General features: G+C 45.7%; 3 protein-coding genes, 1 long non-coding RNA gene and 1 other non-coding gene across 6 annotated transcripts in view; 1 reads left to right on the top strand and 4 right to left on the bottom strand.

Moving 5' to 3' along the window:
• Positions 1–27,312: 27,312 nt before the first annotated feature.
• On the bottom strand, positions 27,313–59,311 carry LOC8050641. 2 transcript variants are annotated; one of them, XM_029974479.3, is made up of 7 exons: positions 58,893–59,311; positions 49,233–50,436; positions 48,016–48,192; positions 46,448–46,597; positions 44,667–44,858; positions 42,274–42,428; positions 27,313–27,997 (listed from the first exon to the last, which is right to left on the bottom strand). In XM_029974479.3, the coding sequence occupies exons 2-7, from the start codon at positions 50,410–50,412 to the stop codon at positions 27,833–27,835; spliced, it is 2,019 nt and encodes a 672-aa protein (XP_029830339.2). In that variant the 5' UTR covers positions 50,413–50,436; positions 58,893–59,311; the 3' UTR covers positions 27,313–27,832. The 2 variants fall into 2 exon arrangements, with proteins under 2 accessions (XP_029830339.2, XP_042150662.1); XM_042294728.1 differs by lacking the exon at positions 58,893–59,311 and having other exon boundaries at positions 49,233–50,639.
• A 3,842-nt stretch (positions 59,312–63,153) lies between these two features.
• LOC8034043 lies at positions 63,154–105,779 on the bottom strand. Its single transcript, XR_005717797.3, has 7 exons — positions 105,642–105,779; positions 92,621–93,845; positions 91,521–91,697; positions 87,767–87,916; positions 69,184–69,376; positions 67,521–67,675; positions 63,154–64,341 (listed from the first exon to the last, which is right to left on the bottom strand). It is a non-coding gene; the product is annotated as an uncharacterized LOC8034043 (transcript).
• On the top strand, positions 73,189–73,497 carry LOC120848919. The gene is made up of 3 exons (XR_006078508.1): positions 73,189–73,226; positions 73,293–73,385; positions 73,444–73,497. It is a non-coding gene; the product is annotated as an uncharacterized LOC120848919 (long non-coding RNA).
• Positions 74,270–75,508, bottom strand: LOC121048445 (protein ALP1-like). Its single transcript, XM_040504785.2, has one exon. The coding sequence runs from the start codon at positions 75,503–75,505 to the stop codon at positions 74,270–74,272; it is 1,236 nt and encodes a 411-aa protein (XP_040360719.2). The 5' UTR covers positions 75,506–75,508.
• A 16,935-nt stretch (positions 105,780–122,714) lies between the features above and the next one.
• LOC8034042 (protein quiver) overlaps positions 122,715–131,332 on the bottom strand; it is a 49,399-nt gene continuing 40,781 nt past the window's right edge. Inside the window, exon 4 of the mRNA XM_029974485.4 lies at positions 122,715–131,332. This exon is cut by the window's right edge and continues 1,203 nt beyond it. The gene's annotated coding sequence lies outside the window, so the exon portion shown is untranslated.

Here is a 131,332-nt window from a genome sequence, read left to right as displayed (position 1 = left end):
CTTATTTTTAACACACGGACGGCCTTTTCACGTAGCTGAGACTGTGCGTAGCACTGAAACTGATGCGTGATATTGCAGATTACAGTGTGTATATATATGACGCGACAAGCTAGATTTGAAACGTGGGTGACTGGCTTTTTTTTTATGAATTTATGAAAAAAGTGTTAAATTTTATTTTGATTTCACTTGTCGCAATCTACATGTTTCTGTTGCGTCAGGGGGTTGTACAAACTTTAATAGCACGTAACGACAAAAAATTCGAGCCTGTGTTCCTTTGCAGCAGACAGAGCAGTCCGTTTCTTTTTTTTTTTCTATTGTAGTAGAACGCACCTGAACGCTATACCTGAATGCGTTAATGTATACATGTACGCGTCTTCATAAGCTTCGCAGCATGGAACTTTTTTGTGATACTGCTATTTTTCCTTGTTCTGCAGTACGTCAGAGAGCTTCTAGTACGGTTCGAGCTTTTAGCCTTGATCAAAAATATTGCGTAAGCTTTGTTCACTCTACTGCTTTGTTGTTTCCTTCTGTCCTCGTATGATGTACTCATTCGGTACTATGCTCCCTTTCACCGTAAAATTAACGGATCGGACGCTAGGAACCATCCAGCCATTCCAGCGCTGAGACTACACCGTAGCTTTAACCTCAGTGTCCCCACCAGAAGCTCACTTGATAATCACTTAATTCTGGATGGGCTGAGATGGTCCGCAGCGTCCACTGCTGTTCATTTGGGGTGCAAGGAAGCATAGAACACTTAGGCTAACTGATGACTCGGGTGTGTTGAAAGCATTTTGGTTGTGAGCCTGGGTACGTGAGGTATATCGGACCCTGTATCCCCTTTTTTTCAATCGCTAGTAATAGACCGATCTCACCAGCCAGTTTGACTACGCCACCGCTGCCGCAATGCATCGAGGGAACTTTAGTCTTTCTGCACGTGCGACAACCCCGCTGGAGCTTTGCGCGAGTGAAGCACGAGACGGCACGTGCACTCGCACGCACGGCCGTCTGCCTTCTGTGAACTAAAGTTATGGCGGCGTCACGCATGCGCCGAACGCTTAGTGAAATCGGTCTATTGTGTCAATATAATACCCCTAATTGAATGTAACCATTTATTTATTTTGTACGCAAATGTGATTTTACGGTGTTTCTATGAAGCATAATAAATACTGTTTGGCACTCTTTCGTATTGATTTTTTATCCTTCCGCCTCGATGCCTGTAGAGCAGATGTCATGATGCTGCGGCTCGCAAGCTGCATGCGGCTCGTCACAAACCAAAATTCGCCTCACGTGATCTAGAGACGCCCACATTAAAATGGTTGGGACCAAGCATTGAGCTTACTCATGAAAACATTACAGCGAGGAACAGGAAAAAAAAACTGGGCGTATAAAGTTACCGTAGTTTTCTTTGTCGATAAGCATTTCAGAATGCAATTGTCAGACGGGGGCAAATAAGGTGGAAATGTAACCTGGAATTTTATAATTTCACTTTGTGCAGGAACCTTGCCCAAACTTGGTGTGAGAGATACGTAATGCAAAACAGCTGCCTATAATTAAATATCGAGCTCTATGTTTTACGCACCCATACAGTTGAAAAACTAGTAAGTCGCATATAGTGGAATGTATAATCTAGATTCTCTGCTTGACGAAAGCGTTTGCTTGAAATAAAATGAAATTAGGCACCGGTTACATTATAAAAGCTTCGCAGTGTGAAACCATAGCTCCTATATTTAGTCAAGCTATAAGTTATAAGGAGAGCCTAATGACAAACGTTGAAAGCATGTGGAGAGGACGATGTTCTCGCAATACCACCCCTTCCCTTCCCTTCTTGCGACTTCCTAAAATATAACAATTTTACTTGCGCCATCAGTTTGGCCACGCCCGTTCTATAGGCTCAACATTCACCGCAACGCCTACAACAGGTACCAAGTCCTCTGGATCTCTTGATTGTCTTTACAATTTTATTTTAAACTTTTAAGATGAAAATGCATTTTCACGGAGCCCCTGCAGTAAAACTCCTGCGCAGGCATAGTACCCGACGAACGTAATATTGCTGGAATATTACCTATATTTAAGTAAGGCGACGGTCACTGTATCTACAATTACAGATACAGACAATCACACTCACGCTTCTGCTGCCGCCGACGCTCTAGACGGGCACGCTGTTGTTCTTCGTCGGTCAGAGAGCAGCTACTCGATTTCCCAACCCGTCGGCCGCTGCGCGTTCGGCGGCTTCTCGTCGCTTTCGCGCCCATTCGCGCTTTTGCTCTCGTTGTCGCTCTTTGAGGGCACCTTATTCTTCTTCAGGGTGAACTACGCGCGTCTTGCTCATAGCAAGTTCAAAGTGCAACTGCTGATAACGTCGCTAGGGCGATGACTACTGCTGAATATTAGAAGACGACAGCGCAGCACGAGCACGAGCGACCGCGCTGCCAACAATGGGTCTGTATATTCGTATGGGGAGAAATTCTCGATGTACACGCTCTGTCCGCGCACGCAAAAAATTTCAGAACCTAGCCATATACAGCTTAGCTTCGCTGTAAAACATTTAACAAAATGATCATGCTAAGAGGCAAGTACAAAATCGTTCAAATGGTGACGGTACATTGAAATTGGTGTAGAGATGTCAAGATAGGGAGGAGCAAAGGCATTATCCAATGACTGAATCCGAGAGAGAGGTGAGGTATTACATAGCGAGCGAACGTCAAAACAAACGAAGTGTCTCGTTACTCAAAAAGGCAATCTCGAGTCCTCGGCCACATATTTGTGCGAACTTCTCCCCGCCATTTAAATATTATTACCCCAAGGCGAACTGTAGGTAATGAATAAACAAAAATAATAATGCTCCAAGGGCGAACTGTAGGTAATAAATAAACAAAAATGAACAATAAACAAATGTATTTCATGCATTTCCTTACTTTCTCACGGAAAGCGTAGCCACAACTTTATTTATTCTTGAGCGCTGAAAACGTCTGCCGCGGAAGAGGTATGTAGCACTAATGTAAAAAGTGATGACATGTGAATAAGCCCAATAGTGACACACAGAAAACAAAGATACAGTTTAGAATATTCCTTCGACGGCAGACGAACGTTTTGTGATAATGGGAATAAACGTGCTTTGATAAGTAAGCCCTTGGGAGCAAGAACACAATGTAAGGGTTACAATAGCTCAACAACAGAAGAAAAAACTCAGTTTGTTGAGTGCCAGCCTGGTGGAAAGAAACTGTTAACCAGTGCACCGCGCAACTTTTTGCGATCTGATATGGTGTCAATTATTGTTGGAAAGATCGTTTGAGTTCTGGATGGCACGAGGAAGTGCTGAGGTTTTAAAAGGATGGATGCTGAACGAAATATTCGCTGGAAGCTTTCGCTGCTTTTTACGAAAATAATCCGGTGGTTCTTAAAAAAAATAGAAAGAGAGGCAGAGTGAGAGAGACAGACAGAGAGAGAGGGGGGGGGGGGAGCAACGCTATAAAAAATATCAGGACGGACTTAGCCTTGCCGTTGGAGCTGGCATTGTCCCGCTCGGCAGCGGTTCCAAAAGAGGTGAACTGGACTGACCGAAGTTTTGAAGGAACCGATGAAGTAAGCAAAAGAGCGAGATTAGTCGACGAGTCTGGAGAGGATGAATGAACTTACATTGCCTAAGATCTGACACGCTAATAAATCGAGAATGAGACTATATGAATAGCGCTGTACAGTTTTAGACGGGTTCTGAATGCGTAATTCTGTACGTTTGGTGATATCATTAAGTATTGTAGACTAAGAAAAAGAAGGTGCAAGCTTCCGGAGACTAAATAGACACGGAAGAAACTAAGAAAGAGGAAGGAGAGAGCGCTCGCACTGAAAGGATCGAGATGACGGTCGCGTACAGTTCAACAATACCTCCAAAATAAATAATTTATTATTTCCTTCTATTTTAACACAGTTCGCATAATTAAACCGGCTTTTTATTTTTATCGTCACCGTGGAGATCCTTCCTTCATTTACTTAAAAAAGGCTTCTAAATATATTAGGCGTATTCCGGTTTCTGGGGCGGACGTGAGTACTGTAAGTATGCTTCTGTGTTTTCGGACAAATTCGATAAAATCAAAAAAATACTTCCGGTAAAATATTTTAATATTTATATTTACCCAAAGAACTCAGATTTTTCAGGACCGCCAACTGCTATGAATCCTACTGGTCTTAATATTTTCCAGGGATCTTCGAACAAGTTTTGCTCTACGTCTCTATATCTAATATTTATTTATTTATTTGAAAAACTGCAGGCCTTTTTCAGGCCCTCGCAGTATCAACTTTCGTTTGTATGATCACAAAGAACTTCCGTTTAGCTTCTATTTTAAAAAAGGGGAATCGTCGAACACGTTTCTCATTGAAAAGGATACTTTTACTAAATTCACAAACTGCTGTTTTCAACCTTTCGTTCACTTCACCGAAAAAGCCGAAAAACTCTGTACGATGAAAGAAAGCTCCAAAGAACTCCGAATTTATGGTAAAAAATAAGCACTAAACAACACTCCGTGATTTTAAGCAGAAATAAACTCCGAAAACGCAGAATCCTAATTATAAGCTGGATTTCGTATATGTTGGTGCAGCTTTTAGATTCCGTTATAACTTATAGGTAGGGTTCCGTATTTTTGTGTATTCTTTTTTAAATTTAAGGGTGTCTTTGGGTGTTCATTTTTTCAAAGTTCTCTGTTTTCGGTATCTATTTCTGGTGTCGACCAGAAATCAGGGTTTATCAGGGCTTACGTCGTAAAAGCTATTGCACATCTATCGCGTTTTTGCAACACACAATGCTATTCGCGCCAGTTATCACTAAGTGGCCCATGTAGAAACAATAATTGCAGCAGAAGGAAGCAGCCTCGCGGAAAAGGGCGGTTTGTTTTCGGGGTCAACAGAAATAAAGCAATTTTTCTAGTTAACCTGGGGTTTCATTTAATTCAAAAATTTCAGTTCGGAGTTTTTCAGTTTTACCAATTTCAAGAAAAATCCCAAGAAAAAAGGAAGCCAGACATCAGCACAGCGAGTGGTCATACCAAAGAGAATATTTCGCTCCTGATGACTTCAGCGGAGGCAGTGTAGCGATACGATGGTTGTGGAGTTCATGGAAGCCTAATTTAGGCAACATAAAATATGGATCCTTTTTGTTGTAGTTTACTCGACACACTCGCCAATCTGCAAACAACTTTCCAAAAGTATCGCATATGTATTGTCGGGTAGTTTTTCGACTACTTGTTCGGAATTCTTCCGCAGATCTGACTTTTTTGCTTCCATATCGCTAGATATGAAAAAGCGGAATGATAGTGTTATTGACTTCTTGCAGCCGGGAGGCGCTGATACGGCGTGCTCGTCCCCTCTTTGCGCCCGTCTTGCGTTTGTTTGCCTCAAAATGCGCTCACAGGCTGCTTTTACACTCTCCCCCACCACACGCACACACACACGCGCGCGCGTTCACACGCACACGCGCACGCACGGACGCACGCACACACTGACACACAGAAACAACCCGTCTCGTCGAATTAACCACCAACACTGGCGCGGGTTTTACTGCCGCGTCAGCACGCTCTCTGCGTGTTCTTTGTGCTGTCCATCAATTGATCTTCCCCCTTTCTGTAATACTGTTTGAGAAGCTCTGATAACGTAGCTCTATTTTCTATTTTTTACAATTTTATTCATTGCACGCGGAACGCATTTCGGTTTGGCGGGAATTTGCACACGACGTGAAAGTTAAAGGTGAATACGCCACGTGTCGGTAAATAAGTGAACTAGAACAGCTTGTCACAAATTTCTGGCCATGGGCGACAAAAAGACATGCTTGAGAACATGCTATATACTGCTGAAGTGGCTCGGATAACCAGAAGGCTCTTTTTATTCATCTAGACGCCATAACTTTATTGTTTCTTTTTTTTGTGTTTTGTCCTAAAACTTATGGTCAGGTCAAAACGAGAAAAAAAAATGGTTGAAGCATAGGTGCATGACTCAAGTGAGGATCAGAGAAGCCGACTTAACAAACCTTGTTCCACCGTGAAGCCAACCCAGCGCTCTGCCGCGATATCGAGCAACGTAGCCGGATTACAAGAACTAACACCGGCAAAGCTATGCTCCGAGAACTGAGGGAGAGGAGGAGACGAGAGCGCGCGAGAACGACAGGACGCCGAGCTCTGATTGGACCGATTAGGGGGTAGACCTAAAGCTAGCAGCCTTCGTCTCCACTGCCCTCGTCGAACGCGTTCGAATGCAACAGCCAAACGCCGGACGCCGGCGTTCCGCGTTCTAACGCGTTCGACGAGGGCAGTGGGGACGTAGGCTGCTAGTTTCAGGCCTACCCCCTAATCGGTCCAATCAGAGCTCGGGGTTCTGACCTCTTCGCGCGCTCTCGACTCCTTTTCTCTACCACTTTCTCGGCGCATCGAAATGCTAAGAGTGTGTTTGAATTAAACTCGAACAGCTCGCCACGATGGCTTCCTTGAGGAAGCTGAATGCCTCCGAATATTGATCGAGCCTTTGTGACATCATTGTTTTCATCCAAGCACTTCCAAATGAACGCCGAGACGTCAGCCCTTTCTGTACACTCCTCCATCCGATATAGCGTCGCAAATAACCTTGTCTCTGATTCTTTATCGAGCATCAAGGTGCAGGCCTCTGTTAACACGTCCAATGCCTCTTCCGCATCTTTCATTTCCTTGTCTCTGTAACAACGGCACATTTCATGGCCTTGAGTCGGCGTGTCCGATGCCCTCTACAACGCGAATACGGCGCTTAGCAACACGTGTAAAATACTGAGACTATTTTCCTGAAAAACTAGGCGAGAGGATGATGCTATGCGTGCGTGTGCATTCTGAATACACCCGAGGCAATTCTCTTAAAACGCAAGCTCTCGAGCCACGCATGCGTACTGACAACCGTGACGTCACGTGCCGCGGGCAGATCCAAATCGGCAATTTAGGAGAGCTGTACACTTCCTGTCACCTAAAACGTTCCTTGGCGCGAAGCGCGAGAAGCTCGTAAGGCGGCGCGTTTTCGGACGAGGAAGAGAAAATGCCACGGGGTCGACGGCGCACAGGGGGCGAACACACGACGTTCTGGACGAGGGTGGGCGCACGGACATAGAATCGCGCAGCTTACCTCGAAGGACCCAGGGGAAGGCTCGATAACCACGTCGTCGACTGGCTAAGTTCAGAGCAGCAGCTCGGCCAACGGTGTAGGGCGTGAGCACGAAGACGCCGCGGCGCAGGAAAGCATCAGGTGGCTACCGGCACGGATGCGGGGCGCGACGTCAAGGTGGCGATGGCGAGCACCGGCCGGCACCGCGTGCGCGGACCCCTTATCGATCCCGGGCCCAAATTGGTCCACCCGCGAAGCCGGGGAGCGCACGGCGGGTCCCAGGTAGAGTGCCTGGACTTCGGAGGGTCTCCAACCGCTCGATTGGGGTCACCTGGTTTATGGGCCGCGTTTGCAACACGAGCCGCGAGGAGGCGACGATATCGTTGATCATCTGCGAACACCTCCGCCTCGCCGCCCGCTTTCCTCCTCGCCACGCGACGACGCGACGCATGCGCACTTTCGACCAACGTGTTCAGGAGGCGTCCCCCATAAAATTGCGAACGCTCTGCACGGTTCGAGATGCTCCCTCTCTTAAATGTAGGCTCTCTAGTTCCAGGCGGACGCTTGCCGAGTAGGCCTCCGCTTCGGGCCTTAGGGCCGCCGATCGACCGATATTCCTCGTTAGCTTAATGCGGGCCCATACTCCGGGTTCACCTTACGATGGACCGCAGCGGACGCTACGAGCCATCCCGGCCAATCCCGTGTAGTGTCACGTGATCTTCCGGACAGGTGCGGCGACGTGCGGGGCGGGATGCGATGCGTGCGCAGCAGTCGGATTGGCTGGAATGGCTCGCCGTAGCATTCGTAGGAGTCCATCGTGAGGTGAAGCGGAGTACAGCCGGCTTCTTTCACGCTGAAGGATGAGCCCAGGCATCGGCGGCAGCAACTCGTAGATATTAGCTTCTCGACGTCTCGCAGGGGCACTAGGGATCGCTCATAATACGTCGGAATGATCGACTGAGTGTTTGCTTTCCCCGGCGAGTGAGAGAAGCGCTTTCACTCTGCAATCATCCCTTGGACACTTCCGGGCGAGGAAAAGTGACACCGTCTCTCGGCTATTCCTCGCCCCGTAAGAATGATCGGTGCCCAGGGGCATATAGGTCAAGGCGCTTTTGTCAAACAAGTCGGCGTTTGCCCACACCAGCTGAGAGCACTGCGCATGCGCAGAAACAGGTGAAGCGTCTGCCCATGCGCCGTGCCAACAGCAGCGCCATCACGGCGGTGTGACGTAAGTATCGCATGTTGGTGTATAACGAACGAGCTGGAATTCTCCAAATACGTTAAACTACAATCGCTCCATCCAAACACGCACCCCCCCCCCCCCCCTTTCCCATCTGGCCCGCGATATGCCAGAAGCCTCGATAATAATAAAGACGTTTTCGCGTCCACCAGCGCCGCCTCAAACTGACTGCTTCGAACACGTGCAATACAGTTACGTTCCGATTTCTTTTTACCATGGTGTGCATGACCACCTTAAAACACATGGAAATTTAAATTGATAAGCAAGTGTGCGTGCGTGTGTGTATGCGTACGTGCGTGCGTGCGTGTGAGTGTGCATGTGTGTGTGTTACTGATTACTCGATGGCGTGCCGGTTAAATATGTTTACAGCGTTCTACTTATTCACTAACGTATGCCTTAAGGGAAACTGTTTTTTTTTTTACTTACGTTGACGCATCTTGAACGCGATCGCGAAGGCGGTCAAGTAATTAGCTCCATGGTTTGCGCTTTGATCTTGCCCCAAATCAAATTCGCAAGGTACGTAATATCTTTCGAAGCAATCCCCTGCTTCCAAATGATCTCATGCAAGTCAAGGATTCGACGTGAATTACGTTATCTGAACAGTGACCTGGTCACCCCGCTTCGACCCCCTCACCTTTAAGAAAGGAAAACTGAAGACACCGCCGTTTGCCTGGTTCCGTTGTCTGCGTCTCTTCTACTTGAATCCCTCGACCGCAGTCCACGATACTCCGATCAAATGACCCATCGCTCGATTAGAAAGATAAACGAGACCTGCGCGAAGCGGGCACCTACCTATCGAAAGAGCACAACGATCAAAACGATTCCATCGCGACCATGGCGCTTCGACGGGTCAGTACTTCATTTGCTCCACTTACCCACCTACGGCTACTCCCCCGAAGCAACATCCACGCCGCAGCTAGCCTGTCTTGGACATAATTTCGAAGGTCGCTGTATCCAGTGCAACCGAGGCTGCTCTACAATCGCAGATCGAAGTGGAGAACGATGTGCCAAGAGGACTATGAGTCCCCGACTGGTGTGCTGACCACTTCGTAAAAGGCTGTCCCTCAAATTTACCACCTGGTGTCACGTTGTCGCCGGCCGCGACCCTGGCGGTGTAACAGCAGTGGTGGTGGACGTGACAGACGCCTGTCTCGTTTCAAGTCGCTCTCCAGCTTGACAGTCCACAGGGGCTTCAACAGTCGGGAGTTGGGACTCTGCGACATCGGCGACGCTCGCATTCGCTTTACACTTTTTAGCGGGACTTGCACAGTCAACTGACGGGATCGCGACATCCGACAGCACGGCATTCCGTCTTCTGGTGCATCATTTCCTGCTACTTCGGGACAACCTTCAATGCAAGGGTGGTCTAGGACGTTAAAGACACCATTCGGAGATGCGTTCCAGGCACAGTGCCGTGAAAGGGCCTCTGGTAAGGCTCCTCAGAGTTTCGAGCATACCAAAGAATATACAGTCTCCCCCCAAAATAGAGACCCATTCGACGATGCAGTTGCATGTGGCTGTGCAGGATTCGTTTTGACCGGAATCCCATTGATTGCGCGGAGGTAATGAATGAACTCTATTCTATTCTCGCTCTAAACATGAAGTGCCTATGCGGGGACCAGTTCGTCTGCTTCTTTTGCAGGCGTCGTGGTGACGTCAGAAAGCCGAGCTCTGATTGGCTCTGGTTGAAGGGCAGTGGGTAGACCCCGAGGGAGCTTGCTTTGAGGTCTACCCACTGCCCTTTAATCATAGCCAATCAAAGCTCTGCGTTCTGACGTCACCACCACTCCTGCAAAAGGAGCAGACGAACTTGTGTTCCGCATACTCCGTTTCACAACCGCAGCCCACGCACGATCCGATAGAGGCGATCGTATAATCTCGCGAATTTTCTTAGTTTCCATGCATTATTTTCTCCTGCTCAATATGGCTTCAAAAAACTACTCTCGTGCGAAACCCAGCAATTAACACTTACGCAACCTTCATGCATTCCTTGGTCGTTCATTTTCGGTTGACTGCATCTTTTTGGATTTCTTTAAAGAATTTTATAAGGTTTCACACAGGCTCCTATTGTACTAACTCAGTACTCTGAACATTGACCCTTGTGTTTTGACATGGATCAACTAGTTTTGACTAACCGTTCTTAATTTGTTCACGTTAATGGCACTAACTCTCGCCCCTTTTCTGTGACTTCTGGTGTCTCCTAAGGTTCAGTATTCGGCCCTCTTTTCTTTTTAATATATCGGGTGTCTCAAATAGCGGCCATGCTCTTTTAATCGACCGGAAAATTCGGTTTCTTAGCCTATCGCGCTACGATTTTGTTGTGCAGTGTTGCACACAGGTGGTGCAGTGCTTTTATAAAATTGGCAAAGAGCGAACTTACCCCAGGAAAAAGTAAAAAAAAAAAAAAAAAGGCTTAACTCCTATAGAAACCCAGCGAAGCCACCGGTCTTCAATCAATAAGGCGCCCTATTACTTGATGACCGGTGACTTGACTGCATAGCCGATAGCGCCGTATTCAAAGCTGCATTTAACGAATATCTTTTTGAGTTTGGTTAAGAAAGTTTTGTTTCGATTAAGAATGTTATGTTTGGATTTTATGCTTATATGCCTAATTACTGTTTATACTTGTGTGCCGTTAGGTGTGTGCGTCCACTCCCCTCTATAATGTCTTAGGGCCCTGAGGGAATCAATCAATAAATAAAAAATAAATCAAGCCGCAACAAAAGTGTGTCGTGTCTTTGTACGTTTGCTATCAGCAACTAAACCAATCGCGCGCACTCAGAAAAAAAAAAAAAAAAAAAAACAGGATTATGTGGCATAATGTTTGCCGGGATCCGGCGATCAGAGTGGATAATACAAATTCCAGTCCGAGTTACCTCGGCCATCATAAATACGTGCGGTGACTGTGCTTACTGCCGCGTGCGTGGCGGAGTCGGCACCGCGTTATAGCTGCCACGCGGAGTTACGGGGTTCGTACCCCGGCAGTCGTTGCGGCTATTTAGTTGCTTCGATAGACATTTTCCAAAACTCGAAGCGCCTCATCGCGCTGCGTAATGCTACGTTATGCATTGTGGGAATCAGTGGGAGGCAAAATCCACACGCGCCCCGCTCCTGATCCACAGGTTCCCCGAATGCAACCCACTCTGCGACGAATTTATGGATGTGGTCTCTTCCAGATCGTCCTCGGAAGTTATCGTGCGTTCCTGGTTAAAGCCCGCTTGAAGACAGAACGTGCACAAAATAAACCGTGTCGCACTACTTCAAGGAATGCCCGATTCCCACTGTGCGATTCTACTTGCGATTTCGCAAACGTGACGTCGTTTGTGCGGCCAAAAAAAAAAAAACGTGTTGAAAGCCGCGGTGCTTATCGTCAAACTGCAAAATCGCAAGCAAAATCCTACCATGTGTACCAGCTTCGGTTGCTCTTCTGTCGCCGTCAAAGGATGTACGGTATGGAATTTTTGTATTGCAATTGTTCGTCCGATTAAACATTTATTTTCAGTTTTACCTTATTCGAACCTTTTTCCACAACACAATGATGTGCCGCGTGTGCGAACGCGTGTGCTCAAGATGCTCAAATTATTATTTGCAGATTTCAGGCTATACGAGACCGTTCCATATGCCTTTGTCAGCAGAAGGAAAATTTCAACATCGTACCGGCGTGGGGTCGTGTATCACTGCGCGGTGCACGCTAAAGACCCCAGGCTATAGCGGTTGTATACTGCACTGGCTAAATTGCTCATGAGACATCAGACATCCTTTGGGGCGGACTAACTTTCGACTGTTTAAACATACACACAACACAATTATTAAAATTCCAACATCTTCAATTCTCCTCTTTTCAACGCAGCTCACATTCCCAGGGAAGCGTTTGCAAAGATGCTCGTAGGAAGAAAAAAAAAACGCTCTCTACGACAAACGGACTGAAACAAAAATTAAGTATATTGCCTTATTTGAGTATGATACGTTCCTCAACTGCAATCTTTCTTTTTTTTTTTTTTGCATGTTTTTTTTTTTTTTTGTTTTTGATATAGTTGTGGATTGAACTCTCCAATTGAAGCATTAGACAAAGATTCGGCGGACGTTAAGGCATGTGTACAGAGCTCGTCGCGCGTACGGCATAGCAGTACTACTGAAAATTAGGCCAGCTTCAACAAAACTGCACATAAAAAATGTAGTCTTTTTTTTTTCTTTTTTGATAGGATTTTAAAACGTTACCTTTCAGTGTTAGGGTGGAAAATAAAAATCAAGTTGATTTAAATCGTGATTTAAATATTGATTCAAGTCAGATCCGTTTTACTGTGATGATTGAAATGAAATCCTCAAAAATAATACAAACATGGATGAAGAAAGAATAAACAATTAAAACAGGGACAACACAACCACAATGAAAGATGTGGTTGTGTTGTTTCCGTTTTAATTGTTTATTCTTTCTTCATCCATGACTTAAACCAACACGCTCTTCTACCAAGCAATGCAAACATATATTTTTATTTACCGTTTGTCTTCATTTGATGCTTTCTATCTGAATTAGTGTTGTATTTATATAAAGTAATTATCAAGCATGCTAAGGCAAAAACACGAGCATAAAGCAGTGGTCTTCTCACCAAATCGAAACATTGAGCTTTTTTCCTACCGACCACATTGTTTGCCAGTCACGTAGCGTCCTTTTGCATGTAAATAAGAATGCGAATGGGAAACGAAGTAGCACTAAAAAAAGTAATGTCCTATTGCAAGAAAATCAAATAAAGCTGTTTAACTACGTAAAACATATAAGTTGTTTTTGTTCTATTATGACGGGATTTACTCAATATAAACTCGTTAAACTATAACCTAAATTTACGGTAATTCTTTTTTCTGCAATGTTTTCAGTGATCGGACGAATTGGTAAATTATTATGGCACGCTGAAAAATTAACCTAGTGATTAAGAATCACTATTTTTTATAGCTACAGTGATATAAATTAAATTATTCTGGTTTAAATGAAATAAATATGATTTATCCATTTTGTTTTTAATCATGATGGTTTTTTTTTGTTTTTTTTTTTTTTTTGCAGTTTCTGAAGAAAGGTGCATCGCTAAATGGGAATATGTGAGTGTTTATCTCCAAAGTTACAGCCGCTAAAGACGCGGGGTGTCGCTAACGTACACCTGGTATTTGTCAAGCAAAGTAAACTCCCGATATGAATGTTTTAATGTAAATATAATTCCCCGGTGCCGTAGAGAACGGATGGCGGAAAACAATCATACCTCGCACTTTCCGACTTTGTAAGCTCCGCCTCATTAATTTATTGAACGTGATGAAAGGGTTCACAAATTACAAGGACACTTTCAATAAATTATTGTTTTCTAGTGCTCCATTTCTTTTTCTTTTTTCTTTTTTTCAGTATTCCTGAAGTTTCTGGTTCTCTAACAGACGAGTACGTACAAACTCACGAGCCTACAAGTCATGAGGATTATCAAATATCTTAAATTGTTCTGTAAACTAATTAAATAGTGGGAACATAAAGGGCGACAAAAAAAGACACAAATATGACAAGGACTGCTCGGAACCCTTCTTTTTGTCCCGCAAAAATAAACTAGACATCGCGGAGAACTCAAACTCTGTCAGAACGTAGCCCTCAGCCGTTCGAGCAAGATGCCAAAGTTTCAACAGCAACCATTATCTTATATAAAAGTTATAAGTGATTTTTTTTAATTGTCAATGGAAAATGGGGTTTATTTGCCCATTTTCGGTTTCTGCCGCAGTAAAGCTCCATGTATTTGAGAGCTCATTCGGCCGCCATTTTTCTATTGAAATTTTCAGAAAATCACTTATAACTTTTGAATAAGATAACGGTTGGTACCGAAACTTTGACATTTTGCTCGAATGGCTGGGGCTACGTTTTGACGGAGTTGGAGCTCCAAACAATGTCTAGTTTATTTTTGCGGTGCGAAAAGCCGGGTTCGGATCTCTCACAAACACCCGGCTGCCCATTCCATGTGTGTGCCTCATCAGGTAAAAGGGTTGATAACTGGGCTAGTTGGTAGTTAGACATATTAACGGCATTAGCGCACACGTATGAGGAAGAGAGAAGGGACAGAAAAGAGCGCTACTCACAACTGTATTTACAGAGATGAAGAAAAGAAAGAACATCGTCCAGCTCCCCATAAAGATGAAAAAGGAAGAAGAGGAAGCAGAAATATAAAACAGGAATATAAAACACAAAGTCGGGTGTTCCCTCGCGCGCACAGGCTTAATGCACTGGTTCTTTGATTAAACCCTAAAACCTTTTTTGGCTGTGCCTTCGTTGTCGTGGTGCTGGGTGTGTTTGCCTCAGTCTTCGCTCGCGCCTGGTCACCCGTGTCAGGGGGGAGACGAACACATCATCCATGGTCGGCTGCCGCTGGGTCGTCGTGCCTGATGTCTCGCGGCTCATGCGAGTTCTGCATTGTCCTTCTTAAAAAGTCTGTTTCCTTGCTTGTCAAGGCTACCGATATAACACTAATGCATTTAGTAGCTGCGGATATGATGTAGAAGGCTTCTACCACTTCGCGGGTCATTTTATCCTTGTGCCTCTCTAGGGTTATGGTTTCCCCGAACAGCGGATTACAACTGCACTCCTTGCAATGTGTTGCAAGATGGCCTCCCACTGTGGCTCTCAAAGAATAATCATGCTCGCGAAGTCGGTCGTTAAGACACCTGCCTGTTTGCCCTACGTAGACCTTGCCGCAGGAGAGTGGAATCTTGTATACCACGCCTGAAGTGCACGGAACAAAAGGTTTAGCATGTTTTTTTGTGCACCTCTGTCTTGTGGCACCTTCGGCTTGCGAGTTGACTATGGAGCAAATTTTGCTCATTTTTTGCGGGGCTGAAAATACCACTCGGACCCCATACCGACCTGCCACGTTCTTTAAATTGTGTGACGTCTTGTGAAGGTACGGGATTACCACCGGTCTTGTCTTTCCTACATCTTGTTTGTTGGCTTGGAGGCCTTTTGCCCTTTTCAACAAGGTGTCCGCTACATTAGCCCAGGCTAATGTAGCGGACAACAGGCTATTAATGTGAGCTCAGAATGAGCTCACATTAATAGCCTGTTAAGACCGGCAACCTTGATGGTACTAAAGGCACGCTCCAAAAGGACTGCGGAAGCTCGCCGTCAGCACGCGCTTAGCAGCAGCATAACCTCAAACCAGCCAGTAACTGACGTACCCTCGACCTGGTGCATTTTTGGATTACCCGCTGACACAGGGTATGCAACCGCCAAGGGTATGGGCAAAAAGGCTTAAAAACGGACGTCGTGCATGAGTTAGTTCCGAGTGCTCCTTTTTACCGTGCTGCAATTTCCGAAAATCTACGGTTGTCTGGCTACCACTGCGTGGTCGATGGAAAAATAATGTAAAAAAGCATAAGAACAATAGCAGCAAGTGTGCCATGAGCACAAGAAGCTGCAGCGCGAGTGTGGCTGCAATGTTATCGAGCTTCGCATTTTCCCCAAGAATCCGTATTTATGAAATCAGTCGATTGCGAGCTTGAATCGCGAGAGATTCGTATCAGAATCAACGTCACGTTTAAGCTCACGACCACTTCGTCTATGACAAGAGGACCGATTTTAATTCCCGGTGCAGGTGGTCCAATTAGGTTATCACTGCAAGCCCCATGGCATGTAAAAGGTATGAAAAAGTTTCCATGCCACCACTCAAGATGGAGCTATCAAATGTCGAGAGCTTACCTGCATAGACTACATTAAACTGCTCATATATACTTCGCTGTGGAAACTCAATCAAAACACCCCACCGTCTTCGTCCTCGTTCTCTCGAGGAGGCAAGGTGATGGCCTGGGAGTAGCCAGCTGGATTCAACCGGACAAGCTCCAACCCACTGATCTCTATGACAATTGCTGGATCGCGTTTGCCCGCTCCGCGAATGCGGTCACTGGCGGCCATCTTTAGGTAGAGTTATATCACCTCTAGCCAATGTAAGCTGCTGCAGCCGCTATCATCCATCCATGGCAGATAGCGTTTTGGCAGGTGGGTTGGTCAAAATAGCGTGGGTGATATTGCGTGCTTGATTAAAATTATTTGACGAAACATGTTTTTGAAACACGGCGTGAGCAGTCGCCCGGTTTTTGAGGACCTGGTAAAAGTTTCACAAAATCGCAGCACCGGAAGAAAAGCAGCACAGCACGTATCGAAAGTCGCATCGAAAGCAGACGACGGTGCGGAGTCTGCTTTTGATGCGAGCTGCGCTGCTTTCCCCCGGTGCCGCGCTTTCGTCTAACTTTTGCCGGGTCCTCAAAGATGAGGCTACCGATCACGCCGGGTTTCAGGAATCTGCTTCGTCGAACAACTTCAATCAAGCACGAAATGTCACCCACGGTACAGTGTACTAGATCTACGGCTATTTTTATGGCAGCCTGCCGCCATTGCGCTGTCCGCCATATTACTATGATGGCTAGAGATGATATAACTCTACCTAAAGATGGCCGCCAGTGACCGCATTCCGGTCCATAGGAGGAGCTGGTCAAACGCGATCCAGCAAATAGACATAGAGATCAGTGCTCCAACCAAATTGTTGCAGCCTACCATAGCCAAGTCTAGCCAAGTTCCCCCCATACCCACATCGTTGCCTACCCAGATAGCTGTGCTGCCAGAACTAGCCGGTATTTCTTTTTCTAAGCCGCTAGACGGCGTCGTCGGCGCCGCAATTCTCAAGATGGCGGCGCCGTTAAAGAAAAGGTCTATATGGATGTGTGTTTCGTACCTGCTCGTGATCATCACATATAGAAAGAATCATACTGATTCTTCAGTTTTAAAGGGGCGATGCAACGATTTTTGTACTTTGCGCAAATACCGCTTAAAACGGATCCCTGACGTCAATGACCTATAAAACATGCGTTCGTTTCACTCGAGTCCACTCGAGGCGTCGGGTGCGTCAGGCACGGAGGACCAAGGGTTTATTTGTACATGTACGTTGTGTACGTGCTCTAGGTCGAGCAGCCATAACCGAATGGGGGCACGCGGAAGGAGGCCTGGCTCGCGCAGCAGCCGGCGCTCGCGTGGACCGTCGTACTTAGGGTGCCTCAATGTCTCTCTGTTTAGGGTGATGCCACCCTTTGTAGTACCCGATGCCGACAGCACGCGCTCACGGGGAAAATACAAAGAAATCGACGAAAACAAAATGTCGCCATAGCACAGTCAGCGCCACAAACGCGTGCAGGGACACGCCCTTTCACGCGCTTCTGAACAAAAAGTAAAAATAAACGTGTGTGACAAAATGGCGAGATGCCACCACCCTAAGCAGAGCGCACATGAAGGCACCCTAGTCGTACTGTCTCGCGGCTGGCATGCCACCACAGACCAGTACACGACACATCAATAGCCTGTTAAGACCGGCAACCTTGATGGTGCTAAAGGCACGCTCCAAAAGGACTGCGGAAGCTCGTTGTCAGCACGCGCTCAGCAGCAGCGCACACGGATATGACCGCCAGTGAATACTCCCTATATGGGTGTGTGTTTCGTACCTGCTCGTGATCATCACACATAGAAAGAATCATACTGATTCTTCAGTTTTAAAGGGGCGATGCAACGATTTTCGTACTTTGCGCAAATACCGCTTAAAACGGATCCCTGACGTCAATGACCTATGAAACATGCGTTCGTTTTTCACCCCACGCAATAGAAGTTCCAGAAAAAAATTAAGAAAAAAAGTGAAAGCCGTTTACAATTCCCTGTAACGCCGAATTAGAGCGCAGCTCTTGAGGAGGAGGAGCGAAGGGTACTGGGGGGGTGAAGTGACCTGGGGGGGTCACGTGACCTTGAGGGGTCACGTGACGATGCCGATGATGTCATTAGTGACGTCACTGATGACGTCATCAGTGACGTTGACGATGCAGACTCCGATGACGTCATCAGCGACGATGACGATGCGGATGCCGTTGACGTCATCAGTGATGATGACGATGACGATGCGGATGCCGGTTAGGTCATCAGTGACGTCACTGATGACGTCATCAGTGATGATGACGATGCGGATGTCGGTGACGTCATATGGGTCAGGTGACCTCGGCGGGGGGTCACGTGATCCTGGAGGGTGGTCACGTGACCTCGGGGGGTGTCACGTGACCTCAGGGTGGGTCACGTGACCTCAGGGTGGGTCACGTGACCTCAGGGCGGTCACGTGACCTCGAGGGGTGTCACGTGACTTTGGGGGTCACGTGACCTCAGGGGGTCACGTGACCTCGGGGGTGTCACGTGACCTCGGGGGTGTCAGGTGACTTGGGAGGGTCACGTGACCTCAGGGGGTCACGTGACTTGGGGGTCACGTGACCCTGGGGAGGGGTCACGTGACCTCTGGGGAGGGGTCACGTGACCTTGGGATGACCTTGGGGGTCATCTGAGGACAACGACGAGACCGAAAGCCACCATCAGGATGAAGGCCCAGCGGGAGACAGCTGTGTCGCCGAGCCGCAGAGCAATCCGGTGAAGGCAACATCAGGGGATCCAAGCAGCCCAAGTACCGGACCAGTTCGTGAACGCCGAGTACCGAACTATCTGAAGGAGTATGTACCTTAAGAATCTGATAATTCGACACTCCCAAAAGGAAGGGGATGTTACAATATGACATTGTAGCTGTTTCTGTTGGCCCCCGCTAGGTGGCCAGTGGCGGCAGCGCGGTTAGGCGTCGGGCAATAAACATGGAACCACATGTGTGGTTCCATCACTGGAGTAGACAAACAATGAACAGTCTTCACGTCGACTGTGTGAGCAGCATTTTAATATCGTCACCGCAAAGCTCGATGACTGATTCCCGTTGATCGTACTGTTGCCATTGTCCCCACAGCTCCGTCATCAAATTTCGCGAAAAAGCAAAAGGCGGCTTTGGAAGGAGAGACCGAAAGAAAAGCTCCGTTTTCATCTTTTGAATTCCGCCGCGACGAAGACTCTTCTTGGTCAGTGGTGTTGCGTTCGAGTATTCTTGAGTCCCACTAGCGCCAGGAAGCTGGTGTAAAGTAAGAAATATTCCTACCCAATGTCGTTGCACGGCCCCTTTAAATATAAGACCCCAAGCGCGCATGACTGAGAAAGAACGCTTCTCCGTGCCTCTAAACCGATTCGAGTTTAGTCTTACCCCGAGTGCAAAAAATAAGAAAGTCAGAATGACCTTGCGTAATCAGTCTCGCCCTAGCTCGCTAACGAACATTCCAGGTCGAATGCTTCAGATGCCGAGCCGAGAGCGGTTTTGTCGACTCACAGCCAGCTCGCCGACACATCGCCGCTCTGCTGCCACAGTCGACGCTCGCACTTTCTTTTGCTTCTAGGAAGAGTCCGCCGATTAAAGCAGGCGCCTTCTTTTTTTTCCCATCCTCGAGATTTTGTATTACAATACTATTTCGCAGGAAGGTGCTGCATATTGGTTAAATTAAAGTGCCTGGATAAAAGCGTTGCCAACAGACAACTGTACCCTTTGAGCTGCCGTCTAAGTGAGGTAGTTTGACTAGATCGTTTCGAAATCTCCGATAACTATACTCGATGCTTCGCCGCGCCTTTGCGCATGCATACCATATTGCTATTAAAGTGTAAAAAAATTTCGGATCGATATTTTGATTTTTACGAAAAAAAAAAGTAATTTTTGGGGTGATTTTTGAAGTGATAGAAAACGCAAACGGCAAGCTTGGCGGATTTTTTTTTTTTTTTTTTCGTGTTATTTATTATTGAACCGGCCGAGGCCAGAACAGATTTTTCTACCATCTGTCGGGGATCGCAAGTTTGACCGCTCGCTATTTTGTCACCTCTCAAGCCAATGCACTAGGACTCTTCTCTGCCACTTTTAAACTAGATTTTATTACGGCAAACAATACAAAAATAATATCTTGTATTTCAACATAATAGAACAAAATGTCTAACAATCCCCCGTTGGTGGTTATCGGCTGTTTTGCAAGTTCTTGAGTGACGAATATTTAAAATATTTTAATTACCTAATATCACCAGAAGCTCATATGAAGCTATTTTTATTTAATAATTTCGATATTATTTGTAAAAATTAAAGGATGTTATATACATAAATTTGCTTCATATACCGAGATATTATCGTGATCTTCATGAAATGTATGTAAAATTTAGTATTTTATATATATAAGCGGAAATAAAGCTTGAATATCTTGATACGTGCGTTGGCAGACAGCAAGCTTTATTGCGCAGTAAAATAACTTTTACTTCGCATTGCGTACAATTTCAGGAATTTTTAAGCTTACGTGTTAAGCATTATTTGGAGGTAATTAACCATATTAAAGGGATACTGAACCAAAGAATTTAGTGCCCATAATAAGTGGCGCACGTTCTTTCCACCAGCCAGCAGCCGCCGGTGTGCGCGAGCACACGCAACAAAAATGACGTCACAGACCTCCATTCGCGGTTGAGATGACAGTGAAATGCATGGGCTTCGGAGTAGAGGAGAATAAAGACAGGCTTTTCATTTCTACAAGTGAAAGCTACGTGCTTGTTAGACCAATTCATCGCTTACTTTTTACACCAGGCACCACTGTGTAGGTGAAAAACTTGTCTTTATTCTCCTTTGGTCCGAAGCCCATACATTTCACTGTCATCTCAACCACGAACGGAGGTCTGTGACGTCATTTTTGTTGCGTGTGCTCGCGCACACCGGCGGCTGCTAGCTCGTGGAAAGAACGTGCGCCACTTATTATGGGCACTAAATTCCTTGGTTCAGTATCCCTTTAATACCGCAATATTGTCCAGAATATCAACTATGCGAGAACGCTGTCAGAACACGCTACTGGTAAGTTTCCAAGTGCAGTCATACAAACAAAATACTCTATTTTCCATTTATATGTTTTGACAAAACAATCATACGTTGTTACTATGAAACACAAAACAAATAAAAAGGAGTTAAAAAAACATCTTGTAAACCCTGAGATGGGGAACGATAAAAAAACGGACAAACACAACAAAATCTCGAGATTTGAGGTTTTGTGGTGTTCGTCCGTTTTTTTTTTCTATCGTTCCCCATCTCAGGGTTTGCAAGATGTCGATTAATTACCAGTTCGCCTGCACTCTATCACTGCTTACAGTTAAAAAAATAAGTTTCAAATTTGTATAGACCAACTCAAGTCGCTGACGTCATGCCACTGCGGTGGCGCTGCTGTCGGTACCGCGCATGCGCAGAGGCTTCAGTGCTCCCGATTTTGGTTTCTGCGCACGCGCAATGCCCACACCTGGTGTGGGCAAAGTGGGCTTCTTTCTAAACACGGTGTTGGTGTGTTCAGCGTGTACTCCCCAAATATTTACTTATTTTCACCGCAAAAACGAACTACGCATTGCCGAACGATTACTCTCCGCCTGAACGTAGCTCTAGCGGTCCGAACCAGGTGTTAAAGTTTGAGCACTAACCGCCCTCTTATTCAGAAGTTAGAGGTGATTTCCTGAAATTTTCAATAGGAAAATGAGACCCATTTTCGCTCGTTTTCGGTAACTGGTGCCACAAGATGTATTCAAGAGCACTGTCGGCCGGCATTTTTTCATTAAAAATTTAAGACGTGCAACCGTTGAATGAAGTAATGGTAAGTGCTAAAACTTCGGTGTCTGGTTCGAACCGCTACCCCCGCACTTGAGCGAAAATGAGCATTCGGCAATGCCTTAATTTATTTTTGCAGTAGGAAAAAAAAAAAAAAAAAAGAACTGTCAGTCTTTTAGGGGGACACCCTGTATATACCGAATTTTATTTTGCACATATATTATTGAATTAACATGCACTAAAAGAGCTAGCTTTGAGTTTTCACGGTGATATCAAGTTTCTTAAAATACCTTATGAAGGTCACATGTAAGAACTTGTCATACTTTGCCAAAATTTATCAAAAAGAGAAAGTTCGACTTTTCTTTTTTTTAGATTATTTTAAAATAATAGCTTTCTTAAGTTCTTTAGCGTAACGAAACCTATTTTGAAAGTGTCACAGAAGAGTTTCAGTGCAGTAGTGTGAGAAGTGAAAGCGTAGCGAGCGGTCAAACATGCGCTCTCCGACAGCTGGAATAAACGGCACGTTTCACCTTGACCGCTTGTGATCAATAACTTCAAAACAAACAAACAGAAAAATCCGCCGGGCTTGCCGTCTGCGCTGTCGTTCATTTCAAAAATTCCCCTAAAACACTTTTTTTTTCTTTGTAAAAAAATTTAAAATTGGACCTTAACCCGTGCTTGCATCGATTTAAAAAAAAATGCTCCGAAATCGTTGCTGCCGTTACGCTGATTCTCGAAGAAATGCGGTAGCATTTATCGCAACATTAACCCCTCTTCTCCCTAATGCAGGCAGATCAGGTCACCTAGCGTGTGTACGAAAGACGTGCCCGCGATGCACGGAAAACAACAGGGCCATTTCGTCGTTGTGCAAACATGTTGTGCATACAGGGGCGACGACACCGCGCGCTAACGGCCCGGAGATACGGTAAGAAGACTGTCAAGAACGGCGTGGCAGAAGAACGGAACACCAGCCCGTGTGCGTCCACAGGTCTTCAAAGCTGATGGCAGGAAAAGCGCGCACCCGCGCCGGCCGCAAGCCGGCCGCGTGACGTGAGAAAGTGGCGGGCTTGACCACGCGCCCCAGCGATCATACCTCGGCAAACCTCACTCATGAGGGCCCTCACTCACCCTCATCTTCACAGGTGAGGTGAGGGTGAGTGAGTTTCTGAACCAGGAAAATTCATGAATGTGAGGGTGAGTGAGGGCCGTGAGGGCCGTGAGGGCTGCGAGGGCGGTAAGGGCCGTGAGGGCGGTGAGGGCTGTGAGGGCCGTGAGAGCGGTGAGGGCCATGAGGGCCATGAGGGCGGTGAGGGCGGTGAGGGGTATGAGGGCCATGAGTGCGTGAGGGGCGTGAGGGCGGTGAGTGCGTGAGGGCCATGAGTGCTTGAGGGCAGTGAGTGGCATGAGAGGCGTGAGGGCCGTGAGGGTGGTGAGTGCATGAGGTGTGTGAGGGCCATGAGTGCGTGAGGGCGGTGAGTGCGTGAGGCCCCCTTCAGATCGAGCATCTTTCTCAACAATTTTGTGTTAATGGCGGGTTGTTCTCTAGCTTTCCCTAGATCGACACGAATTGCTGAGATCGGGTCCGGCTCGATATAAGCAAGCAACTCGGAGCAATTCGAATACGTTTGAAGCGGCTGCATCCAATCAGGGACGCAAAATTTTCACGTGATACCTCGTGCCGGTGATGGTGACACCGAAAGACTTGGTTCTGGTTTGAAATCGATCGTTTTTTTGGAAATAAACTGTTTCAGAAAGGTGCATTAGTATTCTTAACGAGATTTAAATGCATAAAAACACGTTTATAACGCGTAATTGCGTCTAAATAGTGCAAGAAAAATGAAATTTTGTGATGACGATGGCAAATTGCAGCAACTGGTTGCTGCGTGTGATCGCGGGCGGCCCGTGTTGCTGGTGTTGCGACGTAAAGTTTCTGGGCGAAATTGCCCCATCTGAAGCTGGCCTGAGTGGCGTGAGGGCCATGAGTGCGTGAGGGGTGTGAGGGCCGCAAGGGCAGTGAGGGGCGTGAGGGTGGTGAGGGGCGTGAGGGCGGCGAGTGGCGTGAGGGCAGTGAGGGGCGTGAGGGCGGTGAGTGGCGTGAGGGCGGTGAGTGGCGCGAGAGCTATGAGTGCGTGAGGGCCGTGAGGGCGATGAGAGCGGCGAGGGCCGTGATGGCGGTGAGGGGCGTGAGGGCGGTGAGTGCGTGAGGTTCAGTGAAGGTGAGTAAAGGGCTGAAGGTGAGTGTAGCTGTGAGGGTGAGGGTGAGTGAGGGGCTTAGGTGAGTGTGGCTGTGAGGGTGAGTGAGGGCGACTTAAAATGCCGACCTCTGCCAGCGATACACCCGCCGTCCCCCACTCCGCCGGCGATCTTATGGCTGTGGCGCCATCCCGTGGCGAGATTGCAAACTTTATAAACGCGTGCTCCAACCACGTCCAAGGTCAGCGCATGTGCCAGGGCACTATTGCTAACAGATTAAAAAATCATCTGCAAAACTGTCTCATGACGATAATAAAGCTTATAAATATTACCCTCTGAAAGTCTTATGTGGGACATGTACTACAGCACACGTTACTAAAAAAAGTAATTAAGTTAATTACTGAGTATTGTTGAAGCTACTTTCATTATTTTTTTATGGTAAAGAGTACATAAGATTTGTCCCATTAGCGGAAGTCTGCTAGCCAAATATAAAGCGGCTTGTGTGTTCACAGAAATGCTTTAATCGCTGGTTCTACTTCTTTTTGGTCAATGATGTACTGAAGATTTATCTTTCTAATTTGAGGTTTAGCACTGCCTGAGCTTGATTCTGCAGACAGCGTTTGCTTGTTTATAGTGTTGCGTAAAGTACATCTAAAAAGTACTTGAACCATTTGCGATATCCCCCAAATGCCCCGGCCTGCGCTAAAAAGAATCATGGAAACGGTGTCCCCTCAGCTCCTTAGTGATCGTGGTTACACAGCTTTTGAGCGTAATTCGAAGTCACCCTGAACAAGCGTATGATATACCACAATGACCTGTCATATCGCTTTTAAAATTTCTCCTCACTGTCAGCGTTTTTGATACTGTGCATGCTGTCCGCCCTTCAACCTGGATGGGCTGCAGATATCTCTTACATTATTATCATGCTGATTTTAAGTCAGAAACGCTAAAAAGGCTATGAACAGCCCCGCGGACTCCGAGCAAAATCCTGGTTTTTGTTCTTGTGAATTATCGGCTTTTTAAGCAATTCCTGCTCAAACAACAATCACGAGAATGATAGTATTGTAGATTTCTGCAGCTCAACCAGGTTGAAAGGTGGACCGCGTGCGCAGTGTCAAAATGCTGACGTTGACGAGTAAATTTAAAAGTAATATGACAGGTCCTTGGGGTATATCAGGCGCTTGTTCAGGGTGACCACGAATTACGCTCAAAGACTGTAACCATGGACGTGGTCGAAAATTAGGAATCACTAGGGGGTTAAGGAACACCAGTCCCATGATTTCTTCAGCGCGGGCCGGGACGCTTGGGAATACTGCAAGTGGTCTTTTAGAGGCTATGTACTTCAAGTAGAGTAGTAAGTACACCAGGTGCAATGTGCTTGAAAAAGTAGTCAGATAAATACTCTTGCACCTTTTATGTACTAAAAATAATAGTATATGTACTTTTTACTTTTTTAACGCAATCCCCCATGATGCCATTTCATCCCCTATGATTTTTTTAAACTGATATGCATTGATTTAGGAATAATCGGAAGTGCATCCATTTTTCTTTTTCGGAAATGGCGGCAAATATTTGAAAAAGTCAAGTAGCCACAGAGTAGTTGTTTTATACTCGCTGACAAACTATTTAAAGGGATATTACAACGAAATTTTTGCGCTTATTTCTTAGTCTATTCGTGTTCAATGGAGCATTATAACATCAGACACACCAATCTCTTGTTGAAAAAGACACGAAAACTAATCTTAAAACGAATTAAACGATTAGCAAAGAGCACCTGGTGGTATTCGCAAGTGGGTGAAACAGCGAAACGACATGCTCCATGTCACAGTGTAGATCGGTGCAGGCTGTCTTTTTAGGCCTAAACGTATCGTCAGCGATCGGCTGATAGGTTCTTTGCGGGAAACTAGGCACACCAGATTTCTTACACAAATCATTACCATATTTTCCCGACCATAGCCCACGGACTATACACGTTTAAAAGTTAAAAATTCAGCCGATGCGGACTATACAATGATTTGATTTCCTTAGATTCGTTCACTGTGACAAGCCGTGAATATTAACGGGTGCGGACTATCTAAGCGAATACTTTTATTTTTGACCCTAAATTCGACCCTGGGGGCTATGCACCGGGTGCGGAATTGTCCGGAAAATACGGTACTACTCTTTTGATAACATAATAATAATAACATAATAAGGTTAAATAATAACAAGTCTTAAAAGTTTTTTCTTGCCATCCAACTCAAACGGCCCGAGACAGGCCACTTCCAGCAGCAGTGCCTTTGGGACATCGAACATACAACTCGTAGCTCTCCGACACTACTTTCAAGGTTTAGGAGACGCTGCACCGCAAAAGGCGACTTGTCCACACCATGAATGCAACTGCGGCCAGGAGTGTAGTAACGAGGGTGGCCCTGGGCCCCAGGTTGTAGGCATCTCAGTCACGTGGGAAGGGGGGGGGGTGCCACCTCTGGCGACATCCCCCCTCCCTCCTCTCTCTCTCTCCCTGTACTAGTTGCGATCTTGGGGAGTGAATGGGGAAGGGGGGGGGGGGGGGGGGTCAGGATAGCCTAGCTACGCCACTGACTGCGGCACCCTGCCAAGCGATGATGCAATACAGATGTACACAAATAGCCACCCAAAAATTTGTGACAATTTCCATGCCGCCACTACCTCACACCACCTCAGGACCATGCTGGAAGACTGGCAAACCCTGCGGCACGAGCAGTATCACCTAAACTATGTTTACATGTGACGAAATTTGAAAAAGTGTACTGAATGTATAACCCCCCACCCCACCCCCCGAAACAAAATCCTGGCTGCGTGCCTGACAGGAACTCTTCCACGTAGTCGCAAGAAGGAACTAGAGGACCACTATCTGTTCTCCAGTAGCAGAAGTAACATGTATGCTAGGGTATCAAGCTATATAATGCAAGTAGATGTAGTGAACAAGAGTTTGAGCTAGCAGCTACCAAGTTCATTGAATTTCCTGCTGTTGGATATCGGGGACTACTTTAAATCGTGTATATTAAAACTGCTGTCTAGCAATTCAATAAAGCAAGTTATTGGAGAAACCGAAATAAACCGGTTTTCAGAAACGTGTAACCGGAAACCAAAACCATAAAAATTAAAAAAAAGAAAAGGCAATATCAACAGGAAACGGTAACCCTAACCGAAACGTTGTATTTTTCGGTTTGAGTCTGTATAAAACTAACTATTCCACATATCTTAAACCATAGGTTGGAGCTTACGCCATTCAGCTCCACTTACTACTGGTCAAAGCCCATTTTATTTGACACAAATAACATCTCACATTCCATCAAGCTTGGAAAAGCGTACATGTACAAAATATCACAGAAAATGCCACGGAATGCTCAAAATAAATAATTAAGAGACATTCGGAGTATGGCGCGGTCCACGGAGCAGCACTTTATAGGCTGCCCCATACTGGCAGCTCCATGGAGTGAGGAGTGATGGCCATGGCAGCTTGCAGGCTGTATCACACTCCTCGCCGTGCTAGAGCAATGGAGTGTGAGAGCCACCACGGTTACCGCTTCATGGCGATGCCAGTCCAGAGCAGCCCGATATCATGCATTGACATTAATATGGATCACAACTGTACAGGTTTAGGCTTATCACAACCTGTTCTTTGGCTGAGACAATTGTACAATGCCACATGTAAGCAGCCCAAAATAGAACTTGGTGGAACTATTCAACAAACAGAGGTAGATTAAGAAAAAAAAAAAAAGACGAAACCTTCCTGTACAGGCTGAGTATTCCATGCAGTGCATCATGTCTCAGTCCCCTCAAATACGAGATTGTAAACTCCAACAACGCCACGCAAGAAATTGAGGACGTAGAGCTTGTTGGCAGCAGAGACGTGGATTCCCGAGGGTCGGATGATGCGCGAAGACAGCTTCAACACGCTCATGAAGTTTCCATCGAAGTCAAACACCTGCAACCACCAAAGCAAAAATCTAAGATGCACTCAACTCCACAAAAACGGCAACATTGAAAGGCAGTGACTATTTCGACGTCCGCCCATCAAGATACCTCAAAAATAATTTCGACGTCTGAGACGTCATTTCCGTAAAATGCCCAAATAGTGACTATTATTTTGACGTCCTCCCTCATTGCAGCCGTCGCAGTGGTAGGCATTTCGTGGTTTCACCAGTTTCGTTCTGTTTAGTTTCTGATGGTGTTGTCGGTGTCGTGTTGGCAGAGTCATGTGTAGCGTGCCTAAGAAGTTTCGGTCCTAGTTTGCAGTGGAAGTGTCTTATTCAGAGCATGTGTGAGACTGGCTCGACAGTTCATCCATCCGAACTTGACACACCCGGCAGCGATGTTTTGAGCTTGCATTTCACTAGGGACGCGTCTCACTTAATTGGTCTACGACAAAGGCGAGCTGGATGTCTCTCTGCTTTGCCTGTACGTAAGAAATGTAAGTGCATAGACTACTTATCACCGAGAAATTTGGCATGCTTTTTGCGCCTCCATATTGTGCAAGCGAGTCTTCGTATGGTTGCTGTCTGGCTTTGCATCTGACTCCCGCCCTTTTTTTTAACCGGGTTTAGCGAGTTTGTTGTTTAGATTAGATTTCATTTTTGGTTTGTGTGTAACGGGCGGGTCAACTACAAAACGATTGGGATGATAAATAAAAGGTTGTGAACGCAAACATTGCCTCCTTGATATTTCTTGACCGGTGCGAACAAACAAAGGCTCTGGTGCAGTTGTACGAGATACACACATTTGCCAATCAAATGCAAATTTTATAACATGACATTCAGCTCCTTTGTCTATATAAAACATGTTAAATAGATAATTAAAAGTAGTAGTGCCGCATTCTGTAATCTTGGGCACAGCTAAGCAAATGTTACGTGCAGTCTAAAAGCTAGTCTACTTTAAAAAGGGTTTTTAATTTTGCTTTTAGATTACTTAAAAGGGGGGGACACTACCCAGAAAAAATATTTCTGCAAAAAAGTTGACTTTTGAAAATGTTATATTTACATCCACCAACATCTAGAGAGTATTTCCAGAAAGTCTTATTAGTTTACAATGCATTGTTTTTGTTTTTTTTTTATAAATTATTTTTGGTGCACCGATGCTAGAGAAAAGGTAGAGGTTGGAACACTTTGAACGCGTTTTTCTCCGTTCCACTTTTTGGCACAAATTTCACTTTAAGGCCCGTTCGCACTCTTGCGACCGACTTCGACCGAGAGAGACCAGACCGGTTTTTAAGTTTTTTGCGACTTCTTAGGACCGGATGCGATGCAGTGGAGCTGGTCCTAAGAAGTCGCAAGAGGCTTAAAAACCGGTCTGGTCCCTCTCGGTCTAACTCGGTCGCAAGAGTGTGAACGGGCCTTTAGGTATTATTTGGTAAAAGGATGAAAGTATACCAATGTTTGGTATTATGAGTTTTCTAATGATAGTTTTCCTAAACAAAGTCAGTGTGCCCCTGATAAAAACAACCATAATTTCTTTTACAATTCATTTACGCAGATGAAACTGCTCTGCTTTCTGCCTAGCAACTGCGAGCATACACTGCGGATTTCAATTATATTAGGCAAAAGTTGACCCTTTGAAAAAATGTCCCCACCTTAAAAGGTCATAAAAACTGCAGTCGACTGCACATACGTCCACGGAAAACGCGTGTTGAACAGCGACGCTGCCTGAAAGCAAGTCAATATTTGCTTGAACGTCACTTTCTATCACTTTTCAGTCTGATTCGAACGCCGAAGTGGTTGAAGCTCCAAAGTTCGAAGTTTGAGATGTCAAAATAAGGAGGGATATTTTTACGGGGGACATCAAAATGATTTAAAAAATAATTTCATGTCTTCAAGAAGTGGCATCATGATGTAAAAATATTTAAAATTATTTTTAAAGTTTACGTCGAAATAGTCACTGCCACATTGAAAATAAAGCTGTACTCGCTCATTGGATACTTCTAAACGTGCGCGAATAGTAGATAGTTTAAAGCGAATAGTTGTTTTGGCCGAATATTTTCAAATCAAATATAAAACAATTTCTCCATGCCTCTCACTACGGCGCCATACTTAAATGAAAACCCAGCTGAACTTGTGGAGGTTGTTCCCAAGCTTCCAACTGTACATTTATAAGTCAAATTAATTTTAATTTAACTATATTTATGGACGGTGGCCTCAAAGTCCAATGCCTACATTGGAATGGTGCGCAAGTGACACATTTGACATAAAATTAAATTCGTGGAGATGCCCGGCTATTAGCCCCGAGAGCGAACACAAGCGTCACTGCGGTCGCCGCGCCCCAATTGGGTGAGGTGTACCGTGACGTCAGGGGGAGGACTCCGCTCCGCGATCTCGCATCGGCTTGCTTCCCAGCACCGGTTTCCTGGTTTGGCGTTGCGTGCCGCAAGCTCTTCGAGGAGCTGGACTTCGTTTACCCGGTGTACATGACGTTTAGTTAGGCCAGTATTGACGTGCTTCCGTACATTTTATAAGCCTGCTTGGCCCCTTTACCTTTAAAATTGGATTACAAATCCCAAAAGCTATCGTCGGAGGCAATTCCGCCGATGAACCTCCCCGTCCGTCCACACGACACAAGGCAATCTTGCGAGGGATCGTAGAAGCGGTGGCGCAAGTGTTTCAGACGCTGGATTTCTGTTCCTTGCATGTTCATGATTTAGGACGATATTACATCCCGCGTTCAAGACATTTGAAATGCATTTATATCATGGGCCTTTGGGGGTGTCGGCAAATTAGCTCGCGACGCCGACTCTGCGCTGCCACTCTGCATGCGCTGGTTCGCAGATGTTTTAAAGGCCCTGCGTCTGATGATCTTTGAAGTGCTCGTGGAACAGGGTGTTTTACATAAATGTAGCTTCTTTCTGAATTAATTATATAGTTTATACACGTATGCAGGCATATTTCATAGAAGATGCACAATTACTGGAAATTAGTTTGCATGGTAGCAGCAAAAACTGCTGAATTGCCCACAGTTGCCCGTATGATATATATTGAACTGCCCAAAATATGCACAGCAATAGTGCCGTAATTTGGAAGGTTTTTACTTTTTCCTGACATTCTTTATTACAGCCTTGGGTAATCGGAAAATACACCGTTTAGTCTGAATTGTCATTTCCAATTAAAAGAGACACTGCTGCAAGTCCCCAAAGCTTCCTCAGCCTCCAAACTACCTACAGCTGGACTCTCTGACAACAGAGGAAAACAGGAGTAAAAGCAAGCATTCGAACGTCTGTCCAGTGGTAGATGCAGCACTAGTAGCAGAAAATAGAGAACCTGTGAAGGGCGACAGTCTGCATGAGAAAAGCTTCTAATATTTTAGCTTCAGGACATTTCGATCTAAGTCAAATCTCAATTTTAGGGCTTAGGGGACTAATAACGAGCTAGACACCTTCGCTTACATTTGTTGTACATTACTTGAGGGATGATATAAACAAGAGTACAGATACAACCAGTGGAGCCCATTGAAATACTATCCGAATCCAGCAAAGGTGAAATGCGAGCAATGTATATAATAAATGTTGCTTGTTTTTTTACTTTGCGCCTGCAGTTGGGCTGTCTTACTTATGATTCTCTCCCCATAGCCCAGACTGTATTTAGCATGTTGCTTGAGCAGCATGCAGCTTTTCTGCTTCGGCGATCTTGTTTAAAAACAGAGGTACAAAAAAAGGGTATACATAACCTGCCAATTCATTCAGACCATCAGCAGCATTTATTGCGCGAGATGCTCCGGCAATTGTGGCCATATTTCTTTATTTTCATTTACCAGCTGTGATTCATACGTTGCCTGCCCTGTCAACCATGCTTAAAATGTTGGTTGAAGTTTCGCCTGTAGCTACAGACCATACCTCAATAAAGGCACTTATGATAATTTACACTTCCTAAGAAAAACACGCAAAGAAAAAAATTAAATCGAAACTAGCGCGCCGACAGCTAGCGTAGTCAGTCTCCACAAGGCGAGCGAGGCGAGTCGGGGAAAAATTCTCTCCTCGCCGTGACGTCACCCCGGTTCACCGTAAGGGGCGCCACGCGAACTTCTCGGGGCTAATACCTAATCGAGGAGATCAATGAATCTCCTTCTATGTTCAAATATTGTTTCTTCAATCTCGAAGTAAAAAGAAAAAGACATTCATGAGCGATTAATGCAGGTTTACAGGGCATCTCCGATTTGATTTTTGAAATTTTACTGCAATGTAGATATCAACATTCAAAATGTTTCCTTTCTTTTTTCTTTTTTTTAAATACACCAGGTGTGTGCATGCATCTGTGGGCAGCATCTGGCCGGATGTGGTCCTGGTGATGACGCCAAATGACAGTGCCACAGTTCCAATCTACCTGCAGCTTGTAGAAGGGTCCACTCCTCGACAGGATGGTAGCCTTCAACCGCTTGTTCCCTGGTCGGAAATTCAACACGCCAACTTGATCGCCGATTTGGAACTCCTGCGCTCGGAACCTTCTTTGCGTCATCTGACTGAACTGATTTCTGGCCATGGCTTCCACAAACAGCTTGGCAGCATCCAACCTTGTACAGAGACATCTTCCCAACAGCAAAACAGCCGGTGGCTCTTCAATTGTTGAATAGAGTATGTTGCGGTAACTGAGTGGAAACTTGTTCAAAGTTTGTTGCATGGACTTGGAGGCCACTCCCTTTCGCAATGCTGCCTCGAGGTTTTGCACAAACCTTTCTGCTAACCCGGTGCTGCTTGAATGATACGGTGCTGTCAGCACATGGCGCATTCCACTAGTCTTAAAAAAATCTTTGAACTCTTGCGACTTGAATTGGGTGCCATTTTCTGAAATCGATGTCTCTGGACTTCCAAAACATGAAAACAGTTCTTTTCAGCTTTTCGATCGTGCTGAACGATGTTGCCGACTGCACTGCAAAAACCTTGGGCCACTTGGAGTGAGCGACCACGACTACCGAAAGCAAAGTTTAGACAGCTCTTTCTGCCTCGCCGTTGCTTTGAGGGTAGTAGGGACGACGTTACACGTCATGCTCCCCACTCGTGTGTAAAGCACTTGAATTCACATGATTCGAACTGGTGTCCACTGTCGGAATGAATGACCTCCGGGATTCCAAATCGTGCGAGTATCTCACCAAGTGCTTTGATGACATTTCTTGACGTCGTCTTGTGGAGCAGCTTAAGCTCAAAGAGCCTGGACTAGTCGATAACTACCAAGTAGTTTTTTTTACCTAACAGAAAAAGATCCATACCAATCTCTTGCCATGGACGTTCGGACAGAGGTGTCTGAATTATGAGCTCTGCACCTGGTTGCCAAAACTTCTGGCAGGTAGGTTGACGTAGTCGTGGATCTGTTGGCTGGTGCCTGTCCACCAAACAGAGTCCCTTGCCCTGGCTTGACATCTCACAATGCCCTGGTGTCCACTGTGCAAATGTATGAGGATGTATTGCTGCATCACAGGTGGAATAACAAGTCTCCTCATCAGGAGCCCTTCAACTGATGTATGAGGATGTATTGCTGCATTACAGGTGGAATAACAAGTCTGCTGTTCCTCATCAGGAGCCCTTCAACTGATGTGATGCCATGCTCCCATACTTCCTTGCTTTTCGTGGTAAGTTTGTGAGCACAGGCCACTGGCTTCTGCAGTAGAGCATGATCCGTGCCGTGCTCACATCCTTACTCAATTCGGACCTGAGTTTGCCGAGTAATTCACAGGGTTTGTACAGAATATTTGACTGAAAATTCAAGGAGTTTTCAAGGATTTCAAGGATGAAAAATGGCAAAATTCAAGGAGTGTTAGCAAAATTTGATTTGCTTACAAGACTTATGGAAGCAGTGCAGTTTTCGCATGGATTTCTTTTTCCACAGAAGCTATCTCCAGCTCCTTTTCTTTAGCAGTTCGACGAAAGCTGTTTGCCTTGACTAAGTAGGTAAGGTCGTTTTTCGCTTCAGCTTCTTCCGAAAAACGGTCCGCAGATTCCAGCAGGCACTTGAGTTTTTTTAAGCTTTGACTTCCTTCCGTGCATCTTATCAAGCTCTTGCTCGAGCTCTTTTCTCTTTGAAGCTGCCTGCCGTGACAGTGCTTGTTTCTTTTGTTCGTCTAGGTATGCAGCGTACCTATGCCGGGCTTGGCGCACTGACGCCTTCAACTCTTTTGAAATCGGAACGTTCAGCAGGCCACCATGGCTTTTCACAGCTTCGCAGATAACTCGTTGAGAAATATACGACAGCTCTGCCAAATTCTCGACCGCAACCTGCTTGTTGATGCTGAAGCCCCTTTCCACTAGGGCCTGCCCATGGCTCAGGAGGAGAAGTAGTTTCACCACAGCCCATAACTGCGAGAATGAAGCATCGTGCTTCAGCAGCCGCACGAAAAAACTGTCAAGACGTTCATGATCTTTTTCACCGTTTTGTAGTTCATGCCGTTTTTCTAGACAAAACTGAATGTACTGTGTGCACACAATGTCACGTTTGTGCTCAGAGAGAAGCTTGTCGTCGATTAGGCAGTTAAGCACAATTTTTAGCTTCCCAAGGCACGTGTCTGTCTTGGACATCTCTGTGGGGTCGAAACATGACAACCCACGAACGACAGGGTACCTCAGGGGACTTCTCTCCATGACTTTCAGGATCATGTTCACAAGGAACTTCCGGCACTCGTACCTAAACTCAAGAATACACTTGGCGCTCGCTTTGCTGCATTTCAAAATCTTCTCAGCTGTACGTCCAACATCCACCTTTTCAAGTTCTGTGTACACGGCAGCATCTTCAACATCAATTCGCAGCATCTTCGTGACGCTGGTGGCTTCTGTCATTACAGAGCACTTTACAAACCTTGACAGAAGGCTCCTCAGAACACTTTCAAGTTCTTTTGCCAGCAAAAACGTCTTGGGAGAATCACTCTGAAAAACAGTCAGGAAAGGCTGCACAACCATGGCAACATTCAGGGTAAAGTTCAATTTTGCAAGTGCAAGCTGGTCATTTAGAAAAGCACTGACGTTTTCATATGCTCTGCATTTTGGCACGGGCAGCCTGCAGCCACTCACTGCTTCAGTGTATTGCTTCAAGTGCTCCCATGTGGCCAGGGCTCTTTCCAGTACGGGCATGTTCTCGATCCAATGGCGAGATACAAAAGGAAGTGGAAACACACTGCTCCCTGTCTTTCGAATAAAATCTTCTCGCCTGGCCGGTGCATCATGAAAGAGTGAGAATAAGCTGGAAAAATATGTGTCAACTGGCCATCCCGTTGCATGCATTCCAGCTTTGTAGGCATTATGCACTGTGTGAAGGCCACACGATCCAATATCCAAACACTGAACTTGAAAGTCATTTTTCATTTGCTGCTGGAACTTGTGGAAAAGGCTCCAGTTGACATTGGGGCCATCCATGGAAAGCTGAACAATTTTGCTCATCGGAAAGGACGCCAGCGCTTTCGTCAAATTCTTCATGAGGTCGTCCGCTGTGCTGTGGCCCATGAATGCCGATGTCACATACCTTGTTGTCACCTCAGAATTGTTCCACAGTCTCACGTGAACATCAAGCTGTTTCTTTTGCAGGTATTCGCTTAACGTTTCATCAAAAAGGACAACAAAATGTTCAGATTTCTCCATCATGTCCAAGACTTGAGAAGCGAAAAATGGGCGCAGACCATGGCACGCGACATACGCGCATTTTTTTCCAGAACAAGTGAAGCTTCTCGCGATATCGCTATCCGGAAACATCTTTCGGAACAACTCGGAAACTGATCCGCTGGAGCTGTATGAGTAGTGTGAAGACACAACTTTCATTGTCCACAAAATTTCGGCTTCAATCACGGAGTCATGCCTTCTGCAGTCTTCGTCAAGGGTCGCAGCTCGAGAGGATGTTTCCGTGTTTTCCCGCTGAGAAGTCGTTTCTGTGACGTTTGCCGCTTGCAAAAAACTCGCGACGGAAGAGCAGCCCTCGCCTGCCGCAACTTTGGATCGGTGCTTGGCACTTTTCTGATGGCTCTTCAACGCCGACTCCCCCATTGTTGCAATGTCGACTGACTTCTGACATACTGCGCACTTCGCTTGATAAGGGTCGCTTGTCTCCGGCCTCACCCAGTGACGATATTCGATGTGCTCCAGCCACGCAGACTGAAACTTGCGCTTTCCGCCTGGCATCCTGGCAAAGTACTGTCAAAGTACTGTCAAAGTAAAGTTGCAGGCATTGCACACAGCACAAAGGCGAACTTTCGCTGAGAAATGACGCGCGAGGCCGACGCACGGACAGAGTATACCGAGTACCGACCGACCGACCATTACTATAACTTGCGTTGGATTGGATTGGATTTCTGGCTCGCATTTGTTGCCAGACGACGCAGACGCTGCCGGTTTCGAAACCGAAACTTGCTGCTATTGCTCTCCTGTCAAGACTACATGTTTTCGCGAACATTCCTCACTAAACGCGTTTTTGAAATCAGTGCGACTTACGGAAATACGTCGTTCATTTGCTATATTGAAGCAAAGTCCACTAAATTTTCAAGGATTACAAGGAGCTCACTTATATCTAAGGAGTTTCAAGGGCCCTTGAATTAATGTTATCAAATTCAAGGACATTCAAGGATTTCAAGGGTCTGTGCGAACCCTGAGTACTCTTATGCAGGATTCCTTGTCTGTGCGGCTTGCTTGGGATGTGCAGAGCTTCTGCGATAGTACATCGGCGGTGTGCATCTTTCTTCCTGGTATGTGAAATATTTGGTTAAGTCATACTCCAGGATCCTCATCCGCAAGCACTGTAGGCATGGCGTCATCTCATGTAGTCATTTAGAACAACGGTACCAGCAGTTTGCGGTCTGTTTCCAAGTGAAATCTCAGTCCTAGTGATACAGTGCAGTCCACTTATAACGATATGAAATGCGGAAAATCTGATCGTTATAACCAATTATCGTTGTATCCGGACTGACCCTGAAAACTGCCCGAAATAGTTCCCCCAAGCAGAAGGTTAGTCACCAGTGTTCACTGAATCACACCATAGAAGAAGCGCCGCAATATAACAAAGTTTTATTGTAGGGTCATCAGCCAGCACGCAATAAAATGGTGTCAAACACGCTCAAAAAAATTTAAGATCTCCGCTTGCTTGTGCGGCAGCTGGAGCTTGACTATTGCGGTGTGCATCGCGTCCAGTTGCTGCGCGTACGCTGGCGGTAGTCCCTTGGAGTGACGAAATCGATCAGTGACTAAATCGAGAGCAAGGCACCTTGGGTGGACATTGGAGGAAAACCACCGTCATCGTCACCATCGTTGTCACTGTCGTCGTCGCCGTTGCTCAGACCAGCTCCCCGTCGAGACAACAGTTCTTCGACGATCGCTTCTTCGCTCGTCTCTTCACAGGAAGCAGCATCACTGTCAGCATTCAAATACTCCAATAACACAGCTCCGCCTGTGTTTTCTTCTGATGCCGCGATGTGCTCCCACAATGCGGTCACGTCAGAGGGTTCCTTCTCTTCCACCAGAACGTCACTTTCGTTTTCACTGTTTACATCATCCACCCGTACAAAGCCTGCCTTCCTGAAACAGTTCTTGATCACGGTCTCCTTCACTTCATGTACTGCGGGGAAAGTATTGGAACATGTATTATTTACGCATATTTGTCATTTTTTAGAATCAAGCAACTTACTGCATCCTCGGCAACACGGTTTCCGCAAAGCTTTGTCTACTTCCACTCAGTTGGTTGAAACCACGCATTATTTTTCTGAAGTCTTAAACCGTCGTGGCCAGGTGGACGTGGTCTTCTTGGACTTCTCAAAAGCTTTCGATCAAGTATCCCACCCGAAGTTATTAATAAAACTGAAAGCAATCTTAAGGAACGACATGATTACAAATTGGATTAGTGACTACTTAACACTTCGTCGACAGGGGGTTGTCATAGATATATCGATTTCCGAACCTGTTTTCGTTGACTCTGGGGTGCCTCAGGGATCCGTTCTTGGACCGTTACTTTTTTTTATATTCATTAATGACATATTAGATGATATACCAGTCCAGATTAACCTTTTCGCCGACGATTGTGTTCTTTACACTGAAATTTCTAGCCCTGAAGACCACCTTCTCATCGATGCCTCCCTGGCAAAAATTAACTTATGGTGCGCGAAGTGGCAAATGACTCTAAACGCGAAAAAAACAGTATTTATGAACATCGCACGAAAAAAAACCATTTCACATTTTTCTTACTCAATAGGCGGCGTACCTCTGCAAAAAGTTGAATCATTTAAGTACCTAGGGGTGATCATTACATCGGATCTACGATGGAACGATCACATTGACTACATCTCAAGACGTGCTTTCCAAAAGCTAGGGTACCTGAGACGATCCCTGGGGCGCTCCAGTGTTTCAGCGAAGCTGACTGCATTCCAGACCTACGTGCGACCTATTCTGGAATATGCCGGAGTGGTCTGGGATCCGCACACCGAAGTAAACAAAAATAAACTGGAAAAAATACAAAGGAGGGCGGTAAGGTTTATCTACAACTCCTATAGCTGGTCTGTGTCTCCCAGCCAGCTCCTGCAAAATGCCAACCTCGAGAGTCTTGAAAATAGACGACGGAGAGATCGATTAAAATTCTTCTATCTAATCATTAATGACCAGCTAAAGATTAACAAAAACAAGTATATCTCATTTTTTCAGCCACGATTAACAAGACGATCCCATCAACTGTCAATAAGGGAATTTTCTGCTAAAAACAATGTATTTTATTATTAATTTTTTCCACGCACTGTTAGAGAATGGAATTCCCTGCCAGCCGACGTAGTGAATAGTTCAACCTTGTCTTCATTCCTCTCCCAAATCGGTTAGAAAAGTAAATAGTTGTTGTACGTGTGAGTTGCATCTTGATTGTATATTATGCATTCTATATTCGCGACAGTTTTCCGATGGGATTGGATGCGCGAGTCACTTTGCTTGTCTGTGTCGCGTTGCAGCAAGGCGCTGCCGAGATTTTGAACTGTGTATAACGGCACTTTTTCTTTTTTCAAATATGTACAGTTTTACTCCTGCTATCGCCTCCACGAGGTGAGCAGTATTAATAAATAAAATAAAATACCATGCGCCGTACACAAAACGCGCGGCCGTCAACAAAGTGATCTTGAGATCAGGAGATCCGCTCGCCAGTCCTCCTGATGGTCCGGCGACGGCACTGTCGATCTTCGTGATGAGCCATTCCATCATGCGACGCCTGTACAGCATCTTGAAGTTCGCAATCACGCCAGCGTCCATTGGTTGTAGGCCTGCCGTCGTGTTTGGAGGCAGGAACATGAGCTCAACGGACGTCAACTTCGGGCTGACGTTATGAGTGCTGCAGTTGTCCAGCAATAGGATCACCTTCCTGTTCTGGCTTTCGATGGCGTTGTTCAACTCAATGAGCCATTCCTCGAAGAGAATGCGAGTCATCCACGCCTTCTTGTTATGCCGGTAGCGGACCGGGATGTACCAATTCTTAAAGCTGGTTGGGTTCTTGGACTTCCCATTAACGAAGGGCTTGCACCGGTCGCTCCCGTCCATATTAGCACACAGAAACACAGTCACTCGGAGTCTGCAGTGCTTCCCTCTGACGCATGGATCTCCTTTGAGAGCGTGTGTCTTGGACGGCACCATCTGAAAAAACAGCGCCGTTTTATCGCCGTTGTAGATGTCCTTTTCTGAGTAGCGGTCCAGGATGTCGGGGAGCTTCGTCGCCAGCCACTTTTCCTTCGCCGGTCCATCGAGCGATGCGGCTTCCCCCACCACGTTTCTGTACACGATCCCATGACGTTCCTTGAAGCGCTGGATCCAGCCTCCGCCGGGTTGGAAGTCCCCGCGTCCGAAAAGGAACGCGAAGCTTTTTGCTTTTGCGGCCAGGATTGGTCCACTGGTGGGCATGTTCTCGTTTCGGATCGTATGAAACCACTGGTACAGGGTCTCCTCAACATCCTTGTACAAGGCTTCCCTAAGCTTTTTCCGCTGGTCATCTAAGCCGCTTGTTCTAGCCTTCATTACGACGTCCCCGGATTTCAGGATGGTCGATATCGTCGACCGAGAGTGCTCATACTTCCGGACGAGACTTCCGACCTTGAATCCTTGCCGCCAATCACGTAGGATTTGCTTTTTCTCCTCGAAGGAGATAGCTTTTCGCTTCGTCGGAGCCATCTTTCACGCCAGCGATGCGGAAAAGAGGAGGGCAGGGAGGGGTTACGAGTATGATAATGATGATGATGATAGCGCCGAGGTTTTAAGGCCGCGCGCAGCGCCTACTCACGGAGTATTCGGTCGGGGCCCATCGGCGATGATCGCGTCCACCGATCTCTGTCGTTTCTTCGCTGAATTTCACAATTTTTATCTCATTTTTTGTTGAATTTTCGTAGTAAACACATTCTACACAATCATTTCTTGATCGTTATATCCGATATGCCGAGAAAAATGCATCGCTATATATGGTTTATTTTTACATAGAACCAATGCAAAAATTGATGCTTCTATAAAATCGATCGTTATAACCAATATATCGTTATAATTGGACTGCACTGTACATTTGGAAGTGTTTGCACACCCATTTGAAAGTGAGCACCTCCTTTCCTACCTGAGCGTATTTCTGTTCTGCTTCGGTCATGTCTTTTCCAATCTTGGTCTTCCTGTAGCAGTACGGACTCAAGTCCTCATGATGACGCATCTGATGAAAGAGTGATCGGCGCCTGAGGGTTGTAGTAAGCGAGGACTGGAGTCGCACTAGGTTCGGTCTTGATTTGTTGAAAGGCGCTCTCTTGTGGTTCACCCCAATACCAACTTGCATCGCTGTGTAGCAAGTCCCTCAGCGGCTTTGTCTTTTGTGTCATCATGGGAAGGAATTTTGCCAGATTGTTGGCCATTCCTAGAAACGATTGCAGCTCCTTCAGGTTTTCAGGTGCTGGAATGTTGGTCACAGCTGCTGTCTTCTCTGGGTCTACTGTGATGCCTGTGCTGTCCAGGATGTGACCCAAGAATTCGACTCTGTTCTTGTTTAGGGTGACTCCTGCATTATGTAGACAATGGAATACCTGCTTGAGGTACTCCAATGTCTACATTTAGTTTTTTTCCTACACATGTTTCCAGTGATACAGTGGATATTTATGACCAAGAGCAGAGTTGTCAAACTGGATTCATGCAGGAAGCCATACTGACCTATGGCCAATCAACCTCTCATGGAACATTCATATTGAGTATATAATTAAAAACGCTAACCGCATGTTGGGCTTTCTGAAAAGGAACTTCTCTCTTGCCCCACTGTCCTTAAAACCACTTCTTTACAAATCATTGGTCCGCAGCAAACTTGAGTATTCTTCCGCTATCTGGGACCCCGGTGTAACGCTTCCATTATCATTAGAAGCTGCTCAAAACCATTCTGTTCGTTTCAAACTGCATAACTATCATCGCACATCTAGCGTAACAGCAATGAAAACTACCCTAAGCTTGTCTGACCTCTCCCTACGTAGAAAAATATCTCGTCTATGTTTATTCCATAAAATTTACCACCACAATGCAAACCTTCGTCAGCATCTGTTAACACAACCATCATACGTCTCATCATGTTTCGACCATCAAAATAAAGTTGGCGTCCCTCAGTGTCGCACCTCAAGCTTTCATCAGTCTTTCATACCCATGACATCACTGGACTGGAATCGCCTTCCCGCACCTGTTGCCAGCATAGCCGAGAGTGCCGGATTCAAAGCTGCACTTTCCGAATATTTTTTGGATTTTGGTTGACAGTGTTTTGTTTTAACAATGTTCTGTTTTTGGATTTTTATGCTTACCTGCCTAATTACTGTCTGTCTTTGTGTGCAATTAGATGTGTGTGTCCACTCCCCTCTATAATGCCTTCGGGCCCTGAGGGAATGAATAAATAAATAAATAAATAAATAAATAAATAAATAAATCAGTGCACGGAAGCCCCAAACCCTCATCTCGGGGACCCTCATCCCCAACTGCCGTCATAACTTGGCAACCTCCTCGCAACCTTCAAGGAACTCTGGAACAGTAGCACATCAAAGAGACTGTATTTGGAGCACAGGACCCAACTGGTGGATTTTCTACCATGCAGATGAGTAGCATGCCCATCTTGGGTGTGGGTATCTGTCACCCAGAACCCACATCCATTACGGTACTCTCTGTGTACAAGGTCGCCAAAGACCAAAAAAGGGAAATAACAAAAATAAGGAATATCTCCTTCCAGTTTAGTTAGACTCACACAAAATTGGTAATGTAGTATGTGGAATGCTGGCTCGTGCATCATTTGTGACCCTCACCTGAATACGGTTGTTCTTGCTGTCTCCTATGAAGAGGCCCTTGTCAGATGCAGAGATTCCGGAGGGCTCGCAGAAAGCGCCTGGTTCTTTTCCCTTCTTGCCAAATATGTTGGTCCCCTCACCCTTTGTGTCAGTCTTGTACACGTGGCTCAGCCCTGTGGCAAATGACAAGTGTGCAGAAATGATTGGAAATGCCTCTACAATGGCATTTTTTCAACTCAAACATAAGAATGCTGAAAAGCAACTTTTACATAGGCCGAAACCAAAACTTCTCATGTATGGAAACGGTTGTCAGCTGCACGAGACGAGCATGTCGCCATGCAACCACACACTATGCGAGATCTTCAAGCAGAGACTGTACTAGCGACTGCATAACACATTTTGTAGTTTGGATCAGCTTTCGTTTCAACCACTGTACCGGGCACCTAAGAAAAATGTAAGCAGCATTTTTTCCCCCCCCAAGAAAATGAACTATGCATTGATGAAAGTTCATTTTCTGCCCAAATATAATGTCAGCTGCCCAGACCAGATGCCAAAGCTTCGATGCAAAGAGACACTCATAGGTTCCATCTGCTGCTTTGTTTCACATAGAGTTCAAATTAATGCTGAAAGGATTAACTTTGCATCATGTCGTACATACAATTGATTTTTCATAGTATTTCCTTTATGTACCGATGCAACTGTCGTAACAAAAACAAACAACGCAGGTCGAGGTAGAGCGTGGCGTGGAAGGTACGCGACGTGGGTCCGACGCTTCCTCTGCTGAATGTCATGTCAGCATTCACTTGCAATTGCCTAGGGGCCACACACAGCAAAAAGCGATTGTGAAAGATTGGCCCCAAAGTGGTTACCAAGACACAGTCCAACAGCGTAGTTAGAGCGCTTCAAATAGGCACAAAAGGCCAACGAAGGGCTCCTAGTGTGAACAGGCATTTTCCGCGGCTCTTGCTGGCATTTTTGTAAATAAAAAGCATCTTCTTGAACGTTGGTTGACTCTCGGATTCCCCAGACCGCCAATAATGCTGCGGCTATTTGTTTCCATGCATGTCGCATTGCAAACTAGGCGTGCGGGCCGTCCCGTTTACCAACGATGACAGTTTTGTGGACTTGTAGCAAGGGTTTGTAGCAGTCAACTAAAGGAGTTATCCCAGTCACCCCGGTCACAGTAAAGCTGGGCATTCGGGTCCGTTTAAATCACGGTAGTATCAACATCTCGCAGTACAGGCACGATTACCACATAGGCGTTGCCAGAATGGCCGCTGCCTACGCTTGTTGTGGCCCATACCCAGACACCTTCGAAACACGCCAAGCTCTCCGACTGGCCGTCCGGGATCCCGAAGAAGCTGTCACCATAAAAACAGCCCGGTCTCACAGTGTTGGGGAGCTTGCAAAACACCAGAAGCTTCCTTCCTCCCGTCGTTTCCCCCCCCTCTCACTTACAGGGGCAGTGCAACGATTTTCAGACTTTGGCCAATTAACTGCGGAAATTAATCTGCGTCCCCTATTGAATGAAAAACCGAAAGCCACATTTTCTTGCGAGCGCTAGTTCTTATTTTAAAAAAAATGAAATCAATTGAAGGTCGAAGTGCCTCTCAACTCTCCACGCCGACTTTCGAGTGACGTACTCTGGGGGTTCACGTGGTTTCCCCTTGGGCCCTCTCTTCAAAGACCCCAGCCGCTTCCTCCACGATTGTCGACTTTCAAAGGATTAGCCTCGTCGAAGGTCGCGGCGAGCGATGGACACAAAGGATGGTTCGCCACAGGGCTAACGGCAGGTGTAGCAGAGGAGGGGGACAGGTTTTGTTGACTTTCGTGTATCCCCCACAGATGCCGTCATTTTAGTTCCCGTAGCCGCCACTGGCGGCTGCACATTGGCAAATAATTCGTTTTTTGCCTTGCGATTACGCAGCAGAATAGCTATTTTTCGGGGAAAGGCGATGCGTTTTTGGTCATTTGGGCTTGTATAAACAATATAAAAAATGCAAACTGGCAATTCTTTCAACATTAAAACCGTTGCACTGCCCCTTTAAGAATGAGTTTGTGAATACCAATTTCAACACTTCTTACGACGTGTGTAACTTACAAACTTCTTAGCAAAAATGTCTTAAAAAAGGCCGACCTAAAAAACCGTCCACCGGGCGGAAAACCGGTTTCCAGTTTCTTTCTCTCCATTCCGTCTTCTCTCCTCCACAGGAGCGGGTCTCTGAGCTACTCCTTGCAAAAAGGAGAAATGTCTCCCTCTTTCTTGAAGGGAAAGAAGGAATTGAGGGAGAGTTTCCTCATTTCTGGCTGCTCATAGGCCCTTAAGAGATTCTTTGTGAATCTGGCTTCAGCTTTAAGTTGAGGGCACTGCGACAGCTAGATCAGTAGAGGCAACAGCGAACATCACGTACCGAGATCTGCCACAAACACAGAGTCTTCGTGAACCTCAAGGAACCTGCACTTGGAGCCGGCCGGAGCAATGGGGTTGAGTGGAGAGTAGACTGCGAAGGCCTCGGAGTCGCCTGTTGCGCTGAAGCACCACAGCTTGGCGGGCGAGTCGAGGGACAGAGTCATCAGCTCATTTGCTCCGTGAGCGGCCAGGCCTTGAGAGGCAAGAGAAGCAACATGCTTTCGACACTGGAACCACACCAAAACTCGTCAGTCATGCCCCACTGCTTCTATGTTTTCATTTTGTGTGTTGCAATAAATGTCAAGCCAACGCACATATGGCACAAACACCTCGCGAGATTAGAGTTCATTCTACTCACCAACCTCAAGCAGTTAACCAGGGATGGGCAAAATACATGCAAATATGAATTGAATTACAAATACAAAATACTTTGTCAAAAATGTTTTTAATTACAAATCTAATTACATTTCCAAAAAAGCATTTAAGTACAAGATACAAATACAACCAAATGTATTTGGTCTCCTCCAAATACTTTTCCAAATACATTCCTCAAAATTTGCATCAGCCACTTCAGGGCACCTGCAACGGGTTTCTGGGTCTCTCATTTTAATTTTGCATCGCACACTCGGGAGTTGGTGTGCGAGGCTTTAGTAACGCAATAGAAATATAATCACAAAAAAAAAAAAATGTAATCAGCTTGGACGTAATAGGGGAAAAAAGTACAGAGCTTCAAGCAGCTTTTTTTTGTCAATTACATTTTGGTATAGACCAACAAAGAACCGAGATGACCAAAACGCGCAGCACTAGCTAGAGAATATTTTATTGTTGCAACTCGCACCAGTTACGAAAATCCGGACGACCCGCGCATTTAGAATGTTCCAGGCAAAAATATGGACGGAAATCAGGCTGGAAAGCATCACAAGTTGTCACAGGCACTTATTTAGCCAGTCTGCCTGTGAACGTCGATTTCGTCACTATTCTAGCCCTGGACTAGCATTGTAATCACAAAGTCACTAAACGCTTGTGCTTGATTGAGAGACACTGCATTTGGTGCAGAACGTAGTTTTCTTCCTGCTCTGGGCACGTCTTAGGATGAGCAAAATGAGTCGTGACAATAAACTTGAGGGATGTATTTTTGCCCACAAAATTGTATTTAATTACAATTGTATTTGAAATACCCATGTTTTAGTATTTAAATACACACGTCAAATACACTGCCCAATTTGTAATTAAATACAAATGCAAAATACACAACGTATTTGAAATACTGCCCATCCCTGCAGTTAACCAAGTTCTAGTGAAAAAGGGGTATGTAAGGGTGTCTGGAGTAGAATCGAGAAATGACTGGGTAAAGCACAAAAAAAAAAAAGAGAGGCACAACAAGGCAAAACATCATAAGGTGATGATCAACTGTAGCACGCTTCACTCTAACTGAAAACCAGCCAATATGCTAATATGCAATGTCACGGCACAAAATCAAACTTGAAGGTTTCACACGCCAAACAAGCGAAGGACTCTCGGCGCGCCAAAGCATAGGACCAAGGGTTAATTTCGACCACCTGGGGATCTTTTGACAGGCAACAAAGATTGGAGTTACACGGTGCCTTCTTTGCAATAAGCCTCAGTCATATTGCAGGCAGCTCGGCCGGGATTCCAACCCACCGTCCGGGGATCCATTGGCCAGCACTCCACTTCAAAACCACCGTGGCAGCCGACATCACGGCGCAAATAATTGTTATACACCTTTAAGAATCCAGGCAGGGAAATCACGAGCTAGCTTACCGAAGGGTCGCACCAAGCTGTTTTTGCCCAAGGTCCGGATGTACTCCCCAGCTTTGGAGAACAAGTAGATGCACCTGTCATCCTTTACTGCAAAGCTGCCGTCGTCCAGGGAGACAATCGCCGAGGGGCGCTTGAAGTGTACGGTTCCAGCTGAAAGGAAAAAAGTTTAACTGGAAGCGATAGTTCAGGAGACATCCAATCTTTTCTTTCTTCTGCACCGCAGTGAACCCCACCATTAGAGCATGGCTAGCATGTCGGGTCATAAGTCATTTCAAGGTTTCGAGACACCTGTCTACAAAGGCTGTCACAACGCCCTTCACATTCATTCATTTTTATTCCCGGGTTGCATCACTGTCACACAATCCCATTTAACTACTACCTAAACTAGTGCATCCCAAGCTCCGATACGCTGCGAGTCGCAACCCATAAAAAATGTCAAATATCACGACTGAACTATAATGAGCCCAAGCGTCAATCCTCAAACACATTATGCCCCAAAAATTAAAATTGAGAAAGTTCATCAGAACTTAGTTAAGTAATTAGCTAAAAGAAAATGATAAATTTCTCCTCTTTGCTATTGGCCCCCAAGTTAGCCCCAGGGTAAAGAACAACCTTAAAGGACACATGCAAAGGAAAAAAACTTTTTTTTAAACAGGCTAGATGGAAAAAGAATATTATAAAATGAATTTACAACGAAGAAAAAAAAAATTAGAGTTATTTTTACGGCGCAAAACGAATTTGTAGTTGGCGCCCGCGGGAGCCGCTGCCGATCATGTGGTAGGCCCGCGCACCGCCGCCGCAAAGTCACGCCGCCGCCGTACGCTCAGCGTTGTGCGACGCCGCTTCAACACGTTTCTTCAAGCCACCGTCGCCACACAAGTTTGTCTGCTTCGGGGCGCTGCCGACGTCATCTGACCGGCGCACAGATCTATCACGTCTGCTAGCGCTTCTTCAGGGGTTCCCTTTGGGCTCTATAAGTTACTTATTAATCATAGTTTTTTGTTATACTTCAAACAAAGATGAATAATTTACTTTCAAAGGCCATGGGAAGCTTTTGGAAGGGCACGAACACTACATGATAAATAAGGGCCACTTTTCCACGGCACCCGCAGGTGCCAACTACAAATTCGTATAGTGCCGTAAATATAACTCTAAATTTTTTTCTCTTCATTGTAAAATTGTTTTATAACAACATTTTCCCATCTAAGCTGTTTAAAAAAAAAGATTTTTTCCTTTGCATGTGTCCTCTAAAGCGAGTTCCTCTTTTTTTTCTATATAATTATTGTCCCACTTAACAAAACACCCTGTATATTAAAATATCAGGGATTAAATTTAAAGATAATGAGCAAAAAAATTGTTTTAAGTACCTCCAAGTTTTGAGCACAACCAACAACAAAAACATATGTCAACAGTAAACAACACCTTTATCCAAGATGCCTGCTTGTGTCAAGGTTCAAACAGGGCTTCAAAAAAAATTGGTGGGCTCATTTTCGAGCAACCACGATTTACAGCTTATCGATCAACATGCAGTACCGAGAATTGCTTTCTAAATAGACTCTGGTACGTACGCAGTGTTGCCTTGCACAGGGCTCTTCCTTCGGCATCAAATACGACGACTCTGTCATTCCCGGTGTCGCCCACAATGATGTTGCCTTCGGCAGTGGCAGAGACACCGATCGGGAAGCTGAGGTAGTCATTTTTGTTGCAAGTCTTGAATTCCAGAATGAGGTCTGCACTGACAGTGCCTGTGGGAGATACCGATCGTCAGCATGCGCATAATGAGCCCTCGTTGAGCTATCAAGCACCCAGGAAGGACATCTATGCATAGTTTCAGCTTGACGTGGACTGCCAAAGCCACAAATGAGGGACGTGCTACATCAGAGCTTTCCTCATGGGTGCAGTAAAGCCATCCAGTTAGAATGGCCACATTGAAAAAAGGCCATTATGCGAGGTACAAGGAAAGTTTGAATTGGATAAAACAATACGCAATAAATACTAAGCAAGCGATTACTCACAATGCAGAGATGATTTAAAAAAAAAAAAAGGGGAATGGGTGCTTATTAGCTTTAAGAGCAATAACGCAGAAGGGGATATTGATAGGGCAGGCTTCACCACTTTGCACCGGTGTGCTCGGAGAATATATGGATGCGTTTTTCTTAGTTTTTAAATGCTTCAAAGTTAGTGGGTGGGCCCTGGTAACATGGATGCACATGCTCAGTATTTTATGGTAAGCGACTCCAAGAAAGTAGTAACAAGAATGTAAACTTTGTTCGCAGCTGCAACAAAACAAAACAAAACACAAATTGAATTAAGATTAAAGCATGCACAGAATCCACGCAACAAAGGTCTTGGTCAACATGAATAAGCCCCATTCAAGAATAACGGGACTCTCCAGCGAACTGCTCGAGACAAGATTTCTTTCTAGGCATTTTGCGTAGTATGTATAAAATACTCTGAAAACCAGATCCACCACAACGAAAGCTGAAATTTATCTCAATTCCTGCTTTCAAAACAGCATTCATCGGCAACATGACCCAGATATCACTTAACCCGTTCATAGGCTGACCCTCCAAAAGTGAAGAGAGGCTATGTGGGCAGCACTTTACACGAGAGAAGTATAGAATGAATGAAAGCCCGTCTTGCATAGGGCTGCATACAATGTTCTCTTACGAAGCAGCGCCATATGTGTAACATTGTGTAGCACAATGCAGTACCTGAGTCGTGCACACCTGCCTGAATTAAAACTGGTTCAAATGGCTGTTACTGAACTTAAAAAATTACGGACCTGAAAACCTTGTGAAAGACTTCTTTCTCTGGCTCTCAATGACTGGACTTGTGATCCCTTTCTCTTCCTGTGCAGCTCCATCCGGAACTGACCGAATTGTTTCTCTTGAGAAAGAGAGAGCAGACTGACCAAAGAACTCCTTGTCGCAGGTCGGTGCAGACATCAAAGTCGGTTCAGAAGGGTTGGTGCTTCTGACAGATTGCCCATCTGTAGCCACTTCCAAATTGCTGGCTTCTCGTGCTTCTGGCAGTGTTACTTGGTCCATTGCTGTCACCTGTGTTGGCCAGCTGCAAGTACTGCCTATTACTTCTTCCGCCTCTGGTTGCTGAATCATTGCGAGCCCAGCGTCATAAAAGTGTTGCGGTTGAACGAGAGCCTCATCCTGGTCGTGTGGAGTCTCTGGAAAAGATACTTCCACACGAGACTGAGAGCGCTCGGGCAAGGCCACCTCTTGTCGAGACTGAGTGGGTTCAGCCATGGCTACTTCTTTGCGAGGCTGCGAAAGTATGGGCAAGGATACTTGCAAGCAAGACTGCGAGAGCTCGGGCAGCAACGCGGAATCCTCATCTTGGATATCGATGACAACGGGGCTTCCGCAGATGTTCTGACCGTACAGCTTCACGTACACAAGGTAGGAACCTTCTCCACATGCCCTAAATTCCACCATGTAGCGGCCATTCCCTGCTTCCCAGTTCTTGCTGCTAACAGTGTTGTTGGCGGTGTCCTTGACAAGAACAGTGAGGAACCTGAACAGTATCGGGTCGTAGTCCAGACTACAGACGTAGTAAACCCTGACCATGTCACCAGTCTTGCTCACGCGAGCGCTGTAATCGTCGACAAAATGCAACTGATCTGGCTTCGCTTCGCAAGCGTTGATGTAGGCAAAAGAGGCACACTCAAAGTCGCGCACTCTGAGGCAATCTAGACTAAGCAGTGACCTCACCGCAGTAGAGCGGAAGAAATGCAGGGGATTCAGAGGAATGCTACAAGAGTGGACCTCTTCTTCCAACTTCTTCAACTCGACTTCCTTTATCCAGACGGCAGTGTCAAGTTGTTCCAAGAGTTTCTGCTGCAAGTCAGCAACTTCCCGTTTGATCTGGGCACAGGCTTCATCTTTCTGGATGTGGAGCATCTTTCGTATGCTCCGGACGTGGCGAATGCCTTCGCTGTCTGCACTCATACTTGCACCGTCTTGTCCTGCAGCCTGGAAACAAATTGTTTTTAGTGAGGCTGATGCATGAATGCAGAACAAATAACAATTTTGAAGCCTATATTAAGAACAAAACAATGGAAATCTGAGACACCCCAGCCATGAAGAGAACATTACTTCTGTGGATCTTGAATAGGATACCAAAACCTCGTTTGCATGGCACCTGCAGTGCAATGAGCGTTAGCCAGATTGTGGGCACATCGACAAACATTGAAACGTGCCAACTGGTAATCCACATGATGATACTTGGCCCCTGAACCAGTGAGAGGGGCTTCCTTCCATTATCTAATAGAAGCTGCTGTTCCTAACAATGCTACTGGGGAACTGGAAGGTATCATAGTGAAACCAACCAGTATAACCTGCCAGGGCACATCATACCTACATAATGGGCTCCTACCAAGTAAGTATGCCAGGCAATATTTAGTTATCAAAATCGCAGTCTTCGCTGCCCCAGGTATTGAACTCTCTATGCCCCTTTTACTATTGATGCTGAATAATGCCCCTTAAAGGAGCTGTGCAACGATTTTAACGTTGAAAGAATTGGCATCCTCTGCTTTCGACATTGTTGGGATGGACAGAAAACACACCTCATTTCATTGAAATGTTGCGATTCTGCCGCATAATAGCAAGGCAAAAATTAGAATATTCCCCGACCTGCAGCCGCGAGTGGCGGCCATGAGAAACATTCGGCATGACATCAATGGGGGTCTAGTAGAGAGGTAGCAAGTTGTGCGGATACCTGCTCAATAAAAGGTTAACTTTTTTATAAATCTTGTCGTTCCAACATAAATATAAATGCACCAAAAACCTGGTATCATCGACAGAACTTTTATTATACGGAGTTTTAGTGGCGCCATCTATCCTAGGTCCACAAAACCGTCAGCTCTATCTGCTAACGCGAACAGCCGCCAGAAGCCGGGAGTGGAGTGGGACAGGGCCGGACGAGTATGGCTGGACACGGATGAGACTTTCCTCCTTTCACCATACTGTTCGCGCTGAGCCCGCCAGCACGTGGTCACGCGGTCGAGAGTGGATGAGTTCTCGCTGCTCACTGATGGCTTTGGAGAGAGAACTTTACCGGAACCCCGGCCCTACCCCATCGACGTCACTGTGCACGTGACCTGGAAGACGATGTACGAGTTGAGAGGTGGCAAAAACCTGAATCTTTTTAATTTTTTTAAATAAAAACTAGGGTATCCAGGCAAAATTTGTTTTCTGTGGTTCACTTCAGAAGTGTCAGGTATCAACTTCCACAATTATTTAAGCAAAGCCCTGAAATTGTTGCACAGCTCCTTTAAAGGGATACTACAACGAAATTTCGGCGCTCATTTTATGGTCTATATGGGTTCAAAGAAGCAGTTTCACATCAAACCCACCAATATCTTGTTAAAAAAAGCCACGAAAAGGAATTTTAAAACGAATTAAACGATAGCAAAGAGCACCTGGTGGATGTCGCTAACGTCTCGTTTGTAATGCCCGTCTAGGAACCTTGACAGGTAGTGACGGTGAGTGTCTCGCCTCTGGCCACGACGAGAGAAGAGGGGAAGGAGGAACTCCCCATCTTCCCGAGAATCCCTTTCGAGTGTTCCAGAAGTAGCAATTGTCCCCCTACAAGGTTATAAAAGATTAACCCGTCACTCAAAATTCACAAAAGCAGCCGCTTTCATGGCTGGAACGACTAGGCCATCCCCTCGACGTCAGCCTCGCCGTAGCTTTGCTCGTCCCGAGACGACCTACGTCACGACTGCGTCAGATGTCACATGCTCTAAGCTGGGCCTTCTCCAAGCACTTGCTAGAGTGGGCCGTCTATAACAAAAAATACAGCCACCAGGCTCAAAATACAAATGTGTGATTGTCATTTACGGATATTGTGGATCATATTCAACCTATTTTTGAACACGACGGACATATTTCGAATTTCGTTGAAGTATCCCTTTGTGTGTGTAAATATAGCTTTTGTTATAAATTAAAGAATAAATAAAATAGAAAGAGGGATGCAAGACGCATTGTTATTCACCCATGGAGGGGTCTGGTTCGTCGTCTTGCGGGGATCGGGAGAAAAAGAGGATAGGGTAGGAGGTGACAATGGGGGTGGGCGTATTTACAGAAATGAAGGGTATAGCCGCTGATACGATGGAAGGACAGGTCGCATCCCACCGCTGCCCCAAATGCAGCCGGAGCACGCGCTCCCCTGCTGGGCGCTGACTTCAAGAAGCCGAAGCGCCACGGGGGCACGAGCGCCCCCGCCACGATCAGGGCGACGGAACGAAGCACCCGCCGCTTCGACCCATCGGCGACCATAGGATGAAGGCATGTCATATGCTATTTCACAGTCTGGATGACAGGTTTGTCGTTTCTAAAAAGTCAATGAGGGCTTTCAGTATATTTGTTCTTCTAGTCCGGGATCCTGATGGGAAGAGGAGAGCGTTGGAATCCCCCGGCGAAACATGGAGAGCCTTCAGTGTTTGCGTTAATGTGGTTCGCTCCGTCTCTAGCGACTGACACTCCCAAATAATGTGTTTTCTGTCTTCGATGATGTTGCATGTGGTGCAGCTAGGAGACTTAATGCGCTTGATGAGATGAAGTCTCTTGTTGATTGAAGCACAGTCGGCTCGCAACCTGTGTAGGAGTGATTGTTGAGGCTTGGAGAACTTTTTACGCGGAATCAAAACTGGGATGGGTGTTGAATTGGTTTCAAAATACGGGTGCATGCTTCCTATTGCCATTGTTATAAAAGATTTTTCTGCGTTGTACGGGTGGACAAAGATAGTGGGACTTTGGTCTGAGTGGGCCTCTGCTGCCAGCGAATCTGCTCTTTCATTTCCGGGTATACCTACATGTGATGGGATCCATTGAAACCAGATGGTTGTTTCCTGTTTTGCAGCACGCCTGGTCAAATCTGCGATGGATCTGGCTAGTGGGCACGCTTTTTCCAGGCATGTTAGTTGTTGTAAGGTGCCTCGAGTCCTTTAAACCACTGGCAATTTGTAGTCTATTTGCTTTTGCAATCAAAGTATGTTACTCTTGTTGAGTTTTGGCACAAACAGGGTAAAATAAAGCTCCTGAACCTCTTGTAAAATTGCTCGAGCAAAGTGAAAATGGCAGCACCAGTGTTTAACGACACGAAAAGCAGTGCTTGGATAAGGGTCATAGAGAAACCCCTTCCAACCATGCTTATCAATGTATGTCCGTCCACGAATAGTGTGCAATCTCAAGAAGTCCATGCAGCAGCATGACCTTCTTGAGACTTTTCAGTCACAAGGAATGTTGAAACTAACTTGAGACTTTTCAGTCACAAGGAATGTTGAAACTAACTCAACCGAAAGCTCATGAAGCAAGGACGAACGCAAAAAAAGAATACCATCGATAGACACTTCCTCCAGCTAAAAAAGAAAAGCATCTGCGTGTAAAAAAAGAAAAAAATAAGGATGTGACATTGCAGGGAACGCCAAGCATTGATGGACTTCGGTATACGGAGATTTTGGAAGTGGCAAAGATAACAGCAAAGGTTTCGACACAAAATGTTTGGGATTGGGTCATGTACAGTCAGACAAGGAGTAAATAACTCCATGCAAGCATGCATTGTTTTTTAGAAGCACTTGACTGGTGGCTTGCAGTCAAACTATAGTTGGTGACAGGTGTTAACAGTTCAGGAAAAACTCCTCCGACCTCTTTCCACTTTAGCAGAGTAAATGCTGGAGAGGAGGTTGCCTCTCCTCGAGGTCCTATTCAATATTGCGGCGCCCTACCTACTGAACCTGTCGCAGGCCCAAACAAGATGGCGCCGCCCTATGGTTTCGGTGGGCCGCCCTCTTGATTTTAGTACTGCCACCAAACCTCAGGGGATTCAAGTAGGACTGCAGACACCCATTTAGCGACTCATGGGCGCTATTCGCGACTCCAACTGTCTATAGGTGGTGCCATCTGTTTTCCAAGATGGCAGCTGTAGTGAGGTTGGAGATGCCTACTGATATATTGGTTGTTGAGCCTGTCTAGTGCGCTGGCTTCACCGAGCAACACAAATTATTTCCGCTTATATAAGGAAGCTGGGTTGTTAGGCTTGCAGGCCACCTCTTTATATTGAAAACAAAAATGGTGTTTAGCACACTATATACACCAGGAGGCACGCTTTAATTCAGGAATGAAACCGAAACATCCTTCCATCTTGGATTGGATTTCTCGGTATAGTTGTAACCTTCGGTTTCTCTTCTAATTTGAGATATGTCTCACAGCATAAATATTAAGCTAAAGAGATTGTTTGCGCAAACTTTATTTTGTGACATGCGTGTCGGATCAAGACGCTTCAAGATATTTTGGAGAGCTTAGTGTTCCTTTAAAGACAGGATCTTTCATACACCTTAGAGGTATCGTAGAACATTGCATTTGTAGCAAAAAATCGGCGCTGATATTTGTATGTTGTGACTGCTTTTTCTCACTCGGATAATTGTCATTTGAAATAATGAACTGCGGGCCCTTTTAATAGGCTTTGGAGCATCCAGGTGATTAATTGCTATAACATTTATACCCAGAACAACAATAACAGAATCAATAAAAATTTTACAAAATATCATCAAGGTTGACGAGTTTAGAATAGGTCCACAAAACATTTAAATTAGGAAAGGCTATTCACCCTACAAAAAACCATAAATGGAATCCTAGTTAAACAACAGAATTGTGCATGATTTTTTTAAGGTAATGCGTGATGCATAGGACTTCATATTACATCCAGTGCGTATGTCAGTCTTGATAACAATGCCAGTGTTTTTCAGATGCTAAAAGGAAAACAAAGTGAGACCTTCCTGTAAAGACAATTATCATTATGGTTAAATGGCGTATTTTCGTGACTGTGGCATTTATTGAGGGCTTACATTATCGCAATTTATATTAAGATATTTTGATACATAGATTTTTTTAGCTCTAATATAATGTGTTGCATAAAGAGACCAAAAAAGAATTTTTTTTTTTTTTTACACAGCCTAATTGGGACATGTGTGTCAAAAAATAAATTACGCAAAAATTTTAAAAATTTTGGAGCAATATGGATGGCAAGACAGAACGGTCATTCGCTCAACAAGATGGTCATTCGCGCTTTCCGCCACATGAAGGCGCAGCCGATCCACCTTTCCTTCATGCACCCAAAATGCCGAGAGAAAACAAGTGGAAAGGAGGTGACTACCGATTAATTGTGTCTCACGCCATCAATATTGCTGAAAAAAATTTTTTTTTTCACGTAAAATTAATTTTTTTATTCAAGTGTCCCCCAACAAGACTTAAAAGAAAAAAAAAAAAAAAAATTGTCTTTTCAGGGACTCAGGGATGCTCAACCAAACATTTCAATGTCTATAATAAGTGGCGCACCATCATTCCACAAGTCAGCAGCCACCGGTGTGTGCGAGCAGACGCAACAAAATCGACGTCGACATATCCCCCATTCAAGCTTATTAAGCGTGAATGGAGGGATTTTTTTTTGTGTTGTTTTGCCAATTTCAGTTTTTCCAATTCAAAGGAACGCCTACCCGTTTGCCCGCCTGCACACTGCAGCATCTTTCAATGAGCATTGAAAAACCGGTAAAACTGTAGCGAGTTTTAGTATTGCATAGACAAGCGAACGCTGCTTGTTCCACACTGCCCATGCACATTAGCCCAAAATTCCGGCTTTCGATTGGCACATGGCGATGACGTGAAGCTCGTTCTTTGCAGTTGCTTCTATAGACCGACACACTATTCACAAACAAGCCCGCGAATGACCACATCAGGTGTGGGCATTGTTCAAGCGCAGAAACCGCAGAAACCAGATTTGCGTGAGGTGAAGCTTTTGCACATGCGTCGTGGCTGCAACAGCGCCACCGCAGAGGCGTGACGTCAGTGCCGCGTGTTGCTCTATATGCAATAAAAAAAACCTGTAGTAAGGTACAATCCCATACCGACTGCAGCACTACGCTGGGACGGTGAAGAGTGTTGTTTCGTTTGGAAATGACCGTTTGCCAGCAGTTCTGTCGTGCCTGCTGAGCAGGAGAAGAGGGGACCCCCCCCCCCCAATGGCCTCTGAAATCCCGAAGCACGCAAATGCTTCTCTGGCCGTCCCATTCGTACAGAGTGGGCGTAAGCGAAATAGAAGGAGGATGTCTCTCTCTTCGGGGAGGCACTCTCAACCAGGCGTCTAATTCACCGTATCAGTAGTTTCAGCATGGCGCAACGAAAAAGAGTCTAAGGAAAAGTCGTGTTACGTCGAGTTACTGCACCTTCTACTTAGATTTTTGTGTTTTGTTGAAGAACGGTGAACAGCTGCTCTGGGCAAGTGGATAGACAAGTTGTGATGCTTATTTCATTTGAGATATTCATATGGACATGTGTCACTACCGTTACAAGTGCCCCTTTTGATATTTTTGACTGCAATCTGTAGCACATATTAAACTCTGTCCATAAAAAATTAGCATTTCCCTAAATAAAAATATTCATGCTGTACTTTTTTTATCTCCGCACGTTGTTTGACGTAGCTTTTTGAGCCTGAGCATGAGGTTTGATACCATATAGTGCAGCCCGTTCTGTCGCTTTAATATTTTTATTATTTATTACGCAATTTATGTGGGTCATATAGCAATAATAATAATGATAATAATAGTCTTTATTTTATGTGTCCACAAACAGCACAGGGCCTTTTGTGTGGTACACAGCAAATGCTGACAAGATAAAAAGTATAAGCACAGAGAAAACATAGCTCTTCCCCAGAAAGAACTCACAAAACAAACATAGAACAAGTAGCAACATCTGACAAGTAAGATGAGGTAAAAGGAGAAGAGGCACTGAAAATAAAAATACAGCAACCCCAAAAAGAAAGAAGAAAAAAAAAACGCTCAAAATTGCAAAACACTGGGATCATGGGAACACTGGGATATATTCTCTAGATTACGCCAAAAAGTTGACTTGTCAGTGAATATTTCTAGGAGCGAACAATACAAATTATTAAAATCATGCTGCATTCGTATTAAGGAAGACGTGTGAAAAAATGTGGATGGACAGAAAAAGTTGCGATTACGGCTTGAACGTGGTGGGGCGTGAAAACATATAACGCTTAACAAGACAGGACAATCTACAAGCCCATTGACAAGTTTGTGTAAAAACAAGATATCCCGACAACGCCGTCTGTCAAACAGAGTACATAAACCAAGTCTCTTGAGCAGCCGATCGTGATTATAATAAAACTTACGTCCAAAAAAACGATAGAAAACTATGCGAATAAAACGCTTCTGTACACGCTCGATAGAGCAAGATGCTGTATCATTTATACAATTCCAGACTATAGATGCAAACTCGAGTTTTGAGCGAATTAGACTACAGAATAAACATACGATAGATGCATAGGAAGAAAATTGTCTTGTGAAACGTGAAATTGCTCCCAATGTTCTAAGTGATGCGTTGCATGTGACTGACACGTGATGATTAAAATTCAATGCCTTATCTATAAAAACTCCAAGATGTTTGCTTCTACTAGAAGCACCGTTAAGCCAGGGTCACATTGCTTATACATCATACTAATGACAGTCCGCAGATATCAGTCAGCACGATATCCGTGGTTCGAATGCCGCGTGCAAAGTGTCTCTTTGAATTGTTGCCATGCAGCATTCGAAGCTCAGATCTCGTAGTGACTCGTGTTCGAATCTGTTTGCAGACTGTCTTCTGTATGACGTATAAGCAGCATGACCCCGGCTTTAGGGAAAGAATTATGGCGTTGAGATACGACCACCTCACAATGATTTTGCCATTCTTTTTATAAACTTCGTGATAATTGTAGGTATTGAGTCAAAAGGAAGGGCATTATCTTGTAAACGTCCAGTTTTTGGCACATGTAGCACAGAGCACTGCATCCCGTTATGCACCTTGTGATGTAACTTAATATGCAGAGACAATGGAACCTAGAGGAAAAAGAAAACAAAAAAACTCTGGTTTTTTTATAAACTTCAATTTTGTTCCAACCTGTTTTATTGGGTACTCCAACTTCCAACCTGGTTTATTTACGGAGGAGGGTGGGTCGACACACCCCCCAGTGATACACGCGCCGTCCGAAACTGCCGTCATCCTTTTTTTTCCCGGGCTATTGTGCCGGCTGCCGGAACAAAATCCTCACCCATTAACGAAACGTCAGCACCCGGCCACCGCTGACACGGTGTTTGACGGGGCGTTCGTTGGGTGACACGGCGACCCGTGCCAAACGAGCTTTCGCGCGGAAAGATACGCTGCTTAATCCCAGCCACAAATCTCGTGGCGTATAGAATACATTTCCCGCAAAATTTAGGTAAATTTTGCCACTAAGTATAGGTCAGAGGTCAAGGGTAACGCACGTTTTTGTTTGTCGTGTAATTGAAAGTCGAATTGCGCAAATTTGTCACTTGGACCACCATGGCAGCTGCGAAAGGATCTTCTGAAGAACAGTGAAATATGGGTATACTCACAAGCCTGCCACGTGCTGCTTCAGCTGAACGAATCGAAACGTTCCAAACGCTCAGAGACTGAATAATCGAACACTGAACTTGCTCAACTAGTGCGACTGGGGTAGCCGCCGAACATTGTACTGTGGTCGCTGAACACTAAGCTGGAGTGGTTGGAACGACTGGAACGACTGCTAAACAATGATTCTATGGGCCTATGGTGGCTGAACAGCTGTATCACAGGGCGAAATGGCTGAACGAACGGATATCCACAACTGAAACCACCGCTCGCCTTGCCGCCTTGCAGCCTTGCCCAACTTTGCCTGCAGGTTGTCGATGTTGATGTAACTTGCTACGCACCACGCACCCCTGGCCGTTGCCCCTGGCTAGCTTTGAGATCAGTGGTTCAACCGTTCAAAGCACGGTTTAGACTCTAATTAGTGGTACTTATAAAAGTTTAAAATTTAATTAAGTCAGCACTTCTTGTCAATCTAGTCATACTAAGTTAGACTGAGATATCTTGGCTGCAAAGAAGTGTTAGTTTCCACTTTCGGCCACATTGCAGCCAGAGTTTCGCTTTCGATATTCGCCTAGAGCGTGATTATGCGAAAAGTATTCTATGTTCGGAAGATAAATTAGGGGTCTTCCATTGGTGTTTCTTAATGCAAAATAAAGCAAAGCCGCATAATGGTTTCAATTTAATGAAAAGACGAGGCGCGGTAAACACACCAGTCGTAGACGCATTCCAGAATTCAATGGACGATAGCTACGCCTTCAGCACGCGCTTGTTGCCTTCCACTATTTTTCGTCTCACCTTAGCATGGACTAACTGCAAAGGCTGTGCAAGCGCGAGCAGCTAGCCTCGACGGCCTTTACGGGAGCACTCGCTGCACGAGCGCTCGTGCAGCCGCCGAGGCTTCATCCAAAGGAACTATACCGACTATACTTCGTTTCAGCTTCGGTCCAGACGCAGCCAAAGCTACAAGCGCGAGCTCCGGGTTTTCAGCATCCCTGCCAAGCACGCGCGCTCGTGCAGTGCAAGCACTGTTCTGGACCACATGCTCGCGCTTGTAGCATCGGCTGCGTCTGGACCGAAGCTGAAACAAAGTATAGCTTGTGTTTTTAGCATGCTGGGCTAACAAACAAGTCCATGCTAGATGAGACTAAGTATAGGCTTCAGCTGCGCGTGCGACGAAGTGTTACCAAAGGCAGGAAGCTCAAGGTAAAAGTGGAGCGCGCGCTGAATACTTAACCTGGCTTATAACACGTCAAAAAGGAGGGGATTCTCAACCTCGTTGGGATTCCTACCGGTGATGTCACAGTTGAAAATGGCAAGTTGTAGCTGTGCGCAGAAAGCACAGTGGAAGCTCGATTTTCTTTCGCTCTAGTAATAGTAATAATATTACTTTATTAGCATATATTTTGAGGGGATACAGGCCTGCAAGGGCCGCAAAAGGCAGTGTGTCCTTGCAGTGGCGATCGCTCGCTCCTCCCAACGGCCTCAGTGCCACTACCATCATGGAATCACCACCGCAGCACCACAGCGGTAAATACCAGATAATTTTGGAAGTTGTTCTAAATATGGAACAGAGCAAACAAGGCCCGCAAGGAACATGTGAAAAAATATCGAGTATTGAAAATATGTTTATTTCTGCATGGGAGATAACGACCATCCCCCTTGTCCAGGGGGTTCAGGGGCAGAGGGGGCGGGGAAGTGGGATTGAGGGGAAAGGGAGCTATGTTTTTTGACGAACTGGCCCAGATTAGCTTGGTACATTAAAGGGATACTTCAACGAAATTTGAAATATTCCCGTTGTGTTCAAAAATAGGTTGAATATGATCCACAATATCCGTAAATGACAACCGCACGTTTGTATTTAGAGCCTGGTGGCTATATTTTTCGTTATAAACGGCCTACTCTGGCAAGCGCTCGGAGAATCGCGACATAGGTCGTCTCGGGATGAGCAAAGCCACGGCGAGGCCGACGTCGAGAGGATGGCCTAGTCATTCCAGCCACTGAGGCGGCTGCTTTTGTACGAATTTTGAGTGACGGGTTAATCTTCTATAATCTTGAAGGGGGACAATAGCGACTTCTGCGACACACAAAAGGCATTCTCGGGAAGAGGGGAGTTCCTCCTTCCCCTCTTCTCTCGTCGTGGCCGGAGGCGAGACACTCATCGTCACTAGCTGTCAAGGTTCCTAGACGGGCATTACAAGCGAGGCGTTAGCGACATCCACCAGGTGCTCTTTGCTAATCGTTTAATTCGTTTTAAAATTCCTTTTCGAGACTTTTTTAACAATATATTGGTATGTTCGATGTGATACTGCTCCTTTGAACACATATAGACCAAAAAATGAGTGCCGAAATTTCGTTGTAGTATCCCTTTAAGGAGACAAAGGCTTGGTAGGCCTTGGTCTGGCACTGCGCTTGGCCAGGTGGATGAACCAATTTCACGTAGGAAATGGGACGGTGTCGTGGGTTTGGTATCTGGGCCAGAGCAGCGAGACGCTGTCACCAGACATTCCCAAATTAGTTGTTGACTTGTGGCTTTCTAGTGCTTGCGGCAAGGGCAGGGGCCAGTGTTAGGTTGTGAGAAAGCTCCCAGCGGACCAACACAGATGGTGGGATGGTGATGTAAAGTACTCACTTCACCCCCCCCTCCCCCCCCGCATATTCGCTAACTGATCCACTTTTCTAGCCCTAGAAGAAATTATATTTCTGTATACGAATTATGCTGCCTCGGTAGACTTGGATCACCAGACTGCTCTCACCCATGCAATGACCACATCCCCCCCTCCTAGCCTCCATACCTGTACCAGCTTGGAACACCGCAGATGGCTGCAGTAATTTTGCCAGCAATCAACGATAGGCGACTGCTGAAATCGTCAGAAATTCGGTGAATATGCGTAGATCGGCCAGATAACTTTCTTTTTCATCTGCTGAGCTTTCAGAAAGATTGCCACTTTAACAACACAGTCGAGCGACTATGAAAGAAAAACAGCAAGGACGAAACAAGGAACGTTGTGGGAGAAATAGCGAGCATGAAAGCATCTGTGGGGTTTATCCATTTTTGTTGCAGGTTAGGCTTTCTTTTCCTCCATGTTCTAAAAACGAAAGTATATTTTGATTAATAGACCCTTTCCGAAATTCAGTGCCATCTGGTGGCTGAAATGGCGGTTTAACTTCTGCCATACGAATGGCGGCAATGAACCCGTAGCCTGCAGTATTTTATCGGGCACCGTCACTTTTGCATGTCAACGGCAGACGAGAATAAACTTTTCGCTATGCAGGTTTTTCTGGATCATCTCTTCCAGTGTCAATTCCCACAACGATGCAATCAGAATGAAGCGCCAACCCACACAGAAGGGGTTTCGAAGTCGATTTTGTGCCACTAACAGGTTCCCTGGGCACGAATTAGAGAAATGAACACTTACGCAGCGCTTGCATTCAATTCCGGTTTCGCAACGTGCTAACGTGTAGAATGTATAGGCCTTGAATCCTCAGCTTAGGAGTATCTTCAACATGTTCCTTCATCAGTAAATAGAAAGCCGCCATTGGTATGGCACATATGCCATTTTTCAGATGATGATGATAGTGATCAAAGTGGCCAGACTGAATTTCGGAAAGGGTCTATTAGTGCTTCAGAATAAATTGAGAGTTCACAAAGCTCTGCTGGTTATCCTCTTCAACGCAGGAGATTGTTCCAATCACAATCTTTCTACAGTATGATTGCAAGCCCTTGAACAATGTCCCATGGACACTTGACAAGTGTTTTGTTTTTACACTGGTATGGCTTACATGATGCACCACACAATGTTGCATTATGAAAGGTAAAGTTGTGCAGTGCAGAGTTTTGGGAGTGTTTAGAGTGCACGAGCACAGGTGCACCAAAAAGCAATGTTAAAGTCTAAAATAAACAAATACATTTCAAACTGCAGGCTGAATGAACATAAAACTATAGTGCCATATGCATGCAGTTTGGATGTGAATGCAGGGTCGGCAGACCAGACACCAAGATTATCATCTTTGCAGGGCTCTCTACAACTCCTCAATTACTAGTGATTAAGATGTAAAGGGATTAAAATAATTCCATATTACTTGAACACACACACTTCTGTGGAAGATTTTCACACACCCTCAGCTCTCAAAAATTATTGTAGTGTGAAAATTTCTTAATTACACCCATTACTGTTTAAATGCATTTAATTAAATATATGCTTCAACACAGAAACAAGACATTTCAAACCTTGCAACAGAATATAGTAATTGCAGAAAAGTCAAGACTGTTCAAAAGCAAAAGGAAATTTATTTGCTCCTTGACTTGATAGGAGCTGAACATAGATGGTGACTAAGATGACTCGACAAAAAAGTTATAGTAATGTTGACATAGCCAAATGTTGACATAGTAATGTTGACGTAGACAATATAAGGTCGACAGAGCCCAAAATTAATATACTAGTACACAATAGTCAGTCACAGCTTACGAAAAGTTTTCGAGGGAAAGGAAATTTGATGAGGAGGAAGCAGGCAGAGTGCTGGAGAAAAGAGGAGGAAACCTCCTCCTCTCTTCAGCATTTAGTCTGATTCCGGCTCCCCATCCTTACTTTCCCTCAAAATCTTTTTTTAACCTGTAACTGACTGTAGTATAGACCCTTTTCGAAATTCCAAAATGATGCATAGATCATGTGCGGCCGCTTGGTCATGCACTATGAGCACGGATTGGACACGAGCGCTTCATCAGCGTTCGGTGTGTGCTCGGATTGCAACGCATTCCACACAAGTGCCGAGTTAGTGCTTGGCGCAGACTCACAAGCAATCGTGGGCTTTACGCCGGAAGCGATGAGACCAACTGAAGGCGGCTGTGCATAATGTATGCATCCTTCAATTTCAGAAAGCGTCTATTACTTTGCACAGGCCACGACTCGTTGTTCAAAATGGTTATTGCACATATTTAAAACATCTAAGAACTAATAAGTTACAACATAATCGACAGAAAATTGTCAATTATTTAGCTCCATTGTGTGATTGAACATTATATAACTTCTATTAAATTTCGTAAAAATATCACATCACAAAGTTTGCAAAAATTTGCAAAGTTTCACGGAAAACATGATGAACCACTTAAATAATCTTGAGGCACATACACCTTGAACACTGCAATATGATTCCCAATCCGCACCTAGGATGAAGTACTGGTACAATGCTGTATATATCAAGAGCCGACTGCTAAGCCTGGCTTTCGATGAACATCTCCCTGATTAAAAGAAAGGTACCCTGTTCAAACTCTGCACTCTATGCAGCGACTTACGTCTTGGTTCTTTTAAATACGAGATTGTAAACTCCAACGACACCGTGCAGGTAATTGAGGACGTAGAGCTTGTTGTTGGCGTCAGAGACGTGGATTCCTGAAGGCCGGGTGATGCGCGAAGACAGCTTCAGCACATTGATGAAGTTTCCATCGAAGTCAAACACCTGCAACCACAGCTAAAATTAGACTGGAATCATCCAGTTGATCAACACCTTGCCTGTGCAATTACAAAAACATGAATTATCCTTCTGAACCTTACCCTTCTAAAAAAAGACACAGCAAATTAAAAAAGATCTTGTTCGACAATGATGCGTGCATCATCAAAAGCAATTTTGATAAAAATAAATGGCTCTGCAACACATAGAAGACAAAGACAAATTGAGAGATTCCTACAAGGAATAAAAAGCATCTTCATCACCTGCATTACCTCCTCCAAAATTAAATGGCATTTCTAAAGCACTATTGGTGCCTATATCTGCACAAGCGCAAGTTCAAACGTTTTAAAGGAGCAATACACCGACTTCTGAGCTTTCAGTAAGCACCACTTAGGATTTATCTTTGATGTTTATAACTAGGGTGTGTACTTTCCGGTGTTTATTTGTGAGAAAAATCGGCGGATGTTTTTCGGTGTTTATTTATTTTCAAAACACCGGTGTATTTCGGTGTAACGTCTCACGACAAGGCTAAAATCGGTGATTATCGGTGGAAAAAAATGCGATCGATTACACACAGAGAGTTCCAATTTTATTTACATATTTCATACACTTCTTTTTTATGAAGCATCTATTTCTCACACTTGGTTATTATAGTAGATGCAAGCATACTTTGAGAGGCTTGCATCCGTCATGGCAGCACGTTCCTTGCGGTTCACAACCCACAATTATGAAAACGCACGTTCCTGTATGACACGGATGTTGGCAGTGTCTTCCAGGAACCACAGCAACCTCTGAATACAGGGCTTGCACCGACATCACTTGGCCAGACATAATGGGGAAAGGGCACGAGAGAGCCTACCCTCCACCGCGGTAATTTTTCCACAAAAGGGGGCCATGGGAGACACAATAGGGGAAAGGCGTGTGAGAGCTTAGCTTCCACTGCGTTCTCTAAACGCTTTTGACCCCCAGAAAGGAGGGCGGACTGACGCCACCTGCAAGCCATGTATAAACACTTGAAGGATGCAGGATCCACGAGATAACATGTTTGACGAACCTCTGCGGGGAAAAAGTTTCGCTAGGTCGGAATCATGCCACGACCGGTGTTTTTCGGTTTTAACCAGAACGAAAAGATCCAACCACCGGTGTTTTTCGGTTTTAACCGATTTTATATTTTCGTCGCCGACGGATGTTTATCGGTGTTTTTCGGTTAAAACCGGAAAATACACACCCTATTTATAACCTACGAAACATGCGTTAGTTTTTCTCTTCACGCAATGGCTGCTGCAGAAAAAAAGCTAGCACCATTCACCCCCCTACTGGAAGTCAGAATAAACAGCGACATGGGCTAGTGCCAATTTGTGGCACTAATGCTCATCATAGCCATGCACTAGGGTTGGCAAAGCACAGAGCACATGGCGAGCTCCAGACACTGTTAAAGGGAAACTGAAGCGGTTCTGTATTTGAGAAGAAACACCTATGAATTGTCTTCATTTGTCCTCCAGGAAATTTGATACTTTGCTGAAATCGATTTTTCGGACAGCTTGATTATTCGGACAATTTCAAGGTCCCCTCAGAGTCTGAAAAACCGGTCTGCAACTGAAATATAGTCGGTATTCGCAACGTAGCCCTGAGCAATTGCCTATTTTGGGAGCAAAATTTGTCCTCGAAGAAAACTTCATTTGCACAAGGTAGTGAAGGTCTCGAAGAAGCATGTGAAAAATCTCGCAACTAAGGAATCACAGCAGAAGCAAGTGCTATTCACAGGCAAGGCCAAAAAGCAGCAAGGCAGTCTGGGCATCCAGAACATGTCAAGAGGACTTCTCAGGCGACCAAGATGACATTGTGAAAATGCTTAAGCTGTGAGACAACATAGTACCCTCCCCAAAAATGCCCAGCCTACAGCCCCAAGATAGCTGCGAACAGAAGGTGCCTCAGTCGGCTGCAAGTCAGTATAGCTGGTGAACAAAAAGGGAAACTTTGGGCAGGCCATGTCGCCGAAATATTTAACACGAGTGCTGAAAGTTCAGCAGGGCACTTAGAGATTCAAGCTCAAAATCGGATCCCATGATTGCGCCCGCAGATAGACCCAGAGTTGCTAAAATTCTGCAAAAGATGGTGCCACCTACAGAGGTAAACTTCATCACCTGGTCGGTAAGGCCGTATGAACTACAGCTGTTAAAATTTTGTCAGTTTGTCAGCTTTTCTGCAAAAATAAATACAAAAAGGAAGCTGCTGCTTGCACAGTGTTCGGCCTACTGTGACAAGTAAAGCACCCTGAAGTGGATTCTCAGGCAACAACTGGTGCAGCGCTGACAAAACAATCTGAAGGAATACTGAGTGAATCTCCCGGTGTCTTTGGGTGCATAGGTCAACTACCGGGAGTGTGTAGTATTCATCTGCATGAATGCTATGTGCAGATGCCGGTTTTTCCGGTTCATTTTAAATTCAGCCCCCCTGTTTTGTACACCCCATGTATATACATTGCTAAGCCTTTCCTCCCACTGGAAGCAAAAGCGATGAGATGACCTTTCCAATCCTGTGCCTTGGAGGACTCCTCTGGTTATACTCAAATCCTTATGTGACAAGTTAGGAGAATGGCATTGGCAGCTTGTATCTTTGGCCTCTAGTCAAAAGTGAGAAGAGAGCAGACAGGTGAATTTTTCACTGTTCATAATTTTTTCCAGATATTTTTGAAGTGGTACACTGAAAGTCCAATATCTCACTGTAAATCTTTCATCCAGAGTAGGGGTGTCAAACTGAATTTATGCAGGAAACCAGATTGACAAGTGACCAATCGATGCACAGGGACGTACCAAAGCCTAGCCTATTTAACCGACATCTACAACTGCCCCCCCCCCCCCCCCCCAACTTGGCAAATTCGCAACCTCTGAGGAACTCTGAACAGTACATCAACAGGAGTACTACTAGAGAATTAGGGGTGTGGAACCTACTGGTTGGTTTTTTTTTTTACTGTGCAGACAAGAACAGCAGTGTGTTAATCCTTGCAACGGCTGTCCACGACTTCTAGAACCTATACATTACTCTCACCGGAAAAAAATGTTGACGACAAAGGCAAAGACTTCCAACAAGAATAATAAGAAAAACCTATTCACAGTGTGGTATACCTTTACGGAAAGTTGGGAAACGGTGCATGGCACGTCGATTTGTGCAACACCTGCGACCCCCACCTGAATGCGGTTGTTCTTGCTGTCCCCTATGAAGAGGCCCTTATCGGATGCAGAGATTCCGGAAGGTTCGCAAAAGGCACCTGGTTCTTTGCCCTTCTTGCCAAATATGCTGGTCCCCTCACCGTTCATGTTGGTCTTGTACATGTGGCTTAGCCCTGCCATAAATGAGAAGTAAAAACAAATTACCTATACGCCTGAGTAAAGAAAGTGCATTTTTAATTAAAAAAAACAAAAACAAAAAAAAACATAAAACAAAACATTGTTAGGAAACCAAAGTAATCAAGCATAAGAGGACACTTGTATAAGATTTCTAGATTTCAGGGGTTACAACCACTTTTTGCATACATAGGCAACCTTCTTTAATTATAGGGTATAACTTTCATGAAACAGGGTATAAACAGCTAGATAGCTGGAATTAAACTGAAACCACAAGCTCGACCAGAAAACAGTTCCAACAGTTGTCTTATGGCGAATTCGGGTGGTCAGTTGCCGGCGAGAACGAGCCGGCGGAACCGGCAACCAGAAACGTGCCGGCGGCACACCACGTGACCCTCGCCACCCGAACACGAAACGCCAGACGGTGGCAGTTTACTTCGCCTCTTGCCCGCGCGACACCGCTAGCGAGAGCCTGTCGCCGCCGTCACTCATGTCCCAACGACTTGGATTGACTTTCGTAGCGGCTGCTAAAGTTACTTCAGATCAGTTTCGTTCTTTCGTTCATTTTTTTCTCACCGACCTTCTCTCTCATTTCGGAAGTGACGACACCGGATACAGTCTGGCGCCCACTCGCCCGGCCGTTCGGAGCTCGGGCGGAAAAAGCGCCGGAAAGTTGCCGGTGCCTGCCGGAGAACCACCACCCGAACGGTGTGTGCCGGCTGGAAACTGACCACGCGAACAATATTGCCGGCTTTCCGGCAAAATAAGTTGCCGACGATTGACCACGCGAATTCGCCCTTAGATTGTAACGGGCAAGTAAGGTGGGCTACACAAAAATTATGAAACTTCACCTGGTCTGACTTTGGCAGCAGCTGAAACACTGGAAGCCAGCATTTAAATAATGCTAGTAGTTTCTTGATACAAATTCTAGTAGAGATCTCGAGCTAATTTGACCTAGTGTAAGTATAACAGTTATCACCACTTGGTTCACGAAAGCAATCTCGACTCTTTGTCCTGGTCCAAACCTTGAGGCAAGTTGTCCTTCAATTGAGAAACTTTGCCTTTTTCTTGGAAGGCTGGAAAAAACACTGAACCTTGGAACAAAAAAAAACAACACTTTTATACCTGGTTAGGACATGCATGTCTCAAAATAAATGTTTGTCAAAAGAAATTTTTTTCCCCAATATTTATGCTACAATACGACATCTTCGGTTTGCGGGAAAGAACAAAATTGAACCCCTGTGGGATGATGATAGTGTTTGCACCCAACCAGTGTGCGCTCCGAGTTCGCTGGAGCGCACACTGGATTTATTTTCAACAGATTTATTTTGAAACATGCCTGTTCTTACCAGGTAGAAAAAAAAAAGCTTTTTCCGATTTAGTGTTTTTTTAAGTTACACATTTATTTATTTATTTATTTATTCATTCAAAGTACATTATAGGCTCATGTAGAGCATTGACAACTCTGAAGTAGGCATACAAGCAGGCAACAGTGAGTGCGACATACCGAGATCTGCCACAAATGCGAAGTCTCCGTGAACGTCGAGAAACCTGCACTTGGAGCCGGCCGGAGCGGCAGGCTGGAGCGGAGAGTACACCGCGGAGGCCTCGAAGTCACCGGTTGCACTAAAACGCCATAGCTTGGCGGGGGGTGGCGAGGGACAGGGTCACCAGCTCATTTCCTCCGCGAGCGGCCAGGCCTTGCACGGCAAGAAAGATGACGCACAATTAACGATAGTTCTCAAGAACTGAATCACGTCACCAGAACACACCCCCAACACAAACACATCAACCCTGCCCCATAACTAGTTTGTTCAACATACTCCACACCCTGCGATAAAGTTGAGCACCCATCTAACAGACTATAGGTTACAACAGACAGCTTACAAAAAATCAATGAAAGGACTGTGCCAATTTGACAGTCTTCATTTAATCATTTTTCAAATCACCTTACAGCTGCTGTGAATGCTTCATGTTCCTACGAAACAAATTGTAAAAAGTGAACCAGTGGAAAAGACAAAGCGCCACAAACAACTAATCTAGTTTTCCTTGCGAGGATACTCAGGGGGAGAAAAGAAGAAGGAGTGAAAGAAAGGATCTACACAGCAATGCTTTCCATCCTCCTCTCAAGGAAGAATGGGTGGCCAAATCCTATCAGTTTCCAGTAACGCACTCTTGTAAGGATGGACGTCAGATGAGTGCTGTGTCATCGTCCAGCTGAAACTCGTGTCCTCGCCAGTTGAGTGCAAGTTCCAGCCGAACGCTGACGCACCAGTTGTATACATTCCATGCCCTGCGCCGGCTCCCAGAAGGTGATGTAAAAATTTGACATTTACAATTTTCTGTAACGCCGAATTAGAGAGCAGCTCTTGAGGAGGAGGAGGGGGGGGTGTGGAGGGGACAGTATGCCCCTCTTCCTTCCCCGCTAAACTTAGCGGGGAAAGTTTTCCGCTAAATTTAGTGGGAAAATTTTACCTTAGTAACGTCACGTGTGATGTCACACGTGTCATCACACGTGACGTCACGAGGGTAACTTTAGCGGGAATATTTTCCCACCAAATTTAGCGGATAAATTTCCCCCCTAAATTTAGCAGGAGGACGGGGTGAAAGCAAACAACAAACAGTTCTGGAAGTACATGAGGCACTGTGGTAATGATCAGATTGGGATAGGAGATGTGATGGTTAACAACGTAATAATTACAGATGACTGGCAAAAAGCCAAAGCCTTCCATCAATATTTGCAATCAGTTTTCTTGCCTCCTGAGAGCATCGACTACGATAGATGCCAGGGTACGTTCAGTGCAATGCCACCAGTTGAACTTGCTATAGGAGGTGTGTTAGAACTTCTAAAACATATAGATGAAGCTAAGGCAGTAGACCCAGGTGGGATCTCTCCGAGAATTTTAAAATGTTGTGCAGATGCGATTGCTCCGTACCTTTTTGTAATACCTATATAACAAATCGTTGAATGATGGTTCATTGCCAGACGACTGGAAAGTGGCACACGTGGTGCCTGTGCACAAAAAAGGGCCCAAAAAAGAAATTACGAATTACAGACCGATCTCACTGACATCTATATGTTGTAAATTACTGGAACATGTTTTATATTGTCACATCATGAAGCAATTAAACTGTCATAATTTTTTCTTTGACTCACAACATGGGTTCCAAAAGGCGTACTCATGTACTACACAACTAACTGAGCTTTATCATGATTTGATGACGGGGGTTGACGGAGGTGGACAGATTGCTTGTGTTTTCTTAGATTATAAAAAAGCGTTCGATACGGTGTCACATAAACTATTATACAAATTAGAGCGCATGAATTTTGACACGACCATTCTAAATTGGATAAAAGCATATTTGTCATCATGTCTTCAGCGTGTTGTTTTAAATGGTAAAACTTCAAATACTGTTACGGTAACATCTGGTGTATTGCAAGGGTCTGTTTTCGGTCCATTGTTGTTTCTAATATTTGTTAATGATATTAATGACGGTGTTAATTCACAGGTACGATTGTTTGCAGATGATTGTGTTGTTTATACATGCATAACAGACGACGGGAGTTCCACGCGGCTGCAGTGTGATCTGAATCGAATAGAGCAATGGTGTAAAAAGTGGAAGATGGAGTTAAACGTTAAAAAATGTGCCCAGGTTAGTTTTACCCGCAAAACCAAAACAAGAGTTGAAACATGTTACCAACTGAATAATGAAACCGTAACAAAACAGCAAACAGTTAAATATCTTGGCGTCACTCTATCAGCTGAGTGCACCTGGAACGCACACATTAACGACGTTGTTATGAGGGCTGGCAAAGCGCTTGGATTTTTAAAACGAAATTTAAGGAAATCAACTAAATCTATCAAAGAGCTTGCCTATCTGTCTTATGTAAGCCCGGTGCTAGAGTACGCCTGCACCGTTTGGGATCCTTCTCAGCAAAACCACATTGTTGCTTTAGAAAGAATTCAGAGTTGTGCCGCTCGTTTCGTTTTGGTGCGGTACGGCTGTTTTGAGTGTGTAACCGACATGATAAAAGAACTGGGATGGTCTACATTGGCATTAAGACGAAGAAATTTGCACTTGAAGTTTTTATACAACGTTTATAACAATAAAACTGGCATTAATAGCTCATTTTACTTATTACCACCAAATTATATCTCAAAAAGAAAAGACCACATTCATAAGATTAGAGAATATCGCACCAGGACGGAATTGGGCAAAAATTCTTTTCTTGTTAAAACAATTAAGGAGCGGAATGCCTTGCCCAGTGCAATTGTGTGTGCCGCGAATTCAGAAATGTTTTTTTTCAAGTTTATTCGCCCCTTGCGATAATGCCTGATGGCGTTGCAGGACAATGATGAATAAATAAATAAATATTGGCAATGTTAGATGCGTGTGACGTCACACATCACATGATGTCATATGTCACATGTTTCCTATGATGACGTCACACGCAACGTCACACTTCGTCGTCTTCATTCAGCAAGTGCCACGACGTGCGGCCTCATCTGGGGCCGCGCCCCACGCACTGTTCCTGATCAAGCTAGCGACATGTTCACAGGGCTCGTAACTCACCACCAATCTCTTGCAGTCTTCGCTCATAAATAATAGGTCTGTTCGATTCGCCTGAACTGGCTGAACTAGTTCAGCAGTGCAAGAACTGGCGCATTCGATTCAACCGGAAATTGCACGACCGCTGCACTGGCGCGTTCGATTCATCCTAGTTCTGAACGAGTTCAGTCCCAGTTCCGGAAATGCTTGCACCGGCCCCGAAGCCAGTTCAGCGTTCGTGCAGTAGCAGACGACGAAAGCAGACGACGAAAGCAGACGACTCTTCTCTTTTTTGCTCGCTGTGCTCGGTCATTAAAGCATGTTTGTTATACACAACAACGTAGAAACGGAAGTCTTCCCACTTGTGGACGAAAATGGTGTGCCCGTAGTGGACGGAAGCGGGATGGTGTACGTTACCGAAGGTAGGAATAAGCTCGAATTAAATACGTTAAAAATCGTAAGAGGGCTGCGTCGGCTTGCTTACGCAGCCTTGCTTACGTTTCGTGAATGACTTGCTTAAGCCAGTCATTCACGTCGCGATTATACATCGATGTTTACAATGTTCGCATTCTATTCTTTAAGACGGAGAACGAGTTACGCTCGTCTTTGCCTCTGAGCCGGACGCAGACCCAACTGTCCTGCAGCCTGCGCGTCCACCCACAACGGACGTCGACGGGCAGCTGTGGAGTGCCGCGAAGACGAAGTTCTTTATCGGCTGTTATAAGGAACTAAAAGAGCGTCTGAGAGCAAAGGGGGGTTTCAGGTGTGTCTTTGTCAGGATATATTTTATAATACATGCTAATACGTAGTAAACATCATGTTTAGGACCAAACGAGCCCTTTGGCAGCAGCTGGCCGACACCGTCGTCGGAGAGTTCGGCGGCGTTGTCACCGCTGACCAGGCCGAAAACAAATGGAAGTCCTTGGAGAGAGCGTACAAGAACGCCAAATCGAAAAACAACAAGTCGGGCCACTCTAGGGTGCATTTTGAATACGAGGAGTACGTACGTTCACTAATTTTTTTATATAGGTCATCACTTGTAAACGTGCTGTTTCTGTGGTTTAGCGAGCTTCATGACATCCTCGAGAAAGAGCACCATATTTCACCAACTGTGTTGTTGGCGCCGGGAAGAGTGCTTGAAAAGGAAGGAGACACCAGGTAAGTACTTAAGAAACGTATAATCAACGTAACATAAAAAAAAAAAAAAATGTTTCAGCGCCGAGGTTGAAACCTCCCGAGGGACAGAGGCAGGACCCTCCTCCCTTGCCTTAGGGTTGGCTCCGCCCTCAAACCAGCGTGCTCCGGCCGGTACACCGAGCAAGCGAAAGAGGGAAACCGTCCTGGGCTCGCTGCTCAAGGTGTTCGCCGACATGGAGGAGAGTCGCAAGAAACGACATAAGGACCGGATGGCTCTTCTCGAGCGCCTCGTGACTGCAATCGAAAAGAGCGGGCCGGCACAGTAGACGTGCTTCATGCACCTCAATGAACTTGATTACAGTTTCACTGTTTCGCAGGCCGTTTTATTTATTCTTTTGTTATTATTTTGACTGGTGCACAAATGTGCCGTACGAATAAATTCGTTCAAATTGTCTTGCTGATTTTGTTTGCCACTCCTCTGTAGTCCCACGATTCATTCTTAGTTTTTACAATTATTTCCGAGTTTTGCAGCATGTATTTTTTTTACCGCCATATCTAGTTTTTTTTTTTTTTTTTATTCTAGGTTTTGTTGATTGTTAGGTTGAAAATAGCTTTAGGAACAATGTTACGTTTTAGGAGTCACTGGCACTGACTACCTGTGCATGCCCGCATATATGTATTCTGGTATACGAACGTACTAGGATATTGGATCAAAATAATACTGTACGCAGAAATGAAGGAACGAAGTAACCCGTTACTTTGTTTAATCGTGTTTTCATGAAGTCGGTACGCTTCATTTTCCAAAGCTCAAGTACCATCTTTGTATGTTCACACACACGCACACACACACACACAAAATAAAAAAAAAAGAATATTTTTGGAGGATCAGGTGTAGATATCGCTTCCTAACATTCGGTCTTAGCAATGGCCTCTCGGATCTGCTCAGAGAGACTCCTTGTGGCGTCGTCCGGTTGGATCGCGTGGTCGTCGTCGTTGGTGACTTGGTCAGGCGGGCGGGCGTTGTTCAGGTCATCGAAAAAGTCTCTCTCTGCATTACAGAGGTTGTGGAGAACGCAGGCGCCCATAACGACAAGGCAGCACTGTCTGATGCTGGCGCTGTCGACCAAGTACATTCTCCGAAATCGCTGCTTGAGCAGCCCGAAAGTATTTTCGATTGTCACTCTCTGTTGACCGTGCTTCGTGTTATACGTAGTCTTCCAGGACGGCAGGGCCGCTTTTGAAGACTTGAAGGGGGTCATGACGTATGGCAGCAGGGGATAAGCCGAATCCCCCAGCAGGTACCCACCCGCACACTTGGCTTCCGCGTCCTCGAAGATGGGGCTCTCCTTCAGGATGCGGGCGTCGTGCGCTGAACCGGGGAACCCGATGTAGACGTCGATGAATTGATTTTGATCATCGCAGATACCCTGCAGGACAATGGAATGAAACTTGCTCCGATTGTAGTAGGAGTTCGGAGACTCTGTTGGTCGCAGGATTTCTACATGGCATCCATCAATCGCCCCGATCGTTTTGTGGGGCCCTTTCCCCTTAGTCTTCCTCAGGAAGCCGGCTTGGCTCCTCCGACGTCTTTCCTGGTCAGGCCAGGTGATTATTTGTGCGCTGATACTGTTCAGAAAGTTCAGAACTCTTTCAATGCAGAGGTGAACGGACGACTCCGTTATGTCAAAGCGATCCGCAATCTGGTACATTGTGGCTCTCGTGCCTACGTAACTAAGCACAATCAGCAATGTCTTCTCCGCCGAAATCTGCGGTCGTCCACCAACGGAATCCGGGTAAAACGCCGAAGCTTCATATCGACCAGCCAGCTCCGCGTGTGTCTCTCTCGAAAGCCTGAACAAGCGCATAAATTCGAAATCGAAGTAGGTGTCGATCACCTTTTCGTAGTACAGGGGAACCCTGTTCCTGTCAGTCCGTGCCGAAACAATCGAGGCGAGGGCGATGATGTCGTCGAGCTCATCGTCGCTCTCGTCTTCGATGAGCGCTACTGCAGCGGCCAGTAAATTCTGACGGGACATCGTCATCTTGATCTCGCGAAGGTATCCAGGTACGTGGTCGATGAAATGTCTATGAAAGCGATCGCAGCACGAAATCAGACGATATAAAATGCAGACATGTTTCATTAGATGCTGCACGCACTTTGTAATGTAAAGAAACATACATGAAAAATATTTTTGTAAAAAAAAAGTAATATAAAACTAACGCAAATATCCAAGCGCTAGCAGACAAAATTCCATGGCGACGCAGCCAGACGGCAAAAGCAGACGACGTCTTGCGCATCCGTTTTATCGGTACTCCGGAAGTCGATCACAGCGCCAGTCCTAACGCGGTGGCTGCACTGGTTCTGCGCCGCCGCTGCACGACTCCTGCACTCCTCTGAACTCGGACAGAACTAGTTCAGAACTTTCTAGCCGAATCGAACAGACCTAATATGTAAATAGGCCACCACGTAACACTGGCGACGAGGATAAACCTGGATGGTTCAGCAAGGTCGAGTTCCAGACTAAACTCCTGGTACAAGTTGGACGTCCTGGAAGGAATGGCTCGAATTCTATTTCGAGGCTAACGACGTCACAGAGCCGTCAAAGAAGCGAGCGCTACTCTTTAGCCTATGTAGGAAGGAAACCTACGGTAAGGTTCGCGGTTTACTTCACCCACAAGTGCCACCTGAGGTCTCCTACAACAACATTATGCAACGTCTATCCAGAACTACTCGAGAGATGGTGATTTCACAAATGGGATTGGGAGCCTTACGAAATTAACCATTCTTGAATACGTCGATGCTCTGCGAGTTCTGGCAAAAGATTGCAACTTCGGCACAACAACGGTCATGACCGTAGCACCTAGCTGCCATGACAACCGCACAAGCGCCGAGCGGCTCCACTACCCAAAAGTCGGCAAGTGGCGCCAGGAGCACCATGCAGCAAGCATCGGTGGCACATTTAGTAACATCGACAGTTCTTCCATTAGAAGTTACGCTACACGACCACTTCATATGTGGCCTTGGAGACGTTCACCTCCAGCAACGATTACTTTCCAAAAGAACCGTTACTTTACAGAAAGGGTTTGACTTGACTAAGGCAATGGAATCAACAACAACCCGTCAATCAAAAATGAGAGACGATGTTGACAAGATCTATCAAAACTCTTCCAAACAATGCAATGCTGGACCAACGGCAAAGCCGAAAAACTGGGTCCGAAATCGTTGCTACAGGTGCAACAACAACAATCATGACCGGAGGACTGTCGCTGCTGAAGAGTACCTGCTATTACTGCAAAAAGATTGGTCATCTTGAGAAGGCTTGCATCTCAAAGAAGAGACAAGGACCAAACAAGAAGACTCATCAAGTGAGTGAGTCGAGTGCTGACTATGATGCAGAACTATACACCCTGTACGAAACATACGAGAGACCACCAAGTCGACCCCATTTTTAGATTACCGTGACCATCGACGGTAGAACCTTGCAAACGGAAGTCGACTCGAGAGCTGCACTCATGCTCATCAGTGACGTAAGACTAACCTTTCGCAGACTAGTATGGTCTAAAGGAACAGCGAAACTGCAGTCTGAAGAGAAGCAAGTGTACACTTGATCAGGACAAAGGCTGCCAGTTCTCGGCAAAATTCAGGTAAACGTCCTGAAAACAACCGTCGCTAGAACGCAAACAGTCAAACTCATTCTATATGTCATAAAGGACAAGGAGCAAGTCTCCTTGGCAGGGACTGGTGCACAATTGGACATTCCCCTCTCTGGAGTGAATGCCAAGACCTCCACCTCACTGCAGAACGTCTTGGATAGATACCAAGATGTTTTCACCGAACTGCAGTACCGTCATAAAGGGTCACCCATATCTACTCCAGTGCAGCCGGATGCTCCACCCAAGTTCCTGAAGTGCTGTCCAGTTCCATTCGCTATCCGGCATTCTGTGCTGAATGAACTGGATTGCTTGGAAGAACAAGGAATAATAGAACCTGTAACAAGTATGTAGTGCCCCCTCCAGTCCACCCGTCAGTGGCCGCCTTCGGCACGGTCGCACGTTTGGTGGCCTGGCCTGGACCAGGACATCGCGCACCAGATGCAAGGCTGCCAGGTCTGCCAGGAGAATCAGCGAGCCTCACGCCACGTGGAGATCACCCCCTGGCCGTTCCCACAGAGGCCCTGGTCCCGCCTGCACATTGATTTTGCGGGACCCTTCAAGGGCCACTACTTGCTGGTGGTAGTGGACACCTTCTCCAAGTGGGTGGAGGCACTGCCAGTCACTACTCCATCAGCAAGCGCGACCATTGCGGCGCTGCGGCAGGTCTTCGCGGCGCAGGGATTGCCGGACATTATTGTGTCCGACAATGGTCCCGCTTTTGCCAGCGCCGAGTACCTGGACTGGCTGCAGAAGAATGGGATCCGCCGGATGCTGGTTCCTCCGTACACCCCGCTTCCAATGGTGCAGCCGAGCGGGTGGTACAGACCATCAAGAACAAGCTCAAGAAGAGCCAGCCCAGGGATTTCCGGATGCAGGTGGCCCAGGTACTGTTCCAGTACCGGACCACACCCCATGAGGTCACTGGCCGTGCCCCCTGCGAGCTTCTGCTGGGCCGGATGGTTAAGACACCCTTGGACGTCTCGCATCCAGACCTCCGATCTACGGCGCTCCTGAAGCAGCTAAAGCAGAAGCTGGCTGCTGACCGAGGGTGCCGTCCTGGGCCTTTGCCGGAGCGTCGGTCTACGCCAGGAACTTCCGTCCTGGCCCACCCTGGTCTGCCGGACATGTGGTTTCTCCAGCAAGTGCCTCATCGCTACTCGTCCGCATGCCCGACGGGACCACCCGGCACCGGCACGCCGACCATGTCAGGCCTCACCCCGGGACCTGGCTTGCACCCTCGGCCGTCGCTTCGGAGGACTAGCCCGCAGGGAGACGAACGACACTACCAGTCTCCGCCAGTGGAGCGCCACCCACCACAGAGGCGACAAGCGTCACCAATTCTGTGGTACCAGTTGGACCGGTGCCATTCACAAATCCAGTCCCTTCTGCTCCACCGGATGGAGTGCGACCGGTACAGGCAGAGCCCGGCGTTGCCGGTGCGGCAACGCCGGGCTCTGCCTGGTCCCGCCGCTGGCCCATCGACACCAGTGACCAGGCGGAGTACGCGGCAGCAAAGGCCACCTGACCACTACTCGCCGGGGTAACCTTCGTCGTCGACCACCCAGGACATGGCACGACCAGACACCAAACCTGTCGGCTGAGTGCATTGTTATTTATTTATTTTGTTTTCAGAAAAACGAACTGGGGAAGAGGAGTTTAACAAGTATGTAGCACCCCCTCCAGTCCACCCGTATGTGGCCGCCAAGCTCGGCGGGCAACGTAGGTCACCGCGCCAATAAACACCGTGGAGCGCACGCCGCCCCGGTCACTCATCGTCCACCCTCACAACCAGGCTGCGTCTCGTCTCTTCTCGGCGGGTGCTTCGGCCCCCTTCGTCCACGTTCTCGAAGGATCGTGACAGAACCTTTTCTATCTTCTGAGCAGGCAACCCCAGTAGTGGTAGTGAGGAAGAAGGATGGATTGCTAGACTTTGCAATGATTACCACAGCATAATCGACGCATCTGTCAAGCCCGGGACCTACCCACTACTGACTGTACCAGAGCTCCTCACTACAATCAGTGGAGGAAGCACTTTTCAAAAATTGACTTGGCACAATATGATCAAGGGACTGTACCACGTCAAGCGTCTACCCTTCGGCGTATCTGTAGCCCCGGCTATTTTTCAAAAATTTATTGACGTATGCCTTGCTGGGCTACCGGGCGTCGCAACATACCTTGACAACATCCTCATCACTGGCTCCAGCAAAGGCCAGCGCTTGGAGCGACTCGAAGCAGTTCTGCGACGTTTGAGTCAAGCAGACCTCAAGGTCAAGAAAGAAAAGTGCCATTTCGATATGTCGGAGGTTGAGTTCCTCGGATAACAAGTGGATGCTGCAGGCAACCGGCCGACACAAGAAAAAGTAAAGGCGGTTGTAGAAGCGCCAGAGCCAAAAGACAAGTTGGAACTACAATCATTTCTTGGAATGACTGCCTTCCACAACCGATTCCTCAGACATCGAGCAACTGTGGCTGAAAGCTTGCATCACTTGCTGGACAAAAAAGTGCCATGAAAATAGGACTCCCGACACAACAAGGACTACCAAGCGCTGAAGGACTTGCTCTCATCAGCAGATCTCCTGGTTCACTACGATGCTGACAAGCCATCTTCATTAAGGGATTTGCGGGACAACCAAAATGGATAGAAGCTAAGGTACTCTGCCAAATTGGTTCCTGATCATTTGAAGTAACAACTTCAGATGGAAGAATAGAAAGAAGGCACATCGATGACATGCGAAGTCGGTTAGCCCAACATTCAAAACACTGCAGTTCAACATCGTCTCAAAATTCAAGTTGTCCAGTTTTCGACTCGGATCCCGTTGAAAGGAAAGACGTGTGCCTCAGGCAAGGCATCTTCAGAGACGGAATCCTCAGCGGCAAACACCTCTGGTGCGTTTTCACTTCCAGAGCCTACATTGATCATCAGAGGAGGAGAGGGCTCTATCATGCCAAATACTGAACCGACATCAGAAAGTTCGCCTTAACCATCCTCCTCGTCCGTTCTGGTTTTCCTGCCCAGAACACGCCCAAAGCGAATTACAAACAAACTAGTGCGTTTCCGAAAAACTGATCATAGTTTTACAGAGAAGGGAGAAGTGTTACGATGGGACTTCACCGTTTTCATTCAGCAAGTGCCAAGACGCGCGGCCTCAGCTCGGGTCACGCCCCACGCACTGTTCCTGATCGAGCTAGCGACATGTTCGCACAGCTCAAAGCTCACCACCAATCTCTTGCAGTCTTCTCTTGTAATATTATGTAAATAGACCACCACGTAGCAGTGCACTGAGCGGAAAGCACTTGGACTTCTACTTGGTGTTTGTGAACAGTACCGCACTCGCACTGTTTGAATCTTGTAACTTCTATGACATTTACTATCTGCTTCCTTTCCCCCCAGCACAGACTAGCCAACCAAGACAATTACCCAGGTCAACTCCTGTTTTCTCGTTCCTAGTGATGAAAGCGGCATTTGACCTATTATAGCAGGTTCTGTAGCAGGCGAAATATTGTTTTGAAGCAGTTACTGATGCTCACTGAGAAGATGTCAAGATCTATTAGCTCAATATCACTTGAAACTGAAAAAGGGATTGCACTGCTAAATGAGTTCATGTTTGATAATGACTGAGGGTCCCCCTGTGATACTGGAGCATATTTTTATACTTTTGATACCAGAGCCTTCTTTTTAGAAATAAGGCTCTGGTCAAAGCAGTTTCCATTCATGATGGGTACTAAAAAAGGATGAAAAATGAATCGTAGCAAAACGCTCCAGTTAAAGGGCAACTCCGCTCGATTCCGAAAAATGTAGGCTTACATGTGATTCCATTTCACAAAGCCCTACTAAACAGCTCTACGTCTTCGGATTTGCAAAATGTGGAATATTATTTGCGTAATCCTAATTTAAACATCAGCTGATACCGAAACCGAAACTTTGGTTGCGTCAGGCAACATTGGTCTCGCGTCGTCAGAATCATGGCCACGTCATGTCGAACCACGTGGTCTTTTGACGTTCGGGGGGGCGAGGGACAGGACACGCGACACGGGCAGGTTGCTTCGCACGGCGTGGACGGTGATGGCCCAGGGGAGAGGGGGAAGGGGAGAAGACGAAAGAGAAGAAGGGGAGCGGAAAAACAGACCGATAAGCGCGAAGGGCAGCGCAAACTGGCGCATCCGCATTATGGTGATCACGTGGACGCCGTTCAGCCAACACCGGGAGGAGAAACTCATGACGTCATCGTTCAATTTCGCTCTGAGAAGTAAAAACAAACAAAACGTGAGAATGACGTAGTCATGCCTCTGACGTAGTGGCTCAACATTGGCTGCTCCAACTCTGTCACATTGACTGCGCTGACGATTGCGTCTCACGTCGCACGCTAGAGTTGGCAGATTTCGGCGACTTGGCTCACTTGAAGGTTTGCTGGCCAGTTTATTAAATATATAGACGGAATTAGATCGTAATATTTGACATGAGGTCTTCCTATATGATACTGAAGAGGGCTACATAGTTTTCTAAACATCAAATATGAAGCGGAGTTTCCCTTAAAGATAAAGCCAAATACTTTACTAGGGGGAATACAGGACACTCCGCTCATTTGCATTAGACGAAGCGATGGCCGCGCCGATTCCTCCCCTGGTGGTGCGGGATAATTTGGATGTGTCCCTCTCCCTATTTTCTCTCCCCTCCTCTCCCATTTTCCCTTCCCGCCAGAACACGCGACCGATATGCGTCACCGACGATGCCATCTGCGGGTGGGCAATAACGCGGGCGCCCAGCTAGGCTGGGAGCGACGACTATCAGCGGCCACCATTGCGCAACCTGTCACCGCATGTTGATGCCAATGTCCTGCTCTACGGATGACACGCGACTGTGTCCTTTTGTAGTGCACCAAGTATGACGCGTTCGCCGCTCTAAACAATCAGTGAAGATGGCAGGAGGTACAGTGTGCTCCGTTCTTCACTGCAAGAACCGAACCTCGCAGGGCAAAAGCCTGTCATTTTTTCGCTCCCCTCCAGATCAAATCATAAGAAAAACAACTTTGGCGTCACGTTTCTCATGCTGACCTTATTCAAAATGTGTGCGTAAAACATATATATGATCCGTGTTTGTTAAATGCTGAGCTGTATATATTTGTTCAAAGCGTTATTGCCTGTGTAAACAGAGATCTGTGTTTGTTGAATGCAAAGCTATACATATTTGTTCGATGTGCAATAAATATTGTTTCAACAAAAAAATTGTTGAATGACATTTATGAGTGGAATCTGAGTTCGCACCTTCAATTATCATTGTAGAAATATTTAAAAAATCCAAACCAACTTTGTTCAAGGCCAGCATGGTCTATTAGGAATAATGTTGACTATCCACGAAGTAATAAAAAATTATTCCCATCTTTCTGAATATTTTTTTGTGTTGCCTTGGGCTGCTGCAAAGCACCGCCTGTTCGCAATTTGAAAATAGCGAGAAATGGATCACTCTATTAAATCGTCTGATGTCTAATACACAGAACCCCATTCTTGATATCAGAATATTGCGCCAGCCAGACAGTCCCAAAACCAGCACTTTGTAAAATTCCCGACATACCGACCTCGCGAAATTAGGGTCGTTTACTCAAGGTGCCTTCTCAGGCGCTTTAGCGATAATCATAGTAGCATATGCTTTGCGGTGCAGTATATGACAATACATTGCTGTGCCTGCTAAACGTACTTCAAGTGTCGACATAGTTCCTTAATATTAGCTGCTCCCTACTAGGTATTTTGAAATGCGATTACGACTAACCACACTTATTAGAGCAGCTTTCAAAACCGCCCGTACAAATTTCGATACTCACTCATCGAGCTACATGCATATGGTTTAAATAACAGAACGTAGACATAGAGCTCATCCTACGTATAAGCGCCCTTTAAATGGGTCACGAATGAAGTGTTCGCTGGTTTTTAAATTAAAAAGACGACCTACTCCGCCGCGACCGAACAGCGTGCACACACTGAAAGAAGTTCGACCGGTAGTAAAATATCCCGCACCGAGAGACGGCGCTCTTACCCTCCGATCCTAAAGGGGAAAACCGCAACGCCATGACAGATCCACTCATTCAAAGTGCGCAAAACCTGTCGTCCCCGAGGCCATTGTATTCGCCGGGAGTGTCCTGTACTCTCCGTCGTAAAGTATTTGATGAAGCAACTCTCCCCTCCCACTTTTACACCTGCTAATATATTTAGCCTGTAACAATAATTTCTGTGAAATGCTAGCAAAACCAAAAACCATTACATCTGCTAACACATCCATCGATAAAAATGTTCATCCAAGTTTTATGAACCTACCAAACTCAGGACTATTATAAACTGCAAAAACAACCACCCACAAATATTATGAAAGCCTACTCTTGTACTTTAAAAGTGACACTGCTCTTTAGCTGCATTGGAACCAGAATGAAGTCAAAGCTCGGTGCTTTTTCGATAGACAGCTGCACGAGAACTACCTTGACTACCGTTATTATTATTGCGAAAGCACTAGCTGTCCCATAGGGCAGAGCCGGCTTTGTACGTAACCACGAAAAACGGCAGAGAACTTCCCTCCGTGCCGTAACCGCGAAAAAAACGGCAGAAAAATTTCCTTCGTGGAACGGCTTTTAAAATGGCTGCGACGCGACCCGCGCGCCGGATAGCTTGAAGGAACGCCACTCCTGGCACTGCTCCCGCACGCCGCAGGAGCAGCGCAGACCCGCTGCTCCCCAGAGCCCGGCGTCTGCAGAGACTGTACGGCCGGCCACTGCAAAGGGTAGCGGGGCGCGCAGCTTGTAGGAATATGCCACGTATACGAATGCTTTTGCATTCCTACATGTAAGCAGTCTTAAGTGTCTTCCTGTAATTTTTCAAGTATAGACCCACGTTTTTGTCTTTTTAATGCGAAAGCATTAACTGGTCTCATGGAGCGAGCCGACGTCGTCAGCTTTGAAACAATGCAAAACAGCACCTTAATGAAACCACGCGCAAAGCTAGCCAACGGCACCTTTTGCGCCTCGGTCCCATTGGCTGGTGCGCGTCGACGAGGATCCCATTGGCCGCTGCGTGTCAGTTTGTGTGGTGTCATTCTGACTGTGTTATCACACTGTTGTGTTATCACTGACCACTGCGTTCACTTGCCTCCTATTGGTTGTACGATGCATGGCAATACCTATTTACGGCGCATAGAATAAACCAAGGGGTTCATTCTGCTGCGAACTACGTTGCTGCCTGTTCCTTCCTCGCGCCGCAAGCACTCGACAGTTTGAACGATCGCTCACCAGATGGCGCTGCGTGTCCACGAGGCAGCGGCTCCACCGTTCCACGCCCAAGGTCAGTGCGTTGTACGCCGCATATTAAAGAAGGGAGCGAAGAGCAGCGTGCGTGCTTTCGCATTCGCAACTCATAAGAAGTGCTTAGAAGTACCTCGAGCCTTTCTTTTTTTTTTGTCGACAAAGGTTTTTTTGAATTGGAGATCAACCTACAGTCAATATCAAAGAAGGTAGACCTGGAATAGTACTGAGTACAATTTCCAAGCCTACTGCACTAACCCAGGTGCTCACCCATGTCAGCCGCTGCTCCTAGCACTCCAGTGCAAAAGGGTGAAGCTCGACGTATGAGCGCTTGTAAGAGGCGGCGGAAGGGCAGACATGATAATCAAGTGACCTCATCATAGTAAAAGACCCTCATTCTGTCTTATCACAATAGCCGTCATCCTACTATTTTGCAATGATCTCTCACGACTTTTAGCTCCTGACATCACCAACATTGTCTGGAAGTCTCGACAATGTCGGCAATCAAACGGCCAGCATGGTTCAAGTCAACGTTGCTAGAATACTCCGTTGGAAAACTGTCATAGGAGCCTGCAGTAAAAACCTGACTCCGATCAGTACTCAAGAACCAAACTAAATGTGATCGCAACGCCACCCTTGCCCCAGCGGCGGCCACTCCAGGAATTGCACGGCTCCAACAGAGTATCGCATTCAATAGAATCCGCAGTTACTCTTCAATTTTTGGCTTTGATTGGCCATTTTGGCGCTGAAATGTATACAGTGGAAGGGGTCTCAGGACTGCCAACTCCCGTCTCTTAAGCAAACGTGGCGCGAATTACCACCAAAGTTAGGACGCACCCAGGTCGGGACGCGCTACCTAAAATCATGTAGAAAAACAATAATAATTGTGCCGCAAAACCTTGTAAACTAAAGTTATATGAAAACATCATGCATTGTCATTTTCTACTAATCTCCAATAAAAGTCAATACAAGAGCTTTTTCCATTTGTTTTTACGCAAAAAAACATGCTTCCTAGGGGAGAGGGCGGGGGTTCAGTTGGGCAGTGAAAGAGGGGTAGCGGCAGGCCCAGGAGAGTGCGGGGGGCCGAGGGGGTGTTGTAGAGGGCCACGAGAGCAGGGAAGAGGGAGGGGGGGGGGGCTATAGCAGCAGGCAACAAAAGCGGGAAAGGAGAGTTGCAGCAGGCTACTGCCCCGGGGGTGCCGCTGAATGTAGTGACGCCACTGCACTCGCAATCCCCTGCGCCGCGGCACAACACCTCCTAGATAACAAAGTCATAGTGCCGAATGAGATGGCGTCATCAGAGGAGGCCAACGTTGGGCCCAAATTGGACACGACAATTACGTTAACATTTGGCTCAAAGTTCAAAGCAAACTTGACTCAAAGCCAAACACTGACACAGGACTTGTATCCAATCTGTGTCCAGCATTGGCCATCTCTGATAATGCAATCTCATTCAGCACTAAGGCTTTGTTACTAGGGGGTGTTGTGCGGCGCTTCCTCTTCTTTGGCTCCGCGCCAGCTGTGCGCGTGATTTCTACGAAAACAAAAGGGCTCGTTTTAACAAAATCTCGGCGGCGTCTTTCAGCTTGACAGTTACGAGAGGGGGAGAAGGAGAGGGAAAGGTTGACGCATCCTAACGTAGTGCTTTGGACCAAAGGGAGCGTCGTACGAATCACACTCCCCCCTCCTTCTCCCTCTGTAGCAGACAAACGAACAATGCCGCCGGGCTTTCGCTAAAACGAGCATTCTAAAGCGAATGTATTAAAAGAATCAAAGCCTAACAAAAATGTTCAGCCTTTCCACTCTCGTGAAGAAGGAAGACCAGCGGAGCAGTACTGGATACACTGCCGCAACGCGCACACGCCTGATTCCCGCTTCTTTTCGTTCGACGCACCGCTGACCGTGGATACGTCTCCGGCGAACCAGAGTCGATCGCACACGGCGCACGCGATGCCAAACGGGTTCTCCACGAACTCCCTCTGGAACCTTGCTGTCGCACCCGGGAACTGTTCAGCCGGCGCGGAGTGCAGTCGTCGCCGAGCCTCGCGCTTGTGCTTCGCCTCCCTGGCACGATCATCGTCCGTAGCGTTGGCCCGCCAGCGCCCTTTGCATCGCTGGTTCTGTTCTCGACGGCAGCTTTCCAGGCGAGCGATGTGCTCTTTGGCAAGGGAATCTGAAGCGCTGGACGCAGTGGAAGTCGAGGCAACAGCGGCTTTGCGGCAATTGCGAACCCATTTGCGCTGCTGCGTACGTCGCCACTCCTTCCGAAAGGGCGCGCGGCCAACCCATCACGAGTCCAAACCGAAACTGGTAGGAGCGTAGGAAACAGCGCGCAAAACAGACGAGGACGAAGAAACAAACGTGACGAGCACTGCCCCTCGTTATCTGTGCTTCTTCGCCGTCGTCTGTTTTGCGCGCAGTTTCCTACGATGAATTCCCTTGCCGCCATCTACGAGCGACGGCGGAATTCATACCGGTTGTGTGTTTGCCGCCGTTGCTAATAGATGGCGGTAGCTGTCCAGGTAGGTTTGTGTCGACATACCGGACACGATCCTGGAAAACCTAGCCCTTAACAGCTTCGCTGTAAAAAGTGAGGACAAACAAAAAAACATACTAAAGGTGACGACAAGAACTGCTCTTTGCTTGAATGAAATTGCAACCACCAATAGACCTTGTGCAAAAATTCCAAAAGGCCGCGTGAAAAGTCCTTGCCTTCACAACATCTAAACTATGATATTGAAGAAAGCGAAAGGGTGGGCACAGTAGCACAGACGCCGGCACTTGCCTCTAAGGCCGCCTCTGTCGTCGGCCACAACCGGCTGTACCTGGCATTTCCGGCATTCTTTTTGCTGCCGCAGATGGCACTGCACACTTTGCGAAAGATCTATATGTTGTTGCGTGATGTCACAACAGACACAATTATTGTTTGCGTTGTAAATATATAGAAACCAGCTTGGAAATTATAACTAGGGTTCTGTGTTTGCGGTATGTACTAATAAACCTAAAAAAATAACTCCCGAGTCGGTGGCATAAAAATTGGAAAAAACCAAAAAAAACCGAACTGAAGCAGTCTTTGAATAATCAAAACCCAAGCTTCACAGAAAGATATCTTTTTTTCTGCCTTATTTTATGTTGACCTGAAACACAGCTCTAGCGAAGTGTCTGCAAGACTGCTTTTTTACTTGGGAATTGCACCCCTTACCTCATTTTCCTCTTTCATTGGTACTAGGAAATTTTCCAAGTATACCGGTCATACACGTGTTGCCTGGGGGTTAGGGAATCCCATATACCCCATCTTGTATTTTTCAACGCAAGCCCCGATAAATGTCGATTCTTTTTTTAACGACACCCAAAATTGTCACAGTAAAACCACATATCTGTGGGAGAAAGCAACCTTGTGAAAACTCCCCCTCAATCGAAGGAAAATGAACTCCGGAAAGATGGAACCCTATTCATAAGCTAGCTTACCAAAGGGTCGCACCAAGCTGTCCTTGCCCAAGGTCCGTATGTACTCTCCCGCTTTGGAGAACAGGTAGACACACCTGTCGTCCTTCACTGCAAAGCTGCCGTCGTCCAGGGCAACAACCGCCGAGGGGCGCCTGAAGCGTACGGTTCCAGCTGAAAGGAAAAATAAATTGACACTGCGTCCATACTCGGACTAGAACAAAGATTCTTCAGGAGGTCCCTGATCTCTCCTCTCTCTCCAGCTTTGCCTGGAAACCTCGAGTAGAATGCTTTATTCTGGTTAGTCTTTTGATACATGAGCATTTTGAGGCAGCCCCCTACAATCTGTAATAGATATTTCTTGTGACATGAACACTTTTCGATGAGTAGTCAATCCACTGGTGTCTGCACGATTAAGACTTTGCTTGTCTTTTTTTCTGCCTTGTTCATTTTTATATTCTTATGACAGTACTACTTTTAAGGCTATAGCTGTTTGCAGATACATCAAGATTAAGATCATTACAGTGGCCCTTCACCTTTCTTAACATAGAATATGTTCCTCCTGGGCTCGCCCCGACCGCAGCATATCGGGAAAATGCAATGAGAAAACATACATTCATCCTCTCGCCCCAAGTCAAGTCACTATGACCCGGGTAAGTGACCCCTAAGGTAGGCAACCTTTGATCCTCATGAATCTGCTAGCGGTGTTCAGACAGCAGGAGTGTTATGCATCTGCATACCAAGATATTCTGCATACTAAGAGATTTGACAGTACGACCAAGGTGTTTTTTTGTGTTTTTTCATCAAGACACTCCACTTTATGATCATCTCACCTAAGCACCAGGTCTACCCAGACACAATGACACTGCCATCAATTTATACGGGTAGACCCATTAGCTTAATTTTTGGTGACCCAGCATCCTTGGCAACACACAGGGAGGGTAGTGACAGTAATTCTAAAGGCCCGTTCACACACTTGCATTTACTTACGACCTTAAAATCTCTTAAAATCTTTTATGAGAGAACAGGCCGGCAGGCTTCACCATCTATGAGGTGGCCCTGGAACTGCATTTCACTAGAGTGAAGGTATTGAAGTATTTGCGAAATGAAATGTATATGCTATCTATAAAAAACAGTCTTTTACAACATTCTCAAGCCAAGGAAGAGAAAATGATGCGAGGAAAAAAATAGGAAACAGAATTGCCAGGTGTTCCACAGCTACAAGATGGATGGCGCCAGTGTGCTCTCTTGTTGCGAGAGATTTTAACAAGTTTAAAGGCACACGGTCGTAAGCAGTTACAAGTATATGTGATCTAGCCTTAATTCAAAAATTGTTAAAAGTGCTTGTACCCCAATCTTATTTCATTACGTACGAGCTGGCACACAAGTAGCCGGAAGAAAATTAAATAGGTGGCAAGACAAAGCCATGAATATTATACCGTAATCTCCTGTGAGATGCCCCACCCCCAAAAGATAATCCACCCCTAATTTTTGCTTGATTTGCTGTTTTCTTTAAAACACCGAAAGATAGCCCACTTCTAATTCATTTCATTTCATTTATTATACCTTAAGGGCCCCGGGGCACATTACATAAGGGGGGTAACATAAAACACAATATAACACTTCAAGGGTTGAAATCAAATGTAGGGACAAATAGGTTGAAAGAACATCTGTTATTTTACAGTGCAATATCTTCATTATACAATCATATGCTTAGTAAGTTCTGATAAAAACAAGGCATGATCAGCAATTGTTACAATGGACTCAGGTAGCGCATTCCAATCCCGTATACACAAAAAGAGGGGAGAGTTTTTTTAAAATATTGGTTCTGGCAAAGGGAATTTCTATCTTCTGGCAATGATCACGGCATAGGGAGACATGACTGCCTGAAGAGAAGAATTCATGGTCAGTCCAGGGCTTGAAAAACAGGTTATGAAAAAAGGATAATCTATCTACGGTGCGTCTAGTATTAAGGAGAGGTAGTGGTAAAGAAGCCTTAAGGGCAGTGATGCTTGTGGGTGAGTAGTCAGCAAGAATGAATCTAGTTGCGCGGTTTTGGATTGATTCTAACATGTCGGATAGGTAAGCCTGATGGGGGTTCCAAATGGTAGAAGCGTATTCCATCTTGGATCTAACAAGGGTGCAGTATGACAGCTGTTTGATTTTCGGTGAAGCTTGACTAAGATGGCGTCTTAGAAAACCTAAAGTTTTATTAGCACTGGAAGTTATGTGTTCAATATGAGTTCTCCATGAGAGGTCAGAGCTTAAGTGCACGCCAAGGTATTTAAAAGATGAAACCTTTTCAATGGGCTGGAATGTAAGTTGATAGGTGTAATTTACTGGATTATGGGATTTAGAAAAAGATACACATTTACATTTATTATGATTAATGGACATAAGCCACTCGGCACACCAGGTTTCAATTAGGGATAGGTCTTCTTGTAATGTTAGGCAATCATCTTCACTGGAAATAGCGTGATAAACAACAAGATCGTCAGCAAACAGACGAACACAGCTTCCCAGGCGATAACCGATATCATTTATATAAATAAGGAAGAGCAATGGGCCCAGTACAGTACCCTGTGGTACGCCTGAAATAACTGGTAAGGATTGTGAAGATGTTTTCTCCTAGACGTACGGATTGGGTTCTAGTCGTAAGAAAAGTTTTTATCCAATTAACTACAGTTGCATTAATTTTTAAGTTTTGTAATTTTACTATAAGTCTGTAGTGTGGCACACGGTCGAAAGCTTTAGAAAAGTCTATAGAGCGTCTGTTTGTTTTCGTGAGTTAAGATTACTGTGGATATCGGTTACCAACTCGAAAAGCTCTGTTGTGCGTGATCGATTCCTACGAAATTCATGCTGGTTAGAAAATAATACATTATTGATATCAAGAAACTGCATTATGGCTGTAAAAATAATATGTTCAAGGAGCTTACTACATACACTTGTTAAAGAAATAGGCCTGTAATAGCTCAGATCGTCAGATGACCCAGACTTAAAAATTGGAATGACGTCTGCATGTCTCCAGTCACTGGGAAGCATACCAGCACTAAGTGATTGGTTGAAAATTTTACCCAGGTACAGGGACGAGATGTGCTTAGTAATTTTTAAAATCTTACTGTTTATCCCGTCACGACCAGGAGCAGAGCTGACTGGAAATTGCTCTATTAATTTTGATATTCCTTCAGAAGAAATAGTTATTGACCCCATTTTGCCAAGTGCGTCCTAATAATAGTAGTGTTAGGATCAATGATGACCTGGGCGTATATTCGGCTAGTTAGCTGTGGCAGGACATAAGCAAACATTGCTGACTGGGAAGTAGTGTTTCATTGTCCCTCGCCGCAATATTAATTTTGACCAAAACAAACAACAAACATTGTCTAAAAATAGTGTTTTTCCAATATTTTCTGTTTGTAAACAGAAAGTTAGCCCACTCCTTATTTTCACCAGATTTTCTCTCGATTTTAGATGGGCTATCTCTCGGGATATTATGTTTTTATATATATATATATAATGCACATCAGAGATTCAGTCTTAAGCAATACTCAGCAAAAGTAAGTAAATTGTTGGATGATCTGTTTGTTTCAAGAACAATTGACTACAAAAAAATAGGATCTAATCAGTGAGCAACAACTTTCAAAAATCTATCCACTTGTGGTGGGGTTTAAAGTGGGAATTTGAAAGAAAGTGGAGGGCTCATTTGTGAGAAATTTGAATTTACACCTTATCAATCAATAGCACAAAAAGTTTTATAAATGGACATGCTTTTACATACGCAGTGCAGCCTTAAACAGGGGTCTTCCTTCGGCATTAAATACGATGACTCTGTGATTCCCGGTGTCACCCACAATGATGTTTCCCCCGCTAGTGGCGGTGACACCAATCGGGAAGTTCAGGTAGTCATTTTTGCTGTATGCCTTGAACTCCAGAACGAGATCTGCACTCACAGTGCCTGCAAAAGAGACTCGTAGTCAATAAGCACATGACTAGCTTTCACCGGGCTATCGTGCACAGGAAAATGACTGCTCACTCCATTTCAGCTCGACGCGAACTGCTGCATAAACCGAGTGAAAGACGCATCACAATATGGCACTCCTCGTCGGTGCATGCGTATCGGAGCGAAAGCTCAAAGCAGAAGGAATTAGGCCTCGGGAATATGATACGACTTTGCACTTTCTGTATGTCTGTCCCACTTCGTTTTATTTTGCGTAAAAGCAAAGTAGGGCGACAATGTTGTCAAATGTCATTTTGCAATGTAAAATAAAGATGAGACTTGGAAAATAAAACAAGCTATGCAAGGATAGTAACACAAATTTTATTGGTTCACTACAAAAATAAATGGATTACAAAGTAACAATTAAGGAGCTAAACCTTCCTACGACTTACAGTTTACCAGATAAACAACATTGGCTCCATAACTTTTCTGTCATTATTCAGAATAATCTGCCGTTCCACATTAATAGCATTTGCAAGAAGAATGCTCGAGGAGGTCACCTCTTCAGTAGTCGTTATACATACAAAGGAACGGTCCCTCGAATTGAAGAACTAACTACAGAAGGCACCTCTACCAAATCCCCACTTCAAGAACTGTAAAGAGTAAATGAGCAACCTGTTTAAGGATTACATCACTTTACTTGTTCGTAAACTGACCTCTGAAACAGAAAAGTGATTGGGGCATATGTGCTTTAGAGGAGGCAAGTCCAGAATGAAGACAACACCATCGCTGCATAGCAACACCTACAAAAAGGCTACCAATGAGCAGTGCAATGTGTAAAATCGCGTAGCAGAATGAAGCGCCCGACTCACATGTGCACCTTAGAGCCCAAACTTCACAAGTCTTAATTAATGTGCATTACCTTAGAAGCGAAAACCCACCTGAAAGTTTGGTGAAAGATTTCGCTCTGGGGCTCCTGATCACGTTCTCCTGTGCAACTCCGTCCGAAACTGACAAAGTTGCTTCACTAGAAAAAGAGAGAGTACGCCGACCAGAGAGCTCCATGTTACAGGACGGTACAGGCGTAGAAGTCAGTTTGAAAGAGTTTGTACTTTCGACAGGTGACCCTACTGTAGCCACTTCCGAGTTGCAGGCTCCTCGTACTTCAGGTAACGTTACCTGCTTCACCGTTGTCATCTGTGCTGGCTGACCGTGAGTATGTACTTCCTCCTCAGCCTCTGGTTGCTGAATTATTGAGAGCTTCGTGTCATAAAAGTGTTGCGGCTGAACGAAAGCTTCCTCCTGACCTTGCGCCACCTTCTCGTGATCAAGTGCCGACTTCCCTTTCCTGGCCATCCTTCTCTTTACACAAGATCGAGAAAGTTTGGGCAAGGTTACTTCCCCACAAGACTGAGAGAGCTCGGGCAAGGTAACTTCCATGCCAGACTGAGTGAGTTCAAACGGGAACCCGGAGTCGTCGCCTTGAATGTCGGACCGAGAGAGTTCAGGCAGCAACACGGAATCCCCGTTTTGAATACTGATGACAACGGGGCTTCCGCTGATGTTCTGACCGTATACCTTGACACAAACAAGGAAGGAACCTTCTTCGCATGCCCTAAATTCCAGCATGTAGCAGCCATTCCCAAGGTCGCAGTGCTTGAGGCTAATGTCGTTGTTGGCCGCGTCCTTCACGAAGACGGTGAGGAACTTGAAGAGTACTGGGTCGTAGTCCAAGCTACACATGTAGTAAACCCTCACTGTGTCGCCTGTGTTGCGAACACGAGCACTGTAATCATCAACGAAGTGCAACTGGTCCGGCTTCGCTTCGCAGGCGTTGATGTAAGCAAAAGAAGTGCACTCGAAGTCGCTCACTTTGAGGCAATCTAGACTGAGTAGCGACTTGACCGCTATAGAGCTGAAGAAATGCAGGGGATTCAGAGAAAGGCTACAAGATTGGACCTTTTCTTCCAACTTCTTCAGCTCGACCAGCTTTATCTCGAAGGCAGTGTCAAGTTGTTTCAAGAGCTTCTGCTGCAGGTCAGCCACTTCCTGCTTGATTTGGGCATAAGCTTCATCCTTCTGGATGTAGAGCATCTTTCGTAGGCTCCGTAGGTGGCGAATGCCATCATCGTCTTCACCCATGCTTGCACTGTCTTGCCAGAAAACCTGAAAATTAATTTTTTTTTTTTTTTTATTGTGATCTTGACACATGAACACACAAGAAATTGAATTTTTGAAGCCTACTGATGTCCTAAGAAAGAAGTAGGAAATCGGTTGACCTCAGTGATTCAGTGAAAGACTGAGCATTAATTTATGACGACTGTGTATCTATGATGTGCAACTGAAGTCTCAGTTACATGGTGCCCATGCTGCAATGTGCTTTCATCAGATTGCGAGCACATTAGCTAAGACTCAAATCTGCGAGTTGATGGTTCACGCGACCGCACCTAACCCAGAACCACTGAAATGGTGTTTGATAGTGCCTCCATTGCACCCTACAGCATGTAAACTAATGCTTTTAAGGCACTTTAGATGGCACGCAAAAACCAACGAGCTTGAGTATCACCTTAGAGCGGTAAACCGGAACCCACGGCCTGCAGCGGAAATGGCAACCCCCCGGTTGCCGTCATCTTGCCTGTTCGCCATAGTGATCATGTGACGTCAACATGGCTGTGCCCGTAGGTGGGCCAGATCAGATTGGCCAGATGTTCAGCAGATGGGCCCTCTGGGGCTGTATTCCACTTAGAAGAATGGATAGTTGGGCGAGTTGATGGGAATTCATCTTGGGACACAGCGTGAACAACATACGTGGACGAAGAAGAAACAGACAGGACGAGCGCTGACTATCAACTGTATTATTTTAATAGGAATACACATGAAAACGACCATTCATATTTTGCAGTTCACCCCCCGTCTGCGTATTACGAGACACTTTCATAGCGGCGTGATGGCACGTGTTGCTATCCCAAATTAAAAAACGCCACCTCACTGTCCAGCAGAGCCAAAGACGGTTGGCTGACACACAAGGTTCCCGTCCTTTTTATTTGGTACGCTTCTACTTTTTCTCTAGACACTTGATCCCTGTGTCTGAACAAAACTTCAGTGTCACTGAATCTCGGCTCACAGTTACAACCCCGACAGTGCATTGCAAGATGAGAGTATGCGCACCCCTTCAACGAACTCTGGTGCTCTCTTAAACGTGTGTTCAAACAGCGCCCCGTTTGGCCAATATACACCTGCCCACATGAAAAAGGTATCCTATACACTGCTCCAACGGTGCATGAAACGAACTGTGTGCCATGCTTTACAGTGCAACCATGACTACTCGGATTTTTCCGCTTACTAAGACGCCTTTCTATGGCGGGGCAAATCTGGCTCAGCTTGTTTTTGGCCGAAAAAATGACACCCACACTGTATCTCACACTCACACCGTTTCGCAGCCTGCAAAAAAGTAAAGAAGAGTTTCAGGGCCAATGCAGCAAACAATTGTGCTGAGCGGGAAGGGAATAACAAAGAGAAGGTGGCGTCCATTCCTTACATTCACCGCGTTTCGCACGGGTTAAAGGGGATCGCAGCAAGATACGGTGTGAGTGTCGTTTTTTCGGCCAAAAACAAGCTAAGCCAGATTTGCCCTGCCATAGAAAGGCGTCTTAGTAAGCGGAAAAATCCAAGTAGTCATGGTTGCACTGTAAAGCATGGCACACAGTTCGTTTCATGCACCGTTGGAGCAGTGTATAGGATACCTTTTTCATGTGGGTGGGTGTATTTTGGCCAAACGGGGTGCTGTTTGAACACACATTTAAGAGAGCACCAGAGTTTGTTGAAGGGGTGCGCATACTCTCATCTTGCAATGCACTGTCGGGATTGTAACTGTGAGCCGAGATTCAGTGACACTGAAGTTTTGTTCAGACACAGGGATCAAGTGTCTAGAGAAATAGTAGAAGCGTACCAAATAAAAAGGGCGGGAACCTTGTGTGTCAGCCAACCATCTTTGGCACTGCTGGACAGTGAGGTGGCGTTTTTGAATTTGGGATGGCAACACGTGCAACGTCGTTTTACCGACCCCAGTTTATCGAATGCCTTTATAGAGAAACCAAGTTTAGAGAAAATGGCGATGAGCCTCCTTTTAGCGAATTCGGTCGCCGCGAAGCGGCGTGTGCGGATAAGTCTGGTGAGTTAACATTTTTGTAATGAGCCGCCGCAGACTGCCGCCGCGAAGCGGCGGGAGCGCAGCGGGGGGCTTGGGTTAACACGCGCACCAGTGATACACGCGCAAAGTAGAAAACCCTTTTTCCAATAGCGTCCCCTTTTCGATAAACGGCATTTCTCTAAACTGAGGCTCTGCTCTCTCAAAACCGTGCTTCGATAAAACGTGCCCGTTCTCTAAAACGTGCTTCGACGAAATGGCATTCTATCAACCGTAGTAAACCCGGACAGTGAGGTGGCGTTTTTGAATTTGGGATGGCAACACGTGCCATCACGCCGCTATGAAAGTGTCTCGTAATACGCAGGGGGGGGGGGGGTGAACTGCAAAATATGAATGGTCGTATTCATGTGTATTCTTATTAAAATATTTCAGTTGATAGTCAGCGCTCGTCCTGTGTGTTTCTTCGTCCACGTATGTTGTTCGCGCTGTGTCCCAAGATGAGCTGTATTCCAATCTTACTCGATAGGATCAGAGTTACTCTGGCAGATCATGTCACGTGACAAGACAGAGAGAGCAACTGGAAGTGGGAGGTTTTCGAACGCCAAGGTACAGAACCTTTACCCTAAAGTGAGATTGATTAAATTTTGGAACACGGCCCTGCTGACCATGATCTGGCCAATCGTATTTGGCACACCTCTGGGTGCAGCCATCTTAACGTCAAGTGATCACTAATGTGGCAAACGGGCAAGATAGTGGTAGCCGGGGGGTGGGGTGCCATTTTTGGCCACTGGTTTACCGCTCTAAGCTTACTCGAACTCGTTGGCAAAAACCAGTTTCTCAACGTATCGTGCTACAATTTACTATGGAGGTAGAAGCAAATAGTAAAAGTTTAGGATAAAAAAAAAAATTACTTTAATTGTTTAAAAAACAAACTAAAAAAAAAAATCTTCTGGGCAACCTCGACTGCCACTTTGCTGAAGATGCACGTGTAGAAGGAAGTGGTGCCGACAGATGGCGTACGCCACGTCGAGGCAGCGTCGGTTGATTCGGTTTGATAGCAGACGATCTAGCAAAAGAACTTGAATCGGCAGGCGCACCCCCGACGCAGTGTACGCCATATGTCAGCAGCACTTCTCTCTATGCGTGCATCGTCTGCAAAGTGGCGGCGTAGATTGCCCAGAACAGGTTCTCGCTTTTTTTATTTTGAACAAAGCAAGTTCTTTCTTTGATTTTTTTTCACAGTACACTTCCACCACCTGCTTGCACCTCTGTAGTAAATTGCAGCACGATGCGCTGAGAAACCGATTTTTGCGAGCCGTCTAAAATGCCTTGAAAGCATTCATTTACATGCTGTATAACAAACGCTAGACATGGGCAAATAGAGGATTTTGGGTTAGAATCGAATTTGAAGCGAATCGTGATTTTGGCCGAATAATTTTGAATCAAATAGTTTGAATAGTTCAAGCAACAAATACCACAAGATATGTTTAATCTATAGTTTTATATTTGCCCTTATTTGGAATTAGAAGTACTGTAGCTGTTAATTTCAACTGTATTAAATTCAGGAGCACGAAATGGTCGGAAGCTTGTGCCACCTGGCCGGAAATCCAAGCCAGAGTAGGTCAAACCCGTTTATATCGAACTCGCGAAAAAAGTCTACCAGTTCGATATAGTGGGTAATTCGATATAAAGGTTTTAGTGAATTTGACTCTCAAAAATCCACTTTCTGCCGAAATACTGCACAATGAAGTAGTCTTGCAGCTTCTGCTGCTTTTTCTTCATTGCATCCGCGGTAACGGTATTTTTCTACGCTATCGATGGACTCCAAAATGCTGAGGCCGCTGCCTTCTATGTTCGCGCATTAGCTCCGAGAGCAAGGAGTACGTCCGAGCAGGAGCACGTTCTCCTGCAGAGCGCCGTTTTGCTCTGTAAGTTGGCTTTCCCCCTAAGAGAAGTGGGAAGCTGGCTTTTCTTTTTTTTCTTTTTTCCGGGCAGCCGCGTCAATTGCTTGAAAGAAAAAATAACTCTCTTCTGCGGACGAAGTGGGAAGAGGGAGCACGGAGCACCCTCTCTCCGCTCCCTCCACAAAAGATAGAAAAAAAACCGAAAGAAAAAGAAAAGAAAAAGCTAGCGTGCTTTGCAAGTTGGCTTTCCCCCAATACGGCCGTACGCGTTGGGGGAAAGCCAGATTGCAGAGCAAAACGGCGCTCTTGGCAGTTCGATATATCTAGCGGCTGCTATTTTTGTTTGATGTAACCATAGTTTTTGATATATATTATCACTGTAACATTACTGTGCACAAACATTGTTCGACATAACGAATAATTCGATGTAAACGGGTTCGATATAGTCGGGTTTGACGTATTTAGAAAGGTTGAATAATTCTATATTGTCAAACAATTTGATATTGTCGAATAATTCAATATTGTCGAATAATTCGATATTGTCGAATACTTAAATTCGATTCAAAGCGAATGCCGAATATAACAGGATTCGATTGGCTATTCGTAATAACCGAATATTTGCCCATCCCTAACAAATGCTGAAAAGCATCACAAGTAGTTAAAGGACAAGACTGGGAAAGAAAGAAGAAAGCTGAAGAGAACATTTATGGCTGAAAGGTAGGGCAACAGGTCTAAACACTCTTTTGGGGGTTTGCTTACCTGAAAACAGAAAATGACTCAAGGGAGGAAAATACAGAACTTTTTATATGTATAATGAGGAACATCAAAAAAATTGGCCTTAATCAGGAAATAATTAAAATAGGAGACAGGAATGACCACTTAGAAGAGTTTGATGGATTCACAGATACAACTGGAAAGTTGCTAGAAGATTTCCGTGATACCCTGGACCTAGTGTTAGTTAATGAACAAGTAAAATGCGATGGGAAAATAATGTAGGAACGAGACAACTCACACTCAACAATAGACTATTGCCTCATATCCCATAAACTGTATGACAGGCTAGGAAGTATGGAATAAATATGGAAGGTACAAAAAGCAAAGGGAGTGACCACAAAAGAATTAAGATTAAATTGGTGCATCAGAACCAGAACCACAAGCTCAGGAACGAAAGGGTAAGTCAAAACTACTAAGTGAAGCTCGAATACAAGAAGTATCTAAAAGTAATGTGAACATAGCATCGAAACAGCCAGAAAGAAAATGGACGTACGAGGATCAACTAGGAATCTTTAAAAGAGAATTAGAGAAGCATAAAATTAAACAAGGAAGAAAGCAAAAACAAAGGCACAAACCAAAAAACTGGCAGGATAAGGAGGTCAAAGCAGCCATATTGCAGCACCAAGAGGCATTTAGAGAACATAGGTTGGCAAAGAAAAGGGGAGCCTTGCCAGCTGAAGTAGCATCAAGATGGGAGAGCTTCCAAAAACGGAAAAGGGAGGCATCAGCTTTAATACAGGCCGAAATTGGGAGTGCAGTGGATGATGGAAATAAAAAAAAAGATAGGAATGTGGCAAAAAGGTTTTGGGAGCACATTAAAGCACAGGGGAGAAAGATGGAGGGTTTCCAACACATACTGACCACACAGGAGGGAAGAGGAGTACAAGGGGAAGAGGCACAGGAATATATTGGGCAAACAATCGAAGGGGCCTTCTCCCAGCTTAAGCAGATGTGGACAGTGGATAGCACTAACAGCAGCAGTGTAGAGGAGGAGCAGAATAGTACAACAATGAAGACGACCACAAGAAAATGGGATAAGGCAGAAAGTAAGTTCCCGGCGAGTACAGCACTAGTCCCGGATGACATACCCATGCAGCTCATTAGGTCACTAGGGAAAACAAGCAAATGAAAGTTATGGCATGTGATTAGTCAAATAATTATGGGAGGGCAGGTACCCAATGATTGAGTACAAGGGAGCATACAATAATGTGAGCCAGGAGAAACTCTGGGTCAGCTGAAGAAGTATAACTTAGATGGAAATTTGGTTGTTTCTTCAGTAGGTGTACACAGACAATAAGGTAGTTATAACATGGGAAGCAGAAACTACACAACCTGCAGCAATAAAAAGAGGGCTCAGGCAGGGCTGTCCACTGTCACCTCTACTCTTCATGATATATCTCAGTGAAATGGAAAAGAAATTAGAGCAGAGCAACTTAGGTTTTGATGAGAGTTATATCGAAGGAGGGAGAAATATAGTACAGTTAATACCAGAATTGATGTATGCGGACGACATAGTACTTATGGCAGATAACCAGGATACGTTACAGGAACTAGCTCGAATACTGTAAAACCCTTTATTTTCGCGGCCCCTATTGTTCGTGAATCAGTCACAGAGGACATAATCGTGGCACTAAATTTTGCAAATTCCAGACGCCTGCATTGAAACTGTTACAAATCAAAATTTTGGCGTGCCCTTAAATTTTGCATTTTTTCAATTCACGAAAATTAAGGGTTTTACAGTATGTGGAGAGGAATGGAACACCTTGAAAACGAGTTTTAGTAGTGACAGGTCTGGAGTAATGCTGTTTAAAGACGAAAAGAGGGAACACCTGAGGATACAAGACACTGTAATAGACCATGTAGGAAAAGACAAATATCTGGGAGTCTGGCTCAATGAGGGAAGGAAATATCTAGAGGAACACGAGAAGAAAAGGGGAATGAAATTCACCTGTTATGATGCTCAAGGCACTATGGAACTATAATAGATATGAAGTGGTCAGAGGTATATGGAAAGGAATGATGGTACCAGGACTGTCTTTTAACAATGGGGTACTGTGCATGAAATCCGAGGTTCGATCAGGATTAGAAATTAAACAAAAAAGCATAGGCAGATTGGCACTGGGAGCACATGGAAAGCAACAAATGAAGGTGTACAGGGGCACATGGGCTAGTCGTCTTTTGAGAGCAAAGAGGCAAATAGTAAGTTGAAATTTGGACAGAGGTTGACCGAAATGGATGATACACGATACGCACGGAAGGTATTTAAGTATCTATACATGAAAAGTTGAAACACAAAATGGACTAGCCAAACCCGAAAGCTTATATTTAAATACCTACACACTATAGTGATGGGGCTCAGCAGACTACTTCAGTGGAAAAGGGAGTGAAAGAGGCAGAAAAAAATTGACTCCGTAAGTGTGACGTCATGGGTCCAAACAAACCGTTGCTAGGGTCGTTGTTATGGACAAATACATGTGGCTATAGTCGGATGCAACCTGAGAACAATCTTTTAGCTCCACCCAAAAGCGCATTGCGCCTATCTGAAGTGCCTCCGCCGTCGAGAAAGTAGTTCGCTAGCAACGTATCTTTTTCTTCCTCCAGGAAACATGTCTTAAACTACTACAATATTTATTTAATTCATTCATTCAGGACCTTTAAATAAGTTAGAATATGTTTTTGTCAACGAAATAGCTGTTTAGTAAAGAAAGAAAGTCATGTCCAATGTACCGTCTTTCCAATTCATTTTCTGTCCAAGATACTGTCTAACATACCGTCTTCTCACCTCTCAGCAGTGCTAAGCCTCGCGCCCGCTTCGAAATTTTCGTTGGCGATAGCGTCGCTGGATTCTCACGTTGTCGTGCAAAAACTGCTGCAAACGCAAGCCGATACCATTAAGAATTCGTGGCGTAACCTCGGGCACGTAAAACACTGTGCAAAAAAGCAGAATAATTGTCACGAGAAACTAGCGTCGCATTGCTAAGGCCAGCAGCCATGTTGAGCTTTTTTTTTTTTTTCAAAAAGATTGCGATTGGTCCACGGAATTGTGACGTCATGAAAACGATTGGCTGGCGTTTGTCGGCGTAGGATTACATTTTCCTCTGAGAGGCATTTCCGGTTTTTTCTTAGCTTGCAACCGACTACAGGTTTCGCTACGAAAACACGACCGTTCAAAAATCAGGAGTAGGATTTACACTTCTAAAAATCACAGATATAGAAAGCTTGAATGTCATATATGTTGCGACAGAAGTCTGCCAATAATCGCTTGTTTCTGAAATATTTACGACTGCAACTTCCGGTCCTCAAGAGGCCTGCAGCAGACGACGAATGCAAGAAGTATGCCGTCTGCCACACGCCGGCAGGCCAAGCCGGCGCCGTCGTTTGAATCGTGTGAATAAGGACGATATTCTGATATTGCATTTGCTCTAAATATAATGATTTCAGTAACTTAAAAGAATTCACAGAGGGGTGCAATGCAAAATATGGTTTATCGAAAGTCCGGGCGTCGATCGAGATGATCGTCTGCTAAAAGATTGTATAGGACCCGTGATAAAAGCACTTCAGGCAATGGGTCGAGATCCCAAATTTTGTTTGTGGACTCGCGCTATGTAAGGGTGCGTCGTACCTGGTTGTAACCATCGCTGCAATGGTTACTGAAAAATCGCGATAGACATGGAATTCTTTAATAACCTGACAACCTCAATAATAATAATAATAATAATAAATGAATTACCTTGACGGCATACGATTTGTTTCTCATACTGGCTTGCAGTACGCCGGTAATGCACTTCAAGTCGTCGTCGTAAATGATCTGCATGACGTGGTTTGATTTTACGGCATTTTCACCTCTCTAAACTAAATTGGGCTCTTCACAGAAAAAAAAAAAAACGCACATTGCGGAGGCCTCTACGGCCACGGCAATGCACTTGTTTTTGTCGCTTGTTTACCGACGCAATTCAATGAAGACGCCCGCTGCAACAGAGGCCAGCAAATCTATTGTGTCGTCTGCTACCAAAGCAAAGCGGACAGTAATACTTCGGAAATGGCTTTCAGTGTTGCAATACGACACTGAGACGACAAGAACATCTTCATAATTAGATATCAAGAAGTTAGGTTACTTACAAAAAATTATTTACTTACTTGTAAGCAAAACTCTAGCCGCATGTGGAGTCTCCATGCATTAGTCCATAGCAACGTCCCTAGCAACGGTTTGTTTGGACCCAGATGCCATGTTGTGACGTCGTCACTTACGGGGTCAATTGTGGGAGGTAAGAAAGCAGGAAAAGTAAGCTGTAACAATGTACAGAACATAAAGAAAAATGTGTTTGACAATTCACTGGGAAGTTCTTCAATGTTTAAGGTGAGAACAAGAGTTTTGAGGACGAGGACGTATAGGGCTAAATTTCAGGAGATAGACACCTTATGTGCTGCCTGCCATAATGAGAGTGAAGCACTAGAGCACTTGGTTTTGAATTGCACGGGGCTTCGCCCTGCCCTCCCTGAAGGGGTAAGAGATTTGGCTGGGGCCCTAGGTTTTGCTGGTGATGATGGAAGGACGGAATAAAAAAGGATCACAGTCAAAAAGAGGCGATTAGAAGATTGGTGGAAATTATCTAGGGAAAATTGAGTGATGCACAACTAACTAGCATAGCTGGGACAGGCGGGACAGCAGAAAATTGGAACTCCGTCCCGTGTAGCTGTTTGTCTTGTTAGACTTAGGCTAGGTAGCGCAAGCTACCGCCCATTACGAAGGGTATACCCATTAACATTCATTTATCCATCCATCGAGAAACGTCAGTTGCCCAGTCACAAGAGCATACTTTTAGCGAGTTTGTTTCACACGCACTGGCACCGTTCGAGTTCTCTCCCAGAATATATCCCACTCGCGGAGTGTCGCACAAAGAACTGGCTTCAAACAAATTTGCCAAATGCACCAGGTGCAGAAGACTGATGCTGCCGCCATCTATGTTGTAGAAAGTGTACCGATCTCAAACTGAAATTAGCGCCTTTCTGTTCGACGTGCAGGTTGGGAATGCGAGAGTGCAGTCGCTACCAACGTTTATCTATAAACGTTGGTCGCTGCAACCTGTAGTTTTTATTTGCGATGACTTCAAGCAACTCGGCTGGTGAAGAGATATTTAGAGACGGCGTAAATTTGAGCAACCAGCTGACTACAAAGCAGCTGGGGTTTACACTGGAGAAAACTGATGATGCTGTCCGTGCAGAAGCTTGATCCGTTTGAGCATGGTATTATCCCTGAACCACTGAAAGGGTACAATTTAAAACTAGTCTGTTGGAATATCCAGCAAAACGTTTTGTAAGACTTTCGATTTCGATCGTAGTTACAGGTGGATCAGATTTTAGCCTTGATGAGGGCGTCGAGAACGAGAGCTTCCTTACAGGAGCTGTGCAACAATTTCAGGGCTTTGCTTAAATCATTGTGGAAGTTGATGCCTGACACTTCTGGAGTGAACTACAGAAAACAGATTTTGCCTGGATACCCTAGTTTTTATTTAAACAAATTAAAAAGATCCAGGTTTTTGCCACCTCTCAGCTCGTACATCGTCTTCCGGGTCACGTGCACAGTGACGTTGATGGGGTAGGCGCAGGGTTCCGGTAAAGTTCTCTCTTTAGAGCCATCAGTGAGCAGCGAGAACTCATCCGCTCGCAACCGCGTGACCACGTGCTGGCGGGCGCCGCGCGAACAATGTGGCGAAAACTTGTCCGGCCCTGTCCCCCTCCCCCTCCGGCTTCTGGCGGCTGTTTGCGGTAGCCGATAGAGCTGATGGTTTTGTGGACCTTGGATAGATGGCGCCACTAAAACTCCATATAATAAAAGTTTTGTCGATGATACCAGGTTTTTGACGCATTTATATACATGTTAGAACGACAAGATTTATAGAAAAGTTACCTTTTATCGAACAGGTATTCGCACAACTTGCAATCTTTCTAGAAGATTCCCCATTGACGTCATGCCGCGTGTTTCTCATGGCCGCCGCTCGCGGCTGCAAATCGGGGAATATTCTAAGTTTTGCCTCGCTATTACGCGGCGGAATCACAACATTTCGATAAAAGGAGGTGTGTTTTCTGTCATTTGTGACAAGGTGAACAATATCAAAAGCAGAAGATGCCAATTCTTTCAACGTTAAAATCGTTGCACAGCTCCTTTAACCAAAATACGACGGGGCAAGATAGCCGACGTTGGCAAATGTTAAACATATGATGTTGCCCAAGCCCCAAGTCACTATGTTTAGCTTTCTCGGATGCGTATTAGGCAGTCACAGGTTTCTGCTGGGGGATCTTCGTCGACAAATGTTCAATTTTTCACCGGCACACAGATAGTGACAAAGATCTTGGGGGCCGCTGATGTGTTTGTTTTGAGCATTTCTTTGCACACTGTTATATTTCTGCGTCTGTACGGCAACAAAGCGACTAAAAAATTGCAAATAAAGCACGGGTCGTCAATTGCTTCTTTCGTGAAATAGCAGACGCTCACAATTAAAGCTCGCGTTTGATTGCGTTGCCCGCGGGACATGATTTCTATAAAAAAAAATCTATTTTTTTCCTTTCGGTTCCTACGAATGACACATCGTAGCAGACGACCCCTTGTCGTCTGCCCTCGCTGCTCGCCGGAGCGGGGCATGACGGGATTGCGCTTTGGCGTACGCTTGATTTCCTCGGTACAGAAAGTGCATGCACGCGTGGGATGTCGGCGCTGAAATGAACTCGGAGAGTGCAACCACTCGTGGAGTGCCGGCCGAAAAGAACCCGCTCCACGCTGCGAGTGGGCACGCGGTGGCACGAGTGCCGTGAAACGAACTCGCTATTTGTCTGCACTTCCCAGAAAGCGCGAACTGTAGGTAACGTTTTCTAAAGGGCTCCTGCCAAACAGAACACACCGGCTCGAACGGCACTTTACCCTCCACAAAAGTGCCGTTGGACAGCAAGTCGTGCTTAAGACATAGCGTTACAAATAATGCGTGCGAGTGGAACAGCCCAGTTGCTCTAGCATGAAACTTCCAAAACAGAGAAAGCACGCTCCGAAAGCACCAGAGCGGCAGCTGACAAAGACCGTCTGTGAAACTGAATGAGACTGATGAAACTCTGCAAGTATGCTGTCTAAACCAGCTGCATACTTACGTGGGATACCAAATTTTCCAGCAGGAACAATGCTTTGGTTGTAAATGACTCGAACGTGCATCAAAGAACTGCTAAAGCAAATAACGTTACGCCGAAATCGCCGCCAGTGCTGCAAACTTTTTTTTTTTGGAGGGGGCGAAGTCGTCAGGCGCGGCCTAAAAGTCGCCAGTTTCAGCGAAAAGTCGCTAAGTTCTGATGATGATGATAATTTTATTTCTTGGATTTATTAATTTTTTATTGTACAAGACGTGAAGGTTTCTTTAACATTATTTTCAATTCTTTTATTTTTCTTGTGGTGACGAGACAAGTGAAAAGTCGGAGTGACTCAAGGCATTTGGCGAGAAGATCCTGGTCCATGAACAAAAGAGCGGAAGACTGTTCTGCTAGTGGTTCTGCTGCTTATCGGACACAAATTGACACCAAAATTAAACGGATAGATTTGTCTTGAAATGGAATGCTCATAGGCCAAGTTAGAGCCACTATTTAGTGGCACTAGGCCAAGTCACGCGATTTTTAGAGATGATATGCGAAACTGCTTGATGGTCTGGCAGCACTGTGCACGCGGCCATCTTGGTAACGTAAAGTATCTTGGGATTCTTGACGATCTTGACTTTCGGTTTCTCAGCATTTCCAGTATGATCTCAATGATTTCCACGGCATGGGCGCTCTGCCACTGAGTGCGATTCTAAAACTTTATTGTTTTCTGACTTCCGATCACCCAACGATGACAAAAAATTGCTGTGGCTTAGCTCGGCTATGCCAGGATGTACGTAGCGTAAGCTTAGGTTCAGCTGGTTATTCTTAGCTTTTTTGGTTGTCTAGGCCTATTAGCTCGATATTATCATGCTTATTGCTAATTCAATGACAAACACACACGGTATCCCAAGTGAAAATTTTTGAAAGTGGTACCACTTGCCAGTGGTTTATTGAACAGGTACCACTAGGAAATGGTACTACTCGCAAGGGGTACCACTTTTGAGTGGTACCACTTGCAAATGGTACCTATTCAATAAGCCACTTGCTAGTGGTACCATTGTCATATAGATGCACAAAGACAGATGTTAGTCTTTCTTACTTTTATTTTGCAGTTGAGAGTGCTTGAAGAGCAGAAGTACTTGGGCCGATGAAAATTAAAAATCCTCAAAACCCAGGTGCCTCAGAGCTTTTCGGGAGTCCTGGGTCTTTTGTGAGAGGACTGTCGACACGTTAGTGATGACTTGCTGAACAGGCACCTTGCTCTGGTGTCTCCAGTGTTGCACTGTTTATGCAAAGACAACAAAAAAATACTAATCTATTAACAACTCATGGGGATACAGTCATATGATTGAACAGATTGAACCCATTTACAGCTATGACGAGGCCAACTTTGAAGGGACTCAGTTCCTTCCGGACCACCACATTTTGCTTTTGTCTGTCCTTCGGTGCCACCTTGCCCCCATAAGTCGTTCAGGCAAGTCCCACGCGACCCCAAATCGCTGGCGCCATGCCTTTGGCTACCATGGTTGGTTTAGGCCTCCCTAGGTTGGTTTGGTCTACTTCATTATTTTTTCTGCTTGATAGGAGCCGATGGTGGTGCCCCGATTGGTCGCAACGGTCAGAACTGCCAAGTCCCGTAGGGTAGTCTATTAATCCGACAATGGTTCTTCGGGCTGTTGATAACGCTAGCGGAACCGATGACGCTCCAGGTCCATGTGGCACGACTTTTCATAATACGCGCTGAGGGTGTCGACAGCCTCCAATTGATAGACGTCTCTCGTCGGAGTTCTAGAAGCGGATGCCACTGACGTCGTTGCTGGCGACGGCACAGCGACACCTCGAGATGAAGGCCATATGTCGAAGACCGGTTGACCCTCCACTCCCAGGCATTGGCGCAGCAGGTACCGACGAAATTCCGAGGGCAGTGCGTGAGCACCACATGCCCCCATGAAACATTCGAAGAGCGGGTTCCATCGCTCCCAGAAAATTTCCGACTTCCCGGTTCACTCAAAATGTCTTGAGGAAGTTTGATGCCGAGTCCGCCGTCCATATACCGTCTTCAAAAGAATCTGGAGTCCTCGGTGGACCGGGCGGGACGGGAAGGAACGTCCAGTCACCTGTGCTGCTCTCATGAGACTCTTTATTCAAAAATGATGATGATGAAGAAGAAGTAAGTGAATTAACACACAGCAAAGAAGACGAAGTTATCCGAATATATGAAAATATAACAATGAAGACACACACCCCAAACGGGTACACGCGGTACACGTGGCAAATGGCGGCTTTAAAAACGTTGAGCGTGATTCGTTATCTTCTTGGCTCGTGATTCGTTCTCCGGCGATTCTCATTGCCTGTGTAGGGATGACGAGACATCTTGTTGCTCAAGCTCAACCCGTACGAAAATGTCAGATACAGGCCGGAATGAAAAATGCCGGTTACAAATGGCACCAGTTAGCAACCCAAAACCCAAAATTGGGGCACCAGTTTAAATCCAGCCCCAATTTTAGACCCAGGTGGTGCACCGCCGGTATTCCCGCAGCGCTCACCACTGGACTCTACTACAAAAGAATTTCGTGCTATGCCCTTAGCCGAGAGATCGTCGCGATTTCAGACCCAAGCGGACTAAGTCTGAAATCGTGACGACCTCTCGCTTGTAACGGCTAAGGGCATCACGCGAAATACTTTTGTAGAGTCCAGTGGTGAGCGCAGCGGTAATTCCGGTGGCGCACACGGTCGTCCAGGCGTCGTCACCAAACACCGTGCACGGAACACATACACAGCACGCACAAGCACAGTATCCAGTGTTGAGTGCATCGGGAAGTTCCGGCGGGCAAGCGGTATCCGAGTTGTCCAAGTATTGTCACCAAGCGCACCAGCGCCTCCAGATGCCGAGCCAACTGCAATGGGTCGGCAGCTTCACACTATATAAAGATTCAAAGCCGAGGTCTGTGGGTATCCATCCAGGGAAACGCCCTGGATGGATACCCACTGAGGTCTATGCAATATGCATAGACCTCTGTCACACTGTATACATGTGTGAAATCCTGTCAAAATATTTGAATTTGGCTTTTTGTAACAACAACATATTTAAGACACCTGAAACTTTTTTTTCAGATTGAGCAACAACTTTCACTTATTTTATTAGTGATATGTGTGATTTTGCAAACTGGTGCCATTTGCAACCAAACCGTATCACTTAAAGCTTATGTGGCACCATTTGCAACCCAAGCGGTACCACTTGAGGCCCAAGTGGCACCACTTGAAGCCCAAGTGGTGCCACTTGGTTTGCAAGTGGCACCACTTGACTTGTAAGTGGTGCCACTTGACTTGCAAGTGGCACCACTTGAAAGCAAAAGGTACCACTTGAAATACCACTTCATATTTTCACCTGGGATACGCATTATGTGACTACTTCGGGATCCGATGAGTTAAGCTGGTTATTAGCTTTCCTGGTTGTCTAGGATCAGTGGCGGATCCAAGGGGGGGGGTGGGGGGGGGGGGGCGGTGGGGGCGATCGCCCCCCCCCCCCCCCAAACGCCTCGCCAGGCAACTTCCCCCCCCCCCCCCCCCCCCCCCCCCCCCGGGGTTCTTCGTCAGCTCGAAGAAAAAACGGAAGCAATCGACGCAGGAAGCAAATGCTAGAGCTGGTTACAGTGTAGTCTGGGTCTGAGCTTCTCCTGAAGACGCTCCGGACTTCCCCACGACCTTGGCTTAAAAATAAGTCCGCTTTCGTCCTCCCTTCCATCCCTCACTGAGGATCAGCGCCACAGCGCGGAATACAAAAAGAAGCTGACGAGCGCCAGAAGGGGGCAATGTTTCCTCTAATGAACTTCATACTGCCTGCGGTACGACTTCTCATGGCGGGAAGCTAATAAAAGAAAGATAAACGGTAGGAGCACTCTAAAGGCTGGAGGCTGCTTACACGGGGTCCTCAAGCCGATGCCGTAGGCATTTATTTGTATACAATGCTGTTTCAACTTAGGGTGGCGGGACATATTTTAGGAAAGGCGCCCACTACTCCTTGTCTCCCCTTGGCGCCGTCTTTACTTTTCGAGTTAAACGCGGCTTCTGTGGATTGACGGCAGAGCTTTCGCGCGGCTTTGCAGGAGCGAATATGTGTGTATCGAATGGAACAGAGGCGGGGCTTGCTGGTTTCCAACTGCGGCTTCGAATTCCCCACCTAGGGACTTGGGGAAAACGAGCCGACTCCCAAACATCCATGCTGCAGTTGCTGCAGTCGTGATCGGCCTTTAGTCCAGTTGAGATTCGCCGACCGGACACCCGTTCTGCCCCATCATATCTCTGCACCTGTCCTCTCGACCCTGACGAATGAGCTAACTACCCTGAAACATGTGTTCCTTTCATACAAAAAATATCCAGACGAAGTGCAATTGAATATAATTTGGAAGGATCCATTGCTGGTTTAAAGTCTTGTCTAAGCTTAAAAGTTATAGTTGCCGAACTGCAACATGCTTTCAATACTATTCAACAATTATTCGCTTTCGTTCTCTCGAATTGCATCCAGAACACGTGAAAACACGAGTTTGGGTTGGCAATGCCGCATGTGCTGCGCTCTGGACATTCCAAATATACGGCGAACAACCGACGAGCTTGCCTGGCAGCGTTTGTTTCGCTCGCTGCGTCAACAGTGTTTTGACACCGCGAGCAGCGTCGAAGCCGCCGGGCCATTTTTGTCGCTTGTTTGCAACGTACTTGCTCCTTTGATTTAAGCCGCTCTTCCCGTTGCCGCAGCAGTTGAGCACTAGCTCCAACCAGAATGTCTGCCAAGGCAATGTCTTTAAGCTGCCCTAAATCGACTGCTCACCTAGTGTCGGTCTGAAACCCAAGTTTCAGAACGGATAGTGCCACCACAATTTTCTAGATACTTACCTCTAGCGTGGTCACCCGAAAGGTTTTAATTCAGAGTTCATCCACGACAGGTCAACCGATACAAAAGCTCTCAAGATCAATATTATGTTATCAGAGCTTAGTAAAAACGATAACTCCACAAAAAATATAAACACTTCCCCTCCCCCCCCCCCCCCCCCCCCGCCGTTTTACACCGAGGAACCGCCCACCCCCCTAAAATGGAGGTCTGGATCCGCCCCTGTCTAGGATTAGCTTGATTATCATGCTTACTGCTGCTTCAATGACACACAAACGGTATGCGTATTATGTGACTACTTCGGGCTTCTCCGCTCTTATTGCGGAGGAGGCGCCGTGTAAAGGGGTGTCCAAACAGGACACTACAAAACGCACGACTCCGACAAATCGTGAAAATTGAAGCGGACGCGCCCGCTTCGCGCCCGCTTCAATTTTCACGATTTGTCGGAGTCGTGCGTTTTGTAGTGTCCTGTTTGGACACCCCTTAACCGAGCTTTTGATTGCACGTCAAAAGATCCCCAGGTGGTCCAAATTAATCCTCAGTCCTCCGCTCGGGCGTGCCAGATGCCCGTCGTTGGTTCGGCACGTAAAACCCCCAAATTTGACTTTTTTTTTTTTTTTTTTGCGCCAGCTGTGCGCCGTGTTGCTATGTATCAAGCAACCAAGCTGCCGCCCAGAACAACCGGACAGCGCGAGCCATGAACTCGAGCGGGTGCATGCGCGCGGCGCGTGCATCGGGGGCTGACCTAGGCGCCATACCAAGTATTCTAGTACACTGTAGCCATACCAGTCCTGCCCGTTCCGTCACTGCTCCTCGCGCACTGCGCAGCACGTCTCTCCAGGAGCCACGCGAAACTACTCAACCTCGGCTAGTGTAGCTTACGCTACAAAACTAGACCGTCATGCCTTTCATCTCTGAGGGAAGTTTCAATTATTTTCGTTGATGCGAATACGCATGAAGTCGTACTGTTCAGAGCGTTGACTGCTCCACGCCAATACATGCGACTCAAGGTTAGTTTTTGTTTTTATTTGTTACTGGCGAAAATTCTTTTTGCTGGAAAGCTATTGTGTTTTTCTAAATTAAACTGTGCCCTGGGCAATATTCTTCAGGCGTTGCAAAAAGCTTAAATTGGTTTCAGATAGCATTAACCTCAGGCAAAGTTGATGGATGTTGCGCTATTAATAAAGATTTGTTCAAACCTGACAGAATAACAGCATTGACTTTCTTAAAACTACCCCCCCCCCCCCCCCCCCCCCCCAAGCTTGTTAGCACTGAACAAAACGTTTACATCGTCTGCGACAAGAAAAAAAAAAAAAAAGAAAAAAAGAAGGAGTTGGTGAAATGAAGTTGGCACCTCTCGTGCCGACGTCCGCAACGCAAGTTTTCGCCGCCGTCGACATCGAAGTTTTAGCCACTGCGATGAACCTAAGTCTAACGCCACGTTCGATGTAATCGAACGTGGCGTTCGAGAAAAAGATAGCAAAATTCGCGTCTGTGGCTGTTCAGCAAACAGACACGTTGTCATGTCTGTTGTGTTTTCTATTTTACATGACTGCGCTTTAAATATTCAAGAACATTTTATCAACAAACTATGCTGTTTAGTTTTATAGGGGTTTTACAAACCCCGTTTGCCGGAGCCAGATCAAGTGTACAAAAATCGCTGCACAGCAAGGAGATCGTTTTCTGGCTTTCCGAAATAATAAATAAATATATATATATATATATATATATATATATGACATTAAAATGAGGGCTCTGTGGTGTTTTCAGCTTCTGTTGTTCACTGTTAACCATACGCATCTTCAATTATGTTTGGTAGCGTAGATTATTAAAACTGTCATCTCGCTGAGTCTTGATCTTGTTCGCATGCATTGAGCTGCTTTCGCACCAAGAAAAACGCAGGCCGACACTACAACTTGCATAAAAAAAAGTTATGAAACAAATTTTGTACAACTTTGTGAAAAGATTAGGGCCGGTCCAATAGTTGTAAATGGCTTCACGTCGCGCAATAACGTCCACATGTTTTCTTCACGTTGTCACCGATTGTTTTAGCAAATACTTGAGGAGCTTCCCATGAACTCTTAAAGGGCAACTCCGCTTCTTTTCCAGTAGTGCAAAACTATACAGTTCTTTTTGTTATCATCTACAAATCCCCCATGGCAAATATTACGACGGAATTCCGCCTAGAACTTCATTAAAATCGCTGTCAAAGTTTGACAAGCACGAATCCGCTGGTTTTGGATGAGACGTGTGGGCCAGACAACACTGCCCGGCTGCATTTCCGCTTCCTCCAAATTCCTTCTCCCGGCACGTTCGTGACGTCATCAAGCATGTGCAGCTTCTTTTTTTTTTTCAATTTTGTTTTCTTTCCCGGGGAGAGCACGGGTGGCACCCAGCGCCGTGAGAGACGTGAGTGACGCTCTCGGCCGGCCCGGCGCTCGACTAAAAGGAAGAGAGGGAAGCTGCTTTTGTAAGAATTTTGAGTGACAGGTTAATCTTCTATAATCTTCTGGGAGGAGAATAGCGACGCCTGTGCTAATCCAGGAGGCACAAAGGAGGATCCTGATAAGAGGGGAGCTCCTTCTTCCCCTTGTATATCACGTGGGTGTACATGCTTAGTGATGCCGAATATACAATGTTGTCCGGCTTTGCCACCGTTTCGGTTTCGGTTTGTGATCATGGCTAGAGTAAAATTACACGAAAAATATTTTATTTTTCGCGAAACAAAGGATCGGGGATTGTTTTTAAGTGCTTCAAAAAGCAAAATCGGCCACTATCTCAAAAGTTTTGAAATTAAGCGGAGTTGCCCTTTAAACTGTCCCCCGACGCCCTAGTAAAGTAGGTAAAAACCCCTATACTCCGTTCACCCCTCAGCTGACTGTATCGTGGAAGGTATACGTGCTCGTTGGACCAGTAATACGCACATCTTTCGCCACGTGATCACATTCTCCCCCATACCCACGCGGAGAGAACGGCGTCAGATGATGAGAGGGAGGCGGTTGAAATTGTCCGGCGAGCGCGTGGCTCCCTGCGCTCTATCAGCTTAGGGGAGAACGAAGTACAGTAAGGTACTCTCCCCCCCTCATTAACGACTTCAGTGAAAAACTAAAGCTGTCAATTGTTGAACCTTCGATGAAATTTACAATATAAACAATGTGCCGCGGTCAGAACTTTCACCGCTGGGAACCCCGCCGACAATTCACCTGCGAGAAAATTAAGCGTGTACGTATACCGTCCGCGTTATCTTTAGCTTCCTGCCAATTTCCCGAGCGCTGGACAACCGTTTCAGCGCCGCCCCTTTCAGCGCATCCTCGCGGTCTTCCCGTTTCATAACCGCCTAATCTGATCTCTCCCCACTCTCGCTTCAAACCTTTCCCATTACGTCGCCCTTGCTCGTACCGCATACGGAGCCAGCTGCGTCTGGCAGCGCTGTCATTTGCGGTGGCGCAGCAGAACACGTGCGATTAAAGCCCCCGCGATATATTTGGGCGGATCTCTCTCCTCTCTGCTCTACCGGAAACCCTGCTGTCCGCCGCCAGGGGCCACTCGCTCTTTGCGAGTCGGTCGGTCGAGCTAGGGAGCCTAGATTTAGGAGAGGGAGCAACTTAAACCAAAGGTAGCGTTTGCGATTATATGGCGGACGCCTCCTGCGGCGTTTAATCGTTCTAGTGCGCATGCGCTGCGCTGTCGGGTGGCGAGGAGAAAAGCAGGCGGAAAGGCGGAGACGTTTCTGCGGACGATCAACGCTTTGGTCACCTCCTCGCAGCTCGTATTGCAAACGCGGCCCATAAACCACGTGACCACCCGATCGAGCAGTTGGGAACACTCTGATATGTAGGCACGCTACGTCGAGCTAATGTGCCCAGATTTTAGAGTGATTCCAACGGCTCGATCAGGGTCACGTGATTTTTAGGTCGCGTTTTCAATACCAGCTGCGAGAAGGTGCAGAACGCGTTCGTTGATAGTCTGCGAGCATCTGAGCCGCTTTCCCTCCCTCTTTTCTCATCGCCAACTGACAACGCAGCTCATGCGCACTTGCGATCAGTCGGTGAAGGAGGCGTCCGCCAATAAATTGCAAACGCTCCCTATGGTTTAAGTTGCGCCCTCTCTTAAATCTAAGTTCTCCACGTCGAGAAGCCTGCGTCGAGCTCGAATTCATCGAGAGATAAATCTTATGCGATGGTGCGCCTGTCTGTTCTCGTGTGCGTGTGTGCAAATTGCCCTGTTAGCGCAGTAGGTGCAGATTATACAAGAGAGTGCGACAAAACGAAGGGAAAAGAAATCCGAACAATGGACCGGGATGGATGGACGGGTGGATCGATGGATACGGCTGAAACCTTTAAATCGGGTGGTGGCTTTCGCGCCAGATAGCCAAAGCATCTAATTCAAATTAACTAATCTTCGATTAAAGTCGTAATCAATGAAGAAGGGCGAAATAATATCATATCGCTACTAAGCAGAAGCCGTCATTTACCATTATCCACCAAACTTCATTCTTCCCTCGACTTATGCCACTGGTCCGATAACCTGCGCTTGATGATCTCCGCTTTTCCAGCATCTATTTTTCCATCGCTGCCTTTAAAGCTCAAAGACTTTACTAAATCAGTATCGCCTTGAACCACTGCAGGCTGCTGAACACTTACTACTTTACAGCACAGTAAAGAATGAAGTTTTCAGCCGTCTCCTTTTTCTCTTGACATATGCCCCACACACCGTATCTATGTCCTGATATTTCGCTCTGTACACCCTACTTTGTAACGCCCCTGTCCTAGCCTCAGAAAACAACGATCCTTCCCAATTGTAATCGTCATAGATACTTTCCTTGGCGATATTCATCTTACATTTTCTATAAGTTTCTAGGGTCGATTTAGTCTGCATCCCCGTTTCCCATATTTCCCTCTCCGCTGTTTTCCCCCTTTTTTTAGTAACGCGAGCGCGGTCTTGGGAATTGTCCGTGAAATAAAACTGAAGGGCAGCCCAATATGCCTCCGCCCGTCGGAACACAGGGGCATCATGCCGTTGTATCGGTTTTCATTGTTTTTTATGCCCCATACTATCGATACTCAAAAAAGAATTGCCAAAAAGACAAAATACGTGCAAAGATGGGTGCTCAATATGTTGGTCGTGCGGGACGATGCCCTCCGAAAATGGCGAGGATGGGAAGCAGGGCTAGGAGAGGGAAGGGGGGGGGGGGGTGCATTTAAGTAGAGGCTTACGAAAAAAAGAAAAGGTTCATTGCAAATAGAAGATATTAAAGCAGGAACAGAAGCATTAATAAAAGGGCGGTCCGCTGCACTTTGTATTTGCATCAGTAAGGTCAGCCATTTAAAGTTCCTCACTGCCATTTTCCGGCGTCTCTTGTCCAATCAAGATGAGTTTAATAATGCTATTGAAGAATATACTGCCCTCATATTATTCTAGGTGCCGAAACGTGGCTTTCGGGTAATACTCTATGACAACTGAGCAACTTTCGATACAGAGTGAGTATAATACTCACAGAAAAGAGATATATTTATCTAGAGGAAGTGAAGTCCGTCTGGAAATTCAAAAATGTTTCTCCTGGAAAGTTGTTGATTTAGAGACTGGTATTGAAATATGGTTTGCTCGAGTGAAGTTTGCATGTTCTCATATCTTAAGGCGTTTGTTATAGACTTCCAGACGCGGATGTCATGTTCATTCAGAATTTGCATAGGGCTCTGAATTTTTTTTTTTTTTTTTTCATTGCGTTATTTTCAGTGTTCTGTGTTTTTTTGGGGGTGATTTTAATTATCCTGGAATTGATTGGGTTGAATGTGTGCCTGATAGTAGTTGCAGAAATACCTCGGAGCGTAGAGACCTCATCAACCTTTGCAAATCTTGTTGCCCGAACAAGTTGTGTTAGTTCCAACACGTAAGAACTCAATTATTGGTTTATTTTAAACATAGGTCTCTGGCCTAAAATTGCCGCCCGCGCAGATGACCAAGTAGGCAGCGCGCACGTGGCTTAACAGTTGTCGCACTTGCCTTCCACACAAAAAGCCAAGGTTCGATGCCTGGCTGCGGGTACAGATTTTTGTTCACTCTGTAATCTGATGTTCTGGTAAATTCGAGAACCGTGTTGGCTGATTCGAGGATAGAATGTTCTACGCACCGAACCTTCTACGCCGATTGTTCCAGAAGCCCACGTGTACAAAAGGGAGTCCGCGTGGCAAGCCACGGTCAGCCTCGCCCCAGCGCTCGATTCCGTTGTCACGCCGACTTCAACGCCCGCGATGCTCCGTTGTTATCTTCTATTCATCTTTTGTGTTGGGCACAAGTTCGCCCCATTAAAAGTTTATTTGTTCCTGTTTATTTATTGTTGCTTTGATCACCACCCGTGACATTATTATTTGTTTACGTCGGAGAAGCGATACGTGATTATATAAATGTCTTAGTATATGAAAACATTGGTGTTCATGAAAAATGTTGCGATAAAAAGCAGATTTTTTACTATGCTAGAGCAAATTCTTCTCAAAACATGTCAACCATTGAAACGTTTTTACAGGACTTTCAAGGGTCCTTAGGTTTAAGATGAGTGGAGGAGAACTGGAATTTGATCAAAGCCAGGCTTTTGGAAAGTCAAAATCTATTTGTACCAAAAGAAAAAAGAACACCTAGCATTTAAGAACATTGGCTTATTGGCAGTTAAATAATCTTTTAAATACTAAAAAAAAACGACTTGATTCTAGAGCAAAAACGGTAAACACTACCAATCCATGGGATACATTGTTTTAACATTCTACACCATCTAGACGAACAATCGAAAACGCTAAACGTAGATTCCTCGGTTGCACATTTTCTAATCCTAGGAAGTTGCGGAAAATCATTAGCCCTCCGAAAAACTGAATGCCTCTACGTGGTCTTACTGATGATCATGGGAACCCGTTGTCTGACCTTGAAAGTGCAATTTCTTTTTGATAAATGTTTTGCGAGGTTTTTATCGAAGATTCATTTTTACTCCCGGTATTTGATAGCCATAACAGTTTATTTCTCAATCAGATAAGCGTCGACTCCCACCGGAATTACGCAGCTTATACTTAACCTCTCCGATTCTTCTAGTTCGGGAAGTGACGGTATTACGTCCAAGCTACTGAAGCTTACTTACCTCCAGTATTCTACTGCAGCTATTATTCGAACAAGGTCTGGACCAGGGATTACTATCTATAGAGGCTGGATACACGCAAAGGTTATTCCCGTTTTTAACTCTGGAGACATTATGTCCGCTAATAATCATCGACCCAGACAAAAATTAGTCCACCTCCAGCTGGATTATGGAACTGTAAATGAGGCAGTCCAGCTGAATTCCAGCTGGACCCAGCTGGAATCCAGATGGACTGCCTCATTTCCAGTTCCATAATCCAGCTAGAGATGGACTGATTTTCGCCTGGGTGGACTAACTCCTTAACCAGCATACCCGTTAAGCTCATTGACATGTACAAATGACAACATATCTACAGTCACATCGTAAAGTACCTCTCAGATATAAACTGGTTTCCTCCTAACCTGCACGGTTTTCGAAAGGAAAGATCCTGCGAGACTCAGCTGCTTGAGTTTGTTATTGACTTACACAAAAAACGTCCATTCTAGGACGCAAACTGATGCTCTTTTTGTCGATTTTTCGAAGGCGTTTGATCGCGTTTTACACCAGCGCTTATTAAAAGAAAAAAACAAAAAAAAAAAAGCTTTAAGTTCTTAACATTCATAAGCTCCTTCTTGTATGGATCAGGGAATGCCTTTTTTACAGAACTCAGTCGGTCTCAGTTTGTAGTGACTCATCTCACAAAATTCCAGTAAAATCAGGAGTTCCTCAGGGATCAGTCCTTGACCCACTGCTTTTTTAAGCGTATCTTTATGATCTCCCAAATTTTATTTGTTAAAAAATCATACTCTTTGCAGACGACTGTGTTATTTATGCGAGCATAATTACCAAAGATGATAACTTGACCCTGAAGGGTGACCTGAATGTTTTAATGACATGGTTCGAGAATTGGCAAATGAGCGAAGAAACCAACAATTATTTCCGACTACGAAATGACCGGTTTCAATCTCGAATCAGTGAGCAATTACGAATGTCTCGGTTTCATACTAAGAGAAAATCTGGATCGGAACCGGCATATTGATTACTTAGTTAGCAAAGAAAATTGTACCGTGGGTTATTCGAGGGGAAAAAAAATTTGTATTTGGCGCCTTCTGAGGTTCGCTTGTTAGCTTGTAAGTCCTCATTCGTTCGACGGTAGAATACACTGGCCTAATTTGGAATCTCTGGCAAGATTACTTGATTGAAAAAGTCAAATCTGTCCAAAACAAAGCCGTTCGCTTTTGTTTTTAAGGATTTTTTTTTTTTTACGTACACTTGACAGCTTTAGCGTCCAAAGCTGGTCTCACATCTTTATGCAACAAGACGCAAAGTATCGCGATTGATTCTTTTTCACATTGTTTACTATCATAATCCGCTTCTTAAGTCAGTTTTTACTTCCTCCCCACCGAAATTTTCCCAGTTACGATCACCATCAGAAAATCCGGTTGCCCTCATGTCGCACCGAGCAGTACTCCGAGTATCCTCTACCTGCCCGAGAGGTTGGTAATTACTTCTGAATGTAATAAATTTAAAAGTACTTCCGATGAATTATTTTACTTACCTTAACTTTATGCACTAATATGGTATGTAGCTATTTTTTTTTTAAGACTTCGTAAAACCTGCTTGGATGCTATGTGGCTTGTATTCAGAGTGTATAATTTTGTTTTTGTTCCCCCCTCAAGTAATGCCTTTAGGCGCTTTGAGGTAATTGAATGAAAGGAAATGGAATTTCTTGCAAGCGAAACACAATTCTCGATTTTGTTTTCTTGGCATGCCGAGGAGATATTGCCATTGCTTACCTCATATCCAGTCCTGTCCAGGATCGGCTAGAGGTTGAGTTTTGTCGTGATCATTTTAGAAGGAGGAGGAGCGGTCCTAAAAAGTTTAGGAGGAAAAAAAAAGGGGGGGGGGGGTCTGTCAAAAATTGACCGTCCCGATACAGCATGCTTCTTATTCACCACCTTTTTATTTTGCAGCGGTGTTATCGGCCAAGCCTTTCTGGGGTTCCGCTTGCTTCACCATATATTTTATACGTGGCGTAGCCAGAAATTTTTTTCGGGGGGGGGGGGGGGGCGGGGGGGGGGGGTTGAGGTGGCTGGGGTGCGTATGACTTAGAGTGCGGAGAAGGGGGGGGGGGTGGGTCAAAACGCATGTGTATATTATAGTGTCGGCTGGATTTCCGGGGGGGGGGGGGGGGGCTAAGGTTTCATAAGCCCCCCCCCCCCCCGGCTACGCCCCTGACTCCAAGTCCGAATCTCATATCAACTGCATTTTTATTGCTATCTTCCACCTTGGTTATTATGAAGCGCGCATTTAAAAATGTCTGGACCTCAGTGTTCACTATATCGGTTATATAAATTGACGGGATGAGAACAACAGGGAGATATTTCAGTTGTCCGGCCTCCGGCAGGAACTTCGTATTCTCCCTCAACCATCACTTCGTCTTATCGTGAGCCTCGAGCGCTCACAAGCAGCCATGACGGGAGGCATGTTTGCTAGAGGCCGGACATCAGAAGGAGACGCCCCGCCGTCCTCACCCTGTCAGGAACTATAAGGAATATTACAGGGGCGGATCCAAGGGGGGGGGGGGGGGGGGGCGACAGGTGCGGCCACCGCTCCCCCCCCCCCCCCCCCCAAAACAAAGTCGACCCCTCCTCCTCCCCCTTCTTGGAGGGCAATTTGCCATGGGTGGAGCCCCCGGTGCACAAGAAAGAATCGGAGAATAGTATCCTTACAAATATTCCGCACCCCCCAAAAAAAGAAGAAAAAAGAAAGAAAACCGGAGTTTTGGATGGAATATTTACTGGCGGCCATAGCTGTTTGCGCGATTGCTGAGTGCGTGCTGACGGCGAGCTTCCACAGTTCTTTCGCAACGTGCATTCCGCATGCACCATCAAGGTTGCCCATCTTCACAGCCCTATAATGTGAGCTCGTTCTGAGCATGCATGGTCACTCGCGCGACGAGGCAAACCGCATGAAAGCGACCGAAGCAAGCGACCAAGTCTATGAGCCCCCTCCCTTCCGACGATATCCAGAAATCTAAAAACCGAACGACGCGACGAGCGACCGTGAGAAATATCGGTCGCTCCTCGCCGACCCCCGTCGCTGTCGCTTGCTAAATCGCTTACCTGCGGTTCACCTTTCACTGTCGCTCGTCGCGTAGCTCGGTTTTTGATTTTTTAGAAAACTTAGGGCTCGTCGCTTTGGTCATTTGCTTCGGTAGCTTTCATGCGGTTTGCCTCTTCGCGCGAGTGACCGAGCGGCAGCGAAGCGGGTCGCCGTCACTTGTCTCGTCGCTCGCCAAATCGCTTGCATGCGGTTTTTAAATCGTTCGGGCTAATGAAAAGTGCGACGCATTTTTCATAAGCTGCGCACTCGGTGAGCCGCACGGTATGTTTCTGCACAGAACGAACACGGAAGGCACGACGTACGACGCGGAGGCGATGGAGCAACACGGTTACACGGCCGTAGTGCATAAATCCGCTAAAAAAAAAAAAAAAAAAAAAAAAAAAAAAACAGTAAGAAAACTAGGAAAACAAAACAAAGTGTAATCACACCGTGCTACAAAAGCCCCAAAGTAGAAAATCACAGTTCTTGCAAAAAAGCTACCGCCGTGGGCACGGCGCGCGACACTGAGCGCCGCATGGAGCCAAAGGAGCAACGCGGCCGCGGCGGAAAAGTCCGCGACAAAAACGAGCCAAAACACACACAAAAAAATATTCCTACGGCACTTCAAAAGCACCAAAGTATAAGAATAACCCCTAGTTTCGGCCGAAAAGACCCTTTAAAGTTGTAAAATGCTGCTAACCCACGCCGAAAGGTCCGGCCAGACGGCACCTCACACCTACGTGGGATAAAAGCAGACCTCGAAGATGGCGACCATGGCGGCCGATGCCAGCGCACCTAGCGAGTGACGTCAAGTGAATGTCACCTATACTGCTCAAAAGGGGAAGGCATTAATTAAGAAGGGTAAGCACGAGCCTACCTGTATGTAGCCAGAAAGACTTCGGCCCGGTGCACGAAGTCACGGAGGAAGCTCGGTGGACGCTGATTCGCGTTCCCTGCCGACGGAGGATGTTCCGCAATATCCATGGACTAGACTGTATCGTCACGGTCGAGTGAGCGTTTAGAATTAGCCGACGGACGTCTTCGATCCTTCACGCAAAACGTTTCGTGTCAAGATAGTGACGTGTTTTGTAGAAGGGATCGTCGACGAGTCGTGCTTAAGTAAACATATATAAATAAAGTTTTTGGGCGGCACAGTGACTTCGAAGCCCTAGCTTGATGCCACCGCCATAAAACACCAGAAAAGTGTAACACCATTGTGTTTTTACAAATCTCATCTAAGGACATGCTGATGCGCCTGATCTTTCGGGCAACATAAAGTTACGTGTCCATCTAAATTCATGCGACATTGCGAAACTTTTTATTCCAACAAGCAGTTTGATGGATTACCATTACATCGAAACCAATTTTTTTTTTTATGACTAATAACATTTCTAATGACTTAGGCTATCTGATGGGCTATTTATGTGTTTCATGTCTTTGCATGTTCTTCTTCATCTTATGTGGAAGTGAAGCACCAATGTCAAAACCTTTATGGTGTTTTTGGACACGTAATAAACATCAACATCAACATTACACACTATCCATCATGTACAGGAAGTTCACAAGTTGAAGGAGCTTTCAGATCGTTAGACCAAAGTAATGTTTACATTTTGCGAACGCCAAGAAAAACATATTATTTACTTGAGAGTTTCTGCTCTCTAAGACCGTTTAATTTTGAAAAATGTTTTCGCGAATCGCCATTTCTCCGCCAATTGCAAGCTTGGGAGAAACTGAAAAGAAGCGATATCCATAGGCTGCGCCATTTTAGTTACTCTAGGTGCGACAAACTGTCACTCACACATTTGTTTCGGCCTTTTGTGCTCGGGCAGATGATACCCTGGGTAGTGCTACCTGCAGAGCGATGCATCCTCGAAATTCACGTTCGTAAAGTTATTCCGCAGTTATTTCTCAAGAAATCAGTGCGCTTCGTCTGCTGAAACATCTCACATTTCGTGTGGTTTGTTCTCGTGACACAACACACAACTCGAACGAACATGCAGACAAACAGTTCCAGCTGAAAATTATGTTTTTCTTTTATTTCAAAAAGGCTTAACAAGTCGTAAGACAGAGCTAGTAACAATTGCTCGGTGAACGAGAGAATGTATGAAAAAGACGCTGATTATGAATGACTCATACGATAAACTGCGGGCTCATTCGCACTACGCGGGACCGAGGGCGTAATGTAAAAAAGATAGCTCTGAAATCATAGGCAGGTTTTCAACAACACAACGAGTTGCATCTCTAGGACTCACTCCTTTCGCCGTGGCAAAAAGAAAAAAAAATAGTTTCGACGAACCATCTTTTGCTGGGCCTAAGGAAGGAATGAACACGCGAGCGGGGAAACTCTGTTGAAAATTAGAAAATCGTGTTGAGATAAACTATGTACACGTTTAGAGACTACTCGTTGACACTTGCTTTGCAAAATATTGCGAAGAATCGCGATATGAAAGCCGTCGGGAGTACATAATTATACCAGCGGCACCCAAACAAATCGCACACCGTGTCGATATAAAAGAGCACAACTTTCACGCAAGGCCGCGGCGACGGCCTCGGCGAACTGCATGCAGCCTACATTCACAAAGTTAGAATTCTATAGAAGTTTCTTGACCAGCGCGCGCTTCCTCTACGGACGTATACGTCCGCGAGCGAACGCTCTCTCGCGCGCAGCAGGTGTCTTTCGAGCCGAGAGATAGCATGCATCTAGGACTATATATATAGTCTTTTTTTTAGACATTAGCATCAGTATTAGAGAGCACCTACATCTATTTTCTTGTTTTATAGGCGCATAAGATACGCCCAAATGCTTTAGAGAGCGTTTCTATATGATGATTCTATGGAGAGAAAGAGAGAGAGTTCTGGCTTGTCAACATAGTCTCTGGTACATGTCCGGAAATGGGGAATGACACCATTTGACGAAGAGGGCCGGGGTGGAGAAAAGAGTCAACATAATTGCATACCGTGTTGAAATAGTGTCCTATAGCGGTGGGAGAGGATGGTGATAAAAAACGAGCGCGTTCACTGTAAGTACTATAACCGGAGTCGCGAATGGCAATGTGGGCTTAGCGAACCGAGCTTGCCCCCTCTCCCCCACTTCTTTCCCCCTCGCAAAGCGGTGCCATGCGACTAATGCTGGACCGCGTTGCAAGTATCACATATGTTGCGTTTCTAAAACAACTACATAGGGAAACAAATAATAATCACACAGAATCCTGTCAATGGAACGGAGCTTTCTTCTCATTTTATGAGACCTATATATAGTTGTGAGATCTTGGCCAAGGGTCTATAGTTTATTGCTGTGTTCCACGTCGTGCTTCGATCTTTGAACAAGTTTGACATCTTTTTCCGAATTAAAATGTCCGGTGTGAACGCAGTAGGCATATACTCCAGCTTAAAAGTTGTATTCAACACTGCGGCAGCCATCGGAGGGAGTGCGCCATGAATGAAATAGTCAATGTGCAGAATTATTAGCACTCCTCCCTTGCCTTTGCTAGTGCTGCGCGCAATTTCTGGGATGGACTACAGCCAACTGTTGCTTTTCAAATTCTGTGTTCAACGCACCATGTTCAAAACCAGTTTGGAGCAAAAAAAAGAATGGTCTAAGTTTGTGGTAGTTTGCTTTTGTAGTGCATGACCCCAAATCAACGGGCAAACCTTAAGAGGTAAAATAGTTAAACTATTAAACAACTAATTTCAAAACCACGCTAGAAAGGAAAGGCATGAGCTAAAGCTAAAAACAAATAAAACACGCAAGAACGCACTAGAAGAACAGTGAGTCATTCTGGGCCGGCTTAACTGTACACACACGGCTCACGTATTTCAGCATCAAAATTTGAATCCACTTTTTTTTTTCCTTTTGCAGGATAACACACTATTTTAGATGTCGTCTATTATCTACTTGTACGCTTTGTTCGCGTTTTAATGTATTGTATTAAGCATGCATCGTAAGCACTTTCAAGACGCAGCAATCGAGCGTTTTAGATGAGGTACATCGTAGGGCTCAATCGAGGAAAAAGCACGCGGGCATGACGGAATTACCCGGAGAACGCTACGGCCAGTGGCCGGTGCGGACTAAAGTAGAGAGATCTAGTGAGTAGAATACAAAAGGGACAGGCATCCCGTTGAAGGTCGCCGTTGTGCGCAAGCCTGTCACGCCGGTCTTGAATATAGTAGAGGTATTTCCTGATTCGGACAATCGAAAGACAGTCGATTACAAACGTCTGGATAAGCGTCTTTTTTTTTTTTTTCTGGTAGCGTTTTTGTTTTTGTCAACCGACTGGTTCCTAAAAGTTTTCGGACGAGTTAAGCTTTACGCTGAAAAGCAAACCAATAGCTTGCACCTATGTACAGCGCGAGCTAACAACGGTGCTCACGCTGGTAGCTTCGACTTTGCTCACAGTTTACGCTGAAACGGAGTCCATCCAGGTAATGCTATACTCTTTCTCTCTCTATATATACAGTGAATTTGGGCAGCCCCAGCCATCGTGAAGTTTATGCGAGCGATGCCAGGACGTGCGCAAAGAATGGAAAGTTGGAGATTTGGAAAAGTTATTCCGCTGCGCTATTCAACGTGTTAGACGTGACCCGTCGACTTACTGGAGTATATACAAAAATCTTCGAGGGATTTTGCGTTTACTCATTCACTTGTATCTAGTAGTATAAGTATCCAGAGAATTGGTGATAAAATGTTTCACTCTGGTTTGAAGCAGGGTTGGAAGAGTTCGTCCTGAGAAATGTGCTGGAGAGCGAAATGCAAAATGCCTTGCGGGACTCTTCTGAAGTGGTCCGCTCCGTTGCGCTGCAAGTGTGAACGAAACTCAAGGGTCAAGATGGTTGCGCTTGTAACTGCGGTTTCAACCGCACTCGCGGTAAAACAGAGTTTAGTTCCAGCTTCGTTGATGACTCCGAACTCGCTGAAGGTTACTGCGAGTTTTAATGAACTTAAACTCATTAACGTCGCGTTTAGATGTTCGCCGATATAGTCAAGTCTGACGTAAGCTAACCGCAGGTTACTAATATTCTGTCCGTTACAGACAGCGAGCGGTATTATGCGTCTTTGTTGGCGTAAGCGTTTTCGGCGTGCATTTCCGGGTCGAATTTATACTTTTCGACGAACACAGCGGGAGCGAGCTCACGAAAGAATGGAGCTTACTTTCCTCAGTGTTTGCTTTACATTATGTTTATTTTTTTTAATCTTTTTAGTAGATGGTAAATAAAAAATCGCGAAGCAGCGTTATTTTTTTGTGTGTATTTTCGAGCCAGTATTTGTGGTATACGACGATACTCTCGAATCTCTACAGTAGCGACCAGAAATAAGAAAGCGAAGTAATCTAAGGACCGTTTCATATATTCATTCTGAGCCTCGGAAATGTACTTATAGCCCAGTGGCGCGCCGTGAGACTGTCGAAAAGGGCACGGTTGCGCTCACGTTGTGCGCGCCCTAAGCCTCCCTAAACGGCAAATTTGGGAGTCCGCATTACAAGTGTCAGCTACAGATTTCCGCTGTTCAATGAGAACTCAAGATATTCACTTCAGTGGCTTCATATCTAAAGCGACGTCCTCCCCTCTCGATACAGTTTCAACGACGACATAGTCTCTTATTTTATTTATATATATATATATATATATATATATATATATATATATATATACGGTGCAGAATTGCTGGTCCGAGTGGTGCTCGCCTTCTCCAGACTCGACACGCGAACGCTACACGCAGAGAGCGAGTGATATAGTCGGCTGTTTCTAGATATGGTTCTTGTTGCTGTTTTACTTAACACCGCGCGCACGCACGCACACGGAGCGGTGTGGGACGAGCATATGGTAGGCCGTATTGCTTGCGATAAACTTCCAACGAACTGGGTGACGATCGAGGAAACCGAGATCTGTCAGCGGAGCGATCGCGGATATTACTTCGGTCCGCGTGCACACCTCGCACACGCACACATGTACACACAGCCGTAACGCGCGTGTACTTGAGCAGACTTTGTACTATGGAAATATAATGACGCATTCTACGAGAGGATACACCCTAAAACAAAGAAAAAGGTTTGCGAGTTGATTTCCCTGCAGAACACTAGACAACGCATTATGGTGGACAATAGAAGGCTCTCGGGGAATGCCGAGGCTCAGGGCACGATTATAGACCCAGAAATATGACGTGGGGCGGGACAACGAGCATGACGTCTCACTGGCTATGTTTGGAGATTCGTGTTTGTCCTTTGTCCCTTTTGTCCCCTTCTCCCGGGATTAATTTCGTCATTCTTGTCCAGCTCGCTCACACCTTTGCATTTAATTGCATTATAGCCACATTGTCCCTGCGAACGAGGTAGAGGGGTATCCCACTCGTATCCCATTCTCTAGGCAAAAGTGAACCCCTCCCCCTTCCCCCTCTGCCCTGGCTGCCGCCATGTTGTACAATATTGACGACTAGACCCGTGACCGTAACAGATTCTGAGGCTGTTACGCAAAACTTAGCCGAGATTTGTATTGTGATCGCTCTAAGAAAACAATGATAAACTAATTTTTAATAATGTTAGCCCCAGAGATCAGTGTCTAGCTCCGATAAAAATCCAAAATACAGCACCGCGGCTGTCGGCATCTAGCGAAGCCATTGCGAAGCTGTCCGAGATATTGTCGTAAAAGCGCATTTTGGACATAAAACGATCGAAACATAACTTATCTCGTCGGTACTGTCATTAAAGATCAAAAAGCAATTATCTGTGCACGGTACTTTGTTAAAATCTAGACGTAAAACTATAAGGTCACAAGTCCAGTGTTCAAAAACGTGCAACAAGCATGGTGGCGACCCCGTGGGGGATCACTTCCAGCTGCCAGTTTATCGCTCGAAGCCCCTCTACCGCATTGGTCCCTCAGCACATCGCATTTGTTTTGTTTGTCTAATCGTATTCTGAGCTTCATAATTCGCTGAAATCTTTCTATTGTTCGCCATGATTAGCTGCCTTTGTGTTCTGCAGGAAAGCAAACTCCCAGGCCTTTTTTGAGAGTAGATCGTTGAAAGGAAAGAACAAGAGAGAGAGAGAGAGAGAGAGATAGGGAGAGAAAACGAAAGAAAACTCGAGACATGCACAACCGCGCTAGGATCATGAATGAAATGACTATGGATATTTGTATAGAAAACATATACGAACGAACCAAAGATGTATGTACAAGTGCGTTCTCTTATCTACTCGGTCTTTTCTTTATACACGAAACGATGGAACCTACGTGCTACTTGATTGACTATAAGGCATGGCCATAGCACCCTAAAGTATGTACACTTGGAAGGGCCGTCCCCGCGACAGGCAACTGCATAACAAGAAGGTATTCCCCGCGCCGCTTCCTCCCTCTGTTTCTGACGAGGAAGCGCGTGCGTTTTTCCTTCGCTCTATAGCCTAGGATGGCGGGGGGGTACGGTGCTGTGCATGGCCCTCGGTTCCACCCGCCCCTTCAAGGCTCGTAGCCTCAGTGCCCTCGCACTGAAGAAACGCCTCTACTCCGGGTCCTTCGGAGGGTCGACGTTTTTCCGACGGCCTCGCTGCCGACACAGTGCGACGGGGGAAGTGTTCTTATTTCGGTGTCAAACCGCCACAACCTTTGTTTCGTTTTTTGTAAGCTACATGAGGAGTAATGAATGAACCTGTACTACGAGCGTAGCAGTCCTAGCACGATCCTTGGTGTCGCGCTGTGAAAACGTTTTTTTTTTTTCTTCTTAGGGACTCCGGGGGCAGGCTGCCGGCGTTAGGAGTAAACCAATCGGATCGCTCGTCCGGAAAACCTAACGGATGGACGTGGGTTCGGAAGAGCCTCCGTGCAGAAAGTCGCTGAATGCGTCTACTCTTTCATAAAAACGCCACGAACCAGCCAAGAGGATGGACGATTGGGACCGCTATCTATAGTGAGACCTAATGGTCATTTTATGTCGGAATAATTCAAAAGCCACGAAAAAAATGCTACATGTGCATTCACAAAGAGCATAATTTTTTCAAGCATTGCTTAACCTTTTGTTGTTTTGTATACTCTAAAATAGATTAGCGCCGCTTATGGTGACAGAATGAACTAGGGCAGAAACCACCGAAGTTTACAGGCCAGTAGGATTATTCAAGGACCGTTGAGTCTATAGTACTGCGTTGGTTTTATATATGTGTTAGGCTGTTGTTGTGATTGTAAGTTAAACTTACGTTTTATTATTTTGTTTCGTTTCTACGAGTAACGTCGTGTGTCTTGGCGTTGCAGCTTTCACTGCCTCATAAAAACTAGATAATTTCCGCGACTACGCATTCGCCGCGTGGAGCGTAGCTTACACCAATCGCGCTGTTGACAATTTCAAGCACGTGTTTTTTGTGTTTTTATTTAGTTTGAATTTGCGTTTACTGATTCGTGTTCGGCCGGGCAGCTGCTTCACAACATTCGTTGCCTTCGTGAAGCAGCGACAAAATTTGATGACGTAGAGGGACGGCCGATCTCGCAGGAGTAGTCAACCTTTCGTTTCGCGCGTATAGACACAACGCCGTGAAAGTTGCTGGCGCGAAAGTGTATGTTTACCAAAACTACATACTTGCGGGTTATTCATAAAAAAAAAAAAGTAATACATGATAATATTATTTATTAGCGTCGTTATTGAAGCTTTTGAAGGGAAGATGCTAAAGAGCTCTACACCTCGTCCCAAGTTTTGCGCAGCGTTATCAAGTGATCTCCTTGCACGAGAAATCGCGCAAGAACGTCACTTTCTAAAGCAACGCACTCGTTCGTGCTCATGCCTGCCACAACGCTACACCATTCACAGCGTTGTATTCTATATTATGCATCTGGGAAACAGAGTTTAAACTTTCTGCGGTCAACATAATCAATTGCTCGTTTTGGCAATCTTTTTTTTTTTTTTTTTTTTTTCGTGCCAATCACCCCGAAATTATAAAGCCATTTTACTTTTTTTTATGTTTTGAGAAAGTCATCATTGAACTCGCCGCAAGCGGTCTCGTGGGCAGTAATTACGCAACAATTACACGGTGAAGCATATTTCCAGAAATGTTATGTAAACACGCAAGAGAAAAAAAAAATCATCATGGAAGAAGGACTCTCTTTGTGTTGATAGTGACGGCGAACGAAGTAAGGACCACATTCTAACCACGCGCCTGCACAACCTTTGCTTAAGTTTGCCTCACTTTTATTGGTGAGGACTACGTCTTACAACCACATCGCTAAAGCAGCGAAGTCAGCGCGCTTCAAAATAGTCTGCCAGAACACAGCGGAAAGTGGATTACCTCGAAACCCCCTAATTTCATTTCGATCTGGTAGCAGATTTGAAAATGCTGTCTACAGACCCCCTAAAAAAAAGAAATCATTTGGGCTTTTAAGGTAACTTGTGTGTTACTTTCCGAAGTGTGAATTCCCCTTTAGCTACAAAGGACGTCGGGGGTTCAGAGTGACGCGCCATTTTACGTCCGTCATCTTGTTTTTGCATAAGAAACTCGGTTGGCTCGTTCGATCCGCTTACACCTCCCGCACCTTTCTACACATTTCCCCGGTTCGATGGACAAGAGCACAGCCCTGCACTTTTCTGCACCAATATTGGTGACGTGCGCGACGTGCGCGACAAAAAGACAAAACAAAAACGTCGCTGTGGTTCGTCATTTTTGATTGACCAAACGATCACCTTGAGTATGATTAATTTTACTCGATGGAAATAAGAGGAATGTCAGAGCGAAAACTTTGACGCTGTAGGTTTAACGACGCGTTGACTCCAAGAGGCCACCGTACCCTTTACACACGCCATCGATATTGTCACTGATAATCGATAATTCTGGCCGTGACGTCACAAATAGAACCATAAGGGGGAGCCTCCGAAACATCTCGCCGCCAATATATATATATATATATGACTTCCACAACCGTCACGTCGGCGGCCGTTGTGGTAGCCAACGAGTAGGAATGACCGCCAAGACGGTACGATGACGTGCAGGACAGGTATAGGCCGGTGCAGGTCAATCGAACGAGCCTAGTATTGCCAACTCCGGGATATGCACTCGGCTACAAGCACCCGCGTGGTACTCTCTTTCCTACCATAGGCTATGACGCGCCTGCATCCCCCAGCGCTTGCTACTGAAACATACACAACGCGAGCACATGTCTACCATTTTCAACACCGAGCAAACGACTAACACACGCTCTCGGGAGCAGCGGCAGGGAGGCACACTCTCGTTTAATTGAGGAGTAAACGTCAAAAAGTAAAAAAAAAAAACTAAAAAAACTTAGTGTACTTTTTTTTTTTTTTTTTTTTTTTTTTATCTGGATTTGTTGGCGTGCTTTTCCCAGCCTTCTTCTGAAAGTGAAGTCGATTAACAATGATGGCTGTGATATGTCTGTTCGGACATTATAGGAATCAACCATCTAAAACCTGACGGTCTTTTTTCTTGTGTGTCTTTTTTTTTTTAGGTGTTAAAGTCCTTGATTTTTCTTTAAGGGCTCCTGGCTGTTGGTTTTTGGGGCTTCATGAGACGCGTGCTGATTTAGCAAGTTATCCAATTGGCATTTAAAATGATCGTGTGTCACAATGGTATAAATTTACCGAACTGTTTTGATTAGAAACGAAAAAAGGAAAGGAAAAAAGACGTGCGGATTATGTGAACCTGC

This window comes from Ixodes scapularis, unplaced genomic scaffold, assembly GCF_016920785.2.
Source record: "Ixodes scapularis isolate PalLabHiFi unplaced genomic scaffold, ASM1692078v2 PGA_scaffold0__279_contigs__length_252992795, whole genome shotgun sequence".
In the NCBI taxonomy this organism is placed as follows: Eukaryota; Metazoa; Arthropoda; class Arachnida; order Ixodida; family Ixodidae; genus Ixodes; species Ixodes scapularis.
Note: the sequence above shows the minus strand (reverse complement) of the source record. Positions and strands in the feature narration are given on the sequence as shown.

Coding starts and splice junctions, on each gene's coding strand:
- LOC8050641 (XM_029974479.3), bottom strand. CDS start 50,412: ATGAGTGCAGACAGCGAAGGCATTCGCCACGTCCGGAGCATACGAAAG. Junction 42,429..44,666: donor TGTGTTTGTGGCAGATCTCG/GTACGTGATGTT, acceptor CATTTGCCACAG/GGCTGAGCCACGTGTACAAG. Junction 27,998..42,273: donor GCAAGAACAACCGTATTCAG/GTGAGGGTCACA, acceptor TGGTGGTTGCAG/GTGTTTGACTTCGATGGAAA.
- LOC121048445 (XM_040504785.2), bottom strand. CDS start 75,505: ATGAAACATGTCTGCATTTTATATCGTCTGATTTCGTGCTGCGATCGC.